The 138,891-nt window shown below is 54.6% G+C and overlaps 5 protein-coding genes across 13 annotated transcripts in view; 1 reads left to right on the forward strand and 4 right to left on the reverse strand.

The window, feature by feature from the left end:
- Positions 1-930, reverse strand: part of PANK4 (pantothenate kinase 4 (inactive)) — a 15,674-nt gene extending 14,744 nt beyond the window's left edge. The window contains exon 1 of one of the 2 annotated variants that reach the window (XM_006044647.4): positions 785-930. In XM_006044647.4, the coding sequence (XP_006044709.1) occupies positions 785-908 (124 nt within the window). In that variant the 5' untranslated portion in view covers positions 909-930. Of the gene's footprint in view, positions 279-784 lie in introns of those variants that run through there. The other variant, XM_006044648.4, reaches the window with a different exon arrangement.
- Positions 931-3,340: 2,410 nt separating this feature from the next.
- HES5 (hes family bHLH transcription factor 5) lies at positions 3,341-4,548 on the reverse strand. Its single transcript, XM_006044643.4, has 3 exons — positions 4,292-4,548; positions 4,035-4,200; positions 3,341-3,812 (listed from the first exon to the last, which is right to left on the reverse strand). Exons 1-3 carry the CDS (start codon positions 4,529-4,531, stop codon positions 3,535-3,537), a joined length of 684 nt encoding a protein of 227 aa, XP_006044705.2. The 5' UTR covers positions 4,532-4,548; the 3' UTR covers positions 3,341-3,534.
- Positions 4,549-25,904: 21,356 nt separating this feature from the next.
- On the forward strand, positions 25,905-29,046 carry PRXL2B (peroxiredoxin like 2B). 3 transcript variants are annotated; one of them, XM_025285783.2, is made up of 7 exons: positions 25,905-26,080; positions 26,313-26,484; positions 27,172-27,223; positions 27,779-27,842; positions 27,923-27,998; positions 28,292-28,410; positions 28,903-29,046. In XM_025285783.2, the coding sequence occupies exons 1-7, from the start codon at positions 26,018-26,020 to the stop codon at positions 28,927-28,929; spliced, it is 573 nt and encodes a 190-aa protein (XP_025141568.1). In that variant the 5' UTR covers positions 25,905-26,017; the 3' UTR covers positions 28,930-29,046. The 3 variants fall into 3 exon arrangements, with proteins under 3 accessions (XP_025141568.1, XP_025141567.1, XP_025141566.1); XM_025285782.2 differs by having other exon boundaries at positions 25,906-26,080; positions 26,307-26,484; XM_025285781.2 differs by having other exon boundaries at positions 25,912-26,080; positions 26,280-26,484.
- An 814-nt stretch (positions 29,047-29,860) lies between these two features.
- MMEL1 (membrane metalloendopeptidase like 1) lies at positions 29,861-67,161 on the reverse strand. Of its 6 annotated transcripts, none has more exons than XM_025285780.3 (24): positions 67,034-67,161; positions 64,984-65,146; positions 49,318-49,395; positions 48,551-48,610; positions 47,138-47,299; positions 46,885-46,965; positions 44,973-45,068; positions 44,498-44,616; positions 43,951-44,016; positions 42,503-42,637; positions 42,337-42,426; positions 36,628-36,764; positions 36,145-36,238; positions 34,741-34,869; positions 34,255-34,353; positions 33,735-33,818; positions 33,215-33,318; positions 32,875-32,933; positions 32,544-32,663; positions 31,950-32,083; positions 31,786-31,851; positions 31,107-31,202; positions 30,554-30,661; positions 29,861-30,481 (listed from the first exon to the last, which is right to left on the reverse strand). In XM_025285780.3, exons 1-23 carry the CDS (start codon positions 67,064-67,066, stop codon positions 30,578-30,580), a joined length of 2,289 nt encoding a protein of 762 aa, XP_025141565.1. In that variant the 5' UTR covers positions 67,067-67,161; the 3' UTR covers positions 29,861-30,481; positions 30,554-30,577. The 6 variants fall into 6 exon arrangements, 4 of the variants coding, with proteins under 4 accessions (XP_025141565.1, XP_044798820.1, XP_025141562.1 ...); XM_025285777.3 differs by having other exon boundaries at positions 29,864-30,481; positions 30,554-30,630; positions 42,533-42,637; XM_006044642.4 differs by having other exon boundaries at positions 29,865-30,481; positions 30,554-30,630.
- A 689-nt stretch (positions 67,162-67,850) lies between these two features.
- Positions 67,851-96,081, reverse strand: TTC34 (tetratricopeptide repeat domain 34). The gene is made up of 8 exons (XM_006044641.4): positions 95,013-96,081; positions 86,630-87,464; positions 85,042-85,267; positions 83,726-83,930; positions 82,891-83,057; positions 77,817-78,087; positions 76,810-77,024; positions 67,851-73,938 (listed from the first exon to the last, which is right to left on the reverse strand). The coding sequence occupies exons 1-8, from the start codon at positions 95,791-95,793 to the stop codon at positions 73,411-73,413; spliced, it is 3,228 nt and encodes a 1,075-aa protein (XP_006044703.4). The 5' UTR covers positions 95,794-96,081; the 3' UTR covers positions 67,851-73,410.
- Positions 96,082-138,891: the final 42,810 nt, after the last annotated feature.

Here is a 138,891-nt window from a genome sequence, read left to right on the forward strand (position 1 = left end):
GAGCTCCCGCTCACAGAGCTGCCCATGCCCGCCCTCTGCCAGGCTCCGCCAGGCTTCGCGCTTTGAAGGTTGGGACTCAAGGCGCTCCCCACTTCCCTGGATGCCCCCGACCCAAGCCCCTTATTCCAGGGACTCCCAAAGACGGGGGGCGGGGCGGCCCAACCCCTCCGGGGAGAATCGGTCAGTCCCAGCGTTTACTGAGCGGCCATGCCTGGCCAGGCGCGTGGGGGTCCCGGGCGCTCAGGCTGAAGCCCGGACTGGCCACTGACCAGCCGGGTCTCCGCACCTCAAAGACCACATCTGAGAAATCGGTCGCCGGCAGGCGTCAGCGCGTCGGGGAGAGAAGAGGGCCCCGTGGGGGGCGGGTCCTCAAAACCCTGGCCCCAGATACTGGGTCCCCGATCTCCCGCCAGCGGGGAGACGCCCCGCGCGGCGGCCGAACCCCACCTCACCCCCGCTCCGAGGCGGAGTGCCAGGGCGGCCATCCAGCTGCTTCTCCCGCAGGACTGCGAGCCCCGGCATGCCCTGCTCCGGCCACGCGGCGCCTGCTGGGAGCTGCAGTCCGGTCGCCGCGGCAAGGGCGAGCGCGCCGGCAGCCCACAGACTACAAGGACCGACAGGCTGTACGCGCCGGCCGTCGCAGACCACAAGGCCCTACAGGCCGTGCGGCACCAGCGGCCCGCGCCCCGCCCTTCGTCCTTGCCGCCACCCCGGCCCTCCGGCCCTGCCGCCCGCGCTCACGCCTGCCCACGCCGCCCTGCTCCCTGTGCCAGCCCGCGGCGACCTATGTCTATGGCGAAGCGCTTGGCGTTCTCTAGGTTGCGGAAGATCTCGTCGGGGGGCAGCGTGATGCTCTTGTCCAGGCTGTCCCCGCTGCTCCCGCTGCCGCTCGCTCCACACTCCGCCATTTTGAAAGTGCCCGGCCAGCCTCATCAGCCATGGAGATATATGCGCATATATTTGACTGCCAAACGCCTCCCGCGCATAGATTATGCTAATGAGCGTCCGCGCCGGCCCCGCCCCTCCCGCCGCCGCCGCCGCCGCCGCCGCGGTGAAGACTGGAGGGAGGACGCAGGCCGGCGGGCGCGGGTCTTAAGAGCGAAGACAGCGAGGCAACTGAACGCAAAACCTCTGGGCTGTCGTCGTCTCTGTTCTTTCACTGAGCTAGCCGGCTGCTGACCTCGTGTGATATGAGCTAGTGCAAAGAGGGCACCTGGAACGTGCAGACCACCAGAGAGACCAACTCCTGCACGCAAAGGCGCTTGTGACCCCACCAGACTGGTTCCCTAGGAGCACAGGCCCGTCGCTGCCAAAAATCCCATGCAAACGGGGAGAGTTGGGTACCTTGCTCTCTAGGAGCCCCTCCCCCACCCCACCGGGGTGGGAGATACTCTTGCAGCTGGGCAAGTGTGTTTTGATGGCGAGATCCTCAGAGTGCAGGGGAAAGCATCTTCCTCGTGAAATGATGGAGTCTGTGGGAGTTTGCAGGGAACAAGCTGAGAAAGCTCCCAGATGGTGTTGGGGACAGACTTCAGGGCCCATCTCTGGAAACCCTGGAAGGCTTGGAGACTCTTAAGGGACGTGTACCCCGTAAAGGCAGTGGGAGCTTTGTGAAAGAGCCCAGTGTTGGAAGCAGACAGTGTGCCAGGTACCTTTGGCACCTGCCTCCTAGGTGCCAAACTCCTGGGCCAGTTACTTTGGGTTTTGACCTCAGCCTCTGTCTGAGCATACCACAGGCTGCCTGGCAAGGCCCATTGGAACACAGACCTGTGAGCAGCACAGGCTCAGAGCTCCAGGGTGATTCAGGCAGGGCTTCAGGAGAGGGAGGCAGCCTGGCAGGCTGGCCTGGCCACCAGGCTGGCCTGGAAGCACACCCACAGGGATGGTTCAACCACGTGTCTGGCACACAAAGAATAAACTTGTGGGTGTGGGAGGGGCTGCTCCCAGGGCTCAGCAGGGACCCGAGGGCAGAGCAGCACTGTGCTCCTCTGGAAGGGGTGCTGTGGACCTCCCCTCCAGAGTGGACAGAAAGGGTTGGAAGGCCGGGCCAAGAGAGGTGCTGAGGAGGAAGGAGGACCGGCCGGCCTGGGTGCTTCTGGGTCTCTGCAGACTCAACCAACACCCTGTGCCTGCCTAAAAATAGACAGCTGCCCTTTCTGAGGCGAGGGCTGGCCCTCCTGTTGCCAGCACTGCCTGTCTCAGCCCTGTTGAGTGGTCAACCTGCAGGGAGGCAGGCCAGCCACCTCTGGGCTGGCCAGGAAGGTGCCCCAGGGGCTGGTCCAGGGACACAGGGGCTCCAGATGTGCGGGGAGGACCGTGGAGGGGAATGTCTTTCATGTTTGGCACAACTAAACCCCTTTGACTGCAGCGAGAGTGCTTCAGGCTATGGGGTCCCTCTTAGCCTCCACTCGCACCCCCACCTGCAGGGAGCTAGTGAGAGGTCTAAGGCAGGAACCCAGGCGCCCCCCCACGCCCCCTTACCGCACAAGGGGACCCAAGGTGTTCAGAGACCTTCTTCCCTCCAGCCTGCCTCTCCCTTGCTTCCCTGCCTCTCAGTCACTTCCGGCCCCACCTCCTTGTCCCCTCACTCCTCATTCCCAGCTTCTCTTCCCTCCCCGCAGGTCAACCCTGCTTCCTAGCACCCCTGCTTCTCCTCTGCTTCCCCTCCTCCCTCCTTCCTCAGCCGGAGCCCAGCCCTTCTTTGGGTGTCCAGGGGGTCATTAGCAAGGACAGCGCCCACCTGTGGCTGCATATATCACAATAGTGCCTACTCCTCTTCATCCCTGCCAACCCGCCTGCCTGGTGGCCGCCAAGGACATGTGTGAGGCACAGAGACAGATCGCGAGAGGGCTGAACAGTCAGATTTTATTATCAGTCTCCAGAACAGTCCTGTGGTTCCCACATGACCAAGAGTTCAAATTCTGAGTACAAAGTTGTGCCCACGTGCACCCACCCACACAGAAATCCTTTAAGGATCATGGCGGAGACCCCCACCCGCCCCACGCAGCCCACTGTGAGCCCCGACCAGACAACCAAGCAGATGTAGGGCCTTTTGGCCTGGCTCTGCCTAGCCCCACGCCCATCCTGGCTGACGCTCTCCTTCCTATGAGGATACACCTTGAGTTCCGCCTTCACAAAAGGCAAATGCGGCCGGCAGCACCGGATCTGAGAAAGCCCTCTACGCACAGCTCGGGGCGCCTGCTGGCCGAGCCCCGCCATCTACAAATATCATAGAACCCCTGCAGTGGGGACTTCCCAGAAGTCACTTGCTGAAATGCAAACATAGAGCAACCCCATAGGGTCAGACATTTGGCAGAAGACGGGCCCGATTGTCCTAAATGACAAGGACTCTGCACGCATTCTCTGAGAATGACTATCCTGCTGGCCGGCCAGCCTGGAGAGAGAGAGCCTTCCGGAGAAGGGGTGCATCCAAGCCTGAGGCTGTACAGCCGATGGGAAGGCTCTTCCCCTGCCAGAGGAACACCCCGGCCCTCTTGTCCTCGGGGCTGGGCGGCCACCTGCGGGTCTCGCTGGTCACCAAGGCCGCCAGAGGCCACAGGCGGGTTGCCGCGCAGCGGCGGCAGTGGCGGCCTTGGCCGGGGCAGGCGCAGGCGCCGGGCTGGGCGCCTTGGGCTCCTTGGAGGGCGCAGCGGTTGCGGCCGGGGGTCGCTGGAAATGGTACAGCAGCTTCATCTGCGTGTCGCTGGCCGCGTGCAGCGTCAGGAACTGCACGGCCTCCTGCAGGCACCACGAGTAGCCTTCGCTGTAGTCCTGGTGCAAGCTCTTGGGGCCGGCGGCGGCGGCGGCGAAGGCTGCGGGGAGCGGGGACCGCGGTGAGTGGGGGCCGGGGCCCGGGGACAGCGGTGAGCAGGGACCGCGGTGAGCCGGGGCGCGGGGAGCGGGGAGCGGGCAACGGGGCCCGGGGCGCAGGGAGGCGGGCAGCGGTGAGCGGGGCGCCGGTGAACAGGGTCAGGGAGCGCGGGGCGGCGGTGAGCCGTTCGCGCGGCCCGACTCCTGGACGCAGGGCGGCTCACCTTTGCTGTGTTTCAGGTAACTGACGGCCATCTCCAGGATGTCGGCCTTCTCCAGCTTGGAGTTGGGCTGGTGGCGCGCGAACTCCTGCTCCAGCAGCAGCTTCAACTGCTCGATGCTGCTGTTGATGCGGTCGCGGCGCATCTTCTCCACCACCGGTTTCCGCAGCTGCAGGCGGGAGGAGGGGGCGTCAGCCGGGCTCGGGCCACGCCAGCGCAGGGGCCGCGGGGACCGCGCGCCAGACCGGCCGCGCACTTACTCGGTTTTTCTCTTTGGGGCTGAGCAGCTCCACGGCCACGGTGCTGGGAGCCATGCCTGGCGCGGGGAGAGGCGAGGTGGCAAGGCGGCAGGGAGCGGAGCTGGCGCGTCCCGGGCTGGCGCGGATCCCGGCCCCTATATAGGCGCGGGCGGCGGGCTGGCGCCTGGGGCCCGGGTGCCGCGGCCGTTCCCACACTCCGCGGCCAATGACGGCGCGGGCCGCACAAAGGCGCCGGCCCATTAGCGCACGCTAAATTGCCTGTGAATTGGCGCGGGCACAATGGGCGCTCCCCGAGGAGCAGGTGGGCCGCGCGGCACAATGTCCGGGCTGTGGGAACGCGCTCGCCCTCATTAGCATCCCGGGGCCTGATGCTGGGAGCCCCGCGCCTCAATATGCTGCCTTTTCCCAGGCCGCAGGGACGAGGGCGGGGGGCAGGAAGGAGCGGCGCCCTCCCCGCCCCTCGCCTCCCCAGCCCCCCTCTCTCCCTACAGCCCCCTCCCCAGCGACTCCGCGCTGCTGGCTTGCAGAGGACAGGAGCGCAGATACGGAGAGAGCTCTAGAATGTACAAGTGCGGCAGCTTCCAGAGGGCTGGACACACAAGCAGGGACCTGCTGCCCTCAGGGGAGGGGGAACGGAGGAAGCAGATACAGCCACCTCCCTCTGCTCAAGTGGAAGAGGGGCTCTCAGCATCAGACCTACTGGCGGATGTGGCAAGTCCCCAGGCTGTCACCTGGGACATGTGACTTAAGAGCTGGAAAATGGGCTGCTGCGCCTCCTAGGCTGGGCTTTGGGTAGCTTCAGGGAGCCAGAGTCCCTGAGATGCCTTCCAGGAGCTTCTGCGCCCCCTCCTCTGGGGAGCTAAGGCTTATCAGGCTGTAGCATCTGGGGTGCTCTGAACCAACAGGTGGCCAGCATGGCCCCACCCCACCCCCATCTGGCTGGCCGTCACAGTGGCTCCAGGCATGCTCCTTACAGGTGTGTGGTCACTGCTCCCGTGGGACAGGGGGGAAAGCCTCAGCCACATGCTGTCCTATTTCAGCCCTGGGGGCACCTATAAGGTCTGCTGTCCTTAAGCACTTTTTGCCAGTGGTGGGGAAGGGGTGCCAGGAGGCAGACATGAGGCCCCTGCCTGGAGCGCACACGAATGCTGTACCAGCTCAGACCCACTAGCGGAACCGCTGATCCTGGTCCCTGGTCAGCCCAGCTGAGGGCCAGTGACAACTTGGGGGCCAGCCCCACCCTGGGTCCCTAGGGGAGTGGCTGCTTGGAGCACCCCTCCACCCAGAATAGTCACTGTCCTCTGATTCTCTGCAGCCAGGAATCCCGTTCTGTAGGGACTGAGCGAGGGGGTGGGGCTGGGCCTGCCTTCTAGGGGCAGGGCAGGATCCAAGAAGGTCTGAGGGGGAGCAGGGCTTCAGTCCTGGGAGCCAGCAGTTGGCATCAGGGCGCATTAGCTGGAGTTCAAATCCAGGAGCACAGTTCCCTGGACAGCAGCCACCTCTGAGTGCGGCTGGGAATCGCAGGGCCCTAACAAAGGTCTTGGCAGGGACTCGCAGCTTTGAGTGGCCTGCTTGGTGGACCTGCTCAAGAAGTCCATAGCACAGGAAGCCTTTGGTGACCCAGAGAGGGGCCTGTCCAGGAAGCAGGAAGATGGTCAGCCTTGTCTTGTAAGCCCAAGACAGCCCTGAGAGCCCCTGGTCACCCCTGGGATGGATTAGGTGAGGGGCTCTGGGGGTGGAAATGTCAGATGACTTTAGATCGAGATAGAAGGCAGCCCACCTTCACCCTTTGGCACTTGCTTCTCCCCTGAAGCACCTCTCCTGAAGGGGACACAGGCCCAGGTTGGCTGTGGGACGCAGGTGACCCTGAGGTTCCTGCCTTGGGCCTGGGCTCCTCTTTGAGCAGGGGAACCCTTGCCACAGATATCTGGCCATATCTGGTTGATGCCAAAGGGCAGAGAGTACCTGGGCAAAATGAGGGTGGGTGTGCAGAGGACACGGGCTCTGTACTTTGCTCCACAGTCCATCTGGTAGCTCCCACAGGCTACAAGGGGGACCTGGTGACGCTCAGCCAAAGTAGAGCTTGTGCTGGGTGGCTGGCCTGCTTATGGACTCCCTGGGGGCCAGGCTGTGGGTGGAGGGCAGAGTGGCTGAGTCTCCTGTGTCCCCATTCCCACACCCTGCCAGCCCAGCACCCGGTGCCAAAGAGGAGCTTGGCCAGGAAAAGGGAACGCAGGAGTAAGGGGTGGGCCGTGGCTGCAGCCCCCACCTGAGCCCACATATGCCTGACTGTCCGGCTGCTGGCAGTGGCGCCCCAGAGTCCTGCCCAGAACTGAGAGCAGCACCCAAGCTGGGACCCGTCCCCTGCCCCCTGGCTTCGGAGGGGCAGTTGTCTGGGGGCGTGTGCCCTGCCCTGGCTGCCTCCCCTGAGCCAGCTTTTGGCCCAGAGGAGACACGTGCCAGCAGAAGTGGTCCGGCCCCCACCACCCCAACTGTATGCCCACCTGCAGTGGGCCGGGGTGGAGGTGAGGGTGGCGGGTGGTCTGTGAGGGAGATGCCTCCTCCCTCCCTCCACCCCCTCCCCCTGACAGGAGCAGCTTTGATCCAATTTTGAGTTGTGGGAAATATGAAATGAATGGTGTTAAATCTCAGCCCGGCCGGATGAAAGGCTCGCTGGCTCCCTCCCCGCGTGTGGGCCAGATGGCAGCGCAGCCTCCGAGGCACACGCCTGGCCTTTGTGGACCGCTTAACACTGTGAATGGGGCCAAAGTGTGGGAAAGTCGCTGGGCTCCCGGCTCACACGTCCGAGGTGAGTGGCCCAGCAGCCTGGGGGGGCTGCTGAGGAGGGAGGGTTTGGGGGCAGGGGGAGAACCCAGGGCTGCTCCTGGCTGGCAGACTTAGCGCAGAGGCAGCCCAGGGTGTGGAGGGGGGTCAGATCCTTCGCCTCGGCAGCCCCCAGCAGCTGGGGAGAAGAGAGGGGAGCTTGTCTTGCCGCCATCCTGGAGAGCTCACTAAGTCTGGGGTGGGGTGTCTGGGAACAACCACTGAGGCACCTTGCTGTGGATATGGGGGCTCAGGCCAAACACACTAGCTGGGTGTGATTATGTTAGAATTTGGTAATCTAGGACCACAACCCATTTCTAAGTAACCCACACCCCAAGTCCACCCCTCCCAGGCTGACTGCAAAGCCAAGAGCACCATGGTAGGGGGGGTGTGTGCTCCAGGGGCATCTGCTCCCCGTGTCCAGGGAGGTCTTCTTGTTGGGAGGGCAAATCGTGCAAGCGGTGTGGAAAACAGTGTGGCTGTTCCTCCAAAGTTTAACAGAATCATCACGTGACCCCGCAATTCCACTCGTGCTCTGTACCCAAAATAATAGAAAGCAGGGTCTCAAGGAAGCCCTTTGAAACGTGTTCACAGCAGTATGTTCACAGTTGCCAAGAGGCAGAAACAACCTGTGTCCATCAGTGGATGAACGGATAAGCAAAATGTGGTTCATCTATATGACAGAATATGGTCCAGCCTGAAACAGGGAGGAGGTCCTGACACTTGTTCCAACGTGGATGGACCTTAGGACATGAAGCTGAGTGAAATAAACCAGACACAGGAGGACCTGTTCCACGTCTCTGAGGTCTCTGGAGGAGTCAAAGACACAGAGGCCCAAAGCAGGAGCGTGGGGGTCGGGGGAGGGGGAAGGTGTGGGGAGTGAGTGAGTGATGAGGATGGAGCTTTGATCTGGGAAGGTGAGACCATTCTGGAGACATAAACAACGTGAATGTGCTCAACGCCACTGAGCTGTGCACTTGAAAATCGTTGAGATGGTACTCTAGTGTTACGTGTGTTTCACCACAGTTTAAAAACATATATAAACAAGGAGGACTGCTTGAAGAAGAGCCACACATTCACTCCCGCCCAGCCTTGTATTTGGCCCCAGGCGACTCTGCCCCGGACCTCCCAGTGCCCTGCAGGCAGGACTGGTCTGGAGGGGACACTGCCATACCCACTGGCCTCTGCCCAGCTCCAGACTGCCCTTCCACCCTGCCTGGGGCCAGATTCCCTAACAGGTTGTGCCGTCCACAGGGCTGTATGAAGCCCCAGTGTCTCAGGTACAGGAGGGTTTCCTCCTTGGCATGTGGGGCGTGGGCAGGCTGGGGCAGGTAAGGGGCAAGGCTGGCCTTCTGGGAAAGCAGGGGTTCCACCATCCATAATGGTGCCCCCACATCCAGGGCCACCACAAGGACCCCAGGCTGTGCACAGGGCAGAGATGGGTGCCCCCGGGGTTGTTCTGTGCCATGGCCCTCGCCCTGGGCTCATCCAAACGCAGCAAGTGCTGTGCCCCCTCCTACTGCCTAGTGGCTTCCAGCGAGTGCCCGGCCAGCCCTCCATCACCACCTGGACCACCTGCTGTGACCCCTGAGAGAGCACCCAGGAGAGCAGGGAGGCACCCGGCTCATCTCCCCAGGTGTGAAGGGACAAGGCTGCCACTCAGAGTCACCCCCAGCCAGGCAGGCCCCTGGGGGCCCTGGATGGCCAGGGTCTACAGGCTGCTGAGTCTGTCTAGGGTTGGGGAGGGCATTGGGGTCTCTCTGTGGGGATCCAAGCAGTGCTTGATGGGGATAACAATTTCAGTTTTTCAGCATCTACTAAGCACCACACAAGGACTTCCCAGGGCTTCTTAGGACTGCCCAGGGAGGGGACTGTCCCTTCCCTGTTTGACAGGTAGCAACCAGGGGGTCATAGAGGTTAAATCTTGCCCATGGTCCCATGAACTCAGATACAGCTGACATGATGGTGACGGTGGTGAGTCCACGTTTTTGAGCATTTATTACTAGGTACGAGGCGGAGAGAGCCCATAGGCACATCGAGAGGTTGCTGAGGCCACACGGAGGGTGAGGGTGGGAGCTGGGACTTGGACCTGCGGAGATGGGGTTGGGGAGGGGAAGGAGTGCAGAGTCAGGGCTGGGGGCCTGGGGCGCAGACGTGAGTGGAGCCTGCTGTGGAGATGGGACTGAGGAGAGGCAACATACTTCCCCCTCCCTTACCCCCGGGTGTGTGCGAAGGGGCACATTGATCGCTCCCTGGATCCCCTGGCTGGAGCCACGCTCCAGATGGCGGGTGGCCAGGACTCTGGACAAAGGGCGGCCGCAGCTCCCAGGCAGGCTGTGAGGCACGCGGGCTGCCTTTGTGGCTTGAAGGCGGAGGGTCGGGAGTGTGGGAACCTCTGGCTGCGTGGCCGCACGGCAGTGGAGGCGCTCTGGGGGAGGAGTGCTCTGGGGCGCGGGAGCACTCGGCCCTCCACTGTCTGCTGTCCTCCACTCTAGCTCCCCGCACCCCCAGAACCAGACCAGAGAACTGGATGTAAGAGGGGGCTCCTCTCCCCTCTGCTCACTGTGGATGCTTTCCTCTCCTTCCCTGGGAGGAGACACCTGGATGATGCACCTGGCCTGAGAGGGGACTGAGGCCTGGCCCCTGTCCTGGGGCTGGAGCGGGGCTAAAATTGGGGCTGGGAGACCTTACACGTAGGAGGTCACTTTGAGGGAGTAGTTAGCCTACCATGGAGTTACAGGGAAGAAAGAATGTCTACCTGACATTAGCAGAGAGGTGGGGGGAAGCTTCTCAAATGCTGACAGTTTGGGGCCAGAAACTTAGTTTTTCTTCTGTCTGCTTTTTTCAGATTTTCTGGAAGGAGCATCAGCTGCTTGTATAATTTCTAAATGGGCACATTTAGGCTCACTCACGGAAAAGGCAATGGCACCCCACTCCACTCCAGTACTCTTGCCTGGAAAATCCCATGGACGGAGGAGCCTGGTAGGCTGCAGTCCATGGGGTCGCACAGAGTCGGACACGACTGAGCGACTTCACTTTCACTTTTCACTTTCATGCTTTGGAGAAGGAAATGGCAACCCACTCCAGTGTTCTTGCCTGGAGAATCCCAGGTATGGCGGAGCCTGGTGGGCTGTCGTCTCTGGGGTCGCACAGAGTCGGACACGACTGAAGCGACTTAGCAGCAGCAGCAGCAGGCTCACTCATGGCCCCAGGGAGCATGGGGAGTCTTGGGGAAAGCTTGAGACACTGACATTTTTCAGAAGAGCCCTGGATTTAGAGGGCTGAAGAGAAAGGTGGGGATACCAAGGGAGGGCTTTCTGGAGGAGGTGGTGCCCAAGGAGGTCCTTGAAGGGAGACTAGCTGTGTGCCTGGTAAGGAATTCTGAGCTCTATCTAGGTAAAGAGATTGGGGGGATACGGACTTGGGGGTGAGCAAGGCAGGGATGGGAAGTCTCCAGGTCCGGCTGGAGGAGGCTTTCCCATGTGTGTGCCATGCATGTGTGCCCTGGCATGTACACCATGGATTGCACCCATGCCTGGGCTCTGGAGGTAAAGGGCCTGGCACTGCCCCCAGCCCCTCAGCTCGGCTCGCTTCCCTTGGTAGGTCAGCGTGTGTACACACCTCAGGCGTCCTCTCCTCCCTCTTGCGGCCTGGCATTAGGGGCCCCAACTGGAGGAGGACCCGAGTTGGGCTGGATACTACTCTGGGCGCCCCCTCCTGAAGCAGGTGAACTCGGGGCCCTGGGTGGGTGTGGGAAGACCCTGTCTCTTAGCAGCCCCCATCCTCACTGTCTGGGGGTCAGTGCCCTCCCCAGGGCGGCACCACAGCTCAGCCAGGCCCCCGGCAACATTTAGAGGCAGGAAAGATTATCCCCATCTCACAGGGGAAACTGAGGAGTTGAGAGTGCCATGGTCCACCACCACCCTACCTGGGGCTGGGCTGTGGTGCCGGGCCACATGGCGGGTCAGTCAGCCCCCCGAGCCCAGAAGGGGCTGAGGGTTCAGGGTGTCTGGGGAGGGGCCTCTCCCCAAGCACGACACTCAGAGCTCAGGATCAGCGCTCCTGAGTTATGTTGGACCCGGGAGGTGGACCGGAAGTCCGGGGATGGTGGGTGAGGGGATGCTTTCAAACAGCAGGAAACCCGAGGCCTGGGGTGGAGGGGGCGCACAGATGCCTCCTCCTGTCCCTCAGCCTGCAGCCCCCATAATAGAGGCCAGGTTGCAGAAAGGGGGTCCCCAGCCCTCTCCCCAGGGCAGTTGGGGTTCCACAGACAGCTTCTTGGCCAATTCTGGGTGCTGCTGGGTGGGGATTCCAGGGGTTACCCTCTTCTGCTCCAGGACAGAAAGCAGGCTGTAGGGGGTGATTCGGGAAGCGGGGTGGTCTGCCATACTCTCTCCACAGCTCCTCCTCCAGTCAACCTGGAGGCTGGGCCACTCCAGCTCACAGGGCACTAAAGTAAAGCCGGCATTTCCTGAGCGCCCACCGCACGCCGAGCCAGAGGAGAGGCTTGGTATCTGACTCTGGGATCCAAGGATGATTATTATCATGTCCATTGCACAGATGAGGAAACTGAGGCTTCGAAAGAGGAGGGGCCTGGCCGAAAACCGCAGATCGAGCCAGACAGCCGGGGCCCTGCAGCTCCTCCTGCCCGCAGGTCAGAGGAGGTGGCAGCTCCAGGGGCTGAAGCAGGGGCTGGCGGCTTTGTCTTCTGCACTCCTCTCTACCCAACCTTCGCTCCCGCTAGTTTTGTTCCTGTGCCCTAAGGCTGCAGAGCCCCTCCCCAAGCCTGCTTCTGGGGGTCAGGCTCTCAGCCAGTGCCTTGCAGCTTCTGCCCAGGCTCAACGTTCTCCAGGCTGGGTGCCCAGAGACCCACTGAAACCCCCATCCAAAGTGGGGTGGTTTCCAGGGGCACTGCTAGGGGCACAGACAATGCCCTTCTCGGCCCTCACCCCAGGTGCTGGGTGGGACCAAGCTGCCCATCCTGTGGTGGGGCAACTCTGCAGCCAGCTCCCAGTTTCTGGGGTCTGTACTGCCCCTGCCTGTGTAGACACAGACCCCCCCACCCACCCACCCAGAAGATGGTCTCCTTCCCTTTGGCATTTCAGTAGTACACTGGGGGGAGCTGGTTTTGGGGGAGGAGGGACTGGGCGGGATGGGCACAGGGTGTGTTCAGGCCGAGGCTGGGCTCTGCTCTTGCCTTCTGTGCCTTGATTTACCTGTGTAGGATGGGCTTTCTCTGCCAAGACCACCTGAGGCAGGGGACTGGCTCCAGGTTGCTGGAGCTAACTGAGGGTGGCCAAAGGAGCTGGGCCAGGTCATAAATCTGATAACTGGATCATATTCTGGGATCCCGGAGCTTGGGCCCTCCCCAGAAGTTGCCCTTGGATGGCTACCTGGCCTCCCCCACCCCTTACCCCTTTCTCTCATCTCATCAAGGTTATGCTCTATCCCGGGGTTGAAGCAAGGTGTCCATAGATCTGAGGGACCCCTGCATTCCATGAGGGGGTGAGGGGTCAGCCAGGGGCTGTAGACTTGGGGACCCCCCCTCGGATTTTGCGGACCAAACAGGCCCCAGGTTCCCAAAAGAGCTGCGCTGCAGACTTGACAGACAGGAGCACAGACCCCGGACTCCATCAGCCCCTACTTCCTGGGCTTCAGTTTTCCAGGTGTAAGGTGGTGGTGGTGGCGGGGAGGGCGGGGGGCACAGGGGGGTGGCCACAGGGACGCGCGGAGGTGGGCGGTGGGAAAGCGCGGGAGCCCCGCGTCTCACGGCGCCTTGGGATTAGGATCAGCGCGGGCCCACGTGGCCGCGCCCCGCCCCCGCCCTGCGAGGCCAGGGCAGGGCCAGGTCGCTGTCCCCAGCTGGTTAAAAACCCCGCGGTGTCAGAGAGCAGCTCGTTCCCAACCTCTGAAAGGCAGACAAGCCCTTTATTGCTCTATTATAACGCGGAGCCAGATGGTCTTTTGGGAGTTGCCCCCCCTCGCCCCCCGCGGCCGCCCTCATTCATTCAGGGGCAGACCCCGGCGCTAATGCCGCCGGGAGGCTGGGGGCGGGGGAGCAGGCACGCTTCCGCCGCCGCCGCGCAGTGTGGGAACCGCCAGGCAGTGCGGACCCACAGCCCGCCCGCGGGGAGGGGCACGGATGGGCACGCACGGAGCTCCCGCGGGGCTGCCCGCGCCCGTGGAGAGTTCGCGGGCCGGGCGGGGCGGGAGGACTCCTGGCGGCCCTCACCGGGTAGCCTGAACCCTACCGTGCCTCGGTCTCCTCATCTGTAAAGCAGGGAGGATGCCTGCGCCCACCTACTAGGTTTTGGAGTGCTGGGTAGGGGCGGGCCGCGGCCCTCCGCCATTTTCATGCCTTCCGGGAAGAGCGCTGTTACATGTTTAAATCCTTGAAAAAAACATCCAAAGAAGAAAAATATTTTGAGACACGTAAAATGAGATGGAATTCAAATTTCAGGATCCAGAAATAAAATATTACTGGACCACAGCCAGACGATCCCTCTGCTATTAATATGAGGAGTGCTGTTCTGGATGGAGGCAGACCCGAGTGGGTGAACCACAGGCCCCTAAACCCTGACATGTTTACTGTAGGGCAGGTTCGCTCACCTGCAGTCAGGAACGGCACCCACCACACCATCGGTGTGTTAACTGCTATCCTTACCACCCCCCCCACCCCCAGCTCAGGGATAGGTCTTGCCCCCCGCCTCATCCCTTTTGCTTCTGGGGCTGGTGTGGGAGCCCCACTCAGAGGGGACACCTTGCTGAGGTGAAGGTTTTCATGGCCACTCTGCGTGCCAGGTTCCTCAGTCCATGGGATTCTCCAGGCAAGAATACTAGAGTGGGTTGCCATGCACTCCTCCAGGGGATCTTCCTGATTCAGGGATCACCCCAGGGATCGAATTCCAGTCTCTGCACTCGAATTAAGTCTTCTGCACTGGCAGGCAGATTCTTTACCACTAGTGCCACCTGGGAAGCCCTCATGCCCATTGTACAGGTAAGCACACTGAGGCCCAGTTTGTGGCTGAGACCAGACTGGATCCTGGGTTAGGGCAGATGGGGCAGCATAAAGCACCATGGTGGTCACGCAGCTCCTAGACCCCACCTGCATGTCTTCCACTGCCCGGGGAGGATCTTCCCCTTCACACCCGTTGGGAGGGGGTCCATGCCCCAGCACAGGGGCTGTTGTGCACCACAGAGAGGATCCGTTTTGTGCTAAAAGCACCCAGCTCTGCCCACCCCACCCCCCCTTCCCGGGCTAAGGTTAATTCTCACATGGCTGCTCCATGGGCTCATTGGGGGCCCTAGGCTGGCTTGTCCAACCCCTTCCTCCACCAGCAGTCCAGCTCTGGGCCTCGGTGTCCCCACTGATGGTTGGATTGGTCTTGCTGATATGTAAGGCGCTCCCCTGCCTTGTGCTTAGGTCACTGGGGGCTTGAGGGATGGGAAATACAGGGGGCAACAGCTCAGAGGAAGGGGGCTTTAGGCAGGCCCACTGGGGCCTGCCTGCTGTTGGATCAATTATGGGGGGATGCCAAGGAGACCTGCAGTTCTGGGGCACTGAGTTTGGAAATCTTTTCTCTTTGCCTCACTCAGCTGACCCATCCCCATTCCCTTATCCTGTGATGGCTGAAAGGAGAAAAGAATCCAGCTCTGCAGGTATGGTCCCAGCCAGGACCCTCTGCTCCCAGGTATTATGGGGATCACAGATGTGAGGCTCCACATCCTTCTTGGTCATTCCTCCCTGATCCCTGGACCCTCAGTTCCTTCCCAACCCACCCCCCCGCCCCCCAACAAGATCCCTGCCCTGATGCCAAACTACTACATCAGCATTCCCTGTGGGTACCTGCTGGCTCCCACCTCCTGCAGACTCCACGTTATAACTGGCACTCAGAGCCCAATGCCAGGGGCTCCAGGCTTCCAGCCCATTTACGGGACCCCTCAGTGAGGCTCAGCAGTGGCCCGGGGCACACCTGGTGCTCCCTGAGCCACTGGGCTGGGGAGTCTCCTTGGACCCACTTAGTGGGGCAAGGGACATGATGCTTGGTTCACAGGTGAAGGCAAGTATGGCCAAACCAGTCTTGGGCTCCTGGCCAGCCAAAAGCTTAGGGGAGGGGGCAAGATCAAGCCTGCCCACCCCCAGCTACTTAAAGTGGTGGTTAAATGCCAGGCAGAGTGCCCAGAGCCTGGCCATGGGGTCTCCACTAAGGTAGAGGTGAGGGCTCCCTTCTCTGGTTTACCCAGGTCTGGTAGTGACCCCATCTTCGGTGTCCCACCTCTAACCTCTGGGACTCAAGACGGCTCCTGGGCTCAACCACAGGTGTCCAGCAGGCGACCCCCTGGGTTCACGCAGTAGCTCTGGGCCCCATGGGGCAGCTGCCACCTACCCTGGAGCTCCTCGGTTTTCCTGCGTGTGGAACAAGACAGGGGAACCCCAGTGGTCTTGCTGGCCCTGTGGACCCCCTTCATCGGATGCTACTTGAGAAAGCTGGGGGGCCTGTGGACAGGGAACCTGTGCTGCCCAAGGCTGATGCCGGCTCTTGGCTCTGGGGCTTTTTCTGAGCAGCCACCCCGCAGCCCTGCCCACCCCCAGTCCGCGTGAATTTGGGCGGGAGGCCCACTCCGGGTGGCTTCCCACACCCCGCCCCCTGCTGGGGACATTCATCCGGCACAAAAGGCGCGTGCCCGGCGACAAACTCATTCACACGGGCCTCCGGGCTTTGTGTGCGGGGCTGCGGACCCAGAGGCCATCTGGGGAGCAGTCGTCCCAGCAGGGCGGGGCCCTGGGCTGCCTTTGAAGGTTGAGGAAGCAGCAGTGGCTGGAAGGCCACACATCTGGCCTGGCATCACCTTCCTGTCCCACAGCCCCCAGGGTGTCCCATGCACACCCCAGCCTGGCACTGCTAGGATGACGAGGGGGTAAGGGGGACGCCTGCCTCTCCTTCCCAGCCCTTAGGATTGCTACCCCTTGGATGCACACATCAGAGAGCCTCTGGGGGCAGCATGGCCTCAGGACAGGGCTGTGGGCTCAGGACTGAAACCCAGGCACTGCGACTACTACTACCACTTAGTAGTAGACCTCAGTTTCTTCATCTGTAAAATGGGGCTAACAACAGTCCACCGCAGGACCATGCTGAGGACGAAGGGAGGGGATAAAGGCAGAGAATTCAGGTGGCCATGCAGGCGCTGCTGGTACTAATGCTTTTGTTTCCACCCACCCCACTTGGTTCCATTTCTTGGGTTGGTGATCCCTGCCCACATCTGGGCCGCGTGAAAGCCACCTGATGGAACAGGAAAAGGCTGGGTGCAGGGCCAAGGAGCACCCAGGATGATGTGACCTCAGCAGTGGCGGGGCTGGTCTGTCCTCTGTCCAGTAGAGCACAGGTGGGCCTGCCTTTCTCTCAGGATTCCAAGCAATTCCAGGGAGAAGCCGCATGTCCTGCTTGGTCTGCATGCCGTAGGTGCTAAGTAAGTGTGCCCCACTCTCCTCATTCAGGCCCCCTGACCTCCACCCTGGGCCTGCCCTGAGTCAGCCCAGGGTGGGCACAGCCCCAAGCATACCCTTCTGCTGACCAGCCCCTGAAGGGCCAGGGACCTGGACAATCCAAGGGGAGAGCCCTGAGGGGCAGGGTGGGGGGGCTCCCTGAAAACCCCACCTCATGTGGCAAGCAGTTCTGAACCTGGCAGCTGGACGGCTGGGGACAGGGAGCAGGGCATCAGGGTTTCCCCCACTCAGGGATCCTTCCTGTCCAAGGGGCTGTGGGGCCAGGGCTTGGCGGACAGGACCTCTGTGGAGGTGCCCTGCCCCCACCCCCGCCGGGAGGGATGTCCTTGAGAGGGTGTCCTGCAGGCCCCGAGATAATCCCTGCCTTTGAGAGGCTGTGAGAGGCTGGCCGCGGACTTTCCCACAGCCCCACATAAAGGCCGGCCGCCAGCTGCTCTCCCACAAAAGGCTCCCAGCCTTTCAGGGCCCGGCGGGTGGGGTGAGCAGAGGCGCAGTGCAGCCTACCTGGCCACCCCCAGGCAGAGCTTGCAACCATGGGGGCGGTGCCTGCCCACTGACCACCGGGGGCTGGGAGGTCCCTGTGGCTGGGCACTTGGGAGAGCCCTATGGGGCCACCCAGGCCAGCCACCTGCCCCCCCCCCCCCACCTGCTGGAAGCTGGCGTGGTTCTTGGGCCTGTCACTCATCCTTGGCCTGCTCCCTTAGACCGGCACACTCCTGCTGCTGTGCCTGCCTCGCCACCAGCCTGCCCTCTCCCACTCCCCCACTGGCCTCAGATCACCATCACCCGCTGGCACGCTGCCTTGCTGCTCTCACCTCCTTTTTTCTTAGACATCCTCACCTGCCCCAACCCCATTCTGCTACACCATGCAGGTGACAAGAGGGAGAAATGGCGAAGGCAGAAGGCTGGGCGCAGCCTCCCTCTTGACCTCAGCGTCCTCATCTGAGACGTAGGACAGCACTGCCACTTCCCTGGGCTGGTGTCAGAGCCCCCTAAATTCAGATGTTTCAAAATACCAAGTCCTGGAGGAAGCAGGGGGTGGGGTAAGGGAGGAGGGGAGGCAGGGTGCCTGGCCTCAGGAGTTAACTGCCCAGTGCACATCAGACAAGGGCCAGCCTGGGGAGGCCAGTGGAGCTTCCCAGAGGAGGTGGCAGGTGGAGGCTGGCTTCTCAAAAGCAGGGGGGAGTGTGGGAACTCTCGGGGGCAGAGGCAATGGCCTCTCAGTGCAGCCCAGCTGGTAGGACCCTTTTCTGATTCAGGCTGTGTCTCCATGGGGCTCCACATTCTGGGCACCCCGCACCAATTGTCGCCCAGTGAGGATGGCCTTCTTCAGAAGGTCCCCTGTCTGGGAGAGCTCCTGGTCAGGTGTGAGCCACTGGAGAGGTTCATAGGAGGTACCAAATGTGTCACCGGTAGACAGCGACCAGAACGTGGCCAGTGGGGACGCCTGTCCTCAGTGTCCGGGAAGGAACTGAATCCGTATGCCAAGACCCCAGGGAGGGACACTTTCTCTGGTCCTGAGTCCTGCAAGGCTGCTGGCTGCTGGGGGCCGGGCCATGGGGCTTTGAGGACTGGTATCAGGAGCAGAGATAGTCAGCTTGCGCCCACGTGTCCCGGAGCGTCCCGCCCACACCCCCACCTGCTGGGGGCGGAGGCACTGCCTTATACCAGTCAGCGGCCTCTGGCGTCCAAGCTTCATCCAGCTCCGGCCTCCGATTGGCTGCTGAGCGAGCGTGGGGAGGTGGGGAAGCGTGCCTGCCCTTGGGCCTCCTACCCTAGTCCCAACCCAGTCCCATAAAAGCACCGCCACTACTGCCTTCCTGCCGCCCTCCTGCACCAGGCGCCCCAGCCCTTGGCGTGACCCCGTGAGTACCCCAGACTGAACCCTGATCCGGGTCTGGTGAGACTGCAGCGCAGGGTGTCAGCGGGGGTCCCTGCAGGGTCCAGCGTACACCTCGCTACCGCTCTGCTCTCCCTCCTGTTCGAGCAGTTTGCGCGGCGCTAGGTCAAGTCGGAGCCGGGGAAGGGACGTGCTGGAGATGGGGGTGGTACCATCCCTGGTGCGCTTTGCGTCCGTCCTGAAGAGGGTCGCGGAGGGGTGTCACCCAAACCCGGAGGTCGGGCCCCAGACAGCCCTCGCTGCACGCCTCCCCCTCCCCCCCACACCCCCGCGCAGTCCCCAGCTGGGCTCACTCTCCCTGACATTGTTCAGACTGCGGATGGATCCAGGGAAAGCGTGACCTGCGGCCTCCCAGAAGCCTTCCGGACTTCTCCCTGCACCAAGTGAGGATGGAGACCTAGGTGGAGCTGAAGAGCGCCTTGCGGAAGAACCCCCGCCCCCACCGCCAGAGCCGCACGCGAAGGCATTCCCCTCCCACTAGGTTCCTCTCCCACTAGGGTCCCAGGTCGGGGCTTAGCCGTGATGGCCAGCTGCAGTGCTCCTGCCGAAGAAGGCAATGTGGTTCCCCTCCTTTTCCAGCCAAGGCTGAGCAGCCCGGCCTTCCACTGTCCGCTGTGGGCTGTGCCCAGGCCTTCACCTTGAAGAGGAGTCCTGGGGACAAGGGTTTTGTATATTACAAAGGCGGTAAATGATCAAGTTTGTCCATGGCAGGGAGTGGGGTGGGGCCGGGTCAGGTGTGCCTGGTCATCCCAGCCGGGCCCTGCAGCTCCACCTCTCCTTCTTTCAGGCTGGGAGAGGACTAGATGCTTTATGTTAGGGTGGGAGTGAGGTGGTGGCGTGCTGTGCCCTTGAAGGGCGTGCCCATCTGCTGGACATCAGTGGGCTAAGGGGCACATGCCATCCCCGTGGGATACAGGGGTATGCATTGCAGAGGTGCAGGATTCATACCATGTGTGTCTCAGAACTGGACCACGTGGTGCTTGAATAAAGCTCCTGGTCTGCAGACTCCACCTGGGTCTCTGCCCCACCCTCAAGTGGACCACCACCCCTGAGATTTGGGGTCCCTGCCCAAGGCATGGGGAGGGGTCTGGGCCTCCAGGGGTGGGGCATTGTGCCAGGGTGTCCTGGGCTGGATCCCTGCCCTGCTGACCTCTTCCCTGGAACCGTGGTCATTGCCCAGTCTACTCCCTCAGCCTCTAAGGACAAAGAAAACCCTCTGTCTTCTGGGGCCACCCTGAGCCAGGCCTCCTAGGGGGAGCCTCCTGTCTCTGGGAGCTCCCTATGGTGCCCACGATGTGGGTTCTGAGCCAGAGCGACATTGTCCCCAGTTCACGGCAGAGCGTTCCTAGTGTGACCCTGCTGACCCAGGGACCCTGCAAAGGACACACCAGGAATTGGGTGGGGGTGGGCTGGTGCCTCTCAGCAGTGGAGGCTGGCCCTAACCTCCCTCGTTCCCTTTCCGCCCCTGTGGTAGCTGCCCAACATTACTGAGCAGAGCAAGGACTGAGGCTCCCCCAGGTACCTCTTCGTGGACCCCTCAATCTGCCCCCATCTGTTCCCCATGATTAGAGCCCCCTCCTCCCTTGGCAGCAAGGCTGAGAAGTCAGGAGTCCTGGGCCCAGCCCGTGTCCCACACTGAACCGGTATGGGAGGGGACGCGGGGTCACAATCTTAAAGGGAGTGTGGCCCCAGGCTCCTTCCCCTGGCCCGCTCCTCCCCTGCTCCCTGACTAAAGCCCATCCAGGGCACAGATCTGGGGTTTGCTGCCCCCTGGTGTCTCCTGGCCTGGTCCTGCCGCCTGGAAGGGCTGGGCTCCCAGAAGGTAAGGGGCTCTGAGTTCCCTTGCTTCTCAGCAGAGGTGGAGGTGGAGGGTCCCTGGGCCCAAGCCTGCCCCAGGCCCGGTGTGGACAGACAGCCAGGGGCTGCCCCCGCCTGGGTGGGGCTTCAGTCAAGCTCTGGAAAAGGGGTGGGCTATGCAGAGAGCAAGCAGAAGTCAGAGAAGGTGGTCAGCGGGCAGAGGTGGTGACCACAGCAGCAGGCAGCAGCCTTGTGGATGGCACCGCTGCCTCTGTGCCTGGAGTGGCTCCAGATGATGGGGTTGTGAGCCATCTCCCAATGAAAGTTTCCACCTCTGAGCCCCCTGCTCCACGCTCAGGGCTCCAGTTACTCCCCCTACCAGCAGGTCACTCCTCTAGGGGAGGGGGCAGCCACCAATGGGCCATCCCTCTGCCCCATTCCCCAGCATCTAGTGGGTGTTTAATAAATGTGGGTTACACAGAGCTTGGCTTCCTGGAGGCCTGAGGAGCCTGGACTCAGGGTAAGGCCCGCTGGCTCAGAGCCCTCCAGTTTCCCTATCAGAGGCGGGCAGAGACTCTCAACTGTGCAGCGGGTGACTGCCTGGTCCCTGGGCCCTGGAGGGCCCCCCTCCCCACCAGCCTATCTGGGAACCTTGGTCCAGGGGCGGGGCTGGGGCCATGGACACGGTCCTCTGCTTCTGGGTCAATTGGGCAGTTGGTTAGTGTAGCTGGCTGGAGAATCCAGGGAGCCAATCTGTCACGTGTCAGATATCTCAGCAGCAGAACGTGGGGGATAGGTTGACCACGTCCATGTCACAGGTGGTGGAGACTCAGGGCTGCCTCACAAGTGCTGCTCAAAAGGGCAAGAACCCATGAGTTGGGGGTAGGGAGCCTCTCACCAGGCTGTGGCCAGACAACATTCCCCTCATGTCCCAGGTTTTCTTTGTGAAATGAAGCCCGTGACCACATTGAAACAAAGGAGACAGGCTGGGGTGAGCATCTTTTTAATGTCCTGATAACAGTTTGGGGGAAGGACATGATCATGGTTCACATTTAAAAAGGAAACCATAGCTCCTGAAGGTGGACAACACCAGCTCCCAGGCCCCGGGGCCCCACCCTCCAGCATCACCTCCTGGAGGCAGTGGTTCCTTTTTCTGTCCAAGGAAGGAAGCTGGAGCAACACCCCAGGGTGGCACCTCAAAGATGCAGGGTCTACAGCCCAGGAGCCTGGCCAACTGGCCAACTCTTCCTGCACGTAGCGTGCAGACCTTTAGTTCACATGCTTCCTTTTTATTTATATTCTTTTAGTTGAACGTTTTGTTTGGAGATAATTCACAGGGAATTGTGTGAAACAACACGAAGGAGCTCATGCACCCTTCACCATCAGTAACACCTCACAAAATGTTAGTGCAGGGGGACTTCCCTGGCCGGCCAGTGGTTAAGAATCCATGCTTTCATTGCAGGGGTGAGGGGGCGTGGGTTTGACCCCTGGTCTTGCATGCTGCATGGCACGGTCGGGGATGGGGGGACCAACTATAGTACAGGGATCAGATTGGGGGTGCTGATTGGGTCCAGATACAGAATATTCCAAAACCGCGAGGATCACTCTTGCTTTCTTTGCAAACAAAACGTTATTGAATCATTAATTTCAGATTGTGATAAAACATACATACATACTTTAAGTTACCACCTTAGCCATTTCTAAGTGTGTAATTCTGCGACCTTAAGGATATAAATATTGTTGTGCAGCCATCAGCACTGTCTCCAGAACTTTCTCATCATCTCCATAGAAACTCTGTCCCCATTGAGCACTCACTCCCCTTCCCCCTCTTCACCTGCTGTCTCTGTGGACTTGGCTGCTCTAGACGCTCACGTGACTGGAGTCATTCGGTGCTGGTCACGACGTCAGCTTGTCACATAGCATCATGTCCTCAAGGTTCATCCACACTGTGGCGAGTGCCAGAGCTCTATCCCTTCTTCTGGATGAATAACCCTCCCTTGTATGGGGGTGCCATTCCTCCGTGGCTGGATTCCTGGGTGTCTTCCACCTTTTGGTGACAAAGGTGACTAGCTCTGCTGTGCCACGTGAGTGTATGGAGTGCTGGAAATGGGCCCTGGGGGCAGGACTAGACCTGATTCATTTCTGAATCCCACAGTCCAGCGCGGAGGAGTGAGGGCCCGTTGTGGAGGGTGGGGGGTGGGGGGTGCAGCAGGCAAGGAATACTTGAAAAGGCTTCCTTCTGGGGACAGTATGGGGCTCCCAGGGGTGTCCTGGTCACGTGGCCTTGACCAGCAGTGAATGTTAATCCATGTCCTCATCAGCCTTTTTCTCGTAAAAGTGAAACATGCAGTTCCCAAAACTCACAGCCTGCAGAAGAGGATAGAGGAGAAAGTGGAGGTTGTCTGTGGCAGCCCTTCCCCCTCCCCCATACTCCCATCCCTCCATCCCCCATCCCCAGATCCAGAAGCTTTATCAGGCAAAGGGGCCCATGGTGGGTGCCTTCCCTGAAAAACGGTGTCCCCACCCGGGGGATTTGATGAGGAGTTTACAGCAATGGTTCAGGGGTGGGATTGCTAAGGATCAGGGTGTGGGCAGGGCCTGCACTCCTTTAATCTGGCCTCAGTTGCTCTCCTCCATTGTCCCCTTCCTTCCCTGATTAGCAACTGTCTGAATCTGCTCTTTGGAACTCAGGGAAGGTCATAGAGGCTGGAGTCTATTCCTTACAAACAAGAAATGGTGCACACAGAAAGGCTTTTGTGCCTGGGAGCCCCAGAGGCTCTGATAGGTTTCACTGTCAGGGACAGGGTAAGTCGATGATGGAGCATCTCAGTACATCCCGCTGAGCAGGTGGAGCGAGGCTGGAGCTGAGGCTGAGGCAGGAAGGAGCAGCAGTCACTGCATCAGCAGGGTCACTTCTGTGGCCTGACTGCGATTGTGTTCCGTCTTCGGTCAGACCTGGTTGACGTGTCTTTGCGGGCACTGGCTGTGCTGTTGTTCTGTTCATTGGGAGAGCAACGAGGTGGGCAAGCAGCTATCCTCGGCCTCACTGTTACCCATTGGGTTTGTTCTGAGTCTCTGCTCAGTGCCAGGTGCTGGGGACACAGACAGCACTGAACGAGGGAGAAAGCTCGTGGCCCTCGGGAATTGCATTCTGCTCCGTGTCTGTTTGCCCTGAGTCCCATCTACTCTGGATTCATGTGTTGAAGTGCTTACTCCCAGCGTGGCTGTGTCTGGAGACAGGCTCTCAGGAGGTGGGTAGAAGGGAGGGGCGCTGGTCCCAGGGGACTGGTGTCCTCCTAAGAAGAGAGACATGGGGGATGTGGGTGAGGATGTGGCAAGAAGACAGCCATCTGCGAGCCAAGGAGGGAGGCCTCAGGCTGACCCTGGACACCTTGATCTCAGACCTCCAGCTTCCAGACCTGTGAGAAATGATTTTTTCTTGTTTAAACCCTCCAGACTCAGGTACGTTGCCATGGCAGCCCTCACTATTAGTCCCGCCCACCTTCCAGGCAGGCCCCAGCCCCATCCAAGCATCCCTGATCTCTGTTACTTGTGGTGATGTCTGCCTGCTCCCAGATTTCACATCAGTTCAGTCATGCAGCCTGGCTCTTCACTCAGCATAGTGACTGCAGGGTTCCTCTGATGCTGTGTGCACTAAGATTCATTATCTTATTGCTGAGTAGGGTCCCATTGTACGAATATGCCACGCTTTGTGTCTACTCATCCATCTGGGTGGTTTCTGGCTCTTGGTGATTACTGGGAAAGCTGCTCTGAACTTCTGTAAACAAGTTCTGATGTGGACGTGTGTGCGGGCTATGTCGCTTCAGTTGTGTCTGACTCTGCCACCCTATGGACTGTATGTTGCCCTCCAGCCTCCTCCGTCCTTGGGAACCTCCAGGCAAGAATACTGAAGTGGGTTGTCATGCCCTCCTCCAGGGGATCTTCCCGACCCAGGGATCAAACAAGCGTCTCAGGTCTCCTGCATCGGCCGACGGGTTCTTTACCACTAGGACCACCTGGGAAGCCCTCTGGTGTGGACATGTCTTCTCATTTCTCTTCCTTATTTACCCAGGAGGGGAATTGCCCGGTCCTGTGTTAGGTGTGTATAAGTTCGTAACAACTTGCCAATCTGTGGCCCAAAGTGGCTGTTCCATGTTCCATTCATCCCTGGGAGTGTTGAGATTCCCAATGGCTCTGTGTGCTCCTCAGCATTTGGTCAGACATTAATCTTGGCTGTTCCGTTGGTTTCAGTTTGGGTTTCCCTGTTGACTCATGATGTTGCACCGCTTTGCTGGTGCTCTCTATGCATCTTCTCGGGTTTGAAGGATTTGTTCAAATCTCTGCAAATTGGATTGTCTTACTGTAACAGTTCCCTGGTGGCTCAGATGGTAAAGAATCCGACTACAATTCGGGAGACCTGGGTTTGATCTCTGGGTTGGGAAGATCCCCTGGAGGAGGGCATGACAACCCACTCCAGTATTCTTACCTGTTAGTCTCTGCATGGCCTTTCCTTCCTGCCTTCAATACCCAGGAAATGAAATCCTTCTCTTTTTGACATAGTAACTCAATTTTGGGGCCTGGACTTCCAGCCACCCCAGCACCCTCATCCTTCCAGGCCCAGCGGCAGGCTGGAGGCAGCAGCAGCCATCTTGGGCCTTCGTGTTCCCCCTATTGGGGGCCCTGTGGAATACAGTGAGGTAGCAAGAGGGGGTGCCCCTCTTCCCAAACCCCAGGTAGGCTGCTGGCTGTGGCTTCCTTTTCCAGCCGTCTGGGGCCTGGAGCGGCCAGAAACCGCAGACTCTCCGCGGGGGTCAGGGGACACCCAGGTGAGACTCCGCTGTCCGGCTTGCCTTGGCTCCGCCTCTCAGCCTCCGTGCTAAGGACCCTCGCTGCTAAAAGTGAGCCGTACTGGAAGGCGTCGCAAGGCTGTCGCGAGGAATGAGAAATTCACAAGGCACCTAGCAAACTGCTGTTGTTTCTTTCAGGTCTATTTTACCCAAAGTTTGGGGGTTAAAGCAGATGTTTAGCTGGCATGATAATGGACGGTACTTTATGATGAAAGCCAACACGGACGTGTAACTCAGAAAACGCTGCACTGTCATGGACTTTCAAGATACGTTTTATCTTGGTCTTTTTAGACCACGGAAAAGCTAGGCCCTCGGGCTACCCTCGGGCTCCTCCACCAGATGGGACCCCACCGGAATCCCAGGACCCTGGCCGCTCCGCCCCTTATCTTCCCGCACACCAGGATCGAGCCCGCTGCTCTGGGCAGGTCGCAGCACTCTACTCCGGCGGGTCGCGTGCCTGCGGCCCGGTTGCCAAGCTCCGCCCGCTACCAGTAGCATCTTTGGCTGGCGGGCTCACGCATGTACAAAATCTAAACACTAACAAGTACTAAGCAGGCCCGACCCTGCTTAGCATCCGAGATCAGAAGACATCGGGCGCGTTCAGGATGGTATGGCGGTAGACACAAAATACAGGGGCTATTTTGCATACGAACCGCTGCAATGGGCGGGGCCAGGGCGGAGCGGGGTTGTAGGGGGGGCGTGCCCAGGGCTGAGCGGGGCCAGCGCACGCCCATAGTGGGGCGGGGCGACGTCTGGGGCGTGCCCGCGGTGGAGGCGAGTAGTGCGCTGGGCTGTAGGCGGAGACGGCTGGTGGGGATCCGGGCTCGCGGCTGAGATCTGGGGCGGCCGGCGCCATGAGCACCGTGGACCTTGCCCGCGTTGGCGCGTGTGTCCTGAAGCATGCGGTCACCGGGGAGGTGAGGCCGGGCGGGCTCAGGGCGGTGGGTGCGCCCCGGCACCTGGCAGCGGCATCCGAGTCCAGCGTCTGGGCGGGGGGCCGTGGGGGTGGGGAGCTAGGCGCCCTGGCTGGACGTGAGCGGCCCTGGCGCAGGGCTCGGGGTGTGGACGTGCTCGCAGGCCGTGGTCTGGGGGCGCTCCTTACCCGCCTACACGCAGGCCGTAGAGCTGCGGAACCTGTGGCAGGAGCAGGCGTGCGTGGTGGCCGGTTTGCGGCGTTTCGGCTGCATGGTGTGTCGCTGGATCGCCCGGGACCTCAGCAACCTCAAGGGGCTCCTGGATCAGCACGGCGTGCGCCTGGTGGGCGTGGGGCCAGAGGCCCTGGGCCTGCAGGAGTTCCTGGATGGTGGCTACTTCGCGGGAGGTGCCTGCGCTCCCCACCCTCCTCCCCCAGCACCGGCCCCTCAACTGCCCAACCGCCATGAGACCCCTCTCCTCCTCAGACTCAGGGCATTCGCCTGCCTCCTCTTGGTCCAGCCCTGACCCTTCTCTGCTGGAGCGGCTTTGACATGCTCCTGTATCCTCTCCCCTGCCCTCCTCTCGTACTTCCTACCTTCCCCTGCCCCCTCCAGCTGTGGCCCCTACCTGCCTGTCCAGCCATGATGTTCCTCCCACTGTGGAGGGCTCAGTGGTGACTCTAGCCTGGAATCAAGACCAAAAGTCTTTACTGTGTCCTCTGCCAGCCTCCCACCTCCCCAGGAGCCTGATCCTGAACTTTCTCGGAAGTTTCCCCACAAGCCCAATAGTAGTGGCTGGGCCTAGAGCCCAGATTGCACGGGCTCCCACCCCACCCCTCTGGCCCACCTCTCTTTCCAACCTGTGATGTGCCCTCACAGAGTCCTGCTCCTCCCTTTTCCCCCGCTCTGGGCCTCTGCCCTTCCTCTTAACAGTGGGGACACAGCCCTGTTCTGCCTCTCCTGATCATGGGTGTCTGAGCTGGGCTCCAAGGGTGAACAGAGGGCCGGATGCAGGAGAGTGAGCCCCCTGGGCGGGGGCTTGTGGGGGAGGGAAGACAGTCCAGGGGCACACAACTGTGGTCTCTGCTTTCCAGAGCTCTACCTGGACGAGAGCAAGCAGTTTTACAAGGAGCTGGGCTTCAAGCGGTGAGCTGAGAGCTCCGGGCTTCACTGCTCCCCTCTTCTTCTGCCTGCCACCCTCTCCTTGGCCAAGCAGACTCTGGGGGCATCCACTGCTCCAGTCAGCCCTACCAGTCTCTCTTGGGTGCCTGTGTTTGTTATGGGCTATAGGTTAGGCTTCTCACCCAGGACTTCTCCCTAGCTGGCTGCAGCGGGGGCCTGGGCTTAGGGCACCAGTCAGGGGCCCCTCAACCACCTTGGGTGCCTTGCTACAGGCTGGCTGCCTTGTCTGATTGGCGGTGCCAGCTGAGCCAGATCCCCAGACTCACCCCGTCCCCACTCCCCATACCCTCTGTGGGGCCCCAGGCCTGCCAGCCCGTGGCTCTGGCAGCTGCTGCTCCTGGGGCTGGGCCAGTTGCTGGCCTGGCTGCCCCATGTCCCCTGAGCCCCTGGAGAGTTGGGGTGGGGCTTGCTTGTGGGAACTGGTGGGTGTGTCTTGTGGAGTCAGGGTCGGGGGCAGGCTCTGGGGCCCAGTCTTTGGTGCAGAGTCAGAGCCTGCATGAGCCAGCTGTGTCTTGGCAGGTACAACAGCTTGAGCATCCTGCCGGCTGCCCTGGGGAAGCCTGTTCGTGAAGTGGCTGCCAAGGTTTGTGAGGGCCAGGGTTGTATGGGGCTGGGGTGCAGGGCTTCTGTCTAGGGCTTACCTGGGCTGCTCCCCTCCTCCAGGCCAAGGCTGTCGGCATCCAGGGGAATTTGTCCGGGGATCTGCTGCAGAGCGGAGGGCTGCTGGTGGTTGCCAAAGGTGGGCTAGGGCACGGGCATCAGGGGTTAATGTGTGGTCACGGGGTGGGGATTGCAGGGCCACATGCTTAGGTGGGAAGGTCTTGCTGAACTTGACTCTGCCCTGACCCTTCCTCTCTCCCTCCCTCTGGCTTGTTAATCACAGTTTCCCTCTTTGCAGTGTGGCCCAGCTCTCGGTGTCCTCTTAGCTGTACAGGGTGTGGCCAGAGCAGCTGATGCATCTCCATAACCAGGTGGGGTGGTGGCTGCATAGGGGCACCCTGACCATTCCACCCCCACCTCCACCTGCTGCAGGTGGTGATAAAGTGCTGCTGCACTTTGTCCAGAAGTCCCCGGGTGACTATGCCCCACTGGAGAGCATCCTGCAGGCCTTGGGCATCTCTGCAGAGGTTGGCCCCAGTGAGCCGCCCCAGGTGAGCCCAGGCCTGGGGTGGGCACTGCACTTAGAATGCCTCCCCCGCAAACTCCCCAGGGTTGTGCGCTTGATGTGGCCAGACTTTGAGCTGGACCTGGATGGCTTTAGGTGATTCTGTGTCTACGGCAGCCCCAGGATGTCACTGTTGCCTGCCCCACTTTGTGGTGATGGGCCAGGGGCAGGGTGACTGTACGGGCAGGCACAGCAGGGCCTCTCTGGAGGACAGGGGGTCACTCAGCGGCTGCAGAGAAGAGGAGTGGCCTGTCCTCTCAGCCTACGAGGGCTGGGGTTGTCCCATGTGACTGTAGCCCATATTAGCATGGTTCGGGTGGCCGACCTTCTGTGCCCCACGTGGAGGGGACTGTCCAACATGCTTCTCCTACTTGGGCCTTAGACACCCCTGGAGGGTCTATGGCCCTGGAGGGTGGGATGAGCGGCTCTTGGCCCCAGGGGCATGGCTGGCCTGATGGGGCTCCTGCTGCCTCCACAGTGCGATGAAGAGGCATGCTCGAGGTGAAGGTCCCAGGAGGTGTCGCCTGCCCCAGGCACACTGGGAGCTGGATGTGAGCAGACTCCAGAATCTCTGGACGCCCTGGTCTGTGAGCAGCAACGAGCATTAAATTGTGGTCTCTGGGCAGCGTTTCTTCATTGCCTCCGAATCTTGTGCTCAGCAGCCGGGGCCTTGATCACTGATGGTTTCATCCGGGCGGGCGGGTGGTTGTGCGTCCCGAGGCTTCACTTTCCCCGCTAGGAGAGTCACTTTCCCTGGTGGGTTGGTGGTGGTGGACATGCCCCTGGCAGTTTCTCTGGAGACCCTGGGCCTTTGGTGCCTGCAGGTCAGGGGTCTGCAAACAGGCCCAGGGTGTGGGAGACGAGGGTGGGGTGGGCTCCATCTGATAGGAAACACCCCAGGTGGGAGCCCAACCTGGAAGGCTCGGGGTCAGAGTTCATGTCTGGTGGGAGCTAGTTGGGTTCTAGGGAGCTCTGCTGGACAGCCGAGGCCTTGTAGGGAAGCCCTCCTGGGGGAGGGGCTTGCCTAGACAAGGTCTAGCTCCCTGAGGCTCCATCACATGGGGGTGACCAGCCTCAAAGTTGACAGGTACAGAGCGGAACTCCTGTCCTGCCCGCCTTCAGGGCCTCTCATCTGAGTCCAGATGAGTTTCTCAGCAGCCCCGCCGTGTCCCCTGGTCTGGGTCTGAACAACCACAGGGGCCTTCTAGCTGTTCTCCCTGTCACCCAACCCCCTCACTCAGCCTCTGTGTGGTCATTTAAAACTCAGGACACGTGACAAGCTTTAACCCCTCACCAGCTTCCAGTTACACAAAACCCCACATCCAGATAGTGGGGTGCAACTTGCATCCCCTCTGCCCATCCCCCACCTTAGTTCCTCCCTGAGTCAGGAGCCCCCCCCCACCTTGTTTGAACCATCTGCATGGGTGGGCATTTGGGGGCATCGTGGTCACTGCTGTGCATCCAGCACAAGGACCCTGGGGTCTGTCAGGAGCGCCCTGCCATGTCCCACTTGGCCTCCAGCTCTCAGTGGCAGGTGCAGCGGGAGAGGGGGCACTTTCTCGGGTACTGTCACCCAGACCGCTCGCCCTGGGCCCTGCTACACAGACAAGGCAGCAGCTTCTTTAAAGCGTTTACTTAGCTAAAGTCTGAAGCTCGTGGACATCTGAGGAGGACACGCTTTGAAGAGCGGGCAGAAGACGGATAACCGCGTCTACAGGGCTGCGGTGGGCGGCGTAGACCCTCGCGGGCGGGCGCAGAGGCGGCGCCCGGCAGGGCGGCGCTCACCTCCGGTTGTCTGAAGCGCCAGCTGCGGTCTAGGCCCGGTGCGGAGGCCTGGTGCGGCGCGGGTGGGTCGGCTGCTGGCTGTGGGGTCCCCGCCGGCAGCACTGTCTCCGCGCGGATGGGACGCCTCGGGGCGGCGGGTGGGCGTGGGCCGCGCAGCGCGGCTCGGCCTTGGCTACCAGACGCGGCATCGCACCTTTGGGTGCATGGGGGAGCCATTCGTGCAGTGGAACGCGTCTGCGAAGGCGCCCAGGTTCTGCAGCGAGCCCAGCACCCTGCGGGTGGACGGAGGGGCCTGAGACAGCGCCGGCCTGGGTGTGGGGCACGGGGACGCCAGGGTCACTTGCCTGTACTTCAGGGGACTGTGGACGTCAGTCTTGATGGACTGGATGGCGAACTCTGGCCGGTAGGATCCGCACCACACCTGTGGGCGCATGAGGGGCGTGGCTGCGGAACTGGGGAAGGGGCGGGGGTGGGATGCAGGGGTAAGGAGGACCAGAGGGAATGCCCCCCCCCACCCCCGCCATGTCCCAACAAGGGCCCGGGGAGGTGGGGCTCCCCTAGGGCTGTGGCAGTGCTGGAGTGTGGTCTCCTTCCTCTAGGCACAGAGGAGTTACGCCAGGACCCCCTACTCCTTGGGTGGGGAGAGAGAAGGCAGCCGGTTGCCCCTTCCCTCAACAGCTACATCTGAATCTTCCCCAGCTCCAGCTCCCCTGACATCCTTTCCCTCCAGGAAGCCCTCTTGGCCCATTAGTTCCGGTTCTGCCCAGCTTGCCAGCCCACAGTGTCCCTGGAGGCACCCTGTAGTGAGGGCTCACCAAGGATAGGAAGTGGGAGCCAGTTCCCAGTGGTGGGTGTGGGGGCAAGTGGGGAGGGTGTGGGTGGGGAACTGACTCCCACCTGTGCATAGTTGATGAAGAACAGTTGCTGGTAGGTCAGTTCCAGGCCTGGCAGCTGCTGGTCCTTGCCACCTTCTGCCACCCACTTCAGGTAAGCCTGCAGGCACCAAACGGGTGCTGGGCCAGGGCCTGCCCTCCCGGGGGCAGCACCAGCCTGGTCAGGACTCCTGCTCCTTGGCTTGGGGCAGGATGGAGGTCTGGCTCTCAGGCCTCCCCTTGTGGGGGTCCTGCCTCTGCAGCGTGGAGCTTCTGAGCACCCCAGGGACCATCTGAGCACAGAGCCTGGCTGGGCTCTGTGGGGGCTCACTGCCCAGGCAACCTGCCCCACAAATGAGCTCCTGACACCCAGTGCCCAAGGCTGTCAGTGCAGGGGTGTCACTGAGGCTGGAAGCTGTGCAGTGACTGTCACTGTCTTATTTGGCAATGGACAGTGGTCTCCCCAGAGTGCAGAGGCCTCAGCTAAGAGTGGAGTGAAGTGAGGGCCAAGTGGTTATGGTACTTGCCCACCTGTGGCCAGCAGGCTCCCCCAGGGCTCTGCTGCCTCCCCGTCAGATGAAGAAGGGCCCCAGGATACACCTGGGCTTGGGCAGGGGACAGTCCCTGCCACACTGAGGGGCCTGTACCTGCCTGGGCCTGACCACTCCCTTCCACTTCCTCCGGGGGGCCCTACTTGGACCCACCTTGTATGCCTGCCGCACCCCTCCATTGTCGGCAATGTTTTCCCCGAGTGTGCTGAAGCCATTCACCTACAGGCAGGAGACAGGATAGGGCGGAGCACCTGGGCTGCCCTCCTCCGCCCTCCCCCAGGCCAGGGCTGTGGCATGGTCCAGGTGTGGCCGCTCACGTTCTGGTCATCAGCCAGGTCCCAGGAATAGTTGCCATACTGGTAGACCATGCACTCTGACTGCTCCCTGAAGTGCTGGGCAGAGAAGTTGCTCCACCAGTCCAGCATGTTCCCGTTCTTGTCGAAGTTCCGGCCTGAACGGGGAGGTTAGGGGAGGGGTAGGCTACCCATGATCCCCAGCCTGCCCAGCGCCAGCCTCACCCCCACGCCCTCCTGAAATCCCCAAGTCTGGAGCCACATGAGCAGAGAATGGGCCCCAGGTGGGGGCTGCTCAGGCCCTGGGGGACAGAAGGCTTCTGTGGCGTCCATGCCACCCCCAAGGTCAGGGCCTGGGGTCTCTCTCAGGAGACTAGTGACTAGTGACCCTTGCTATGATGTCCAAACTTTCCAAACCCCAGGGAGGGAATGCATGCACTCTGGGGGTCCGGGGCTGCCCTCAGAAGGTCTGGGTGGGCCAGCCCTAGGGGAAGGCCAGCCTCCCTGGGTAGCAGCTTGAGGCCCCTGGAAGCAGGTTGTGGGGGGTCCCCCAGGCAGTGGTGGGAGGAGTGAGTGTGTGACTGGAGGTGCGGCTCGGCGCCCCGGGCAGCCCCCCACCATTGTCGTCAAAGCCGTGGGTGATCTCGTGCCCGATGACCATCCCGATGCCCCCGAAGTTCAAGGCTTGAGGCTGCTCCTTGCTGAAAAAAGGGGGCTGCAGGATCCCAGCGGGGAACACTGTGGGGGGTGGGGGGTGGGGGAGATAGAGTAAGCTTTAGGTGAGCACACCTGTGTGCTGGGCTCTGGGCGGGCACATAGAGGGGTCCTGCCATTTAACTCCATGGCTGGGGAGGTAGAGGTTATGACCCCCTCATTTTACAGAGGAGAAAACCAAGGCTCAGAAGGCGGGAGGGCAGGACTAGAGGAGCAGGGTGGAGAGGGAACGTACCAATCTGGTTTCGGTTTGGAGAGTAGAAGGCATTCACCACGGCAGCCCCGATGATCCAGCTGTGGAAGACAGGTGCATCGTTCAGAGCCCAGTTCTGGGCCTTAACTCCAGGCCCCTCTACTTGGCTGACCAAAGCCCACTCTGACGTATGCACAGTGGTCACGTCACGGGTCCAGCACTGCCAATGGCCAGGGCTGGGTCTGGGCCAGTCTGAACACCTGGTTTCTTCCTGGAGCCCCACAAACAGAGGGCAGGCACAAGGGGCTCGGAGTCAGACCACTGCCCTCCCCAGCTGGCCTGGCATCTGGCCCATCCCCCACCACACACCATCCCCACTCACAGGTTCTGGTCCACCTTCTCCCTAAGCTTCTTGAGGCTCCGCTGGGCGCCAGCCTTCAGATTCTGCAGTCCGTTCTCAAAGTACAGGTGCTCTGAGAAGTTCAGCTATAGGAGAGAGGTGATCATTTCTGGACATGTGTGCGGGGTCCTTGAGAGGCTGGCGGGGAAGGGAGGTCAAGGACGGCTGCAGACTGGCCTCAGGACTCGCCAGGCAGTCCTGCCCGTGGCTCACAGGCTCTGAGTGCAGGTGGACTAAGGGCCAACCTTGGCTCTCTGTGTGTTTACTGGGCAAGATCCGAGACCCTCCTGGCCTCAGTTTCCTCACTGGTAACGGAAGGTGATGCTGGAGCCCTGGCACATGGCCAGATGACTAAGTTAGGAGGGGTCCACCCCTGGTAGTTGAGGAACGAAGGTCCCCTGGGCTGGTTCAGGGGCAGGTTGGGCTGGGGCGAGGGGACAGGTGGGGCTCTCAAGGGCCCCTGGACTAGGGGTGGACTGGGGGGCCCCACTGGAACACGCACGTTGGAATACTCCTCATCCAGATGTTTGTTCCCCTCCTCCAGGATGTAGTCAGGGTACCCAATCTGCTCCCGGATGTTCATGGCCTGGGGAGGAGAGGGGGCCAATCCATGCCCACCCTGCCATGGGCATCCTGGTTCTGTCCCTACCATTTGGGTTAGGGACTAAGGGACTTGGCTTTCCTTGCAGGCTGGGGGGAGGCTAATGGGGACAGAACGTTGAAAGGGCTTGACTGGAGACCGACCTTCACCACTGACCTTCATCCAGCTGCCAGCCAGGGTCTGGGGTGGGGATAGGGCCGAGTTGCCACGCTGCCCTCTGTCACACGGGCCCACAGGGACCCCTGCTCCTTGCAGCTGTGGCCGTCCCACTCCCCCCTTGCTGGGGGTGCCTCATCTCTGTCCAAAGCCCCTTCCTGAGCGAGCCCCACCCCCTGCTCATTGCCCTCTCTCTGAAGTGGGTGTGGTAATGGTCACTCCATGGCCCTCACACTGGGGCCGCCCTCCCTGGCCTCCTTCCCACCTTCTCCTGGGCCTTCTTCTTGGATGACTCATCCATCCAGCTCAGCTCATCCAGAGTGTCCACGAACACTGCCCGCACCTTGTCAATGAGCTCTTTGACCTGCAGGAGTGCATGGCCCTGGTGTCTAGGGGGCCCAGCACTGGGTCTCTGCAGGGGGCTGGTACCTCTGAATGTGGAGGGGATTTGGGGTGGGATCCAACCCCCTGGGCGCTTTGTCCAGGGTGGACCTTCCAACCTCCTGGGCAGGGGCTTGCCGGGCCCTGGACTCATGCCTTGTACAACTTCTCCCCCCTCCCAGGCAGGCCAGCAGGGGTCCTATGGGGGGCACAACTTCCCCGAATCCCCATGTGTGACAGGGCACTGGGGCAAACACGTGCTCCCCAGTATGCACAGGCGCTGCTGGACAAGCAGGACCCCCTGACCAGGGGCCAGGAGGTCCCTGCAGGGAGGCTGCACTGGGCCCAGGGCAGGTCGTGGAGCACCCACCACGTCCTTGCTGTCACCAGAGAAGGCCTCCTTGACATAGAGCGAGCCCACGGCGCTCTCCATGTTGCTGTTGACATAGCTGACGCACTCCCGCCAGCGAACCTCCTCCACCGTCGTGCCATAGAGTGCCTGGCATGGTTCATGTCGTCATCACGTTTACCAAAACCTACTTCTCTGGCCTCGGCCCCAGGGTGCCCAGGGACCAGTGGGGTACATGGGGGAACTCAGACACTCCCTTTGAACCCTGACCCCCAGGGGTGGGAAGACAGTGTGTGGTTTGGAGGGTGGGGCTCCCGGCACAGGCTGGCCCATGGAGGCCAGGGGCCCTCCTTGTCCCCTGTCCCTGGCCTGATTATTTGCTCTCCAGGAGTCCAGCCCCACCCAAAGCACAGGGTGGCATTGACCTTGGAGGCCTTGTCTAGCTCAACCGTGAGCTGCCAGCTGCCTGGGGCTCCGTTTTCCCATCTCCATAGTGACGATGAGAATGCCTGTGGTCCTTGGGGACACGGCACAGCCCACCAAGCTCCTCTGTCCATGGGATTCTCTTGGCAAGAATACTGGAGTGGGTTGCCATTTCCTTCTCCAGAGGAATCTTCCTGACCCAGGGACTCAACCTGGGTATCCCACATTGTGGGCAAATTCTTTACCGTCTAAGCCACCAGGGAACTGCCTGACTATACTTTTCCAATCTCCAAAGTGGCGGTGAGAATGTTTGCTGTCTTTGGGGACACAGAGCACAAGATGGAAACGTTTCCCCCATCAGATTTCCGGCCCCGAGTTCCGGCCAGCCTGGAGCTCTGGCCCCGCATCTGGCCCCACAGTTCAGGGTTGTGGGGTCTCTTGACCCCAAAGCACTCTGACTCAGCCTCTCTCCACTGAGCTTCAGGCTCCACTCTCTTCCCCAGCTTGGCTGCTAGTGTCTCCAGCTTGACTGCCCCAACCTGGCTACCACTCTTAACACCCCCGGGGCTCTCAGTGCCTGTGGAACCTGAGAGCTGCTCTGGCCCACAATTGCCGGTCCCCCACCTCATCTCCCTGCTTCCCCCATGTGACCCTGGGATTGCTGCCCCAAGACCTCTGCACTGGCTGTTTCTGCTCCTGGGGAATCTGGCTGCAGTCTTTTCATGCCTGGGTCATCTTGCCTGAAGGTCTCTACTGTCTAAAGGAGAGGCCCTCCCTGCCCTCATCCCCTCCCTTTGCATCTTACTGGCTGGTTTTAAAGGGCAGATCAAGGTTTGTTCAGCTGGCCCAAGAGGACCAGTGTCTCATTAGCCTCAATCATGGCTCTGACCCCAGGGTGGACTTTGGTGCTTGGCCCATGGCACGTGGTCAGTGTCATAAAGGGACAAGTGGCAGGCCAGGTTTGGCATATGGGGAGAGCCACAGAGGTGGGGTGTCACTCACCTTGCGGTAGCTTGCACGCGCTTCCTTAAACCGCTGGCTCAGGCTGCTGATGCGGTCCAGCACCAGGCGCCAAATCAGGTAGTTCTGCATGGTCCTAGGATAGGAGGCACAGGGAAGTGGATGGAACAGGTGGGTGGTGCTTGCCCAGGGAGAGGATGAGGTTTCCGGCCCTTGGACAGCAGGCTCCACACCAAGCAGGGAGTTCAGGGTCGTGGAGGAAACATCCAAGATGACCCCCATTTTCTATTTCTTCTTTTGTCTTTGCTAAGTGCGCTTTGCTAAGTGCCTGCCCCTGGATGCCTCAAGGAGGGGTTTGCATCTCTAATATAAAGTTCCACTGGCCACGAACATTTACCCCCATCATGTCCCTCATGCCTCAGAGTGATGCTTTATTGGGTCCTTTCCTGAGAGGAGGAGCTGTTAGGGAGGAGGAGAGAGTGGGGGAAAGATGCCGAGGCCTCTTGGGGCCTTCCTTGGCCCTACCTGGGTGAGTAGACATCGATGATGCCTTCAAGATTCTGGAGGTAGGGGATGCCATAGACCACCACTTCTTCATTAGGCAGCAGATCAATTTTGACAGAGGATAGCACGGATTGTATGAAGAGAGTCCAGTTAAATCCCTGGGGACAGAGGGATGGGGAGAAAGAAGGAGAGGTGGAAAGGTAGACACAGTTCTTAGGCATGCAAGAAACCCACCCCTACCAGAGAGTATTCTGGTGGAGAAGGTAGGTTTCCTGGTGGCTCAGATGGTAAAGAATCTGCCTGCAATGAGGGAGACCTGGGTTTGATCCCTGAGTCAAGAAGATTCCCTGAAGAAGGGAATGGCAATCCACTCCAGTATTCTTGCCTGGAGAATTCCATGGACAGAGGAGCTACAGTCTTTGGGGTTGCAAAGAGTCAGACACGACTGGCTAACATGTTCACTTTTTCAGGGAGAAGGTGCAGGTAATCAGAATCAGAAAAAGGTGGATGACATTATTGCAAGCCTAAAAATGGTGAGAAGAGGTTATGCCATATATTTGAAAACTCAAGTACAATGGAAGAATTCCTGGAAAAGCGCACTTAGCAAAGACAAAAGAAGAAATAGAAAAAAAGTTTTATGTGTAATAATCTGGATGTGTGCATGGCTCAGTTGTGCCCGACTCTTAGGAGCCCATGGACTATAGCCTGCCAGGCTCCTCTGTCGATGAAATTTTCCAGGCAAGAATACTGGAGTGGGTTGCCATTTCCTATTCCAGGGGATATTCCCAACCCAGGGATTGAACCCATGTCTCTGGCATCTCCTACATTGGCAGATGGATTCTTTACCATTGAGCCACCTGGGAAGCCCAAAGACATACAAAGGTAGTAAACTGGATATTTAATTAAAATATTTTCACATAGAATTTTCCAGACTTATCTGGCTTTTCCTGTGGATACTGACATTTAAGGAAGACATATTGTCAATGTTACTCAAACTTTTCAGAGAAGGGAGAAAGAAAAAACCTGTTTCAACTTGATTTATGAGATGAAGAATAATCTTAATATCAAATAAGGATATTATAAGAAAAGAAAACAATAGGCTAAGGACCTGCCAGGCAGTCCAGTGGTTGAAACTTTGCCTTCGGAAGCAGGGGGTGTGGATTCAAACCCTGGTTGGGGAGCTAAGAACCCACATGCTTCCCAGCCAAGGAACCAAAGCATATAACAGAAGCAATATTGTAGCATGTTCAATAAAGACTTTTAAAAATGGTTTACATCAAAACATCAAAAAAAAAAAAACTTAAAAATGCAATTAGAATTCATCCATACCGATATAAAATGATAATGCAACACAGCCAAATTAGATTTACTCCAGGAATACAAGTGTGGTGTAACATTTGAAAATCAAATTAGTGTTATTCTATATGATAACTGAATACAGAAGAAAGATCACATGGTAATTTCAGTAGAGGCAGAAAAGTTGTTTAAAAATGGACTGTCTATTCATGATAAAGACTTTGAGCAAATTAGGAATAGGAGATAAGTTCCATAATCTAATGAAATGATCTATACAACAGGCTAAAGAATGCTGAGTACCAAAGAATTAATTCTTTTGAACCATGGTGTTGGAGAAGACTCTTGAGAGTCCCTTGGACTGCAAGGAGCTCAAAGCAGTCAATGCTTTGATGCTGAAACTGAAGCTCCAATACTTTGGCCATCTAATGCAAAGAACTAACTCATTAGAAAAGACCCTGATCCTGGGAAAGGTTAAAGGCAGGAGAAGAAGGGGACGACAGATGATGAGATGGTTGGATGGCATCACTGACTCAATGGACATGAGTTTGAGCAAGCTCCGGAAGACGGCGAAGGACAGGAAGTCTGGCATGCTACAGTCCATGGTGTTGCAAAGAGTTGGACATGACTGAGTGACTGAACAACAAATACAACAGGAACAGTGACAACAAATAAAACCCCACTCTACAGCAAACAAAATTAAGTGAAAGCTTGCAAAACGTTGCAAGCTTTCCTTCTGAGATCAGGAAGGAAACAAGGTATCTACTGTCATGATTTTAGCATTATGCTAGGAGTCGTAGCCAGTTCAATAAGATAAGAAAAAAAATAAAATCAGTAAGGATTGAAAAGGAAAAAACACATTTTTCATAAAGGATATGATTCTGTGTATATAAAATATGAAAGGATAAACTATTGGAACTACTACATGCTTTGAGTAAAATTGCTATATACTAAGTATTTTTATTAATATATACCAGGAACATGCAAGACATATTACAGAATTATACCATTGGCAATGATATTTAGAAAACCTAGGAATAAATCTATTGAAAGATATGTAAGGCCTTGACATAGAAAACTATAAAACTTACTGAAACAAGAGAAAACATAATATATAGAAGTAAATGTATATGGAAGGTTCATGGATCAGAAGATTGAACTTTGTAAAGATGTTGATCTTCCTCCAAATTGACACTTAGATTTGAAGCAATCCCTATCAAAATCTTAGCAACTTTGTGTGTGTGTGTGTGTGTGTGTGTGTGTGTGTCTAATTGGCTAGTTGACTCCGAATCTTGTAAGATATGTAAAAGTTCAAGAATAATCAATTTGATCTTGAAGAACAGAGTTGGTAGACATCAGAACTTATCATGAAGCTGTAGCAACAAAGGCAGTGGGTGCTGTGAATAAACAGAGACCAGTGGAACCGAAGGCAGTTCAGAGATAACACACGCAGGTGCGAACACACAGACACAGACACGCACGCAGAGGCACACAAAGACACTCAGGCTTTAACAAGGGCGGCACACAGCGCAGGGGCTGATGAGGGGGGTCTTTTCAGTAAATGGTGCTAGATCATCCGGATGGCCACAGGGAGGAAATGCAACAATTCCTTCTCACTCTACATAAAAATCAGGACTTCCTTGGTGGTGCAGTGGATAAGAATCCTGCCAGTGCAGGGGACATGGGTTCGATCCCTGGTCTGGGGAGATGTCACACACTGTGGAGCAACTAAGCCCATGCACCGCAACTGCTAAACTCATGTGCTGCACCTACTGAAGCCGGCGAGCCTAGAGCCTGGGCTTCGCAGCAAGGAAGCCACTGCAGCGAGAAGCCCGAGCACTGCAGTGAAGAGCAGCCCCCACTCCCTGCAACTGGAGAAAGCCTGCTCGAAGCAGCAAAGGCCCAGGATAACCAAAGAGAAATAAATAAGTAAAATCACCTCAAGGTAGACTTTGACCTAGATGACCTGGATAGGCAAAGATTTCTTAAGCAGAATGCAAAGAACGCTAGACAGAGAGACAGTATCCATCCAACTTTGATAAATTGATAAACTGGACTGTTTTAAACCTCCTTAATAAAAAAGAACCAGTATAAGAGTGACATATCAGGCTGCCTGTTGGAGAGGACATTCAATACACAGAAACTGACCCGGAGATCACATCCAGTGTCTATAAAGAACTAAAAACCGGCAAGAAGAAGGCAGAGGTGGGAAGAGACTTGAACAGACACTTAGGAAAAGAGGGTCATCGCTGGCCAGACGGTGTGGAGTAGTTCAGGGAACATCAAATCCAACTCAGACAGAATTCCACAGCACATCCCTGGACGGGCTAAGACGGAAGGAATGCACACACCCAAGCACCAGAGGGAGCGTTTCACTCCTGTTGGGGAGTGTAAATGGGTATGATGGCTTTGGAATGACCTGTGTCCTACAACCCGGCCACTGCACCCCTGGGTGGTTGCCTGACAGAGATGCTTGCGTGTGTGTGCTAAAGGACGTGCAAGAGAATGAGTGCAGCAACATCGCTCAGAAAAGTCCAGAACTGGAACTGACCCAGAGGTGCAGCAAGAGTAGAAAAGATGCACAAACTGTTGTGTGTTCTCAGGGTTGATCGTACAGCAATCAGGATGAGTGGGAGGTCGCTGCTGCCCCGGTGAGGTGAGATGTTGGCTCGCCCAGGGAATGTGGAACAAGGCAGCCGGTGCAAGTGTGTGGTGGGAGGAGGGCGGTGCTGCTTCAGGGGAAGAGCAGGATGGGGGCTGTGTGGATGTGCTCACACGTGGCAGTTCTAAACTTTATAAACCCATTATCATCCAGACATTCTGAGCTCTGTGTTCCTGGACATGCCCCCTGCTCTTCTGCGGCCATCTCCTGGGTAACTTCTGGCCATCTTGAGTTCTGTTCCTCTCACTTCCCCTGTTGAGTGCATTTGTAAGTCTGCCCCATCTCCCTCCCAAATTAACCCACAAGCCAGGTCTCTTGGCACTTCCGCTGCCTCTGGTCCCAGTTGTGCGTGAGCCTCCTGACCTCCTCTTCTCTGTGAGCCAAGTCCTGTCCCATCACAGCCAAAGCCTTCAGAATGGCCCCAGAGGCCTGACACGGTCCACCCTTCCCCCTTGGCCTCCACTTGCCCCCAGACATCCCGCAGCCCTGGCCTCAGGACCTCAGCACACACTGTACCTCTGTCCCCACCTTGCTGGCCCTCTGACATACTCTGCAGGCCACCTCTCTTTTTCCTGACCTGAGCTCCAGGCAGGGGCTGCCTTCTTCGTTCATGGATGGAGCTAGTGCCAGAGCAGGGCTGGCCCTGAAAGTGCCCGCTGGGGAGTGGTTTGTGGGTGAGGGGTGTCACAGCGGGCCATGGCTGAGTGCCGGGAAGGAAGAGTAGGATTGGGCGCCATGGGGCCTTCCAGAGCACCAGGTTCAGAGCCCTGGGTGGGGCCTCTCCTGAGTCCTGTCTTGTTCCCCAAGTCCTCCTCTCTTGGTCCCTGAGTCTCCGCATGTTCTGTGGCTCCAGACACTCAGGTTTTCTGGTCAGAGGAAGGAGCTTTCTGCCTCTGCCTTCCTCCTGTTGACTTGGTTCTGTCCCCGGCTGCATGCACCCTCCTCCCTCTGACTTGGGCCTCAGTTGCCACCTTTAGTTGGCAATGGCTAGAACGGCCTTCCTGTCCCTCCTCCCTGCTGAGGGAGGCCCCTCTGACTGCTCAGGGTGGCCAGAGCAGGCTGTGGGTGAGTTGCGGGTGGGGAAGGGCCCAAAGCTGATCTTCTCTCTTCCTAGGCTGGGCTGCCTCTCCCCAGCCCCTGGCGCTGAGCATGAAGCTTGGCCAGTGGGGAGGGTAGGATTGGAGGGTCTGGCCACAGTGGGGGTCCTGAGCTGGGCCTGGGGACAGAAAGCCCCAGGTGGGGGTCTGCCCAACTCAGCCAGGTGAGTCTACAACCCCTACCAGGCTGTTTGCTGCTCAGAAAACTGGGGACGTTGCAGCAGCCACCTCATGGGAGGGTAGCCCCACCATCCGCAGACAGCCAGCTGATGTCTGTTGTTCCTCTGTGAAGGTGTCCCTGTTGAGTGACCGGTCCCACGGCCCCTCTCGGGGGTGGGGGTGTATCTAGGGGTCCCATGGCCCCTCTTGGGGGGTGTCTTGAGGTTTAGACTGTCCTGGTGTGAAAGTATCCGTGTTGGGTGTATCTAGGGGTCCCACGGCCCCTCTCGAGGGGGTGTATGGCCCTTCCTGGAGGGCGTATGTGGGGGGGTCCCATCCCATGGCCCCTCTCAGGGGGGTGTATGGCCCTTCTTGGGGGTTGTATGTGGGGGGTCCCTCAGCCCCTCTCTGGGGGTGTATGGCCCTTCTTGGGGGGCGTATGTGGGGGGGTCCCTCGGCCCCTCTCGGCAGGTGTATCGAGGCTAAGAGGAGAGGCAGGTGGGCGGGGGCGGGGCTCACCTTCAGACCGAAGCTGTTCTGGAGCTGCTCCAGGTCCATCCTGTGGTACAGGGCAGTGACGTCGTGGCGCTCCTCCTGGGGGACCGTGGCCTGCGGCAGGGCGGGCGGTCACGGGGGCCGGCGTGGCACCCCCTCCCCACACCGCCCACCTGGGGCGCGGCCTCACGTTGGCCAGCTGCGTCTCCAGCTCCAGCACCTGGGCCATGTCTTCCTGAACCAGGCCGCTGTTCTCGGGGAGGTTCAAGTCCGCCCGCAGCATCATGGCCACCGACACCATGAACTGCAGGTAGGCTTCCCGTACCTGGGCCAAAGGATGCAGGACAAAGTCTGGTGGCCTCGGCCGCCATGGCCCCCACGGTGCTCTCTGTGGGGGTGTGGTGGGCATATGACAGAGAGCAGCCCTCAGGTGCTCACCCAGACAGGCGTTCCAGACGGCTTGTGCCTCCCAGAACAGGGCCCTCAGCGCTGGGGCTCACGCTCCCCACCAAGCCTGGGTGGGTGGCTGCGAGCTCTGTGTGGATGGTGCCTGTGTGACCTGCACCAGGCACTCAGGGCTGGGCTTCCCACTCCATCCCTCCTGTGTGTGACCAGGGCCTGAGACCTAATCCAGAGGACCGCACAACCATGTGTGAAGTGTGGGGCACACAGTAGGTGCTGGAAAAGGCCCAGGGCTCAGGGGGGCTGCCCCACCAGGCTGGCCTCATCTGGGCACTGGGAATCAGTCCTGAGGACGTGTGCCCATCTTGGACCCACCTTCTTTGTGGCCCATCATTTGTGGGCAGGAACCACAGAGGCCTCCTCCTCCCAGTTGCTTGGTGTCAGGCTGGGCTAGTGCCCAGAGGCTAGTGGTGGTGGGCTCTGCTCCCTGGCTGCCAGGTGTGAGCCCATCCACATGCTCCAGCCCCTGCTGCTCTGAGCTGGGATCCTTGGTCTGATCTCCCACTCCATGGCCCCTCCATAGGTCCTGCTTTTGGTCACCCTTGTCCTTTCTCTTGGCTGGTCCCATCCTTCACAGCCTAGCTCACAGCCTGCCTCTTGCAGGAGGTCCACCATATTGCTTCCAGGTCATGGATCATGTCACCTCCTGCCTTCCCAGCCCACTCCCAGTCTTTCCTCTCCAACTTCCCCCTCTTCCCCTCACTGGCCCTGTCCTCGCCACTATTTGGTTCCCCATTTCTCTCCTTCTGCATGCACAAGCAGGACAGCTCAGGGAGCAGACTTAGGGCCTAGTTGGTGGCTGTATTCAGATCTCTATAGGCCCTGAGCTGGCCACATGGACTCTAGTTCTGCCCTGGCAAGGGGGCGGGCAGGGTGTGCCCCTAGGGGCTGCAGGGCTGAGCTGATTGCCAAACCTGGCTCCAGGGGTCCAGGGGCACCCCTGCAACAGTGACAAAGGCAGGGGTCCACGTCTGCATGTCCAGCCCTCAGCACTGGGATTGAGCAATGCAGGTGCCCACAAAGGCTAGCTGTGGGACAAGGGTGGGGCACACACACAGGGAGCTGGGCCTCAGGGGGCCCTCAAGTGACATGCAGGGGGCACCCGGAGCAGAGCGGGCAGGCAGGAAAGTGCCCGGGGTACGGGGCTGATCCAGCATCAGGCAGTCCCTGACTCACCTTCTGGTTGTTGCCTTCCTTGAAGTAGTACTCTCGGGATGGCATGCCCAGGGTGGGTTGGTCTATCTGCAGACAGAGCGTGGGAACCTGGGCACGGAGCTAGGTCCCCAGCTTCGCCCCTCCCCCAGACTGTGCCTGGCAGGAACCTGAGCTCCATATGGAGTGCATGCAGGCACCAGCCCCAACTCCTGCCCTGGGCTGGACTCTGGGTGGGCTGAGGGGAGGCCCACCTGCAGGGCCTTGGGCACCCTCTCCCACCCCCCAAAGTGAGGGCACATTCCACACGGGTCCTCTGTGGCCTTCTAGCTGTGGCCAGTGGTAGCTCTCTGAGGTCAGACTTTCTGAGCTGGTGCCAAAGGCCTGGACAGAGTGTCCCGAAGACCAGCTCAGCACATGGGCTTACTCCTGGTCAGGACCTGGGTCCCAGAAACCCAGATGGTTGGCACCGGTCCCCTGTACTGCAGGTGTGGATGAGAGCAGGGCCCTGGAGCACACCAGGCCCACCCGGCCCTGTGGAGCCCCGCCTCCCCAGCCCCCTGGCTCGTACGTAGATGATGTGCCGGCTGGAGTTCTGGTCGTCGTTCCAGATGAAGAGGTCGATGAGCACCCGCCGGTTGAACTGTGCGTTCATCACGGCCAGCTGCTGTTCCAGCTCCCACTGAGGGCCTGAGGGTCAGCGCCTCATGCTGGAGACCCACCGGCCTTGGGGTCTAGCCCAGCCCCTTGTCTGATGGGGAATCCCAGAACTTGGGGGTGTAGGAGACCCTGGCTTGTGGCAGCAAGCACACCAGTGGGCCTTGGAGTGGGGCTTGGGGTCGCCCTTCCCCACATTGTCCACAGGGAACAACAGTGTGGGAAGCAGAGTCTGCCCTGAGAGCTGGAGCCCTGGGTCTCTCCTTAGGGCTCTGGAAGGGATGCCGCTGTGTAGAGCTGGAAGGGACTGGTCACCCAGAGCCCACTAGCAGCTGCTGCACACTCCCCAGCTCGGGCCTAGAAGCCCAGGGCCACCTGCCCTGCCTTACCTACGCTCTTGTTCCACTTGTCCATGGCCACTGGCCAGCCTCCCACCACCTCCAGGATATTCAGCAGGGGCTGTGAGTCTCGCTTCTCTATCTCACCTGAAAGGGGAGGGAGTGGTCACTCACCTGATGCCCGAGGGGTGTGTGTATGTGTGTGACACGTGCTGCACACCCAGGTATGCTGACACCCAGCACTATGTCTGACCCTCCCTACACAGACACTGCAGAGTGCGACATGTGCAGGCCCTGGAAAGAGCAGAGACGGGACACAGGTGGGGAGGGGCCCAGGGTTGATAAAAGCCCAGGTGCCGCCAGGACGAGGGTATTGGGGGCTGTGACCTGGAGCAGGCGGGACTCAAGAGGCCCAGGCAGCACTCTGGGCAGGGGTGGGGGACCAACTCGATGGTGGGGAAGTCCTCGAGCCCTCCAGTCCCAGCATCGGGTGGCTGAACTGCTGACAGGGCTTGACACACAGCCTCCCAGTGGGGTGGTTCAAGAAGCTTGGGAGAGCCTGGGTCAAGAATCAGTGTGGGTGGGAATAGAGAGGCCTGTTGAGTAGGCAGAGGCTCCGGGTGGGGAGGGACTGGCCAGCCACTTGATCTGGATGGGCTTGAGAGCAGGCAGGTGGGGGAGTGGTCCAGGGGGAGGGGGGCCAGGACCTGGGGGAGTGAGAAGTATGGTATCCCACGTGGCTGGTGAGGGCACTCTGGGCTTGCTTTCTTGGGTCCCAAGCTGAGAGCAGGTTCAAAACTGAGGGAGTCCTGGCAGTCTCGGGTCAGTTGTGACAAGAGGCACTGGCTTCCTGGGCTGGTTCCCATAGGTGATGGACTGGCCACCAGGCTGCAGGCCGTGGGTCACACCTGTGCTTTTATACTCAGTCTGGCATTGTCCTTTTGAAGATTTGGTCTCTCAGGTCAGAAACTCTATACATGTGGGAACCGAGGACACTGCCTTCACCTGGCAGGTGCCGGCCAGACCAGATCAGGTGACCTCTTGTTTCCATGGGAGGAGGGACTGCACCAGTCAGAGATTGCACAGAGGCACCCAGATGATGCTGGGGTCCCCACAAGTCCAGCTCTCAGGTACACCAGGAGCAAGCCCCTCCTTCCAGAGACCCTGGGGAAACAGCCAGCTTTGAGTCCTGGCACCGAGGAACCATCCCCAGATCAGCCAAAAGAATGGGCTAGGCTTGAAAGCTCCATGGCAGAGGGCAAAGGGAAGATGGCCGGAGGGACCCAAGTGTGTGAATCCTCTTAATAGGGACCAGAGCCCCAAGAAATCCCCCAACACGCCCCCAACATACACACAGGCATACACATATTCACACAAATCACACAGACACACAGACACATATACATATACATACACACACACACAAAGACACATACACATATACACACAGGCATACAAAGACATGCACACAAACATGTATGCCTATACACACAAAGACATACACATGGCATATGTATATAGACACACGCACATATACACAGACACACACAAAAACTTAATACACATATCCACATACATATGTATACACACATACACACAAATGCATAAATACAGACATACATACACCAATACACATTCAAACATATACACATACATTCCTACACACGCATATATACAGAATCACACACACAATAGACATACATTCACATCTATGCACACACATGCATCCCTCACTATCTCCCTCCAGCCTGAACATGTGTCGTCCACAAGGGTCAGGGGGTGAGCTGGTTCTGGGTAGCTGGCAGTCAGCCCATGCTCGCAGGAAGCCTGGACCCTATGGTCAGGCGGCGGGGCACACAGTCCCCCCAGGTGAGTTTGGAGTGGTGCCCTGTCCCTTGCTCTGCCAAGGGCTGTGGGGGTCCTAGAACAGGGTCCTGGCTGGGCAGCCCCATTGGCCACTCACTTTCGTTCATGCAGGAGCGGTAGAGCACCTTGGCCTTTTGCACGGCCGGCCGGTCTTTGGTGGTGGAGTTCTCCAGCACCGCTGCGGGCAGAGAAGCCGAACAGAGGCCTCAGGTGACTGCTGGTGGGGGGAAGGGTCAAAGTCCCAGCCCAGGGTGAGGCTTCATCCCAAGAGACTGCCTCTCCCCAGCCCACTGGGTGAGGAGGGCTCTGCTGGCCGTCTCCCCGTTCCCCGTGGTGGAGGCTGTGCTCACCTTTGAGGATGATCTCCAGCTCATCCCGGAGGATGTCGAAGACGCTGTAGCGCGAGTTGGTCTCAGGGATCACGTGGCGCCGCAGCCACCCCCCGCATGCGTACTGGTAGAAGTCGTTACACGGCTCCATGGACGGGTCCATGTTCTGGAGGATCCTGGCAGCTGTTCGTCCCCAGGGGTTGCAGAGGGAGACCCGGTGTGGACAGCCCGATGGGCAGTTAGATATTCAGTCACAGCCAAGGGCCCTCAGGAGCGTTAGTCACCCTGGGACCTCAGGGCGGTTGTAAGCAGGGGCTCCAGCTCTAGTGTGTTAGTTGCTCGGTCGTGTCTGACTCTTTGTGATTCCATGGACTGTAGCCCCAGGCTCCTCTTTCCATGGGATTCTCCAGACAAGAACACTGGAGTGGGTTGCCATTTCCTTCTCCAGGGGATCTTCCCAACCCAGGAATTGAACCCAGGTCTCCCGCACTGCAGGCGGATTCTTTACTGTCTGAGCCACCAGGGAAGCCCCCAGCTCTAGGGACTCCAGTTATCAGCCACACAACCTTGGACCCCTGTGACTGCTCTGATCCTCCCCTTCCACATCTGCAAATCTGCGATGCTGGGGGTCTGAGCCCACCTGGCTTGCAGCAAGTGCTCGACGCTGGCCCTGCCCCAGAGCCCTGTAACGGGTCACTGTGTCTGTGGGGGATGGTGGCTGTCATCTACCACGGGGCTTCATTTCCTGCTGGAGGGCTGTCTTTGCCCCCAGAACCCCAAGTGGCAGGGACAGTGGTGGGATGATTTCAGCTGGGCTGGCCAGGCTGGAACCCCATCCAGGACCCTCCCTCACCTTCTGCTTTATGTGGCCGGGACCTCGCAGGAGACAGCACTACAGGGGTCTCTCCACAGCCTCAATGTGGGCCGAAGAATTACATTGCTGAGTTTTTACACTAGTGTTTCTTTGTACCATTTTCACTGTGTTTTATTTGCACATAGCTGCACATGGCACCCAATTTTAAGATGAATTCCTGGGAGAAAACTCGAGAGTGTGTGTTTGTGTGATCTTCTTTCTGCAAATGCGAAAAAGAGCTTGTGGGGTCCTTGTGCTAGCTTTGCTGTGGTCACAAGGGCCTCAGCAGGCAGGGAGCGGCTTCCTGGGCGGCACAGGGGATGAGACACCTGCAGAGGAGTCCCTGCCTGTGTTCACAGCCGGGTCTGCGCACCAGCGCTGTGTGTGTGTGTGTGTGTGTGTGTATGTATATGTGTATATATGGGTGTATGTGTATATGTGTAGGTATGTGCATATGTGTATATGTGTGTGTGTATGTGTATATATGTGTGTGTGGCTCCTCCTGGCCTTGGGCAGTGCCTACACCACCATCACTGCCACCCCCCTACCTGGGGCAACGCTCGGCAGGGAGGCGGGCTTACCTGCCATCACGCAGCCAGGGGTGGTGCAGGTCTTGACATTGTCCTTGGAGGGTTTGATCTCTGCAGGTAAGGAGCGATGAGTGTAAGTGCAGGACAAGGATGGTCAGGTGCCAGTAGGCCAGACAGGGGTGGGTGGGGCACCCGTGGGGTGGGGATGGCTGAAGTGGGCAGGGTCAAGCTTCAAAGTCATCCCGCCCCCATGTGGCCCAGACTGGGCCCTGAGGGCATCCTCCCTGGGTTGCCCAGGCCTGGGCCTTAAGTGAGGGTAAGCTCACTCTGGCTTGACCCCTGTAGTGACCCTGGAGCCCCTTTACATCCTCTGAGCCCCCTCTGAAGGCTGAAGCCAGCCGTGGTGCCCTCCACCCTGTGGGCCCAGCGATCTCTCACCCATGAGCTGTCACCTCCTCCAGGCAGTCTGTTTGTGCTGCCCTGTTGCTGTGCGCCCCTACTCTCTTCCCATTCTCAACCCCCGCCATCTGGCCATGTCTGTGGAGCAGCTCCCAGTAGGGCTGCAGTGTGACTCTTGCTGGTCCCCAGGCTTGGGGAAACATCCTGCATCTAGCAGGTGCTCACGACTGCATCCCTACCACTGCCTCCCCCCACCTCCCGGACACTGTGTCCTGGGCAGGACCACCCTCCTGCTGCACACTCCAGCTTGCAGTGGAACCCGGCCTGGCTATAGGCTCCACGGCCCTTGCTGGTGGCCTGGCCCATGGGGGTGCTGATTCCTAGCCCCCTCCCCATGTTGAGAGGGGAGGCAGGGCTACCTCGGGGTGCTCGTTTTACAGTGTTCTTCTCTTCCTTGGAGAAGCAAAGCCGGCTAGAAAAGAGTGGCAGCCGCTTCCCTGGGGAGAAACACAGCACTCAGCTCTGGGGTGGTAGGGCCTGTCTGGGACAGCACAGGCACTCTCCTGCGGCAATGGGGGCAGGGGGCGAAATCGTGCATGAGGTGGTGGCCTCTGCCCCCTCTAATGGGGGCAGGTCACCAGTCAACCAAGACAGGGGCCCCAGCAGAACTCAAATCTGAGTGGAGAGGGCGGGGCTCCCCTGGCTTGCCTGTCTCTCTCCGGGCCCGCCTGCCTGGCCCCCCTCCTGCTGCCGGGCCCATAGGGGTCCTGAGGCAGGACCTCCTCCCCCAGTGAAGTGCCTTCTGACATCCTCCTTGACTGGGGGATCATGGGCCTCACCCAGGTCAGGGTAGGCAGCTTCTGGGGTCTGCTAAGGCAGGGACAATGCACTCCTTTAGGGTGAAAGGATGTCCTCTGGGGGTGGGGGTAACCTCCTGACCCATTCTCCATGCCCTCAGCTCCAGCCCCGCCACTTTTTCTGGCAGCTGAGAGTGCAAAGCTGCCCTCCATCATTTGTCTACTGCGTGGGAGGGGCCACTGCTTGGTCAGCATCGGCCTGAAGGGGTTGTGAGAAGGATGGGCCAGTGGCAGGAGGGGGTTGATCAGGTCCAGGGAGAGTGCCCACCAGCCCTGGCCACCTTCCCCACCAGGGAGACACATAGAGGGCCTTGTCCAGGTCAAGGCTGTGAGCACTACAACTGTGGGGGGTGCAGGAGGCCCTGGACATGCTGGTGTCCCCTGGGGGCTGTGATTTGGGATAGGGGTGTTGAGAGGAGTTTCCCTGCCATCTGTTTCTTCGTCCATGAGTCCAACTTGTGTTAATATTATCAACCAGCCCTGGTGCTGGACCCTGGAGAATCAGATCTAAGGCCCACACAGGCCCTGCCCTTAGGGGCCCCCAGTTCAGTGGAAACAGGAGAAAAGTGATACGTAGATTGAGGCAAACTGTAAAAGCAAATCTGAGCTTTGGAGATGAGGAGGACGGTCGCACAGATCAGAAACACAAACACAGTGCTGAGTGATTGCCACATCTGTCTGCCCCATGGGCATGTGCCAGTTACAAAAACCCACAGGGCTTCCAGACAATGGCCATGCCTTTGTGGAAGAGTGGACTAGCTATCTGAGCTCTGGCCAAAGAGACAGTGGTGAGTTGGGGGTGGCAGGGAGGACAGGGAGGAAGAGGCCTTTGCTTCTGATTAGGGCGCGGATTGTGGCTCCCACCTGAATAAGGACAGCAAGCTGGAGAAGCAACATGAGAATTTTAGAAAACAGCAGAGAGCTGAAGACAAAGAAACCCAAAAGAATTCCACAAAGAGCCAAGCCCTCCCAGGACCAGAGGGACCTGTGGCTGTTTCACCTGTGCCTGGGGCAGGAGGAGGGTCAGGGGGAGGGGCAGGAGGAGGAGCATGCCTCCTACAGAGTGGAAGGATTTGTAACAAGCCCTTTGCACCTGCTGGGTAAAGAATCTGTCTGCAAAGCAGGAAACACAAGAGATGCAGTTTTGATCTCTGGGTCAGGAAGATCTCCTGGAGAAGGAAATGGCAACCCACTCCAGTATTTTTGCCTGAAAAATCTCAAGGACAGAGGAGCCTGGCGGGCTACAGTCCATGGGGTCCCAGAGAGTTGGACACGACTGAGTGGCTAAGCATGCACGCCTGTATTGCACCTGCCCTTGGGCTGGTGGGAGGGATACTGGGTTCCAAGGAGCCCCCGTCATGCAAGACTCTGTTTCTTTCTCTGGGGCCTCCCCTGATGCACTGCAGTGATGCAGATGAAGGCAGGGCCAGGGCAGTAAAGCTGGGAGAAATCCTCCTCCATAAGGAAGCAGGCAAATGTGACCCATAACCAAGAAAATAAACAAAAGCCCAAAGTGGATTTGTTGGTGAACAGATATCAGTTATATGACAGATAAAAGTTATTTAACTTATTTAGCTTCTATGCAGAGTATATCATGCAAAATGCCAGGCTGGATGAATCACAAGCTGGAATAAAGACTGCTGGGAGAAATATCAACAATCTCAGATATGCAGATGATATCACTCTAATGGCAGAAAGTGAAGAGGAACTAAAGAGCCTCTTGATGAGGGTGAAAGAGGAGAGTGAAAAGCTGGCTTAAAACTCAACATTCAAAAAACAAAGATCATGGCATCCAGTCCCATCACTAGATGGTAAATAGATGGGGAAAAATTGGAAACAGTGACAGATTTTATTTTCTTGGGTTCCAAAATCACTGCAGATGGTGACTGCAGCCATGAAATTATAAGATGCTTGCTCCTTGGAAGAAAAGCTATGACAAACCTAGACAGTGTATTAAAAAGCAGAGACATTTTTTGCTGACAAAGGTTCATATAATCAAATCTATGGTTTTTCCAGTAGTCATGCATGGATGTGAGAGTTAGACTATAAAGAAAGCTGAGCACTGAAGAATTGATGCTTTTGAACTGTAGTGTTGGAGAAGACTCTTGGGAGTCCCTTGGACTGCAAGGAGATCAAACCAGTCAATCCTGAAGGAACTCCAACCTGAATATTCATTGGAAGGACTGATGCTGAAGCTGAAGCTCCAATTCTTTGGCCACCTGATGGGAAGAGCCGACTCACTGGAAAAGACCCTGCATTCTATACACTCTCTGGTATAAAGATCAATGCAACAAAATAGAGGATCCAGAAATGAACCCACACAAATATAGTCAACTGACATTTGACAGAGGCACAAAGGCAATTCAATGGAGAAAGTATAGCCATTCAATAAATGTTTCAAAATGAACAACTGGACATTCAAATACAAAAACAAACCAAAAAATTAGAGACAAGCCTTATGCCTTACACAAAAATTAACTCAAAATGAACCACAGAGATAAATATAATATACATAGTTATAACATTTCTTGAAGTAGACAGGAGAAAATCTACATGACCTTGGTTTGGTGATGACCTTTAAAATAGGACACAAACAGCATGATCCAGGAAAGAAAATACTTGACAAATGAGACTTAAAGAATTAAACTGAGACTTGAGAATTAAAGTGAAAAACTTCTGCTCTGTGAAAGTCTTGCTAAGAATGAAAATATGAGCTACAAACTGAGAGAAAATATTTGCAAACATGTATCTGATGAAACACTGGTATCCAAAAGTTACAAAGAATGCTTAAAACTCAAAAGTAAGAGAACATAAAAGATATGAAGACACCTAACCAAAGAAAATATACAGTTGAAAAGTAAACATATGGAAAGATGCTTAACATCATTTTCCATTAGGGAATGTACATTAAAACAACAGTGAGGTAGCATAACAGACAAAATTTGAATGGACAAAATAAGCAACTGATGATATCAACTGCTAGTGAGGCTAGAGAGCACTGGGAACTCCCACTCATTGCTGGTGGGGATGAAAAATGCTACAGTTTGAGCTGTTGTCTTACAAGACAGTTTGCCAGTTTCTTACAAAACCACAGTCTTAAAACATGACCAGCAACTCCACTCCTAGGTGGCCACACAACTGACTTCAAAACTTATGTCTATGCAAAAACCTAAATGTGAATATCTACAGCAGCTTTATCTATAACTTCAAAAAAACTAGAAGCAACCCTGATGTCCTTCAATAGGATAATGAATAAACTGCATTACATTTATTGAATGGAATTATCATTCAGCAATAAAAAGGAAAAAGCTATCAAGTCACAAAAAGATGTGAATGAATCTTAAGTTGTATGTTGCTAAGTGAAAGAAGCCAGATTGAAAAAGCTACATACATTGGTTCCAATTATATGATATTCCAGGAATACAAAGCTATAGCGAAAGTAAACAATGATTGCCAGGGATTTGGTGGAAGGTATGAAGTAGAGGTGGTGCTGGTGGATGCAGGAGAGGTGAAGCACAGGGAAATTTAGGGCAGTGAAACTATTCTTTGTAATACTGTAATTGTGGATATGACATATTAAACACTTGCAAAAACCCACAGAACTTTATATCAGAGAGCGTAAACACTGATGTATATAAATTTTAAAAAGACCATTTAGAAGGTCAAGAGACCCCAGGATGAAGTGCAGCATGAGAATTTAAGTATATCACAGTGCATACAGTAACCTCACTGAAAGCAGTGGGGGCACAACATGCTGAGCTCACTCACCTTGGAAATGAGTAGATTCCACCAGACTGAAGGCAAAAGAGCTGTGTGTAGCACTGTGCTCTAGTTGATAAAGTTCTCCCCCATGGGAATACACGTTAACAATTCTGAAACCATGATATGAGTATGTTGGAATTGAATAAGTAGGCAAGTAAATAACAGAAGGCCATGTGCATCAATGCTGCAAGAGGAGTTACAGATAAACAAGGAGAGGGGGCAGAATGATCCATGTGGTCATGGATTAGAGGTGGGTCATCAAAATAAATTCATGTTTAGCTTACATACCACAGACAGATACATATACAAATGTTTATAGATAAAATGAAAGACATTAGCCTACAGATCCCCAAACTGCAATATATCTCAAGTAGGACAAATACAAAGACACTGCATGTAGCAGCATTAAAATCAAACTACTAAGAACTACAGACAGAGAGAGACATTTGTAAAAGCAGCCAGAGGAGAAAAAGACTTCAATTCATGCGAGCTACAGAAAGAGGGGGGCTTCCCTGGTGGCTCAGTGGTAAAGACTCTGCCTGCCAATGCAGGAGATGTGGGTTCAATCCCTGGGTAGGGTAGATTCCTGGGAGAAGGAAATGGCAAGCTGATCCAGTATTCTTGTCTGGGAAATCCCATGAACAGAAGAGCTTCGTGGGCTACAGTCCATAGGGTCGCAAAGAGTTGGACACAACTTAGCAACTAAATGACAGCAACAGTAAGATTAATGGTTGGCTTCTCATCACAAGTAATGTTGGTCAGGAGATGATGGAATGAAGCCCTGAATGGATGTATGAAGAAAACACACTATCAACTTAGAATTCTATATTCAGCAAAAATTTGGTTAACAAGTGAAAATGAAATGAAGATATCTCAGGTAAAAATCGAGAGAATTTGTCTCCATCACAGATGCACTCACTACAACAAACATTGGGTTGGCCAAAAAGTTCATTTGGGCATTCTGTAGCATCTCACAACTGAACTTTTTGGCCTACCCAATACTAAAGAAAGGATTCCCACAGGAAGAACAGGTAAGCAGTGGAAGCACAGGTTTGTGGGAAGGAATGACCATGACCAGAAAGGAAAGCAGAGAGTAAATGGGGTGAATGAAGCATCATGGGGACCCAAACAGTGCATCTGTCTGACCTGCGGCCTGTCTAGTCAGGCAAAACCAGAACCTATGACAGCACTGTGGAGGTAAGTTCACTTCGTCTCCATGCTGTGTCCCCCTCTCATTTCCCCCACTGCACTCCCAGCACAGGCTGCTGTAACTTTCTGAGTGGGGAACACTCCTCGGGTAAGTTCATCTGATGCTGCAGCTCAGGAGTTGCTCGAGGATGCAGTGGGATATTGACAAGCGTTTTTGAAATGGAATAAGGCGAGACCACTGTGTTTGTGCACATCACCTTTAACTTACACCACCTCATGTGTGTCACCGCCTCCGCTTTCCTGATGAGAAAACCAGCCAGCATGCGGAGTCATGCACCTATGGCCAGTCACTAGTGAGTAGGCAAGTTTGGCCTTCCAGACTCCATATTCTCACTCAAAATGTGTTCTTCTGATCAAGAGAAAAAGCAAATTAGCAAGGGTTTGACACAAAGGCTGAAGAGGAATGAAGTCTTCCTCTAAATATAAAACAGGATCAATGGACACAAGCAAACAGACCCTCAAAAGGGATATTTCCCCATTGATTCCAGAAAGAAGTAGCCTTCCTTATACCAAATTGACATGTGTCCATTCTTTGTTCTTTTTTATATATGCTTGAATAATTCTTTTCATACAGACCCTCTACATTAAAAAATAACTAACTTTTCCTTTGAATGATTGGTTCTCCTAAAGGTTGGCCTTGATGTGAATAATTTGTTACCTCTTTCTGTCTCTCTGCTCTGCCTGTTTCTGTCTCTATATCTAACAAAAGAGGGTAAAGAAGAACTTTATTGGGTGGAAAACAACTGTCCTCCCTGGAGAATGTATAATCCCAGGCTGATTGTCATGCAGGTATGGAGCATGAGTCTACAGGATCCTGTGGTCAAGGAAACCTCAAGCTGAGAAATTAATTTTAGGCTGGTAGTGTCTCCAGGTGCCTGATGGAGATAAACACACATATTCTCTGGAGGAAAACTTAGCTCAAGTAACAAAGGATTCTCATAGACAAAGCCAGTTTGAACATGCACTTAGGTTTATGAAAAGATCAGCTTCCATGAGTGAGAAACAGCTAAAGGCACGACTAGAACCCCAAGGATTCATATTTTGGGATTATCTGATCAGAACGTGTGGAGGCTGGCATCACGGGCCCCAGACCTTGACATCTCTCTGCCGCTATGCCTTAGTAGTTGGTACTCCCGAGGAGGCAGGAAGTATGTCCTCCCTCTCTTCAGTGCGGGTTGGCCCCTGTAGCTTTGCTAATGATGTGTTCCTGCTGTGAGGCTAGGCCCTGAGTGTGCTCCTACTTGTCTCCACACATTTCTACATGGAGAAGGATGTGCTTGCTTGTCCTCATAGGAGGATGAAGTTCATTGTACAGACCTGCCCCAGCTGAGCCTGACCCACATTAGGTGAGCTGCCCCCAGCCCACTGATGAATGCGTGTCGTGATAAATAATTGTTGTTTTAAGCCCCTGTGTATAGGGGCAATTTGTCAGGCAGCAGTAGCTAGCTGATGTAGAAATAACTCAAGTATGTTTGAAATATTTTTTTAAAAAAGAAAAACATCAATTTGGAAAAGAATCACTTGGAAATTATAGAAATAAAAAATGTAATTGTTGAAATTAAATTTTAAAAAATCCAAAATGGATGGGTCAAGTGGAAGATACAACCAAACTGAAGACAGATTTAGTGAATTTGAATGTAGTTCTAAAGAATTTACCCACAATGTGGAGCAAAATCAAAGAGATGGAAATTTTTCCCTAAAAGATATATGGAAGGTAGAGTGAGAAAAATTGAGTGCATACATAATCAGAATTTAAGAAGGGGAGAAAAAGATTATGCGGGAGCATGTGTGTGCGCTTGTGCCAAGTCGTTTCAGTCACGTCTGACTCTGTAACCCCATGGACTGTGGCCCACCAGGCTCCTCTGTCCATGGAATTCTCCAGGCAAGAATACTGGAGTGGGTTGCCATGGCCCTCTCCAGGGGATCCTCCGGACTCGGGGATCGAACACACGTCTCTATGTCTCTTGCATTGGCAGGTGAGTTGTTTACCTCTAGTGCCACCTGGGAAGCCACAATATGAAAAAGATAGTAGCGACAAGTTTCCAAAATTAATAAATGTTATTAATGTTCAGATTCAAGAATCACAACAGACCCCAAACAGAATAAATAAAGAGAGTCCCATAATTTAGGCGCCTCATGGTAAAAATGCAGGATACCAAGGAGAAAACAGTTCAGTGGGGAAAAGGTTCATCCGACAAGAAGGACAGCTCATAACAGCAGCAGTGGAAGTCAGAGACAGTGAGGTCAAATATTCAGGATGCTGAGTCTATAACTAAGTCCAGATGTTTTAACCAGTTAAACTATTACTGAAGGATGAGTACCAAATAAAGTCATATTCAAATAAACAAAACTAAGGTTTGCTATTGAAAAGAGTATTTCAAAGCTGTGCTTCCCAAACCTGCTTGATCACAGCAAAGGCCTAACATGCTGGTTATATATAGTACAGTTTCAGAGGTCTTACCTTAGAAGATTTCTTGGTTTTGCCCAGATGGAGGCCTGTAATGGACTAAATGCTTGTCTCCCCCTCCCCACTCCCTATTAATGAATTGAAGCCTTAACCCCCAATGTGACTGCATTTGGTGATGGCAGTCAGGAGGTGATGAAGGTTAAATGAGGCCATATGGTGGGGTCCTGATCCAGCAGGGCCAGTGTGTTATAAGAAGAGGAAGACACCCCAGAACTGACCCTCTCTGCCACATGAGGGCATAGTGAGAAGGTGTCTATCCACAAGCCAAGAAGAGTCCTCACCAGGAGCTGAATTGGCCTGTACCCCAACCTTGGACTCTTAGACTCCAGAACTTGGGGAAATAGATTTCTGTTGTTGAAGTCACCCCAACTATGGTATTTTGTTATGGTGGCCCAAGCAGTAACAGTTAGGACCAGACATGGAACAACTGAGTGGTTCAAAATTGAGAAAAGAGTATGACAAGGCAGTATATTGCCACCCTACTTATTTATCTTCAATGCACAGTACATCATACAAAATGCAGGGCTGGATGAATCACAAGCTGGAATCAAGATTGCTGGGAGAAATATCAACAACCTTACATATGCAGATGATACCACCCTAATGGTAGAACATTAAGAAGAACTAAAGAGCCTCTTGATGAAGGGGAAAGAGGAAGTGAAAAAGCCGACTTAAAACTCAGCATTAAAAAAACTAAGATCATGGCAACCCATCCCATTACTTCATGGCAAATAGAAGGGGAAAAGTGGAAACAGTGGTAGATTTTATTTTCTTGGGCTCCAAAATCACTGTGGACAATGACTATAGCCATGAAATTAAAAGATGCTTGCTCCTTAGAAGGAAAGCTATAAGAAAACTAGACAGTGTATTTAAAACAGACATTATTTGGCCAACAAAGTCTATCTAGTCAAAGCTATGGTTTTTCCAGTAGTCATGTATGGACATGAGAGTTGGACCATAAAGAAGGCTGAGTGTCAAAGAATTGATGCTTTTGAATTATGGTGTTGGAGAAGACTCTCGAGAGTCTGTTGGACTGCAAGGAGATAAAACCAGTCAATCTTAAAGGAAATCAGTCCCGAATATTCATTGGAAGGACTGATGCTGAAGCTAAAGCTCTAATACTCTGGCCACCTGATGTGAAGAGCCCACTCATTGGGAAAAAAAACCCTGATGCTGGGAAAGAGTGAAGGCAAGAGGAAACAGGGATGACGAGAAGGCAAGAGGAAACAGGGATGACGAGAAGGCAAGAGGACAAGATGGTTGGATGGCATCACCGACTCAATGGACATGGGTTTGAGCAAGCTCCGGAAGATGGTGAAGGACAGGGAAGCCTGGCGTGCTGCAGCCCATGGGGTCACAAAGAGTTGGACACAACTTAGTGACTGAACAACAACAAGCAGATTGAGATGGTGCCAGAGGTTCCTGGGCAGACAACTGCCCCGGGTTCCTCTGATTATCAAGCAAGTTCAGCAAATGCCATCCTAATCAGCGCTTCCCAAATTTAAGTACAGAGGATCCCCTGGGGATTAGGTGCAGGTCCTCATTGAGCAGGCCTAGGGTGGGCCCTGAGTTTCTGAATTTCTAACAACCCCCCAGGTGACCCACACTGTCTGTAGGCACACTGTGAACAGGAGACTCCAAAAGCATGTACTTCAGAAAGAAGGAAAACTACTTCATAAGGGCTGCCGGAGAAGTAGGAAGAGCAATGAGCAAAGAAACTGGTAAGGACATGGAAAATCTAAATTAAATAGACGGTATTAGAGAATGTTGCCTGTGTGCAGTAAATAAAAAATGAGGTGGAAACCAAGGACGTATCCACAACAATATGTGATCAGGGTGGAGGACAAGAAGAGTAAATGCTTGTGTTGTTTGGGAGAAACATGAAAATATTGACTAACTGAGTAAGTCAAATATGCACATAAGATTTAAGGTATATTAGTTTAGCTTTCTGCTTATGACATCAAATGCCACAATAGAACATCATTCCCTTTTTAACAACAGGAAAAATCCAGATAGTCTACAGAAATCAGTACTTTTCTGGAGACCTTCTAGGACCTGAGGTCAGAAGGGGACCCAGAAAACAGAGTGACAAGCCCCACCCAGCAGAGATGGGAGTTATTGCTTTGACAGACCCCAGGAGGAGTAAGAGACGGTCACCATACAAGTGACAAAGTAAGAAGAAATCAGCTAACGTTTTAATGAATTCTTATTTTTAAAGGTCTGAAATGTTCTTTTTAAAACTATTTATTTTTGGCTATGCTGGGTCTTTGTTGCTGCGCATGGGCTTTCTCTAGTTGTGGTAAGTGGGAGCTACTCTTGGTTGAGGTGCACAAGCTTCTCACTGCAGTGCTTCTCTTGTTGCAGAGCACTGGCTCTAGGCTTCAGTAGCTGTGCACGTGGGCTCGGTAGTTGCGTTTCCCAGGCTCTAGAGCACAGGCTCAATGGTTGTGGCACACGAGCTTAGTTGCTCTGTGGCATGCGGGATCTTCCTGGATCAGGGATTGAACCCGTATCTCCTGCATTGGCAGGTGGATTCTTTACCACTGATCCACCATGGAAGCCCCTTAATGAATTCTTGAAGGCCAAGTGTGAGTTAGCCAGTGTGGAACAGCTGGAGCTTCAACACACGGGGATTTTGCACTTATTCACCAGCTATTTCCATGGATCCTTACCAGGTGTTGATGAGAAAGATTGGGGCCGTTCTCAGAAGGCCAGAGGGAGTCCCACTCAGTGGCACAGGCATGCAGGAGATTATCTGCTTCTGCTGCGGGGCCTGCACTTGGTGTCTCATGCTTGCCTGCACTCTCCTCTTGTGGGAAGCAAGAACTTTATACCACTGCGGGGAAGGGCAGTACACCTTTTCACCCCCAGGGACCAGGTGAAAATCTACTGGTCTGGAGGAGAGCCTGATGTAAAAATCCTCTGCTCATGGAAGAGGCAAAGGAGAGCCCTGTGGGCCCAGGATCTTAGCTGAGGTCTGCTGCTACTAGGTACGGGGGAGGGGACTCAGGGATACGGCAAAGTTTGATGGACGTGGGGATCAGGGCAGGGATGCGGTGGTGGCTCCGCTCCAAGACTGAGCCTGGGCCGGGACCCCAGAGCCCCCCCACCCCCTGCCAGCGTAAGCCAAGCACTAAAGAGCAAGGGCAACCTCCCAGCTGTGCAGGGACAGAGGCATGGAGAGAACCCCTCTGTGTCACACACACTGGGGACTGCTGATTGCTGAGGCTGGAGCAGGAGCGAAGTGGACCCAGAGGTTCCTTCTCTGAGCACAGGTAATCATCACTCACAGCTGGAGAAAGGTGAAGTCTGCAGGGCACCGAGGGTGACAGGGTGAAAACAAAACCCCAAGTCAGCTGACTCCTGACTGGATGGGTTCAACCACTCACACTAAGGCTGGCAGAACAGGTGTGCTTACTGCTGGGTGCAAGTACTGTTTACTCCAGTCTCTGCTCTTTCTTTAGATGTGCAGCGCTCAGTAAAAATGTGTGACACACAGAGACACACACATACACACAGGAGGAAAAAGCAATCCACTGCCATGAGATAAATTAATCAATAAAACTAAACTCAGAGATAGCTCAGATACTGGCATCATCAGAAAAAGACTTCAGGATAATTATGATTAATATGTTAAAGGATCTAATGGAATAGGTGGATAATATGCATGAACAGATAAGAAATTTCAGCAAAGAGATGGAAGCTATAAGAAAGTGGAAAATGGGAAACATCAGAAATGAAAAGCATGTTATTAGAGATGAACTTAGAATTTCTTTAACTGGCTGACCAGTCCAGATACAGCTGAGGAAAGAGCCAGTGAACCTGGAGATTAATTAGGGTCAAACTCTTCAAACTGTATCACAGAGAGTAAAAGAATGAACGAAATCTGAACTGGGCATCCAAATACTGTGGGATAATATCACACCATCCTACAGACATTTATGCAGAGTCTGAGGAGGGTGGAAGAAGCAAGAGAAAAATAAGAGTCCTTAAACAAGATTGCTATTAATAAGAAAACCAAAAATAACAAGGAAAGGAAATATAATCCAGCTAGTCTTCATAGCTCAGCTATGAAAAATCCTCCCTCAGTAGAACTATTGTAGTGATGAATATGGATTTATCAAAGGCAATGAGGTAGCTATACTGGGAGCATAGAAGCCTGGGTGGCTTAAGGAGCCAAATCTGCCTCCTATTTGGGATGTCAATAATAATACTGATAGAGGATCAATGACAAATCTAACATTCTATTATAATCTGATCATAATAAAATCTGATCATAATATCATGATAGAAGTTTTTCTAAGTGTTTTTGATGTGTTTGAACCCTCAAGTAAGCCTCTAACTATGTTATGTTCCATTTTACAGATAAGGAAACTGAAGCACAAAGCTGTGATGAAAACTCTCCAAGGTCACCCTCCAAGGTCACGTAGCTGGGATCTGGGGAGGCTGGCAAGCCCACCAGCCTGTCAGCCTTTGGAGCCTGGGTATTAACCACAGCCTTATAGGGCCCCCCTGTGATCTAGCAATGACAGTAAAGAGAGAAGAGTCAGAGATGAAGTTTAGACATTCCAGTACAGGGGTTGGCAGTATTTTTCTGTAAAAGGCCAGATAAATATTTTAGCCTTTGTGAGTCACATACAGACTCTGTCTCACCTACCTAATTTAGCTCTTGTAGCATGAAAACATCCACAGGCACTATCCAAGTGAATGGACACAGCTGTGTTCCAATAAAACCTTATTTAGGAAAACAAGCAATGGGCCAGAGGTATCCAAGCTCTGCACTACCCAGTGAATATGACAGCTTCTGAGGAGCATAATTCCAGGATGGGCAGGAGTATAGGCCTGGGACTGTATTTGCTACTGTATATTTTATTTTAAAAAGTTGCTTTTATGAAAAAGGCTTATCTATAACTTTTGAAAAACATATTAAAATGAAAAAATCTGAGATAACCTTTAAAAGGATTAGAAATATAAAACTTTCAAGCTAGTTGAGGTAAAACGGAGTGAAAAATAATAGCCCAATCCAAAACAAGGTGAGAAAAAAGAAAAAAGGCATCGAAGCACAAAAGAACACAACAGAAAAAAGCATACATTTTTGTGTGAATAGACAGAGACAAAATCCTCCAGGTAGAAGATAGAGACCAAAATCCACCTATACACGGTTCCAAAAGACACACATGTAAAGCTAAAGAGACAAAGTTTCAAAGAAAAAGAATGGAGGAAATAGAGAGCAAATGCTAACTCAGATCAGATGAGACAGAATTGAAGACAAAACACATTAAGGCAAAAGGCACATTAAGACATAAAGGGGCCCTACACCGTTATACAGCCTTCGCTTGCGGCTCAGCTGGTAAAGAATCTGCTTGTAATGTGGGAGACCTGGGTTCGATCCCTGGGTTAGGAAGATCTCCTGGAGAAGGAAAAGGCTTCCCACTCCAGTATTCTGGCCTAGAGAATTCCATGGGCTGTATAGTCCATGGGGTGGCAAAGAGTCTGACACGACTGAGTGACTTTCACTTTCACACCATTACACTGAGTGAAGATACACTGAATCTAAATTCGCATCCATATAATAATGTAGCTTTTTTTTTTTTTTTGGCCATGCCCTTGGTACTGAAAACATGGAGTCCTAACCACAGGACTGTCAGGAAATTTCCTTAATGTAGCCTGCCAATGCAGGAGACTGAAGAGACTTGCGTTCAATTCCTGGGTTGGGAAGATCCCCTGAAAAAGGGAATGGCAATCCACTCTGGTGTTCTTGCCTGGAGAATCCCAGGGACAGAGGAGCCTGGTGGGCTAAAGTCCATGGGGTTGCACAGAGTTGGACACGGCTGAAGTGACATAGCACACAGCACAGAGGGTCTTAAAACAGGCAATCTAATACTTGACATAACTACAAGGAAAATTGAAGGTTCTCTAGGGCTAAGTTTTAGTACACATATTTTTCAATAATTAAAAGATCAAGAAAATGGAAAGAAACAAATATATAGATTTGATTGACCTAATAGATGTACTAAGCCTCCTCTGTGTCTCCACTTTCACCTAATGGTGATTGGGTGTATTCCACATGCACACGTGGATTATTTATAAAACTGACCTTGTATTGGCCCTAAAGCAAGTCTCAGCAAATACAAATGAATCAGTATTACAGAAACCATGGCTTCTGATGACAATTCAATTAAGTTAGATACCAATTACAAAAGGCAACTAAGAAAAAAATCTCCACGCATCTAGAAATTTAAAAGGGAGATTTCTAAGTAATCCATGAATCAATAAAAAAAAAAACAATCAGTGGATGAGAAAGTACTTAAGAATAAGCAATAACATAGCATATAAACCCTTCCACAGGCTCTATCAGGACCTGAGGCAGAGACTGGCTATGGGTCATTTGTGGGGGTAGGGGAGGACACAGGAGCCCTGGCAGAGACCCCACTTGTATTTAGGGAACCAGGAGGAGAAGGGAAGGCCATTGCAGTCAGGGTGGGCTCACACTTCTTAGTACTGCCTAGATGAGGACTGGGGTGGCGTGCGGGGTCAGCCCAGTCCCCAGGAAGCCCCTCAGCTGGGTTTCTGCAGCCTAGTAGCTGTGAACAGGCTCCCTGGGGTCTCTCTGAGAGCTCTGTGATTCAGTGCCCATCTACCCTGACAGAAGACCCAGGGTGGCCAGAGACTGAAGCAGCTGGCAGGGTCCAGCCGGGCACCTGGTCAGGCAGGAGCAGCCCTGGGGGGAGGGGGAATGCCCATTACATCTGGGGGTGGCTCCCACTTCTGTTTCAGAGAAACAGTGCTGCCCAGCAATGTCTGGATGGTCCCATAGCAGTACAGGTGGCTCCCGTCAGTGAAGGAACATTCTAGTACAAAGACTGCCTCTGCCCTATTGTTGAGGGTGCTGGGGTTGGGGTGGAGATGGTGTCTTTTCCTGCAGATCCTCCTGAGTTCTGAGCCCACTGCCCACCCACCCGCCTGCAGAAGGAACCTAGAGCACCTCCCAGCTGGTGTCCGCCCATTGCACATGCCCCTTGGGGCAGCAGCGCGCTCCAGTGAGGACAGTTCACACCCCAGGGCTTGGCCTGGGCTACCTGGTGCCCAGGTGCAGACACGTGAGCGCCTCCTCTTGTTTCCCGTACCTTGTGACCCCAGGAAGGGACAGTTTGGGCTCTGTGAGTGGGGGTGTTCCAGCAGGGCACTCTTGCTCCTCCACCTCCCTAGGGCCCCAGCCTGCTCCCCACCACCCCACCAAGGTTTGAAAAGCAGAGCCTGAGATGCCATGAGGCCGGGGAACCAGGGCCGTCAGGGGCCGGGGAGGAGGATCCCAGCGAGGTCCCTGCGGGGGGCAGCCAGGGAGGCGGCAGGTGAGCGCGGCGGCCGGAGGATGCTGCGCGGCGAGTCCCAGTGCTGGAGCGCGGGCTCCTGCTGCTGGGCCGGCCGGGAACTGCAGCGCTCTGTGCGGCAGCCGAGGGGAGGGGGCGCGCAGATGGGGCTGGGGACAGGGTCTACAGCTTCTCGGGAGTCCGGCAGAGGCCCACCGAGTCAGAACCAGCCTGGTGCCAGCCCGCGCCTGGGCAGAGCCTTCCAGAAAGGTCCCCGGTCCCCACAGGTCAGTGCCCCTCATCTCCAGGCTATAGCACAGCCGGGCCGCCCCCGGTGCCCCGCGCAGACCCCGCCTGCCCTGCTCGCCAGGCGGCTCCTCCGAGTGGGCGGGCGCGCAGACCTTCCGGAGGTCGGGTGCGGACGAGCGCGGTGACAGGGTGCCGGTGGCCCGTCCGGGGGAAGGGGGCGCCCCCACTCACCTCTGCTGTCGGCGTAGAGGAGGCCCAGGGTGACCAGGGCGCCGGTCACCATGAGCAGCAGGAGCAGCAGCCCCGCCTCCAGGAAGCCTCGGTGCTTCTGCCCCGAGCGGCCGGCGATCTCCACCATCCCCAGTGGGCTCTCGGGCTTGCCCATCGCAAGTCTCTAGACGGGGAAAGCGCACAGCGGAGGAGCCCCAAGGCCAAGGCAGGGGCGGCGTCCACCCGGGGTGGGGCGTCAGGGCAGCGGGGGCTGGGTGTGGCGCTAGGGAGGCCCTGCCCGAGGCTGGAGGGTGCTCGGCCCTTTTCTCCATCCCAGGTCCTGCGCCTGAGGGCTCTCCTCCCTCTCCCAAGGAGTCTGAGTGCCGGACCCCGGGGGTGGGGCAGGCCCGGCCCTGGCCCGTTGGCAGTCCCTTTTTGAGGCTGGCCTCTCTACGTCTGCTTTCAGGCAGAGATTGGTCTGGGGTCGCTCAGCTCACAGCTTGGGGTGGGCATACAGGACCCAGGAGACCCAGCTCCCAAGTTGTCGAGGGGCTTCTGCAGCGGATCCTGCCTGGGGCTCTTGTCCCGATTTGGGGGGATGTCCTGGAGCTGTGGGCCCCCTGCATCAGGGACACCCTCTGGGAGGTGGCTTGGGCCACTGGGCTCCCTGCTCACTGTTCCTGCCTGGAGCCCAAAGGGTCTAGGGGGAGGTGAGAGTGACTGTGGTGACCAGGCAAGCCAAGACAGGACACGGCAGGGCAGCTTCAGCAGTTGTCCCCCCACCCTGTCACTACAGAGGGGACGCCTTCTCCAGCCGGCCAGGTGGTGACAGCCAGGCTCCGAGCAGCATGGAGGACACCCGGGGCTGCAGCTGTGGGCACGAGAGGGTGCACTGCCCGGGTCAGTGAGGACAGTTCACAGAGGGCTGCATGAGTCCCCTGTGCACCTGAGTGTGCGTGTGGATGCACACGTGTGTGTGTGTGAGTGCATGGGATGAGCGTGTGAACATGCTCCTGGGTGTATGTGTGTGTGTGCTCATGTGCACGCCTCTGCTGCTGGCATTCAGGGCCCTGACCAAGAAAGGTGCCTGGGTCCCCGGGGAGAGTGGGCTGCCCTCCCATCTTCAGTCCTCACATGAGCTTACATTCCTGATGTTGAGACTGGGGCCCAGTCTACACCAGCACAGAGGACAGATGCAGTCCTGCCTACTGGCAGGTAAGCATGGCCCGAGGCTGCCCATGACTGGGTTAGCTGTTCTCAATGCCAACACGTGTCCAGACTCACTGGGGGGTGAGGGGTGGGGGGTGGGTCACTCAGCCCTCTGACATCATTGCCACACAACCCAACCAGGGAGGAGCGGCCAGGCCTCCATCACTTCTCTCTGCTCCCCTCTCCTTCTGGAAGTTCCTGCTTGAGGTCCCCTTAGCCAGGCCTCCCCCGGTCTGGCCCACCCCCAGACCTGAACTGCTTCACCACCTCACCTGTGGTTCGGCATCTACAGTCCTTATTTCTATTCCCATTGCCCACCTCCCCATTGGGGGTGTCAGTGTGGGGGTCACAGGGCTCCTTCTACCTGGTCCTCAGGACCTAGGTGGGTGCCCATGACCCTGGAGGCATCCTCTGACTTGAATGAATGAACGAAAGGATGAGTCAGGCTGACTGATCTGAGCCCAACTTAGCACCTGTGGCCCTGGTTTCACCAGTGTCTTCTTTCTCTGATCAGATCTAATGAGTCTACTCATCACTCAGTCCACTTCACTGTGTCCTGCTGACTCCAGGGGACTCCGCATAACAATGGTAGGCATACAGTAAAAACTCTCCCTGAGGACTGAGGACAAAGCCAGGTACTGACAGGGGGAGAAGCTGGGGACCCCACCTCCCTGGAGACACAGTCATGGCATCTTCAGGCCTCTGTGGCCAGCTGGGAAGACAGGGGTCCTTACAGGAGTTGGGGGGGCTGTGTTGGGCTGCTTGTCTGGGGCCTGGCAACGGGTTGGTGCTTGGAGGGTGTTCTCCTGGCTGCGCTGCCCAGGAAAGCTGGCCTGGCAGGCAGGCCCCTGGCTCGGCTCACCTTTGGGTCACTCAGAGCGGCCACCACAGACATGTCTCAGAAGGCTGAGTCAGGAGGGCTCCCAGGGGTGGGAGACAGTGGCTCCAGGAGGGGCCAGGAGAGGCTGGTGCAGCTTCCGGTCTCCTTTGTGATGCGAGCAGGGGTTCTCTGGAGGCGGACCCCTCCTGCTCACAGTAGGCAAGTTCCATCTGGGTTTGGTGTGGGGGAGGGGCCAAGAGCTGCTCTGGGGGCTCTAGGCTTCCTGCTGAGCGAGCGAAATCCCTGGAGGCTGAGGGTCCCGCCTCCTGCCTTTCATCCATCCTTGCTGTCCCCTGGGTTCAAAGGGGCCACAAGGCTCCTGGGAAGGAAGGCCAGGCCCTTCTCCTTACCCTGCTCACCTTGGCGGAGAGGTTGGAACCAAGAACCACCCTGGTCACGGGGTTCCTTTCTCTTTTGTCTCCAGGGAGGGTCCAGTGAGGGTGCTGGGTTCTGGGGGCCTTGCCGGGCTGTGAGGGGAGCAGGCATCCCTGCTCATCATGATGGGGTGGGAGTGGGGCTGCCAGGGAGGGTCCCCACTCAGAGACACTGACCCCCAGAAGGCAGGTGGCCCTGACTGGGGGAACAGGAGAGGGCCTCTGGGGTTGGCAGGGGCACCCCAGGGCCTCAGTGTTAGTTAGGCACCCCTGGCCCATGATGGAGCCAGAGGTGGGGGCTCTGGGTAAAGGAGGCCCCAGTCAGAACCCAGATGTCCCTTCTCCAGGGCTGACTTGGTCACCAGCATGGTTCTGCTTCCATTTCAGAATCTCACAGATGGAAGGATCCCCTTGGGCTCCTGGGACTCTATAAGCATCCAAGGCTGGGGCCAGGCCACAGAGCCAGGGATCTGGGGTAAACAACTGCTCACTCCATCCCCTCACCAGAAGATCCACCCTGGGTCCTGTTGCAATGTTCCAGTCCACGTTCCGGTGGTCTCTTAGGTTGGCCCCTGTGCTGGGGGAAGGGCCATGCTTCAGGGGCTCAGATTCCAGAAACCAGTCCTAGCCCCCAGGCAGAGCTTGCCTCAGCCCCCTGGTTGTCCTGGCAGACCCCCAAACAAAGGCCCAGGGACCCAGCCTGAGCAAGGAGCTACCCAGACTGCTGGTCTGAATGCGGACAAGGCCAAGGTCAGGAGACTGAGAAACTGGAACTGCCCCTCCCGGGAGCCAGGGCTGGGTCAGGGTCCAGTCTGCCAGCTACAAATTCCTTCCCAGAGTGTGCTGGCTCTGGGGACCCAGGCTCTGTGCTGTCCAGCCAGAGGTTCCCTCTCCCCGACCCAAGGCCACCCGGATGCAGGGACTGTCTGGTCTCTGAGCTCAGCTGCACTTTCCCACTCACGCTGCCCCGTTCAGACTCCTCCTTGTCTGTAGCTCTATCAATGAAAAAAACTGCATGAGCAAGGGGCCTGGGGCCTGGCCTTGCCTCCTGGTGGGCACTACACTGAGGCCAGCAGGTTCTGGGGGAACCCAGCATAGTGGTACTGGGTGCCCTCCAAGAGGATCTGGAAAAAGGGGGGCCCACAGGCCAAGGACCTACAGACCCCCAGCCAAATCCCTGGATGGGCCGTGACCTAGCTGCCTTGAACATAACCCCCTCAAGGTGGATTTTAGTCCTTTCTCCTAGATGAGCTCAAGGGCCAGTGCAGGCTCCCTGTCCACCCCTCCTCATCTCTTGGGCAATAGATGTGGGAGGTGGAGGTCTGAGCCCAACCTCAGCTCTGGGGTCCAAGGAGCCAGCACCCTCATGAGGGCAGGGAGTGGGGCGCCCCTCCTCTCCTCAGTCCTGGGACCAGGGCAGGTCTACAGGGAGTAGCCTCTGGCCCTGGGGCTGCCCTCAGACCCTGCAGACACCTGCCCTTTACTGCTGGGTCCAGTCCTTCCCTGCCCCATGCCCTTGGGCCAGGCGGTCTGGGGCAGATCCTATCCTCTGTCCGAAGCCCAGCATCCCCCAGCAGGCATGTCTCTGGGCCTCAGCCTGGGGGGAAACAGACCTTCCCTGTGTCTGCCCACCCATGCTCCAGGCAGGCGGGAGATGCCCCGCTTGGAGAAGACAGGCTGGCTGGAAGAGGTTAAGTATTTCGAGGCAGTTGGAGAGCTGAGCTGAGAGCTGGGTCTCTGGGAGAGCCCTGCACACTGTCCTGCTCACTGCCTCCTGGAGTCAAGAGGCAGGCATCCTAGACAGGAGGAGGGGGCGGGGTGGTCTGACTCTGCCCCAGGTCTCCCATCACCAAGCCCCGCCCCCGGCCCCAACAACTGGAACATCAGACCCCTCCTCTATATGATTTGTCTTGGAGTCAGACAAGAGGACAGATGTGTGGTGCCTGGCACAGCTGTGTGGTTGGCAAACACCTGGCAGGGGTGGGGGTGAGGGGCAGGTGCAGAGGAGCTGAAGGGTGCAGTGGTGGCTGACAGCCCATGCGGAGGGGCCAGTCATCTGTCTTGGAACTCAGGCTGCTACTTTTGTGATCCCTAGTTATTTTACTCCCTTATCTCTGATGCTAGGAGACTGAAGGCTAAAGGAGAAAGGGGCGGCAGAGGATGAGATGGTTAGATAGCATTACTGACTCAATGGACATGAGTTTGAGCAAACTCTGGGAATAGTGGAGGACAGGGAAGCCTGGTGTGCCGGACACAAGTTAGTGAACAAATTAACATTTAAGAGCCTTATAACTACTGTTCTTTAAATTCTTGCTATTTAAATCACTCGTGTGGTTTCTGTCTCCTAAATGGACCCTATGACACATGAATTGGCCACTAGGAATGGCCCCAGGAGGCACCCCCAAACATGGAGTTTGGGAACCAGCCTGCTTGTATCCTTGGGCCTGACCGTGGGACTGAGTGCCTGGGAGACGTGACTCGTGGCAGCGGCTTTAGGAGTGACCGAGCTACCACCGTGCTCGGCTGTGAAGTGATAGCTGAATCTGGGCCCAGGGAGCGAGGGCTGCGTGCTGCTATGGATGAGTGGCCCCAAGGCCCCTGGTGTCCTGCGCACTCACATGGAGACGACAGGAGCTCAGGTCTGGGCTCAGCTCCACCACAGCCCTGAGAGGCCCTTCTGTCTCACAAGTGCGGGGCTGATAAGGCTGAAAGACAGACACAACATCTGCTCCTGTGAGTAGTACAGTCAGTGCTGGGACTTTCACAGCCTCCCCAAGCTTCTTAGGAGAAAGTTCAAGCACTGACTGGGAAGGATTGGGACCCTGAAACCAGGAATGGGATGTCTGGTTGGCCTCAGATGGGGCTGAGAACCTCGAACACCTGGGGCCTCTGAGCCCCTCCCATGTCCAAGGAGACAAGCCCCTTTCACTATAAACCCTGCGAGAACCTCCTGTGGACCAGATACGTAGAAAGAGGCTGCTCATTCTACTCGATGTCCATAGTTAGCCCCCAGACCCACAAGTAGGATCCAATCTCTGCATGCTCAGGGTAGGGGCGAGTACAGGGTCCAACCCAGAATAAAACAACTTACAGTAATAGATCCAAACAATTTCAAGACATAATTAATTGACACCAAGAATCCTGGGGATTATGTGGGGACGGGTCAGGGGTGTCACACCATAGTGGAGGGATCACAGCACTGAGCTGGGCTGGCACCATTCACATAGGTGCACCAGCCAGAGAGTCTAAATTTGTGTGTTGGCTATGGGCTCCCCTGGGGTTCAGCGGTGAAGAATGCGCCTGCCAAAGCAGGAGATGCAAGAGGCATGGGTTGGATCCCTGGGTTGGGATGACTGCCTGGAGGAGGAAATGGCAATAATTCCAGTATTCTTGCCTGGGACACCATGGGACAGAGGAGTTGGAGAGCCCTGCACACTGTCCTGCTCACTGGTGGGCCAATGAAGCTGAGAAGCCAGAACCTCTCCTGTGTAACGTAGAGGAAGGAACCCAAGGGCGCAGGGAGGTGACACGTTGGAGAGGACTTATCATTCATGACCCATGCCTCTGATACAGCCTCCGGTAGGGTCACAGAACTTACTTTAAGTATTTCTGTGGTTAACTATACAAACACATTTCCTGATTTTGAAAAACCCTTGCATTCCCATGTATGTTGCTGTCAAACATTTTGTTGAATTCAGGTTTGTTGGTGCTTCATTTAGTGTTTCTGAACTGATAATTTGTAAATGAAATGGGTTTGTGGCTTTCATTTGGTTGAGATTATGCTTTCTAAAAAAAAAAAAACTTGGAAGGGAACTATATTTGGTATTTTGTAATAAAAAACTATAATGGAAAAGGATAGAAAAAAAGAATATACATACATCTATACGTGTAGTGGAATCTCTTTGCTGAGCCCCAGAAACTAACACAGTATTGTAAGTCAACTATCCTTCAACAGAAAAAAAGAACTTGGAAGCTTTTCTTCTTTTCCTTGGCTGCGAAGGAGTTTAAAGCAATTACGAGCTGACTGTTCTTTAAAGGCTGGCAGATCTCCCCGACACCATCTGGAACTGGAGCTGTTTTGGGGGAAGCTCCCTAACCACCTTCTCTTTCCCTCCGTGATAATTGTCCTGTGCAATTGTTACATCTACTCTGGAGTCAGTTCAGTTAAATAATATTTTCCTGGGAACCAACACATTTTATCCAGGTCTTCAAATTTATTTGCACAGAGGTGAGAAAAGTGATGTCTTATGATTCTTTAAATTTCCTGTGTGTTGTTTTTACTTCTAAAAATTTTGTGGCTTTGTTCCTTTCCTGTCTTTCCAGATTAAGTCAGCTACTGGTTCATCTGTTTGATTTTCAAAGAACTGTATTTTGGATTTTTGAGTTATTTCCCTTTTGTATTCCGAATTCATTAACTTGTTTCCTGTTATTCATCCCTGCCTGTTCATTTCCTCCATTTCACTGTCCTTTTTAAACTTCTCAAGTTTAGGATGCACTTCATTTTGATTGGCTAGTGATGCACTCAGAACGTGAACTTTCCTCTGGGCACTGCAATCCATAGGGGCTCCCCTGGACTGTTTTTTTTTTTTTTTTTAACTATTTTTCCAATATTCTCCAATTCCAGTTTTGATTTCTTTTTGGATCCAAGAGGTGTTTCACCTGCAGGGAATTTTAAAACATCAATTTACATCTTTATTGTCTTGAGAATAGGTAATGCTCTCTGTACCACATCATAAACGTTTCTTGGTAACCTCAGATTTTGAGAAAATAAGGTACAGCCTGTGTTCTAGGGGGACAATCTGATTTACACTGAAACTACCTGATTATTCTGCCATGATGGAGGCCATCCAGGGCCTGTGAGTTCTTGTCCACTTGGGCGCCGTGGCAGGAGGCTGGGATATGGCCTCACGTGGACCTGCAGATGTGGTAACGACCCCCAGCCCATGTGGAAGTGGATGGGGAGGACTTGGGGTGGGGGTCTCTGCCAGCTCAGCAGTGAGGAGCTGGGGGCGGGAGACTGGTTGGGGGCTCTTCCAAGACCATCAGCTCCTGGGAAGCTGTGGTGAGTCAGGCATCTGCAAGCTCACTGTGATGAGCTCTGGCCTTGAGTGGACAGATGAGGGCAGGACATCCTGGGGGGAGGAGAGCAAATGCACCCTCTGTCCCTTGCTTTACTCGATGGCCTGTCCAGCAGTTATGTTCATTAACGGGAGAGAAAAACTGCACAACTCGCCCCTGGCTTCTTTGAAACCTACAGCAATGGGACCAGGGCTGGACTTCTCCACATCCTCCAGGAGAAGTTTTCCAAGCCAACTGTGGTGGGAGTGGGTAAGTTTAATCATGTAAGAAGCACCTTTACATCCGACAGGAGATCGGATGCCAAGTAGACGCCTGGCTGCTCTGCTCATTGGAGGCCCCTTGGGGCAGGTGTCTCTGCTTGGCAGGGAAGGGAGGCCATATCATCCTCCCAAGGTGCTGGCTTCCCTGGAGAACAACCTTGATGAAAGCATAGGTTTTGGGCCCAGTTTGAGAGTTTTTTGCCCTTGAGGGGCTCCAGGCCCTGCAGGACGCCTGGCCAGAGGTCAGGCCAGAGTCAAGGGCTGCTCCACATCTGGAGAAGGGTTTCCTGGGCTGGCACCATCTCCCCAGGGCTATGAGGGGCCAGGCTGAACCCCACTCAACCTGCAGGCCCCAAGCCAGGGATAAGGAACAGCACTTCTCTCTGAGGCCCAAGAGGGCCAAGAGGGCCCCAGTTTTGAGGACCAGGTCGCTGTTCAGGGAAGAGGCTCTGAGCTTCCTAGGGTGGTTGCTCCAGGCAGGTGGGGAGCTCTCTCCTCTGCTTCCCAAGGCTGGCCATCTGCCAACCCACCCAGGACTAGGAAGAGGGAGAGGGTGGGGGAGCACCTCCTCAAGCAACCTCCCCAGGGGCTGGTCGAAGAATGACGATGACAGGGTGTCCTCACAGCTGGGCCTGGGGAGTGCTGGTCAGTGGAGCCGGCAGCCAGAGGACGCCTCCCTCCGGATTCTTGCCTTCAGCCTCTTCAGGCCACTGTGCTCTGGGTCCAACAGGAGGCCGGCCTCTGCCACCGTCCAGGCCTCGCTGTAGCGTTGCTCAACCAGGCAACACCGTGCCTGGCACAAGAGTATGTGGGTGGCTAGAGCCCGGCCTGGCCGCTCCCACAGGCTGCTCTGGGCCTGGGTGGGTGCCAGATGGAGGGCCTGGGAGAAGGCCCCCGCAGCCCCAGCCTCATCCCCCAGACCCAGCAGCAGGCGGCCCCGGGAGCAAAAGTCCTCCACCTGTGTCTGGAGGTCGCTGTCCCTTGAGCCCTCTCGGAGCACGTGGTCTAGGTCCCCAAGTGCTCGGCTAAACTCCCGCAGCTTGGCCAGGCAAGTGGCCCGACGGCGCAGGTGACAGGTGCTGCTGCCGCCCGCCAGGACGGCCAGCGAGCAGTAGCCCAGCGCCTGGCGGGGCTGTCCCAAGTTCAGGAGAGTGTTAGCTTCCTGGACTGCGACCTGCACAGAGGGGATGGAGGGAGGGAGGTCAGGCCATTGCCTCCGAGCCCTGCACAGCCAGCTGCTGCTCGCTCCCCCGTGCAGATGCTGTCTGCTTCTTCTGAGGGGTAGTGTATGAAGGCACAGGGCAGTGACCACCCCCTTGCAATCCCTTCACCCTGCTTGGGTGTCCTCCTGCTTCTCACAGCCCTACTGTCCCACCTGCGGTCCCAGCTCCTCTTACCTGGGTGACCTCCTCTCTTCCCTCTGCTCCTCCCCCTCTGACGGGGCCTCGGCCAGCCTCCCCCCTCCCCACATGGCTGCCCAGCCCCAGGACAGCAGCGAATGCCCTTCTGCCCAGCCTGTTCCAGGAGCCCCCTCCTGGACCCCAGATCAGAAAGGCAGGGTCTGCTCTGTGCTAGCGCTATTCTCACTTCACTAACCAACTAGCCGCTCCCTCAGGCCCAGTGGAGCCAGAGTCAAGGCTAGGGAGACACTCTCCAGGCGCCCCCGGTGTGTCCAGAAAGGCTGTGGTGGACTCACCCTCTACTCCATGGATGCAGCAGGGCAGTGCCAGAGGCCAGAGGGTGCTGTCCATCCTAGCACTCTTTCCCTGGGGACTGCTGGACTGAGGCCCTGGCGGCCCCCCGTCTGGGTGGAGCAGCTCCAAGGGCCAATGCCACCCCTCTGCCCCCCAGGCTCACTTTCTTTTTCTGAGTGTGGCGGAAGCCCATTCTTCAAACCTGCCAAAATGCCTTACCTCCCCTCGCCAACTGCCCTGGATAAATCCGCTTGCCTCCCTTGGCTCCTCCTGCTCTCAAGAACCCACAGTGGCTCCCCAAGGCCTGATGGGGAACAAACCAGACGCTGCCTCTCCCGCTGTCCCTCCCTCTCCCATGCAGTCAGGTGATACCAACGCCCCCGGCCCCCGCCTGTCCCCAGGAAAGCACAGTGCACCCAGCAGGTGAGCGCGTGGTCTTGTCTTCCCAGCCGTGCCACAGAGGATCGGCGACTCTATCTCGGTGCAGCGCCCTCTCTACGGGGGAGGTCAAGAGCATCAGCAAGAGAGTCAAAGCCTCGCGCGGCCCAGGGCAAGTATTCCACCTCTTTTTGCTTCACCTACGGGTTCTGCGAAATAGGGGTGGAAACTGACAAGGCACCACAAGCCGCGCAGGCGTAGTACCGCCGGAAGCGGGGCGCCACTACTTCCGTCTCACTTCCTGGTTGGCCCGCGTTGCCCAGCAACGGTCCAGCGTCTCACGAATTCTCGCTGCAGCGAAACCCGTCTCCAGGCGGCCAGGCCCAGCGCTCATCTCCTGGCCCAGCCCTTCTAAGAACTCAAAGACACACCTTTGCCCAGCCTTGTCTTGTGAACTCCGAGACCTCAACCTAGCTCCCTTCTCCTAGCTCACAGCCCTCCTCCCCTTCCTCTGGGATCTGAGACTCTAGCCCAGGACCCCTCTCTGAGATCTCTGGGCTTCTCAGCCGCCCCTCTGGTTCTCGGTCCCGGTAACATGCTCCTTGGTCGGCTCAGGGCTTCCTTGATATGTTCTTTGACTTCCCTTGTAGCTCAACTAGTAAAGAATCTGCCTGCAATGCGAGAGACCTGTGTTCAATCCCTGGGTTGGGAAGATCCTCTGGAGAAGGGAAAGGCTACCCACTCTAGTATTCTGGCCTGGAGAATTCAGTCCATGGGGTCGCAAAGAGCACAAAGACACGACTGAGCGACTTTCACTATCAGTTTTGGCCTGCTCAGCCCTACAAGGGCCGCCCCCCTACAATGCCCATGGCTCCCTTAGCTCTTTCTGTCCCTAATGCCCATCCAGCCAACTTCCATACTGACCCCTCGTTGAAACCCCTAGTGTGGTTCTGTTTTCCTGATGGACCTGGAGTGACAGAGCCTGTGGAAGCATAAAGAGGTGAAATTCTTGCCCCAGGTCGTGCAGGGGTTCTTGACTGGCCTGCTGATGCTCTTGGCTTCTACCACCTACTGGTCCCTTCACTGCCCACTCCGTCCCCTGCTCCCTCAAAAAAAAAAAAAAAAAAAAGGTTAAATTCAGCCACTGCAGGGAAATCCATTCTGCTGTCTGCATTCCCCCGGTCCGCCTCCTGTACCTGCCTGGCTGCTTCTGCCTCCAGCAGGTGAAGGGAGGGGCCCTTCCCTCTGTCCCCACCCTGAGCCTCTCCTCAAGCCCCTTCCCCTGCACTCCACACCAGCTGCATTTTGATCACCTGTTTCTTGAGCACTCCCAATTCTTTCCTGCCTCCAGTCTTTTGCCTTGGCCTCTGTATTGCCATGGCAATCTCACCTCCAGAGCTGCCTCGCAACCTCACTGTCCTGTCTCATGGTCTTCCTGCACTTTCACCCTCTGAGGTGAACCCTCCCCCACGGTGGTACCCCCCCTGAGATGCGAGGGCCATGGTGCTGGCAGTGGCTCCACGCAGGGCCTGATGGAATGTGCTCTTACCTTCTCGTCAAATGAGCAGCTGAGGGAAAAATCCCCTACCCAGACAGCCTCAGCCCAGCATCCCTTCAGGGTCCCTTTCAGTTCACTAAGGGTTCACCTGCTTGCTCTCTGGACGGATGTCCCTCACCTGGCCTGACTAGGGGGTTGGGGTGGGGTTCCAATGAGGGCCAAGTGTTCCTGCCGGGCTCAATCTGGCTCTGAGGATGCCGTCCCCTCCCTCTTCTCAACCCCGAGTCAACTTATATGTTTTACACAAAAAAGACACCCTGAGGGTGTCAGGGCTTGAGCTGGCCAGACCGAGGTGCCTTCTCCTGATCAGGTACAGGGGGCTTGCAGCGCTGCGCAGGGCCCTGGACCTGGGGATCTCACACCTCAGGTGCTGGAGAAGCGCTGGGCTGGGGACTCCAAGGGGTGCTGTGCCCACCTGGGTGAGGCTCTGCCGCTCCGAAGCCTCCAGGAGACACAGCAGGAAGCCGAGGTCCTGGGCATCCATCTCTGCAAGGCACTGCAGGTCCTGTGCAGCGGCCACCACATCCCCCTTCTTGAGCCGGAGCAGCCCACGTCGGGCGCGGGCTGCCTCTGATGGAGGGGTGGGGTGCAGGACTTTTTGCAGATGGGCACCGGCCTCCTCAAAGCTGCCTGTCAGGGATTGGGGAAGGACAATCACGGTGGGGCTGGGGCGGTGGTGGGGGGCGGGGGGACACAAGGAAGCTCACTACAGCATTTCTTGTTCAGCGCTGGCTCTGGGAGTGGCTGGTTAATGGAAGGCCTTAGTCCCAGAAGGAAGGAGCAGGGAACAGAGGGGCAAAGTGACACCTTTCACCTGATAACCGAGCCCCCCATCAAGGGGGTGTCATTAAACTCTATGACCCCCAGGTGGAGCAGTAGGACTTGGAGTTCCCTCACCATGGTCACTGCAAGGACCTGCTTTCTCTCCTGAGTAGGGCTGCATGGGATCAGAGCAGCCTCTGGGGTCCCCAAAGGCCTTGGTGGGGGTACCTCACAGGCTTGGAAGTGATGATGACATGCCCGGGAAATGCAGGTTGCAGAGAGAGCTCCCTGTTCAATTTAGCGCTGAAATATTCTCAGGATTTTGCAATAAAGACCGATGTTTTGGTACATGTGGGCCTAAGACAGTCTCGCCCAGAACAGGGCAGTCTGTAAACATCTGAATAAATGCATGAGTTAAAGAGGAGGCCTAAGCATCTGAGCCTTTCACAAAACCCCACATCATGGCTTCATCTCATCTCCCGATGGACAAAGCTGCACAGGGGACCCACATGGGAACAGGTCACAAGTTCTGGGACTCAGGGTGGGAGGTACCTTAGATGCCACTGAGTCCAGGGTCTCTTTCTCCCATTTTACAGGAAAGAGTCCAGGATGGGAGGAGTAGGGACGATGCTCACGTCTTGTGTCTGGACAGACACATACCCACCGCAGCGAGCGCATCTGCCAGGAGCATGTGCCAGAGGGGCTGCCTGGCATCAATTTCAATCAGTGCCTTCCCCGCAGCCAGGAGGTTCTGGGCGTCCTTGTCACCGAGGCGGGCCCCTGTGTCTGGCAGCTGACTCAGGAGGGCCCGGCAGCGGGAGGAGAGGCTCTGGGTGATGAGGGCCTGGGCCTCCGGCTTCAGAGAGCGAATTTCGGGAACTGCAGTTCTCGGGCTGAGCCTCAGAGCAGAGAGGATGTCGTCCACAGCCTCCTGCAACGGGAGGAGGGCAGGGTGGGTGGCAGAAGTCATCCCATATTTGCTGTGTTCCTCTCAGCGCCCTAGTGTTGGGGACACCAGAACGGGCAGATGGCCTGGTCCCTGCCCTTTCACCATGGGGTGAGGGTCAGTCAACAGGAGGGCCTATAGGGTGAGCTGTCAAGGCAGCGTGTGGCGAAGTTACAGCAATGGTATCAGAGTTCTGGACAGGGGTAATGGTCTGGAGCCCCAGAAGGGCCATGCTGATCAAGCCCCACTATGGCACAAGTGGGGCTTGGGCTGGCAGGCAGAAGGGCCAGAGGCCAGGGGCTGAGTCTGTAGCTCGGAGGTGAGGAGGGGAAGAGGAGTCTGGAGGTCCTGATGGTGCTGTGGAAGCACATGAGGACCGGGGAGGCTGGGCCCTTTAGGAGAGCCTTGACCCTGGTGAGTCATTTGCATCTGACCTCTGACTTGGCCAAGAGTCCGGAGCCATGAAACCACCCTCTGGTCCATCCTCCTGTTGGTTTTCTACTTGTCCTTTTCTTTGTACTTTGATGTCTTTCCCGCTCCTTTTCTACCTTCTTTTAGGTTAACTGAAAAGGTTTATTATTTTATTTTAGTTCCTCCTTTAACCACTTCACTCTGCCTCTTTTTGGGAATTCCCTGACTGCCCTGTGGTTAGGACTCTACATTTCCCCACTCTGTTCTTCAGACTCCCGGGGGCACAGGTTTGATCTCTGGTCAAGGAACTATGATCCTGCAGGCTGCGCTGTGGCCAAAACAAAAACACAACACAACAAGAAACTCTGCCTCTCTTTAACACTCTCTAGCTGTTGTCCTGTAGGTTACAAAGTCGTTTGCTCAGTTGCTCAGTCATGTCCTATTCTTTTGACCCTATGGACTGTGTCGCCAGCCAGGCTGCTCTGTCCATGGGGTTTTTCAGGCAAGAATACTGGAGTGGCCTGCCATTTCTTCCTCCAGGGCATCTTCTCGACCCAGGGATTGAACCTGCGTTTCCTGTGTTTCCTGCATTGGCCACTGAGCCACCTGGGAAGTCCATAGGTACAAAATGTGTCTCTAGAAATGGCATCGCATTGTCTTCTGGCTTCCACTGTTTCTATGAGAAGTCATTCATCGCTCACACTGCTCTTCTGTTGCTCAGTTGTCTCCGACTCTGCAACCCCACCGACTGCAGCACGCCAGGCTTCCCTGTCCTTCACTATCTCCCGGAGTTTGCTCAAAGTCATGTCCATTGAGTTGGACCGTTACTGTTGTTCTACTATATGTAATATTTCTTTTTCTCTCTGGCTGCCTTGAGTATGTTCTGTTTATCTTTTGTTTTCAGAAATGTGATCAAGGGATGCCCAAGTGTGGTTCTGCTTTGTATTTATCATCTTGAGATTTTTTGAGCTTCTTGTAAAATTTTTGGGCATTATTTCTTCAAATACTTTTACAACAACATATACATGTATTAATATAAATACATGCACATATATTTGTCCCATTGTTTCTCCTCTGGGACAATAGTTATACATATGTTGGACTGCTTGGTATCATCCCAGAGGTCACTGAAGCTCCCTTCATTAAGAAGAGAATAGTTTTCTCCACTCTGTTCTTCAGACTGGATACTTTCTACTGGTCCATCCTTAATTTTACTAACCTTTTCTTTGGCAGTTTCCAACCAGCTGTTAAGCCCATCTGGTAAATTATAGATACACCTTTCAGCTCCAGAATTTCCACTTGATTCTTCTCTATAATTTCTGTTTCTCTGCTATAATTTTTCAACTGTTCACTCATTATGAAAAATTTTCCTTGACATTCTTCACATGTTTATAATCCCTGTTTTAACACCCTTATCTATTAATTTCAGGAGAAGGCAATGGCAACCCACTCCAGTACTCTTGCCTGGAAAATCCCATGGATGGAGGAGCCTGGTAGGCTGCAGTCCATGGGGTCGCTAAGAGTCGGACACAACTGAGTGACTTCACTTTCACTTTTCACTTTCATGCATTGGAGAAGGAAATGGCAACCCACTCCAGTGTTCATGCCTGGAGAATCGCAGCGACGGGGAGCCTGGTGGGCTGCCGCCTATGGGGTCACGCAGAGTTGGACACGACTGAAGCGACTTAGCAGCAGCAGCAGCTATTAATTTCAACATTTGCACCATCTCAAGTTCTGTTTCTATTGAGTACTTAGTTTTCCGATTATTGGTCACATTTCCTGGTTCTCTGTGTGTTCAGCAGTTTTTTGATTTTGGGCTGGAAGTTGTGGATAGTACATGGTAGAGTCTGGACTATGTCACCGTCTCATAAAGGAGGTTGTGTTTTATTCTGGTGGCTCATTTTTGTTCTGTTAGATTTGGTTTTGTTCCTTGTGAGGGCAGATTCATTTCAGTTTTGAACTTAGTCCTAAAATATGACCTTGACTTGGCCTCCCTCGTGGCTCAGTGGTAAAAAAAAATCTGCCTGTCAAGCAGGAGACGTTGATTCGATCCCTGGGTGGGAAGGTACCGTGAAGAAGGAAATGGCAACCCACTCCAGTATTCTCACCTGGGAAATCCCATGGACAGAGGAGGCTGGTGGGCCACAGTTCATTGGGTTACAAGAGTCGGACATGACTGAAGTGACTAAAAACATGACCTTTACTTAGGACATGGTCTCAGCTGAGTGCCTAAGGTATTCACAAAAGTCTCTGCTCTGGTGGGGTCAGGATTCCAACATCTCCTGCCACCTGTGAGCTCTGTGGGGCCCCTACATGTGCAGATCAGCTCAGACAAGAACCCACCTGGAATCCCATGAAGACTTCTCCCCTCTGCATAGCCCCAGTTTCTCCATTGCCCTTAGTTGGAAATTTCAGCTACTGCACCAGCCAGGAATCCCAGGCTCTGCCTCCTCAGCTCAGCAAGCCGACTGCCCCACCTCCTGGTGAGTAACAGGAAAGGCTCCCCAGGCAGAAAGTCAGGTTATGGTGGGGCTCCCATGGGGCTCCCCTTTTGTGGTTTCCCTTCTCTCAGGGATGGCAGGTCTTCACTGTCTGTTGTCCAGGGCCTGAAGACAGCTGTCATGTATTTTATGTAGGTATTTTTTTTTAGAAGCCCAGTATCTATTACCTCTTCTAGCCACACACTTTTAAAGTCCAGGAACGGGGTTCTCCTGGAGCAAGTGTGTGTGGGACAACGTCTTAGAGAGACAGAGTGCTTAGATGGCTGGATGAAAGTACGGTCCTCTCTAATCCTCCCTAGACCATGACCTGGATCCTACCTGACCCTGGTGCTGGCCAGTGGTAAACCTATTGGCTGGTTACCTTTGCAAGGAAAAAGTCCAATTCTGTGCTGGCTCATGGGAATTCCAGCTACCACCCATGGAGCCCTCACTGAGGACCAGGCACCAGGCTGAATGGGGCTTCCCAGGGGGCGCAGTTGTAAGGAATCTACCTGCCAATGCAGGAGAGGCAAGAGATGTGGATTTGACCCCTGGGTCGGCAAGGTCCCCTGGAGTAGGATATGGCAACCCACTCCAGTATTCTTGCTAGGAAAATTCCATGAACAGAGGAATCTGGCAGACTACAGTCCATACGGTCTCAAAGAGTCGGACATGGCTGAGCACACTCGCTCGCACCAGGCTGAGTATCTGACAGCCTTGAATAAGCACTTCCACCTCAAGGCTGAGGATCTGATGACCTTGAACAAGCACTCCCCGCCCCCATTTTACTGATGTTGAAACAAAGCTCAGAGATGTTTCAGGATTTGGTCAGAAAGTTAGAGGTGGGGGAGAAGGGTTCTGGATTCTGGACCCTCGCAGGCTGACTCAGAGCTTTTCTCTTAGTGAAAGGCTGGAGGGCTTGTGGGTACTTGGGCTCATCCCATCTCCAGGAGGAGGAAGTTCGGGGGGAGGGGACAAAGTGGGGGTAGCCTCTGCTTAGAGATGTTTCTGAGGCACCTCTCAGAGGAGCTGCTGGCATGCCGAGAGCACCCAGGGGCGTGGTTCCAGGGGTCTGCCTCCTGGCTGAATCCCGTCTCTGAGAACACAGGTGCTTTCCCAGCACAAGAAGGGCCCTGCAGAGGGCTGGGTTCCCAGCCACATGTGCGTGCCCAGGCTGGAACAGACACCAGGTGCCAGTGGCCTTGGGGGAAACGCAATACCCTGGCAGGCAGAAGCACCATCTGCAGATGCTCTCATTCCAGTGGTATCTTGGATGGATCACTTTTCCTTGTCTTCCGGGACTCCAGTCCTTAAGGAATTCAGAAACCTGGCCGGCTGGTTACCTCTGGGCTGTATTTTGACCCAGCGAAGCATCAGAGCAGACAGTTGGTTTCAGTTTCTCACCTATGACATCACTCTTGGCTGCAAAGTGCCCTTGTCCAGGGCTGTTTGGCTGTGGCTGCCTCTGAACACAGCTTCTCTGTGGAAAGTACCTGCCCTGGGCCTGGCAATGGACTACCTCTCACCCCTGCCCCTGCATGCCAACCACTCGAAACCACAGGTCCTGTATAAACAGCTGAGGGTGGCACCCAAGAGGCAGCCAAGGTGTCTTTACTCTAAGGTGGGGTCCCCCAGTAAGTCCGAGGCTTTGCGTATCTATCCACACTGATGGATGCTGGGAGCACAGGGACTCTTCAGATGAGAGCAACAGGCCACCTGAAACCAGGGATGTGATGGTGAGGCTCCGTGAGCCCCAGAGTGGGCGGGGCTTTGACGCACATGTCACACTCGATGCCTGGCCCTGCGTCCTCTCTCCTGGGGGGCTGAGAAGGAGGGCAGCACCTCTCCTGAGCACCACCAACTGCCCTGTCCCAAGTGGGGAGCGTGGGGCCGGTACCTTCTGCTCATCCAAGGCCAGGTGCAGGAGTGCCCGGCCGCACAGCGCCTGTGCGTTCCCCGGCTCAGTCCTCAGCACCGAGGTGAAGTCGAACATGGCCGTCTTCTTCTGGCCCAGGAAGCCATAACAGCGGGCTCGGGCAAGCAGGGACTCAGTGGCCTGATTTCCTGAAGGAAGGGGGCATGGCGTCAGGATGTGACCTCTGCCGGGCACTGCCAGGTTCAGCGTGTCTGGCCTCACCCAGCAGTTTCTGCACCCACCCTGGTGCCCAAAGGGTTGGGGGAAGGGGTGCACCAGCTCTGGGGTCACCTGGGGAGCTCACAGACTGCTGTGCACCAAGACACTCTGGGGAGCAGTCTGGATTGGCCTGGGGGCCCTGGCTGTGGAACACAGCCTGGCTCTGGGAGCCCAACCCAGATAGGTGGTGTCTGGGAGAGTTGGTGGATAGTCAGAGGAGGCTTCCTAGAAGAAGGGGCACTGCAGCTGCATCTGAGGTGAGATGAGGGGAGGTACAAGGCGGGGAAGGATCCGAGCAGCTGGTCATGGAATGGCTGCAGGAGTGAAAGTGCCAGCCTGGTCCCCCTACCCTCAGGGCCTGGATGTGTGGTATGGAGCCCAGGATACAGGGGAGGGTCCCAGCTCAGGCCCCAGCTGGCTGGGCCTTCTCCTAGGCCTTAGCATGAAGGTGACCAGGAGTCATGAAACACCTGTGAACCAAGCATGTGCTCAGACCGCTGGTGCCTGACAACACCCCTTCTCCACATGGCACAGGCTCCCCTTAGCCCCAGGTACCTGGCAGGATGGGGGTGGGAGGAGGGGGCTGGGAGGCTCTTACCTGAGGCAAAGATGGCCAGAGAGAGGTAGGCGATGGCCTCCCTGGTGTGGGCCCCGCCCTCGGCCCCTCCCGGTCGTGCCCGCAGGATGGCCAGGGCCCTCGCGTGGCAGTGGCCCCAGAGCAGCTGCCGGTCCTCGTGACAGAAAACGGCCAGGGTGGACTGGAGGCAGGCCGTGTCCCCGGACTGGACCACCTTCTTCACCAGCTGCAAGGGAAAGGGTGTCACCATTGGGTCCTGTCTGAGGCCCGCCCAGACAGCTACACCCCTATCCTCCGCGTAGGGGAGTGGCTCAGGGAGGTGGCTTGCAGGGGCGTGGCAGGCAAAGGTGTGGCTCATGGGGGCGTGGCTCTCGGGGGAGGGACTTCGGGCTGGGCGGGTGGTGGTGGTGGTGGTGGTCTTAGCCTCTTTGAGCCGCGCCTCCTCCTCCATTACCGGCAGGCAGAGCTCTGGCCTTACGGACCTGCGCACGGCAGGCCTGAGAAGTTCAGGGAAAGCGGGCTTTCAAACTAATAAAGTGACAGAGGCCCGGGGAGTCCTTCAGAAGGCACCAGGAGGGACCCTGGGACCTGTCCCTGCTCTGGGCTGAGTGAGTAGGGAGGGGGCGGGACGTAACTTCACAGAGACTCACCCGATGCTGCCCCTGCCCGCTGCACATGTGTGGACGTCGGTCCCAGAGCAGGACAGGCAGGACCAGAGCATCCTTCCCTCCCACCCTTATGACCCAACTCAGGGCGACCAGAGCCCAAAACAGGCCAGAGCAGAAGAAGGAGGCTGACAGGTTCCACAGCACTGCCCCAAAGTCTGACATCTCTTCCCTGGGAACATGATCTTCTGCCCTCACAGGACCTGAGGGAGGCGAAGTCACACCGCTCCTGGGAGCAGAGTGGTCTTTGAGGGAGGAGAGCAGGGCTGGAGAGTCTGGGGGCTCCTGCACCCTGGGACAGGGTACCAGCAAGCCTAGTTTACTTGGGAGATTTGGGACTAAGCTCCGCTGACACTCAGCTCATGGCTTTTTCTTCATAACAACAAAAGCAAATACAGAGTGCTACTGCATGATGGAGGTCGGCTGGGTCCTGGGGTACCTGCTGCAGCTAATTCTCATGAGAACCTGAAAGGCCAGGGTACAGTTGAGGAGACTGAGGGTCAGAGAGGTGAGGACCTGCTGGAGGTGGCAGAACTGGGGCTGAGACAAGTTGGGGCTGGGACAAGTCTGGGTGCAGGGTGTTGAACGAGGGGCCAGTGGGGGCCTGGTGCCCTCCACAGCACTGTGCCCTGTGTCAAGCTGCCCTGCTGTGGCCTGCTGGGGCCCTCTCACCTGGTTGGCATCGTAGGAGAATCCCCTCCGGAGCTGCAGCAGGGCCAGCCGCGCCAACACAGGGGCCGCCTGAGGCCTCCGGGAGAGGGCCGCCAGCAGGGCCTTGTGGGCGTCGTCCAGGCGGCCCAGGCGATACAAGGCGTCAGCTGCCAGGAGGCGTGAAGACTCATCCTCCGTGTCCAGTTCCATCAGGAGCGTGGCCAGCTGGTGCACGCCGTGGGCATCCCTGTGGAGAGAGCAGCTGGGGGAGAGCTGACCCTTCCCTAAACCCCTTCCATCTGCCCAGGAGGTGGGCTGCAGGCAAATCCTACTTCCTGCACCTTGTCCAGGCAGCTCCCTTCCTGCTGCATCTCAGAGACCAGGTTTCTGCTGGAGGGTGCCTGCTCACTGGCCGCAGAGCCCGGAGCTGCCCTTTCTGACCCTCTCCCGGCCTATGGGGCAGGCATTGCACAGATGAGGAAGTGAGGCTGTATGCTGACCCCCAGCCCACTCTGCCCTAGTTTTCTTTTCTGCAAAAAAGGTAACAGTGTTGGCCTTGCAGGGCTCAGGTGTGTGGTCTGCAGAGCTAGATAACGCACAGGTGGCACTTGGAATGACCCCGGGGCCCTCTTGGGAATGAGCTTGAGCTCCTACTGGGACACAGCTGGAGCCTGGAATTGAGGGTTCCCAAGAGAACAGATATAAAGGGCCCCAAATCTCCTACAAGAAAATTCCTCTGCACCAGCAAATCAGAGTGATGCAAATGAAGGAAATGGGGCTGAGGAAGCCAGTGTGTGTGTGTGTGTGTGTGTGGTGTAGGGATGAGGATGCTGACATCAAACACACCAGGGGCCCCCCAGCTCAGTGTTGTTAGTTTTGCTAAAACACCTTCTCACCACCTCCCAGCAACCAGAGAAATGCCAATCAAAACATCTGCAGGTTTACCTACTGGGCTGCTGAAAAAATTTGCAGAAGGAGCATCAGGGCTGGAGCGTGTGGCCTGATTGGCAGGTGGACAGCTCCAAGGTCAAGGGCCTCATAGGGAGCTGCGCCCTCTGACCCCAGAGCTCAGCTTCTGTTGAATCTTTAGGGCAGACTAGTCCAAGACTGGATGTTACCTGGGTAGCATTATAACTAAGAGCAGAGGAGCTGGGAATACCCGAAGCCCTGATGGGATGTTCACAGGATGAGCTACCAGGCTGTCTGAGAAAGGTAAGTAACAGCAGAAGAAATGTTCATGATCCAGTGAGTAAAAACGTGGGTTATATTTGCATATTGAGCACAAATTCAGTTTTGTGAACTCTATTTTATATGGACAAAGAGAAACAAGGGAATGCAAACAGTGGGATGCTGGGTAAGTTCTGTTTTTTTCATTTCCATTTTTGAGTTTCTGATTTTCTAAGTGCATAATGTATCTGCCCTTTGGGACCAAGGATCCCAGATCTGGGCCCCAGGACTAAACCCCCGACCAGTGCCTTAGGGAAATCACCCAGCAACTCCCTGCCTCGGTTTGCTCATCTATAAATTAGTACTGCACACACCCCGACTACCTTGGAGCAGACCAGAATGAAGCAGCAGCCCCAGGTGGGTGTGCGGGGCTAGTGTTTACCCTTCCTGCACAGCGGGGCTGTCTGTCTCCGCGGCCTTAGTCCGGCGGCCCCGCCAGCTCTTGGGTCGTGGCTCTGGCCTCCCCTGCAGCATCTTGCGGCCCTCCTCGCGCAGCACGGTCAGCAGCAGCCCCCGTTGGTTCCAGGGCACGTAGGTCTTGGTGACGAGCAGAGTTTCCTCGGGGCCTAGGCGGCAGGCGGTAACATAGTCCAGTGCACCCAGGAAGGCGCTGCCCGCCAGCACTCGCAGCAGCCCGCGGCCGCACAGGGCACGCACGCAGCCGCTCAGGTGCGGCGGTCCTAGCTCCACCACCGCCTGGAAGTCCTCCTGGGCGCTCCCTGAATCGCCAGAGTGTAGCGCGCAGAAGCCGCGCAGCGCCATCAGGGGCGCGCGGTCCCCGGCACGGTCCCCGGTGCACGAGGGCCGCAGCAAGCGCTCGCACAGCGCGCGGGCGCCCGCCGCGTCCCCTGCCAGCAGCAGGCACTCGGCCAGTCGGGCGCCCAGTGCCGGGCGCGCCCCGGGCGGGGCGACTCGACACAGGACCCGGAGCGCGCGGGTCACCGGAACCAGCAGCTCACGGCCAGAGTCCTCGCGGAGCTCGGGGCGACTCCGCACGGTCTCCTGGAAGTGGGAGAAGCCCAGGTCCGCAGCCTCCTGCACTTGGGCGTGCAAGCGCTCCCGGTCCCCGGCGGAGAGCACGGCCTCGAACTGCCTCCGAGCCCCCGAGGGGCTCTCGCGGAAGGCCCGGTGCAGGTCCTGAAGCAGGTCTTGGGCCCCGCTGTCTAGGAAAAAGGTCGCTGCAGCGCGGGTGACCAACAGGGTGGCCAGACGCTCACCTGGGGAGAGAACAGAGGCGTTGGTCTGTCTGTTGGGCCATGTCCTCCAGGGGAGCCACCTGTAGACTCCAACCCTCCAGTGGAGGACCCTCTGAACCATCTCATGCCAAGCCCCTGGAGTCTCTCAGTGGCCAAGGACACGGCATGAAGAGGATGAGGGCTGTCAGGAGGCTGGGAGCCCCTCCGACAGTTCCTGGCCTCTAGAACACAGGCTCAGTAGTTGTGGCACATGGGCTTAGTTGCTCTGAAGCATGTGGGATCTTCCCGGATCAGGGATTGAACCTGTGTCTCCTGCATTGGCAGGTGGGTTCTTTGCCACTGAGCCACCAGGGAACCCCGGAGTCAATTTCTGTTGACTTCTTTATCTCCTGACTCTGGCTCACCTTTTACTTTTGTTTCTTTGCATGTTTAGTAATTTAAAAAATTGTATACTAGACATCTGGTTGATTTTTTGTAGAGACTCTGGGTTCAGTTATGTTTCTTTGAAGAGAATTGAATTTTGTTTTAGCAGGCAATGAGTGTTCATTGGAAGGACTGATGTTGAAGCTGAAACTCCAATACTTTGGGTACCTGATGTGAAGAGCTGACTCATTTGAAAAAACCCTGATGCTGGGAAAGATTGAAGGCAGGAGGAGAAGGGGATGACAGAGGATGAGACAGTTGGATGGCATCACCATCTCAATGGAAGATGAGTTTGAGTAGACTCCGGGAGTTGGTGATGGACAGGGAGGCCTGGCGTGCTGTGGTCCACGGAGTTTCAAAGAGTCGGACATGACTGAGTGACTGAACTGAACTGAAACTGGCTAGGATCAAACTCCAAATACTGTCTTCTCAAGTGGGCAGCAGCTGAAAATCCCATTTAGTTCTTGCAGCTTCCAGCTGTTACTTTTTCAGGCCACCCAGTCTCTCCTGTGTGTGCAGGTCAGTGGACAGCCAAGCATTTAAGTGGGTTTAATATACAGGTTTAATCTCCTTTCAAGAAGACCAAACCAGTCATTCTTAAAGGAAATCAACCCTAAATATTCATTGGAAGGACTGATGCTGAAGCTGAAACTCCAATACTTTGGTCACCTGATGCGAAGAGCTGACTCACTGGAAAAGACCCTGATGCTGGGAAAGATTGAAGGCAAGAGGAGAAGGGGACGACAGAGGATGAGGTGGTTGGATGGCATCACTGACTGGGTGGACATGAGTTTGAGCAAGTTCTTGGAGTTGGTGATGGACAGGGAAGCCTGGTGTGCTGTAGTCCATGGGGTCATGACTTAGTGACTGAACAATGAAGGACAGCAATACATGGATTTGGGGTCTTATCTCTTTTCCTCCCTGAATGTGGCTCTCTCCTTTTTAGGATTTCCCCTCTAACTTTGCAACTACTTTTTTCATCCCTAGTTTCTGTCATATGACATCTCAAATGAGTAAAATGGCAACTTTCTGTCCTACGTGGATTGAGGAGTCAAAAAGCTGCAAAACTACAAATCTCACCTTCTGTAGTCTTCATCTTTTAGGGTCAGTCTCTGGTTTCTGCCTGCATTTGGTCACTGTTCAACTGCCAAATATTTTCACTTTATATTTTGCCCCAATTTTATAGTTATCTGTGGGACACAGTTTAGTCCAGCTGCTGCTGCCGCTGCTAAGTCACTTCAGTTGTGTCCGACTCTGTAAGACCCCATAGACGGCAGCCCACAAGGCTTCCCTGTCCCTGGGATTCTCCAGGCAAGAACACTGGAGTGGGTTGCCATTTCCTTCTCCAATGCATGAAAGTGAAAAGTGAAGTCCAGCCAGTTCAACATTATTGAAATCCAGAATCTTTTATTGTTAGATTAAAAAATTTTGACAATCTGGTGGTGAGGGGATATAACATGCTATAATGTTACCACTGTTGTTTTAATTTTCATTTTCCTGATTGCTGGTGAGACTCATTTATTTAAAAATACTTTCCTGCCAATCTGGTGGGTAGAGAAAGTGGTATCTCATTGTTTTAATTTGCATTTGTATCATTACTATGATGTTGAATATTTTCCACATGTTTATTAGCCATCTGTGTTTTCTCTTTTGGGAAATGCATTTGCCAGTTCTTATACTGATTTTTTCTCCCTTATGGATATGTAGGAATTCTTCAAATACTCTGGGTACTCATCTTTTATCCCTGAATATTTTGCAAATATTTTCTCTCTGTTGTGGATTGTCCTCTCATTTTCTACAATTATGGGCAAAATAGAAGTTTAAAAATTTCAATTCAATCAAATGTATCAAATTTTTCTTTATTGTTTCCATTACTTTTGCATCTTAAGAAGCCTAGCTATACACAGAACCTTAAGATAGTCTCTCATATTTTCTTTTAGAAAATGTAAAGCTCAGCTGTTAACATAATTCACCTGGAATTTACTTTTTTTGGCATGGTTTGAGGTAGAGAATCAGTACTATGCATTAAATCATGGTCCTCTTTTTTTTCCCCTGTAGCTTTGCAATGCTCACTCTCATATATTAAGTTCCAGATAATTATAGGTCTGTTTCTGGCCTCTCTAATTTGTTTTATTAGTTCATCTATTTCTTAAGTCAATATCTTTCTGTATTAATTAGTATGCTGCTGCTAAGTCACTTCAGTCGTGTCTGACTCTGTGCGACCCCATAGATGGCAGCCCACCAGGCTCCCCATCCCTGGGATTCTCCAAGCAAGAACACTGGAGTGGGTTGCCATTTCCTTCTCCAACGCATAAAAGTGAAAAGCGAAAGTGAAGTTGCTCAGTCGTGTCCGACTCTTCGCAACCCCATGGACTGCAGCCATATAGCTTTGTATTAACTGGTAGAGAAAATCCTATACCACTGTCTTCTTCTCCATCTTCTCCTCTCCCCACTCCCCTTCTCTTTCTGTTCTTACTCCTTCTTCTTTGTCTTGTCTATTATTGGCCCTTTGCTCTTCTATCATATCAAATATTTCTATCAGTAGACATTGGCTACCTCTCTGCTTACAGAGGCATTATTTATTCTCTTTTAATAAATTTTTACAGTGTTCTCCATAAAGTCCTATGACTCATTGAAATAAATTATTTTCTTTTGCTACAGTAAAAGGTGTACTTTAAAACCATTAAGCTCCTATTCATTGTTGGTGTCTGTAAACATAAATACTTTTTGTATCTCCTGTTAAATTCTGTTGCTGCTGCTGCTAAGTCACTTCAGTCATGTCTGACTCTGTGTGACCCCATAGACGGGGCAGCCCACCAGGCTGCCCTGTCCCTGGGATTCTCCAGGCAAGAACACTGGAGTGGGTTGCCATTTCTTTCTCCAATGCAGGAAAGTGAAAAGTAAAAGTGAAGTCGCTCAGTCGTGTCCGACTCTTAGCGACCCCATAGACTCCCATGAACTGCAGCCTACCAGGTTCCTCTGTCCATGGGATTTTCCAGGCAAGAGTACTGGAGTGGGGTGCCATTGCCTTCTCCCCTGTTAAATTCTACTCCTATATCAAATACATTTTTGTTGTTTCTGTTGGGGTTTCTACATAGCTAATCATATTGTCTGAAATAATGGTTGCTTTATCTCTTTCTTTCCAGGCTTATTATTTCCCCTTATTGCATTGGCTAGCATCTCTAGTGCAGTGAGGTATAAATGGGGGAGTGGGCAGCCACCACATTCTTGGTTCTAAAATATCACCATTAAGTGTGATATTTTGGTAGGTTTTGATAGATTTTATCTTTTCCAATTAAGTAAGTTTTCTCCTATTCCTGGTTGTTTAAATTTTGGAGATGTTAAATATTATACAATACTTTCCCCTAATTTATTCCCTAATTTCTTTTTTCTTCCATTAATGAATGTTGTAAATTATATTATTATGGAAACATAACCCTATAAGTCCTGTATTATTTAAGTCAGTTTTGGTTAAAGGATGCGTCAAAAACCAATGCTAAGACCCAGTATGCAGTTGTATCAGCCACTGTTGCTGTGTAACAAATTGCCACAAAACCTAGTGACTTAAAGCAACAACTATTTTCTATTTGCCATGATTCTCTTCAATTTGGGCTGAACTGGCAGTTCTGTTGGTCTTGTCGGGGATCACTTCGGTGGCTGAAGCCATCTGGTGGCTTGACTGGGCAGGCAGGTGTAAGGCGGCTTCACTCACATGTCTGGGGTTTTGGTGTTGGCCATGGGCTGAGCCTCCCTTCTGGTGTGTGCCCTCGTGATTCACTAGTTATCTTCCGTGCATGGCACTGGGGAGGTTCCAGGAGGATGGAGATGGAGCCTGGCTTCCAGAACCACACAGCATCACTTCCACTGTTTTCTGCTGGTCCCAGCTAATCTCAAGGCCAAGCCAGCTCTGTTTCCATGCTGGGTGAACCATGGCTATGTCTCTCACCTACCGCAGGAGTTCTTAATGAGGAATCTTGAACAAACAGGAGACGGCCGCCGGGGACTTTTCAAAGATAAGCAGTCAGGGAACTTCGACCCCTGGGAGACGTGACTCTTGTTCTGTGTCTTGTCCTCATGCATCGAGTGTCTCTGTATTGTTTTCGCTGTTCAGTGGCTAAGCCATGTCCAACTCTTTGTGACCCCATGGACTGTAGCACGCCAGGCTCTCCTGTCTTTCACTCTCTCCCAGAGTTTGCTCAGATTCATGTCCATTGAATTGGTGATGCCATCCAACCATCTCATCCTCTGTTGCCCCTGTCTCTTCCTGCCCTTAATCTTTCCCAGCATCAGGGTCTTTTCCAATGAGTCAGCTCTTCATATCAGGTGGCCGTAGTATTGGAGCTTCCGCTTCAGTATCAGTCCTTCTGACGAATATTCAGGATTGATTTTCTTTAGGATTGACTGGTTTGATCTCCTTGCTGTCCAAGGGACTCTCAAGAGTCTTCTCCAGCACTACTCTTCCCTGTATCTCCATCTACTAAGAAGGACTGAGGATATTCCCAAATATGGAAGACTTTGTTCAATGTTTCCAGTGACTTTGGATAAGTAGCCTTGAGAATAGAATACATTTGTTATAGGAATTTACATTTGTAAAAAGTCTGTTATAGCAAAATGCATTCATTCACATAGTAAGCCATGCTTGTGCAGGTGTGATAAGGTGGCTCCCAGTGATGGAAGTGATTTTAGCCTAATTAAGGTGGTGATTTGTAGGGAAGGTTCTCCTGTTCATGTCAGAGCGCAGGCAGGACAGACAGCTTCCTGCTGTCTCTAGGGGGTGGGGAGCAGTTTTTCCAGAACATGGTCTTCGAGGCTGCAGCCCATTGGAGGCTGTGGATTTCTGTAGGGGCTCTGTTTTTTTTTGTGTTCAGTTGCTTCAGTCGTGTCCAAATGTTTGCAACCCAGTAGACTGTAGCCTGCCAGGCTCCTCTGTCCATTGGATTTTCCAGGCAAGAATACTGGAGTGGGTTGCCATTTCCTTCTTCAGGGGGTCTTCCCAAGTCAGGGATTGAATCCAGATCTCTGCATTGCAGGCGGATTCTTTACTGATTGAGCCACCAGGGAACCCCAATACATCCAGGTTGTCACTGGTTCTTCTGACCAACTGGCTATAAATCAGAGGTTCCTCTGAACCCCTCTTTGTTTAGTCGCTCACTCCTGTCCCACTCTTTGTGACTCCATGGACTATAGCCTGCCAGGCTCCTCTGTCCATGGAATTCTCCAGCCAAGAATACTGAGTGGGTTGCCATGCGCTCCTCCAGGGGATCTTTCTGACCCAGGGATCGAACGTGAATCTTCTGCATTGCAGAAGAGGCAATGCCTCAGGTGCCCACTGAGGCACCTGCAGGGGCTCTACTGGCCATTAAAGTGACAGACCTGCCCCTCACCCGGGAGCTGCTGAACGACCCCAGCTCACAGGCCTCTGTGTGTCTGTGCTTTGGGCACCAAGGGCCTCCTACTCAGGATTCTGTTGTGACTCTGTTGAGCATTTTTAGGTCATTGATAGTAGGAGGACTGCAGGGTGTCTGCTCTGGCATATTCCTAGAAAGAAATCTGCTCACTTTTCAGTTCTGTCTGGTTCCCGCTCACTTTGGCATCACCAGGAGCCTTGCAGGCACACTGGACAGACATGCCCCGCCCTCTCTGCATGGATTTGGCAGAGGCAGATCTTTATCTCATAAACGCAGGTGTCATTACCCTGTCGGCTCCCGAGTTCCCTCCTTCTTCTTGTCCTCCTGTCTCCTTTGCTGGGTCCTCTTTTGTGGGGAGCAGTGTGGTGGATAGTTAGGAGCACATGAGGGCCAAATTCCAGCCTCTGTGAACACTCCGTGTGCCCCTGGTGGCCCCATCGGTGGAGTGGATATCCTGCACCCAGCTTCCAGCGGTGCTGTGCAGTGCCGTGGGCACATGCTTCTCATACCTGAGCAATGGGTCCGCTCACTGAGTGGCAGCTCCTGGCCCCTGCCTCTAGGTGTCCAGCTGCCCCACTCCGTCCTGGGGGCTCTCCCGATCTGGACCATGGCCATCAATCTCTTCCTTGTGTGGATGATCCCCAAACACTTTGAGACCATGACCCCGGGATCTCAAGGCTCATGTGTCCAGCTGCCTAACTACACATCCAATTGATGGACTCTAGGAACATTTTGGAAGAACTTAGTGGGTGATTGGAGAGCACTTAGTGGTGACACCATTTTCAGGGTTTGATACACAATTTCACTGAATCTGCCCAGTAACCTTCAGAAATGGGTGCGACCACCACCCCCACATGTGCACAGGGAGGCCAGCGGGTGGCAGGGAGTTGGGAGTGGGGTGGCAGGCTGGTGTGTGGCTCCTGGGTGCTCCCAACCACGGCCCCACTACTTCCGGGCAGGAGCAACATCTCAAACTGGGGATGTCTCCATCCCCTGAGGCCCCCTTTCCTGTCCTCTCTTCTCTGTCCTCTGCCATCCAGCTGCTGAAGGTGAACTCTTAGAGATCCTTCCCTGTTGCGCACCGCCCCCCACCTCCTGGCCCCTGCCGTCACTACATCCGGCCAGTCTTATCTTTTCTGTCTCAGTGATAACTCAGACCTGGACCGCATCCAGCCTCTGGCAGTTTCTCTTCTCAGTCTGGCCCCTAGGACATGTTCTGTGCATAGCAGACAGACTTGAAAAATGCAACTCAGAGTACCTCACTCCAGTTTAAAACCTCCATGACTTCTTGCTGCTCTGAGGAGAAAATCCAAAGTCCTCAGCCAGAGGGCTTAGCCACGGCTACTGCCTTTAGAGCCTTCTGTTGCCCTCTGTCCCCACCCACTACCCCCTACCAGCCATGCTGGATCCATTCAGTGGCATGGACACCCCAAGTTCTTTCTCACAGCCTGTTTCTGCTGCCAATCCTTCAGTCTCAGCTCAAATGATGCCTCCTCCAAGAAGCCTTCCCTGACCAGCAGGCTAGAACAGCACCTTGCATAGTTGCACAGTGCTTTCTCAAAGCATAAATTTTCTTTTCTTGGTGCTCTGTAAGGTCAGGGGCCTGTTTTGTCACTGTGGTGTCCCCAATGCCAGCACAACCCCCTCCCCCACCATAAGCAGGACTTAACCATGCAGTGAAGTGACAGCAGGAGCAACTTTTGACCTAGTCCTTGGCGGGTGTGGAGGGCATGCCTACCTTGGGGTCTGCAACCCGTTGGGGTGGCCTCCAGGGCCCGGCTGCAGGCTGCCCGGCAGTCCTCATACCTGCCATGCTGGAGCAGGGCTTCAGGTGACAGGGTGATGCTCCAGATGCCCTCAGGGTCCAGGGCTGCAAGGAGTCCCTGGCAGTTGTTCACCTGTTGGCTGGCACTGTCCCCAGCCTCCTGATGGTCTGAGATGTAGTCCTGGAGGGCTCTGACCAGAGCAGGGAGGTAGGGCTGCTGATGCGTGTGAACGAAGGCCACGGTCCGGTCGGCGCTCTCCATGAAGGCCTGGAGGTAGTCGGCCACCCCGGTGTGCACCTGTGTTCTGGACAGGACCCAGGCCAGGGCACGGGTCAGCCACAACTCCAGGCTCTGCTGGGAGTGGGCGTCCAGCAGGACCCCACAGCGCCGCACCACTTCCCCATGGTGCCCGTGTGCTAGCAGGCCAGCCAGGGAGTGCAGGGCCGCAAGAGGGTGGTCGGGGCAGAGGGTGGCCAGGAAGGCGCAGGCCAGGGTCCCTGTCAGGGAGACCACCGCCATGCCGTCCCAGTGGATGGCTGGGATCTGGCTGTCACCTCGGCACCAGGCCTCTAGGGTGGCCACCACAGATGACCCTCGGGTCTCGGGCAGGGCGGCTCGGACGCTCCGCAGGGCCGAGGGAGCGTGGCAGCTGAAGGCAGCCAGATAGAAGGCGGTGGCCAGCGGGGTCTCCCCCAGGGCCAAGTGCTGGTCACCCTCTCGACAGAGGCAGGCCACGAGCTCCTGGGCCGACATCACGCCTGCACCTCCGATGAGCCCATGTCCATCCTCACAGCACCTGGAAGGGGAGTATGGTTAGCGCATAGGTAGCCCACCTGGCCTATGGGCCCCCCCATCCTGCTTCAGGGCTGCCCCCTGCCCCTTCCCACTGAGACCTCAGGGTCAGGGTGGAGCCCCCAAATGAAGACAGGGTAAATTCAGCCACCAACGGGTGTCTGGGGTGCCTGCCCCGCAGGCATCTCCACTGGGCTGGGGCACATCTCCCAGGTCAGGCCCCCAGTTGCTGTTTGCCTCCAGGCCTCAGTTTCCTCCTCTGCAGAAGGGGCCATGACCCTGCTCAGTGATCAACACTCAATGGACATCTGACTTCTGAGTATCCACATGGGGAGGAATCGGGCAACCTGAGGGGTCAGGGACCTCTGGCCCTCACTCCAACTGTTGCCCCTCTTAGCACAGAGCCGCTCAGGAAGGTGGGCCCTCCCACCGCCAATCTGGGTCACACAGGCATCCCCTACGCCTTCTCAGGGCTCTGAGTTTCCACTGACCTCCAGCCTCAGGACCACAGCCCTGCCCACCTCCCACACTTGGGCAAGGTTGGGGGAGGGGGTGGTGCAGGTAGGGCTAGGGTGGTGAGGGGCACATGACCAACTCTTGGGTGGGGTGGGGAGCCATGCTGGTGAGGGGGGCAGTTCTTGAGGTCAGTTCCAGGACCAATCCTGCAGAAGGCCTCTCTCTGCGACCAAACCGTCCCACCTGAAGAATGGCTCAGTGGCTGGGGATTTCTCTCCTGGTTCCCAAGTGCCTGCAAACAAGCCCCCCCACCTAATGTTTGCTCTCTGACACACACCCAGACACAGACACACACCCGTGTGCACACACGCACGCACTCACATGCATATGCACACACACGGCACACACTCAGGTGGCTCCCAACGTGCACACGCGCTCACACTCGCCTGTGCTCCGAGGCTGTGTGGGGTGCGCGGGGAAGGAAAAGGCTCGCCACCCAGACTTGGTGGGCGGACAGGAGCAAGGGCGGTGGACTCGGCCCCGGCGGAGGGTCCGCCGATCTGGGCTCTCAGAAGCGCCGGGGTCGAGAGGGCGCGTCCGTTTCCCTGGAGACTGTCAACAGCCCGGCGGGCTGGCGGCTCAGCCGCGCCCCCAGCGGTCCGGCGCGCCCCCGCCCCGGACCCCGCCCTCTGTGGCCCCTAGCCGCCGCCCAGACCAGGCTGGGCTAGGGCAGGGGGCGTCTGGACGCTGGGGAGGAGCTGCCCGCAGTCTAGGACGCACCTCCAGACCCATTCCCTCACAGGTGGGGAAGGAGCTCCGCGGAGGTGGGTGGGCCTGGGGGCCCCCGCCACCCCCAGAACTCTGCCTTGCTGCTTCAGTGCCCCTTTCTATCGTCCACGCCCCTCCTGCAGGGTGCTTCTAGGAAAGCGGCCCCCAGGTCACCTGTTCACCTGGGCTCCTGTGGGTCTCCCTCCCTATCGTCTACTCTCTGCTGAGCAAACAGACCAGACCCCCGCCCCCATCACACCCCTCCCGGCACAGGGCCTGTCCCCTCCTTGAGATGAGGCCTAGAAGGTGGCCCTAAGGGGCTGTGACATGCCCTGCTGGCCCAGGATCACTTGGACTGTGGTGGAGGAAGGCCGGTAGCATCAGCTGATATTTTAGGAGTTGACCCCCTCCCAGTAGGGAGGGGGATGGGTGGGAGGAGGCAGCAGAGGTGGGCAGGGCAGAGCTGGACTGAGGCTGTTGCCCTGGGGTCTGAGATGCTGAACCCTGCCCTGGTGGGGCCCCTGGGGAGGTGGATAAGCTGCACCTCGGTGGAGGGGTGGTCCTGTTTAGGGTGAGGGCCCCTCCTAACTCAACATGCCAAGGTTCCCAGATGCCAGGCTCATCCCTGTCCTTGTGGGGCTCAGGGGACCAGATGGAGTGACCGCTTGGGCACTGGGTGCTGTGGGGCAGGGATGTCCTCCCCAGGGTCCTGGTCCCTGGGGAGTGGCCCCCCTCTCCCGCCCCAGCCCGATAGGGGGCTCCCGGGGAAGAGGCAGAGTCTGGGCTCTAGGTCTGCAAGGGTCAGGCAGCTGTGGTCAGCATGGCCTGGCCCCCCCTGTCTGGCTCCTGGCCTGCTCTTCAGCTCCTTGATATTCACAAAGGCATGGCACCCAAATGAGCGAGTGGGGACCCAGCGGTGACAGCTTATGGAGAGATTTCCTGTGACTTTGATTACTTTCATTTTATTACCCTAATTAGGCGAGCCAGTAATGGAGCGGGGCTGTCGCAGGGCTGTGGGTAGGGCCTGGGGCATGGAGGCGCAGTGCTGCCTGACATCCCCCATCACATTAGCCCGAAGGGTCCCCCGAGCCTCTGCCCTGGCGCACGGTGCCCGCAGGCCCTAGGGCGCTGGCCAGATGAGCCCAGTGATCTCAGTGGGCCGGAAGCTGTGATGGTGGTCCCCACCTGGGAGCAGTGCATCTGGATACAGGTAACCTCAGGGCACCTTTGGGATGCAGAACCAGGAGCAGTTATCCTGTATGCAGAAATGTGTTGCTTTAGGTGCCAGTGTGACCACTGAATTCAAAAGGAAGGCGTTTCTTGTCTGCATCAGCGGGTTCTCACTGTTTCTGACTGGCGTCCAATTGGAGGTGATTCTGGGCACTTGTCCTTCGCACCACTGTGGCCCTCAAAACCCTGACAGGCCAGGCCACATCTTTGTGGGGAGTGTGCGACTCTTCTGCAGGCTTAGGGGGTGCGTGGGGTGTCATTGTGATGGAAGTGCTGAGGCTCCAACTGAACACTCTTGGGCAGATGCCCCGCAGAGCCAGGAACGGAGCAGGTGTCAACCCTGGGCCCGCAACTTCCAGCATCATCACTGCCCACCACAGGACGCGGGCTCTGTCCACCAGCTGCCCCAGGGGACGTGGTCAGACCTGGGCGGGTTTAGGGGTGCTGCCCAGTTCTCTACAGAGCTCCCTACGCTCCCCAAGATGGCCATGAGACAGCTGCCCCGAGGGACACGGGCGACGCCGTCTCGGTCCCAGTGTGCATGTGGTTGCTTTCCTGGGTACATCCTAGTCATACCACTGACTGGGTGGTCAGTGGTGGTCAGACGGTGGTCAGACAGTGTGAGCAGGGGCACGGCAGAGAAGTTGGAAATAGAAGGAATTGGTGAAAGTGGTTGAGTGGTGATGGCTTTGCAACTGACCTTGTATTTGTGTGACTTTTACCTCGTGTGAGGTGGGGTGTGATGAGTGCTCTGGGCTCTTTTAGTAGGAAGACGTAGAGCAGTGGAGTTGCTTGCCTGGGGAGCAGCTCCCTGGGCCCAACCAGAGCTCAATCTGAATTTTCAGCAGCGCCTCCCCCGGGGTTCCTCTAAGAGGAACTGGGCGGGGAGGGGGGGCGGTGGGCATTGGTTTACCCATCAGCTCCACTGAAGCAGGTGCTGGTCCATTCCCTGCCTGTACACCTGCCTCTCCAAGGTCAGGCCTGATCCCAGCGCTGGGCCCAGAAATCACGAGGCGGTGCTGGGTATGTCCTGTTCCTACTGTGGCCCTGCCTGTAGACCCCGCTGTGACCCCTGGAGGACAGCGGGTTGGAGGCCGCTCCTCCTCTGCCATCAGGGAGACTGGGCCTCCACGCCTGGGCCTCCTGAAGCCTGTGGGCTGCCTCCACCACTGGGCCTCCAAGCGGGGGCCTTGACACAACCCGGGAGGCAAGCTGGTTTTGTGCTCCCCTGGCCATTAGGGAGAAAGGGCCAGGCATCCCCCACCTGTCTCCCTGGGAGCAACCCTGGGGACCTCTAACCTACTGACTCCCTCACACCTGCCCCTTCCTCCCCAGGCACCAGCTGGGAAGGCAGGCTCCTGGGGGCTCTGCCAACCTCAGTTAGAAAGTACAGCTCTTAGCAACAGCCTGTGACTACTCCCAACACCCCCAAAAGTGACTGTGGGTTCTTGGGGTGACTGCCTCTCTCCCTAGGAGCAGATCTAGTCATCTCTCTGGGCTCAGTGGTCCCCAGCATCCTGGACTCTCCAGGGTGGTCTCCCAGGGTGTGTAAGCCACCCAAAGCCCCCTAGCTGCCAAGGTTCAGGGCACCGTCACCCCTCTTTATAGCCCCTCCGTCAGCCCCGAGAGGCTTACCTGTGGAGTAGCGGCCAAGTACATAAGTGCACTGGTGGAGAACATGGTGGGGAACACCAGCAGGATCCCGGGGACCAGGGTAAGTGAGAGTCTGGTTGTCACCAGATGAAATTTCAGCTTCTCATCCCTGCTACCCGTGGGCAGGAACTGTAGGCAGAGCACGCCTCTGGAGTCTTGAGCCCAGAGCCTGGGGAAGGGGGAGACCCACCGGCCTGGACCCCTCCCTCAACTGGCCTCATCCTGAGCTTCCCAAAGGCCCAGCAGCCCTCAGACTGGCACAGGGGACACACCTGTCATGTGCATCATTCTTCATCAATAATGCAGTGGGGGAGGCGCATCCCCTTATCCACTGCCCACCTGTCTCTTAATCTCAATTACAGTGGCTGCAACTTGCCAAGGCCACCTCTGCCTTCCGGGCACTAGAGTGGGTGAAGCTTGTGTTTAGGAAGGAGCAGGTGTGTGATGTCGAGGTCCTAGGCTTTTGGGGATGGGGCCCCTTTTTTATCAGGGAGACTTCTGGGGCTCCCCTAAACCCACACCTCCTGCCTGTGGGACCTGCCCTGCCCAGTACCCTTGTAATTCAGCCAAGACATACTGGTCCCCTTGTTGTGCCTGCCCGCCCTCCCCCCACCTCCCCGTACCCCTCTCCCTCTCCACAAGTCTGTTCCTGCCCCAGGGCCTTTGCACTCCCCTCACTTCCTTCTCTGACTCACTTCATCTGAAGTGACTCCCTGTTCCCCTCTGTTCCCTTGCCTGCTTCACTGCCCAGCACTGTCCACTTATCTGTGATTGGATTTTGTTGTTGGAATGTTGGCTCCAGGAGGGCAGGGTTGCCACAGCCCAGCAGGTACCTACCGGACAGGTGGGAGGGCAGGAAGGAAGGAAGGAGCAAGGCCAGGCCCGGCTCCCAGAGAGGCAGCTGGCCTGGTGTCACAGAGCTCCCCAAATTCGGCAACCTTAACCAGACACCAGCTGCTGTGGCTGCGAGAGCAGATTCTGAGGAACCAGCTCCTGAAAAGCAAGAAGTTTGGGAAGTTCACTCTTCTCCAAAGCCACCCAACTTTATCCTTTGCCTTTTACCTTCGTCCAAAGCTTTTAGCCATCAGGGAATGGGGGAGATTGATGGGCCGAGTCTGTTGGCTGGTTTGTGCACAGAGCCTGTATTGGTTTCAACTAACCAAGTTTATCAACCAGGCACGGAATCATTAATCACACAGAAAAATAACACAGTGAAATGACTTTTCAAAATGTCGTTGGTATAATTATCAGCTTGCCCATTACACTAAATGCTGCCATTTATATCTGCGATGCTTAAGTATGCAAACAGTAATTAACGTGGTAATGAACTAGGGGCCCCAGAGCCTCCCCTCCCCGAGCTAATTTGCATGTTAATTATTATTAGCGACCAGGGAAACAAGTTATAAACAGCCTAATTAGCAGCCGGATCATTTTTACAAGAAATTGCCGTGCACTTTGACATGCGAGTGAGCGTTAGATTAATGGAGTCGGGCTGAGCTGCCCTCCTGGGGGAGGGGGTGCCCTCTTGGAGTCAGCACCACGGTATCACGTTGGATGCATTGCAACTCATTGGAGGCGGGTGCCCAGAGTCTCCGGCTGGCCGCGGGCCCTGTCCAGGGCACGGCCCCCTCCTTCTTGGTTGTGGTCTCAGGACGGACAGGAAGAGCCAGGGATCCTGCGGGGTCAGGTGTGACCAGGGTGGGGGTCACCATTAGAGAAAATATCCCACTGACAAACAGTAAGGAAGCCTTCATTCTGGGCTGCTGCAGCCGGGGAGAGGAGTCAGGCTCCTGTCACAGGACGAGGGGGTTACAACCCAGGAGCAGGACTAGGGTGTGAGTGGATGGAAATTAGAAGGGCAGCCGTCAAGGGGAAGGGGCTCTTGCTAAAGGCGGACCAGGGTGATCAGGATAGGGGGAGGGGATTGATTGGGTAGGGATGGTGATCTGCTCCAGAGACTAGGGGCGGGGGTTCTCCCCTAACTGACTCAGCAGCTTTCCTGCTTCCCCTGGGTGTGGCAGCCTGAAGGCAGGGCCCAAGAACGAGGCCGAGTGGAGGATGGGGCTCCAGGAGGCTGCCTGTCTGGGATCTGGTCAAGAGGAGAGTCCACGTTCTCCAGGTTTGCACTGGCTCCTGTGGGCACCTGCAGCTCCTTGGCCAGCACCAGGTCCGGTTGTGGGTCCCGCTCTGCTCTGTTCTGCTCTGCTTCTGGTGCCTTATACCCCCTCTCCCACAGAACAGCCCTGTGAGCAGGTAGCTGTGGTGTCCGGAGAGCCCTGGGTCACTTCTCTGACGGTGCCACTCTCCAAGGGGGGTTCCTGCCTCAGGACCTTTGCACCTGCCTCTCTTGTCTCCCAAAGTCCCCACCCTCCAGATGCTGGTTTGGCTTGCTTGTGCTATTCTGTTAGGAATTTGTTAAGATTCTCATCTTCAGAGAGACTGCCCACTGCCCCATCCAGAACCCAGCCAGTCATGCATCGCACTGTCTATCTCACTAGCTGAAAGGTCAGCTCACCAGGTCAGGGAGGTTCCCCTGGACCCCTGTCTTCCTAGCCCCTGGTACAGCCTGGCACGTGGCAGGACTCAGGGAATTCTGGGGAGCTGGGGTCAAAAATGACTGAATGTTAGTCCTGAGCAGGTATGGCCTCCTTAGTAAGGAGTTTATGCTTCACGGGTCAAGTCTCCACCCAACAAATTGACTCTGCCATTGGGGCACAGAGGTGGCCACAGACAGTCAACACTTGGTGGACGGGCTGTGCTGATAAAACTGGACACTGACACCAAATCTCATTATTTCCCTGAGTCACAAATTATTACTTATTTTAAAAAATATTTTCCAACCATTAAAAAGTGTGTAAACCATCGTTAGTTCAAAAGACCAGAGAGTAGGTGAGATTTGGGCATTCTTCCATGTTTTCCTTTCCACGTGGACTTTAAAATCGGATTGGTTCTGGGATTTCCCTTGTGGTCCAGTGGTCCAGGGCAGGGGGTGCAGGTTTGATTCCTGGTCAGGGAGATAAGGTCCCACGTGCCTTGCAGCCAAAAAATCAAAGCAAAGAACAGGAGCAATATTTAACAAATTCAGTAAGGACTTTAAAAATGGTCCACATTAAAAAAATCTTTAGATTGGTTCCAGTAAAACCTTGCATGGCATTTTAGGGGGATTGAGATTTTTTTTGTATTGGAGTAGAGCTTTCACTTTTCACCTTCATGCATTGGAGAAGGACATGGCAACCCACTCCACTGTTCTTGCCTGGAGAATCCCAGGGACAGGGGAGCCTGGTGGGCTGCCGTCTATGGGGTCACACAGAGTCGGACACGACTGAAGTGACTTAGCAGCAGCAGCAGAAGAGCTGATTTACAATGCTGTGTTAGTTTCAGGTATACAGCAAAGTGATTCAGTTATACACATATATGTATCTGTTCTTTTCTGGATTCTTTTCCATTGTAGGTTATCACAAGATATTAAATATAGTTCCCTGTGCTATACAGTGCTATACAGTGAGTGAAAGTTGCTCAGTTGTGTCCGGTTCTTTGCGACCCCATCGACTATACAGTCCAAGGAATTCTCCAGGCTAGAATACTGGAGTGGGTAGCCTTTCCTTTCCCCAGGGGATATTCCCAACCCAGGGATTGAACCCAGGTCTCCTGCATTGCAGGTGGATTCTTTACCAGGTGAGTTAGGGGATTTTTATTAATTGTATTGATTAGTTTGGAAGCCTGGCCAATTTCATCTAGATCTTGCATGCTTCTGAATCACCCGCAGCTACTTAATCTTTTCCTGTTGCTATTTTACAGATGTTCTCTTCCACTGTAGCTTCAGGTGGTTGTTTGCCTGTAAGAGAACCACGAGTTTCTTTGTGTTAATTCTGACTCTGGTCACATGGCTGATGTTTCCTGTTGGCTTAGAACCACCTACCACTGATTCAGAGGATTTTCCCCATGCCAGATTGCGACTCTGGAAGTGACTGGCTTTCCTTCCTCTTCTTCTTGTTTAGTTGCTGAGTCGTGTTCTATACTTTGCGACACCATAGACTGTAGCTCTCCGGTCGCCTCTGTCTATGGAGATTCTCCAGGCAAGAATACTGGAGTGGGTTGCCATGCCCTTCTACAAGGGATCTTCTTGACCCAGGGACTGAACCCACGTCTCCTGTATTGGCCGGCGAATTCTTTACTGCCAAGCCACATAACGCCTCCTGCCTGGGCATCACCTGAGCACTGTCCGGGGCTGACTGTCGGTGATGCAGCTTTCCTGTGTGGTCCTGTCAGCGATGACCCTGTTGGGGGGTCACTGTGGCCCCAGCCTCTGGGTTCTGCACCTGCTGCTTCAGATGCTCCCATGATCTGTGCAGACCCTCTGGCCACACCTGCTCTTTTCCCACCCACAGAGGTGTGGGCTCTGACCCCTCCTGGCACTGGAGGGCCTCCTGCAGAATGGTGCCCAGAGTCTGTGGAAATGGACACTCCCAGGGTCGGGGGAACTGAGATGGCCATCTCACCAACTCAATGGACATGAGTTTGAGCAAGCTCCAGGAGATGGTGAAGGACAGGGAAGCCTGGCCTGCTGCAGTCCATGGGGTCTCATGCGTGAGGTACGTGGGGGCCTGGCCTGGTGACCGCCCACCCCACTGCCCTCACCACTGCTCCCAGGTGAGGTAACAGCTGCAAAGCTTCACTATTAGGCTGCTTTTTCTCTGGGGCCCAGACCAAGGTGGTCCTGGACTGCAGACCCTCAGGAAGGGTGTTAGAACTGACCCTTTATTGGTCTGGGGCTCACTGGGGAATGGGGCGGTGATACCACCAGACTGAAGCCCCTTCCTGTGGCTAAGGCTCTCACCTGGGGTCCAGGTGCAGTGGAAGGTAAGATGCTGGGCATGCAGTAACCGTGACCATGACCTGAGCGAGTATAACAGTGTCGGTGAGGGATGTGGCTGATGGCCTTCCTGTCCTGTGCTGAAAGCCTCAGGGAGAGAAGACAGTGGGCTCGGGGGGCTGATGGACGGCAGGGCTGTGGGAGGGGAGGGACGCCATCTTGCCTGGTCCCCTGGAAGCTGTGGGCAGACTCCGCTGAAAGCAGCCTAATGATGGGCAGCAGGGCTGCAGTGGTGGCTGGGTGCTTGGCCTCCGAGGGTTTCCTTTGACAGGGAAGGTCCTGATAGCAGAGGAACAGATAGGTCCAGATAGCCCAGAGAACTGGGCTGGGGAAGTGCTGTGGGTGTGCTGAAGGCTCTTGATCTGAGGGCCCCTGGTCCTCCTGGCAGCAGAAGCAGGCCCCCACTCTGCAGAGGAGCACAGGCCCCTCCTCTGCCACCGGAGATCTCAGGAGATCTCAGCTGAGGCCGTGCCTGTTGGACACCCCTCTCTCCTGGGGCTCCTCCCTATTGTCTGGGGTGGGCTCAGCACTGCCCCAGAGGGATGTGGAAGGAATTGCAGGGCTGGCCAATGTACAGGATGGTGGACCATGTGGGTGTGGACCCTGCAAGTGCTGGGCTGGGCATGTGGATGGAGTTGGCTGCCCCTGTGGGTGTTCTGCAGCTTCAGAGTCCATGCTGTCAGCAGCTGTTGGGCGTTTCCTTGGAGCGTGTGAGGTGAAGATGCTGGTACTTACTCGTGTGGTCCTGACGGGGAGGCTCTGGGCAGCAGGGATGTTAGGACACCCTCCAGGAAGTGCTGTTCTCTACAGCAACCAGGACAAAGGGGTGGGTGGGGAGAACGAGAGAGTCGTTAAGGAGAACTGTTCACTGAGTGTAATGGTGGAGTCACGTCCTCCCCAAAAATGTGCTGGAATCATACTCACCTTCCCCCCAACCTCAGCATGTGACTGTATTTGTAGATAAGATCTTGTTGGAAGTAACTGAGTGAAAAGGAGGTTGTTAGGGTGGGCCCCAGTCCCATAGCACTGTCCTTGTAAAAAGGGGTAAATTTGGACCTAGACACACACAGGGGGGATCACGTGAACAAGGAGGAGAGGAATCAGGGTGAGGCATCTACAAGCCACAGAACCGAACGCCGAGGGTTGCCAGAGCCTTGGAAGCTGGGGAGAGGCTCGGATAAGATTCTTCCTCACAGCCTCCAAGGGGAGCCAGCCGTGCAAACACCTGGGTCTTGCTCAGACTCCCAGGCTCTAGACTGTGAGAAAGTCAAGTCCCGTTTAAGCCACCAGCGAACAGACATGCTGAAGCTTTGAATAGGGATGGGGGCCAGGGTTGACAAGAAGCTTCTTCCCTCAGGGAACCAGTGATGGGGGAGGCTCCGGACCATCCCTGTAGGTGCAGCTGGGGCTCTACTGCCGTCCTAGCTCTGGGCATCAATGCTGGTGGAAACTCCAGAGCTGGGAAGCAGGGCCACATTGGCTCCCAGAATGAGAAGCTTCAGCTCCCTTCCTGGTGCCCTGTGGGCTCCCCCAGCCTCACCAAAGCGGGGCTGGTCCTCTGGAGAGGGGACCCCTGGCACCACTCCTAGTATATATAAGGCACTCAGCTGTTGGTGGGGTGGAGTGCGGGGACACGTTGCCCCCAGCACTTGGGGCCCCCATTTGCTGCCCCTGATCAGCCTGTTGGTCTGCAGGGTGTCAAGGGGCCCCGCTCTCCAGGCAGGGAACCAGTACAGAGGGCGCCTTGGCCACCATAGAGGTGGCCTTCCCTGAGGTCTTGCAGATGTGATCTGTTGTTGTTCAGTTGTGTCTGACTCTTTGGGACCCCATGGACTGCAGCAGGCCAGCCTTCTCTGTCCTTCACTATATTCTGGAGCTTGCTCAAACTCATGTCCGTTGAGTTGGTGATGCCATCCAACCATCTCATCCTCTGCCAGCCCCTTCTCCTCCTGACCTCAATCTTTCCCAGCATCAAGGTCTTTTCCAGTGAGTAAGTTCTTCTTATCAGGTGGCCAAAGGATTGGAGCTTCAGCTTCAGCATCAGTCCTTCCAATGAATATTCAGGACTGATTTCCTTTAGGATTGACTGGTTTGATCTCCTTGCAATCCAAGGGAATCTCAAGAGTCTTCCACATCACAGCTTAAAAGCATGAATTTTTCAGCACTCAGCCTTTTTTATTGTCCAACTCTCATATCTGTGCATGACTACTGGAAAAACCATAGCTTTGACTAGATGGACCTGGGAAGACAATAAAAACAAGAGGGTCTCTGGGGGGCGGGGGGTGGAAGCAGGAGCTTGGAAAGTGGGGATCAGTCTTGGCAGCTGCACTGGGTCAGGTTTGCTGGTCACTGATTTCTGCTTTTTGACTATGCCAAAGCCTTTGACTGTGTGGATCACAACAAACTGTGACAAATTCTTCAAGAGATGGGAATACCAGACCACCTGACCTGCCTCTTGAGAAACCTATATACAGGTCAGGAAGCAACAGTTAGAACTGAACATGGAACAACAGACTGGTTCCAAATAGGAAAAGGAGTACATCAAGGCTGTATACTGTCACCCTTCTTATTTAACTTATATGCAGAGTGCATCATGATAAATGCTAGGCTGGAAGAAGCACAAGCTGGAATCAAAATTGCCAGGAGAAATATCAATAACCTCAGATATGCAGATGACACCACCCTTATGGCAGAAAGTGAAGAAGAACTAAAGAGCCTCTTGATGAAAGTGAAAGAGGAGAGCGAAAAAGTTGGCTTAAAGCTCAACATTCAGAAAACGAAGATCATGGCATCCGGTCCCATCACTTCATGGGAAATAGATGGGGAAACAGTGGAAACAGTGTCAGACTTTATTTTTCTGGGCTCCAAAATCACTACAGATGGTGACTGCAGCCATGAAATTAAATGATGCTTACTCCTTGGAAGGAAAGTTATGACCAACCTAGATAGCACATTGAAAAGCAGAGAAAAGCAAAGCATACTTTGCCAACAAAGGTCCGTCTAGTCAAGGCTATGGTTTTTCCAGTGGTCATGTATGGATGTGAGAGTTGGACTGTGAAGAAAGCTGAGCGCCGAAGAATTGATGCTTTTGAACTGTGGTGTTGGAGAAGACTCTTGAGAGTCCCTTGGACTGTAAGGAGATCCAACCAGTCCATCTTAAAGGACATCAGTCCTAGGTGTTCATTGGAAGGACTGATGCTGAAGCTGAAACTCCAGTACTTTGGCCACCTCATGAGAAAAGTTGACTCATTGGAAAAGACCTTGATGCTGGGAGGGATTGGGGGCAGGAAGAGAAGGGGACGACAGAGGATGAGATGGCTGGATGTCATCACCGACTCGATGGACATGAGTTTGGGTAAACTCCGGGAGTTGGTGATAGACAGGGAGGCCTGGCGTGCTGCGATTCATGAGGTTGCAAAGAGTTGGACACGACTGAGTGACTGAACTGAACTGATCTGTTTAATGGGAGATCTTCAGGCCAGGGGACCCCTGGTCCAGACACAGTCCCTCCATGAGGTCCTGGATTTGAAGCAGGAGGCCAGGATTGAAGGGACCTTGTGGGGCATTTGCAGGCATCAGGAAAGCAGATGTTTGTGGCCAGGTGTTGGGATAGGCGGTGGTCTTTCCCCACTACTGCTTGCTCCCTCCCACCACACCTGCTTCCCAGTGAGGGAGTGGCTTTCTTCCCCAGAGACATCACGCGTGGCCACATGACAAGCTTTGGAGAATGGGATGCGAGTGCACATGCCTTGTGGCTCCATCAGGAGGAGCTGAAACAGGATGTGCTTTGCCCCTCATCCTGAGAGAGTTAATTCTTAGGTAGGTTGATAAGGAGTCAGGGGTCCTCAAGGAGGAGAAAGGGACAAACCTTTTTTTCTACATTCTTTGTCTTAGTCACATAAGAACATTTTTTTTTTCTTAAGCTCTGAGTTGTTATGGCAACAATCTATTTCTTCTAAGGCTAACTTCCTTTGAGCCCAGAGCTAACCAATTGCAGGACAAAGCAGTGCATCTTGCTCAAGGGTATGTTTTTCCTTAAGCTCTGTACTAATGATTATGTAACAACAATGTATCTTGCTTGAGGACCTGTTTCTCCTTCCTAAGAATCTTCTGACTAATCCTGTTATCTTAAAATGTATGTTGGGGGAATGGGTCTGGTAAGACCTTTCTATTGTTAGTAACCAATTGAAAAAGTATATAAGCCCTTGATAAGACTGGCGAGGGGGGCACTCTCTGCCCCCTTCTGGTGTCTATGTCAGAAATCTTCTCTGTCCTTTTCCACTTTAATAAAACTTTTGCAACATGAAGCTCTGAGTGACTGAAGCAGAGTCTTTGGTCCTGAAGTGAAATTTTCTCCTTCTGAGATCACGAATCCAACACCATTCACCCATACGCCTTCAATCCCTTTCCCCTTCTGTCAGCTTCCTGCAAAAACATGGTCACAAACATGGTGGCATGATTCAGCTGGGTTAAGTGCTAAGTCACTTCAGTCGTGTCTGACTCTTTACGAACCCATGGACTATAGCCTGCCAGGTTCTGGTGTCCATGGGATTCTCCAGAAAAGAATACGGGGGTGAGTTGCCATGCCCTCCTTTAGGGGTTCTTCTTGACCCAGGGATCGAACGCTTGTCTTTTATTGCATTGGCAGGCACATAACCCAACTCAGTGGTAAAGAATCCACCTGCCAATGCAGGAGATGCGGGTTGGATCCCTGGGCAGGGAAGATCCCCTGGAGAAGGAAATGGCAACCCAGTCTAGTATTCTTGCCTGGAGAGTCCCATGGACAGATGAACCTAGCAGGCTACAGACTGTGGGACTGCAAAGAGTCGGACATGACTTAGTGACTGTGCTAAGATGTTTCAGTAGTGTCCGACTCTTTCTGAACTCTTGGACAGTAGCCCTCCAGGCTCCTCTGTCCATGGATTCTCTAGGCAAGAATACTGGAGTGGGTTGCCATTTCCTCCTCCAGGGAAACAACAATGGCCCAATCAAAATTTCTTCCTTATAGTTCTGGAGGTCAGATGTCCCAAATGGGCCAAAATCAAGGTGTGGGCAGGGCAGCTCCTCCTGGAATCTCCAAGCAGCATCTGTTTCTTGCCTCTTCCAGCTTCTAGAGGCACCCACATCCCTCAACTTGTAGCCCCTCCTCTATCCTCACCATCAGCAGCCCAGCGTCTTCTCCCTGGACGCTGCTCCACTCTCATTTGTTCTCTTTGACTCAGACCCTCCTGGTCCCTGGAGACCCTCATGATGACCCTGGACTCACTTGTATAATCCAGGATAACCTGTATCCTATTGGCAAAGTTCCTGTAAGGTCACTCTACATGGATTCCAGGCATCAAGAGGCGGGTGTGTTTGGGAGGTCATTATCCCGCACACCGAACTGCACACAGATCATCATCGCCTGGATGGAGGCTGCACCTCAGCCTGGGATCTGGAAAGAGAAGGTCAGGTTGAGCGGAGTTGAGCCCAGCTCAGTCTTCCCCAGGGAAGTCTGGTGAGCTGCAGTCCATGGGGTCACAAAGAGTGGGACACGACTTAGGGACTGAGCAACAATAACAACGGTCTTCTCCAGATGTGTCCTCTTCACCATGGTTTCTGCTAAGAGCACCTCCATCCCACCACTGGTCTTTACAGACAGTGCCCTGTTCCCTGACCTGGTCTCTGTCCCCAGGCTGGGTCTTCATCTGAAATCTTTTGCTTTTATCTGAGAGGAGGTGCATCTTTGACCCTAGAATTTCTGGATGCCCCTTTCCCCCTCCCGTGAACAGACCTTGCAGTACTTCTGATCAGATGTCGCTGGTGAAGGACAACTCAATGCCAAAGATCCACCTCTGAGCCTCTTCCCCAGGGCCACATGCATGCTGGGTGCAGACCTATCCTCCCGGTTGTCTCTGGCATATGTTTTAGACATTGTTTGTCTATGCTGTGGCATGGTCATAGCTCTGGAAGCCTCCTACAAGTTTTCCCTCTGCCAAAGCCAATGTTGAGATGCTGACATGGTCATCATTCAGGTACCACTTTCTGCATCTGTCAGCTCAGGCTGCAGCACAGACACTCCCAGCATCTCAGACGCTCACAACAGCTGCTTATTTCTTGGTCGCCTTCTGTGGGGACCGCAGGCTGACTCCTCTTGTGCTCCACCTCCTGCAGTGAAGCACCCAAGTCAGGAGGATGGACAAGCTCTGCCCATGGGCGGCTTGGGAAAGGAGGGGGAACAGATAATTGTGAACAAACAATCAGTCATCAACAGGGGTTACATGAAAACAATGTAACGTGGTGAATACAGGCTTAAATACAATTAGACGTGCTTTCTCGCTGCAAGAATTCTCAGAACATTTAATAGGCCAACTGTTTGGTATGTTCCCAAAGGGCACTCTGGAACAAAGCCTCTTACAAGTACCTTTAATCAGAACCATCCCCCTGACCTACAGGACTTACTGACACGCTGCCAAGCCCACCTGGGAGATGCTGCAAAGGGTGAATTTGGAACTGACTTGAGGCACAGAAGAATTGCCGCTTTTGAACTGTGGTGCTAGAGAAGACTCTTGAGAGTCCCTTGGACTGCAAGGAGGTCAAATCAGTCAATCCTAAAGGATATCGACTCTGAATATTCATTGGAAGGACTGATGCTGAGGCTGAAGCTCCAATACTTGAGGAGAAGCGCCAACTCGTGGGAAAAGACCCTGATGCTGGGAAAGACTGAAGGCCAAAGAAAAAGGGGGTGGCAGAGGATGAGATGGTTGGATGGCATCACTGACTCAACGGACATGAGTTTGAGCAAACTCCGGGAGATGGTGTAAGACAGAGAAGTCTGGTGTGCTACAGTCCATGGGGTCACAAAGACTCAAACACAGCTTAGAGACCGAGCAGTAGGCACCTTGGGATATTGTGGGTTTGGTTCCAGATGGCGATAGAGCAACTATTGCAATAAAGCAAGTCATACGAAGTTTTTGGTTTCCTAGTATGTATAAAATTTATGTTTATATCACACTGTCACCCACTAAATGAGCAATAGCATTATGTCTAAAAAAACAACATACGTACCTTAACCAAAAAATATTTTATTGCTGAAAAATACTAAATGATTGCCATAGTAGCATCAAAGATCACACAACAAATATAATAATAATGAAAAAGTTTGAAGTGTTTCAGGAATTCCCAAAATGTGACTCAGAGACTCCAAGTGAGCAAACGCTGTTGGAAAAAGGGTGTTGATAGACTTGCTTGACACAGGGAAGCCACCAACCTTCAGTTTGTATAAAAACCCACCGTGCCTGCGAAGCTTAGTGCAGCCAGGAGCGCCTGTGCCCAGTGATGGCATGATTATACGGAGACGTTGGGTGTAGCTGTGTCAGCAGGGTCTGAAGCCAAGGGAGGTGGCAGAATCCAGAACGGTTTTATTTCCTGTGGGAGCTGGGGTCCTGCCCCCTGGGGCAAGGGCTGGGCGAGAGGCTGTGACACGGCTGAAGGGCATGACAATGGCATCCGGGGTCTGTGAGGGAGGACGTGACAGTGTCCAGGATCCATTGCTCCAGCTCAGAAGATGCTTCTGTGTCCCCAGAGGGGCAGCGAAGGTGCACTGGTCGTTCTGGCTTCAGGAACAGCCCAGCCCAGCATCTCAGTGGCTCACAACAGCTGTTTCTTTCTCGGCTGTATCACGAGAGGGCTTGGTTGACCCCAGCGCTGCTGGACTCTGCTGGTCTTGACCTACTGGATTCCAGGAGCACAGTCAGTCCTGGGCTGAGCAGGAGTGGCCGGCTTCCCCAAGGGTGCTGAGTGATGACTGGATTTAAACCCGTGGGCCTGGTCTGTGATTCCAACCCTTTTTAGGACTGGAGCCTGCCATGGGGCGTCTATAAAAAGCTCAGACACTCGGATCATGAGAAAGGTCACTTGGGAGTGGGCAAGTCGTGGTTCCCTGGTGAGTAACCATCCCTGATCCCTTGGAGAGCAGGAATCCAGCAAGGAGACGACAGTACAGAGAAAGTACCCACAGTAGTTTATTGTTAAATTTAGAAATAATCACTTTTTGGTGTATTAAATACTTGCAATATTTAGGAGAATCTGGGATATTCAATTACCCAACAGACTAGCCTTGTGCTTCTACATTAAAGTTATAAATAATTGATTCAGGTTTGTAATTTTAAGTTGAGTGACATAGGGCAACTTCACTAAGCATGAACAGTATTTTAATTTGAAGATTTTTCTATATTTATCAGTTTAATTTATTGGGATTATATGGGTTCAGTTCAGTTCAGTTCAGTCACTCAGTTGTGTCCGACTCTTCGTGACCCCATGGTCTGCAGCACGCCAGGCTTCCCTGTCCATCACCAACTCCTGGAGCTTACTCAAACTCATGTCCATCGAGTCAGTGATGCCGTTCAACCATCTCATCCTCTGTTGTCCCCTTCTCTTTCTGCCTTCAGTCTTTCCCAGCATCAGAGTCTTTTCCAATGAGTCACTTCTTCCCATCAGGTGGCCAAAGTATTGGAGTTTCAGCTTCAGCATCAGTCCTTCCAATGAATATTCAGGACAGATTTCCTTTAGGATTGACTGGTTGGATCTCCTTGCAGTCCAAGGGACACTCAAGAGTCTTCTCCAACACCACAGGTCAAAAGCATCAATTCTTCGGAGCTCAGCTTTCTTTTGGAGAAGGAAATGGCAACCCACTCCAGTGTTCTTGCCTGGAGAATCCCATGGACGGAGAAGCCTGGTAGGCTGCAGTCCATGGGGTCGCACAGAGTCGGACACGACTGAAGCGACTTGGCGGCAGCAGCAGCTTTCTTTATAGTCCAATTCTCACATCCATACATGACTACTGGAAAAACCATAGCTCTGACTAGACAGACCTTTGTTAGCAAAGTATGTCTCCGCTTTTTAATATGCTGTCTACGTTGGTCATAGCTTTTATTCCAAGGAGCAAGTGTCTTTTAATTTCATGGCTGCAGTCATGATTTGCAGTGATTTTGGAACCCAAGAAAATAAGGTCTGTCACTGTTTCCATTGTTTCTCCATCTATTTCCCATTAAGTAATGGGACCAGATGCCATGAACTTAGTTTTCTGAATGTTGAGTTTTAAGCTGACATTTTCCACTCCTCTTTCACTTTCATCAGGGTTTTTCTTCTTTGCTTTCTGCCATAAGGGTGGTGTCACCTGCATATCTGAGGTTATTGATATTTCTCCCAGCAATCTTGATTCCGGCTTGCGCTTCATCCAGCCCTGCGTTTCGGATGATGCACTCTGCATATGAGTTAAATAAGCAGGGTGACAATATACAGCCTTCGTGTACTCCTTTCCCAATTTGGAACCAGTCTGTTTTTCCATGTCCAGTTCTAACTGTTTCTTCTTGACCTGCATACAGATTCCTCAGGAGGCAGGTCAGGTGGTCTGGTATTCCCATCTCTTGAAGAATTTGTCACAGTTTGTTGTGATCCACACAGTCAAGGGTTTTGGTATAGTCAATAAAACATAAGTAGATGTTTTTCTGGAATTCTCTTGCTTTTTTGGTAATCCAATGGATGTTGGCAATTTGATATCTGGTTTCTCTTCCTTTTCTAAATCCAACTTGAACTTATATGGGTTATTTAACAAATAATTGGAGGAGGTTTGTTTCATCTTAATGTGGAAGTATTTCAAGAGGAAATGCAATTTACTCCCTTCAGTGTTGTTCAGTCACTAAGTTGTGTCTGACTCTTTGCACCACCATGGACTGCAGCATGCCAGGCTTCCCTATTCATCACTATTTCCCGGAGTTTGCTCAAACTCATGTCCATCAAGTCAGTGATGCCATCCAACCATCTCATTCTCTGTTGCCCTTTCTCCTCCTGCCCTCAGTCTTTCCCAGGATCAGGGTCTTTTCCAATGAGTCAGCTCTTTGCATCAAGTGGCCAAAGTATTGAAGCTTCAGCTTCAGCATCAGTCCTTCTAATGAATATTTAGGCTTGATTTCCTTTAGTATTTATGGTTTGATCTCCTGGCTGAGTACTCCCTTATCAATGTTTAAAATGTTTACAGAAATTTAATAACTATCCCTTCTTTAAAAATTATGGTAGTGGGGCTCTTCCCTGATGGTCAAATGGTTAAGAATCCACTGCCAATACACAGGACATGGGTCTGATTCCTGATCCGGGAAGATCTCACAGCCTCGGGGCAACTTACCCATGCACCACAACTAGCAAAGTCTGTGTGGCCAGAGCCTGTGCTCTAGAACCAAAGAAGCCAACACAATGAGAAGCCTGAGCACCATGATGAAGAGCAGCCCTGCTTGCCGCAACAACTGAGAGCCCGCACGCAGCATTTAAGACCCAATGTGACTAAAAATGATAAATAAATCTTAAAAAATTATGGTTGCAATTTTAAAGTAAGGTACAGAATAGTAAGGTTTCTCTGTGTTACTCAGATCTTAAGAAACAGCTGGATTTTAACTTTCTAAGTATGAGACCTCTTGGCTGGATGGCTGTGGCGTGGAGTGGAGGTGGGTGGGGATTAAAACAAATTATCTGATAAAAAAAGTTAATGTCATGTAAGAACAGCTGGACAAAAGCTATTTCTGTGTCTCAATACTTGAGAAAATGATGAGGAGGCTCCTATTTCTCCAAATATCTGTCTCTGACCCTTCTTCAAGGGAACCCATCTGTTATCAGTTAGCTGCAGCTGCATAACAAACCACCCCAATACTCAGGGCTTAAAACAGTAAGTGCTGGCTATCGTTCATGTCTCTTTGGTCTGCAGTGGGTCAGGTAAGGACCCTGCAGGCTGGGCTGGCTCCCTTCACCCCATGCTCAGGTGTTGACTGGCTATAAACTGGACACCTCAGCCTCCTCCACAGGCCAGTCTGAGCTATTTTTGGAGCAGAAGTAGGATGAGGAGAGAGGCAGAGAGAAAGAGCAGTTTTCCCAGGCTGCTTTGGACCAGCGTACTGCTGCATCGCTCAGCCTGGATCCAAAGGGTGGAGGCGGAACTCCGCCCTTGTGAGATGCTTGCAACACAGGCTTGCTAACGAGGTGTTGGGGGCAGAGGAAAAGGCCAAGTTCTGTGGACTCTGAGACACTCTCTGTTTTTTTTTTTTAAATTATTTTATTTTAAATTAGAGGATAATTACAATATTGTGATGTTTTCTGCCATACACCAACATGAATCAGTCACAGGTATACATCGTTCTCCCACCTCCTAAACTGCCCTCCCATCTCATCCTCATCCCACCCCTCTAGGTCAGCACAGAGCACCAGCTTTGAGTTCCCTGCATCATACGGCACTTTCTGTTCTTAAGGGACTGCTCTTGGTGTGCTGGCAACAAGCCATCATGGTCATTTAGAGTTTTCTGTTTGTTCCCTGGGTCTTGTGTGTTCTGCATGGAGATCCTCACGAGACTATAAACTTATTGATCCCTCTGCCACCCAGTACAAACTTCACCTTGCTGGGGCTGGGGCTGGAATTCCTCCTGTACATGCTTTCCACGGCCATTTGGTTGTGGACTGTAGCTCTCATGGGCAGTCCATCTAAACTTCTGAGAAGCTCTGTGCAGATTTCATAAACCCAGCATTTGAATCATTGACTCAGATCTCATGATGTGAAAGGTGAGGTGTGGAATTTTCAGAAAGACTGAAATCATGGCAGTATACCAGCATATCTTCTAGCGTCTTGGGTCTTAAAGGTAGCATGGTATAACAGCCAAGATACAGGGTCCTGGAGAGCAGGGGCGCTTTGCCTGGGCCGAGCCTGCGGCTGCTGCTCCCCTGAGAAACCCCATCAGTGCCTTTCCACGTCCCCAGGGATGAGGCCCAGCCTCCGCTCTAAGTCCACAGGCTCTCGGCTGCTGCGGCAGCCCTGACCGTGACTCCATAACCCTGCGGTGCCCCAGAGTGCTGTTTGTCCTCAAACAAAACCCTCTCTTCGGCTTGTCTGGGCAGGTGGGGGTGAATCACCCATCTCTTCTGGGGGTCCCCACCCTGCAGTGTTGCAGAAGCCTCCAGGCCTTTCCTAACTCAGAGCTGGGGTTGCACGTGCTGCCCTCTGTTCTGACAGGCCCTTGGGAGCTGACTGGAGGCCTTGCTGCTGTGAGCGGGGTCCTCAAGACCCCCTTAATGGGCACTGCAGAGACCCAGCACCCCCTCCCTACACTTCCTCTGCCCTTCTTCCTCCTCACCTGGATGCCCTGAGCTTCTCAGAGCACCGGCAACGCAGACTCTGCGTACGTGTGTGTGTACATGTGTGTGAATCAGCATATGTGTGTCTGCAGGTGAGTATGTGGGACTGTATTTGTGTATGTGTGCATAGGCTGTGCATGTGAGTATGTGCAAGTGTGTAGGTGTGAATGTGTGCTGCATTCAGTACACCTGTGTATATATACTCATGTGGGCACATGCGCACACATGTAGAGGTGTGCATTTGGGTTTGGGCCTAGATATGTGTGTGTGCACACAGGTGAATGTATCCATGTGTGTGTGAATGTGTGCGTGCTGTGTGTGAGTACGTGTGTTCCCAAGTGTGTGCCCATCGTACCTGTGAGAGTGCACACGTGTGTGTGCAGACAGACACCTCAGGCTGAGTAAGAGCTTACACCTACGCTTGTAGCCATGACCTTGAACTCACAAGAGCCGAGAGGCTCACGGAAATCTCCGTGTGGAGGGTTTTTTGGGGGTGAAAGTGGGGTGTCTGTCCCGGTCCTCACCCGTGTGCACAGGCAAGGCTGGAGCGCTAGGACAGGGTCTGGGGCCTGGGGACCAGGGGGCCCGGCTGGAGGTGGGTCCTGGGAACAAGGGGCTGTGGGTCTGGGGGTTGGGGGACAAGGGGTTATGGTGGAGGTCAGAAGGCTGGGAGGCTGGGGGCCAGGGTGTCAGCAGGCCTGCGGGTGTGGTGACCTCACACCCCCAGGGACCTGGGCCTTGGGAGGGTGGGGTGGGGTCAGCCTCGGAGGTGCAGCCTGGCTGGAGCCGCGGCCGTGTTCTGCTGCAGCCCTGCCAGCAGCGAGGGTGCAGCAGACAGAAATGGCCCAGCTTTTCCCGTCAGGACAGATAAACAGTAGGCCTGCTGTTTATTTTTGCCGAGACCACCGGCTCCTCTCTCCAGAGTTGAGGGAGTCACCCAGGACGTGATGAAAGAAGCTCTTCATCTGCCTGGGACAGCGGGTCCTGTTGGCTGCCCGCTGGACCTATGTCTGGGGGATGGTGGTGTCCGGGGTACGTGGTGGGGATTTGGGACCTGAAACCTCTGAGCCCGGCTCAGTATTGGCTCCAGGCCGGGGCACCAGGGAAAGGGTTCTGGGCCTCCGGGTGCCTCTGGCGGTGCGGCCGGTGCTGGACACTGGCTGGTGGGGTCAGGGCTGTGAACGTAGAGCCCACATCGGTGAGGGCTTGGGGAGGCACGTGGAATGGGGGTGGACTGAGCTGTTGCGGGGCTGGAGAGGGGGTTCTGGGGGAGGTCCAGCAAAAGGCAGAAAGGAGGCTGCGGGGCGACCCATGGGCCTGCAGCCGGTGCCTCTCCCTTGCCTGTCCTGCCCCACCTGGGCTTCTGGCCCTGCCCACAGCTGCTGGGGATGGCATCTCAGGGGTGGGAGGGTGGCGTCTGGGGCCACCCGCTGGGATCCACCCCAGCCCCTGCTCCCTGTCCCCACTCCCCTCCTTCTCAAGGGCCCCAGACCAGCACCTCCAACCATGACGTGGCAGAAAGAGTTACTGATCTGGCTGGCAAGTGACTGGGGGCCTCACGCCTGTGTCTCCACCTGGGTAGTGGGTGGAGGACGATTGACGACCCAGATGCCTGTGAGGTTCTCCCACCCTGTTGGGGGGGCGAGTGGCAGTGCCTTCTGGAAAGAGGGCCCCCGCCCGCCAAGCAAGCCTCGTCTCGGATCGCTGTGTGTCCCCCGTAGGCGGTTTCCTTACCAGGACAACAGTCTAACGACGCCCCTCTAGGCTGTGGGGGTGGGGGTCAGGGAGAACACAACTCCTCCCTGGGACAGCTCAGTGCTGCCCTGCTTGTGGTGAGCACTTGGAAGATGCTGGCTCTGCCTACTGTGGTCAGCGCTGAGCCTAAACGGGCTGCATCAGCAGCTTTGGTCAACCTAAGGGGTCAGCCTTCTGAGCCCCTTGGTACAAGGCCTGACTTCGTCTAAGCGGCGGGCTGATTCCCTCGCATGGTCATTGCACATAGGCACCAGCAGAGGGCGCCCGCGCTCCACACACAACTTGGCCCTCCCAGCGGAGGCCGCGTGGGGTGTGCGGGAGGCTGGGTGGGGAGCCCGCCTTGGATATGGACACGCAAAGGTGCAGGGACTAGGAGCTTGGGGCCTTGGGCCTGGTCTCCGAGATGTCACCATGACTGGGGTGGGAGGGGCAGGGGTGAGGGGCTGCTGGCCCATGCCCTCCCGGCTGGCCTGCCTTTCGAGCATCCACGCTTGGCCCTGCGGAGCTAATTCTGGTGGACAGTGCACAGAGAGGCGTCTGGGCCACCGCATGCTGCTCCACAGTGCGGGCAGGGAGACTGAGGCAGTCGGGCCAGGGGCTTGCTCAGGGACACACAGCCTGCAGCTCTTATGGGGTCTCAGACTGAAAACCGAGTTGGCAGCCCCTTCCAGGTTCTAACCATGGGGGTGTTCCAGGGATGGGAGAGGGGTTCTGACCTTTAACATCCACAGAGATGGCTTTTCTGCTCCACCTTGTTTTGATCTCAGAGTCTCAGTTCCATGAGAACCAGAGTTGGTCCAACCTACCTGGGGTGTGGTGGAGTGGGGCTCACTCACTGTGGCCTGCTCCACCTGATCTGAGAGCAGCCACCCTTCCTGGCTGAGACTGGGTGGACAGAGGCCTAGAGGTGCCCTTCAGACTGGGGGGAGGGCACCCAGCCTGTCTGCTGTGAGGCTGGTACCATTAGCACAGAAGAGGCCAGGTGACCAGCGGGCTCTGAGACCTGGGTGACACAGGCATGGGACCTGCCTCCAGCCGAGGGCAGCAACAGCCTCCACCGAAGTAAGCCGAGATGGGAGCAACTTGTCCTTCAAAGTTGGCTGGGACGCCCTGGAATGAGCAGAAATGAGTATCCCTCCCCGGTCCAGAGCTGATGGGGTGGGGCTGGAACTTTTGGAAATCATCACAGAAAAACATTTGGACCCAGAGACCCCACTACTCCGAATGCATGCAAAGGTAGTAACGTGGTGGGGGGGTGTGTGTGTGTGGTCACTGAGAACCCGGATGTCCCTTGAAGTGTTAATTTGTGAGACCCCTCAAAACGGTCAACACTGAAGGAATGGCTAAAGAATCGCTACATAATCATAACATGAAATTCTTTTTAAAACGCAGAGATATCACTTTGCTGACAAAGGTCCATATAGTCAAAGCTGTGGTTTTTCCAGCAGTCATGTACGGATGTGAGAGTTGGACCATAAAGAAGGCTAAGTGCCGAATAATTGATGCTTGTGAATTGTGTTGGAGAAGACTCTTGAGAGTCCCTTGGACTGCAAGGAGATCAAACCAGTCAATCTTAAAGGAAATCAGTCCTGAATATTCATTGGAATGACATGCTGAAGTTGAAGCTCCAATACTTTGACCACCTGATGGGAAGAGCTGATTCATTGGAGAAGACCCTGATGCTAAGAAAGATTGAAGGCAAAAGGAGAAGCCGGCAGCAGAGGATGAGATGGTTAGATACAATTACTGACTCAATAGACATGAATTTGAACAAACTCCAGGAGACAGTGAAAGACAGAGGAACCTGGTGTGCTTCAGTCCATGGGGTTGCAAAGAGTCGGAAACAACTTAGTGATTGAACAACAACAACAAAATGAGTCATATTGAGAGGGGAAAAAAAAATCAGGATGTGTGTATTACTTGCCTGTAACTGCTGTAACAAATTACCATGAACCCAGTGTTTTAAAACAGCACATGCTTATTATCTTAGAATATCCGTGGTCAGATCCTATAGTTGTGGATGAACTTGGGCCCCTCCTGGGACTCCAGGGAGATGTCTGCTTCCCCACATGTCCAGCTTCTAGAGGCACCTGCACTCCTTGGCTTGTGGCCCCATCCTGCACCTTGAAAGCCAGAAGCTCAGCATCTCCCAGTCTCTGTTTCCACCCTCACCCCTCCCTTTCAACTCTCATCCTCCTGCCTCCCTCTCATAAGGACCCCAGTGACCACATTCAGTTCAGTTCAGTCACTCAGTCATGTCTGATTCTTTGTGACCCCATGGACTGCAGCACGCCAGGCTTCCCTGTCCATCACCGACTCCCGGAGCTTACTCAAACTCATTTCCATTGAGTCAGTGATGCCATTCAACCAACTCATCCTCTGTCGTCCCCTTCTCCTCCTGCCTTCAATCTTTCCTAGCATCAGGGTCTTTTCCATTGAGTCACTTCTTCCCATCAGGTGGCCAAAGTATTGGAGTTTCAGCTTCAGCATCAGTCCTTCCAATGAATATTCAGGACTGATTTCCCTTAGGATGAACTGGCTTGATCTCCTTGCAGTCCAAGGGACTCTCAAGAGTCTTCTCCAACACCACAGTTCAAAAGCATGAATTATTCTCTGCTCAGCTTTCTTTATGGTTCAATTCTCACATCCATACATGACTACTGAAAAACCATAGCTTTGACTAGATGGACTTTTGTTGGCAAAGTAATGTCTCTGCTTTTTAATATGCTGTCTAGGTTTGTCATAGCTTTTATTCCAAGGAGCAAGTGTCTTTTAATTTCATGGCTACAGTCACCAACTGCAGTTGATTTTGGAGCTCAAGAAAATGCTCTCACCCTCCTGCATTCCCCTCTGACTCTCACCCTCACCCCCTCCGATTCTCACCCTCCTGCCCCTCTCTCATGAGGACCCCAGTGACCACATTCGACCCATCTAATTAATCCAGAATGACCTCCCCCCCCACCCCCATTTCAAGGTCCTTAACTTCATCTCATCTGTCAAATCCTGTCGCCAGGGTTGATTTTACATGCCTGGCTGGGCCATGGGGTGCCCAGACATTGGGTCAAACGTGAATCTGGGGTGTCTGTGAGTGTGTGTCTGGGTGAGATTAGTATTTCAGGCGGCAGATGGGGTGCAGCAGGCTGCCCTCCATAACGTGGGTGGCCTCAGTCAGTCAGCTGAGCCCTGGAGAGAACCGAAGGCTGACCCTCCCCCGGGGGGAGGGAGCTCCTGTTCCTGACGACCTTTGACCGGAGACTGCATTAGCCCATTGCTCTTCTGGGTCTCCAGCTTGCTGACCTCGGGATTTTCGTCATCATCAAGTGGGCAAATTCCTTGTAATAAACTCTTTCCATGTGTACGTCCTTTTGGCCCAGTTTTTCTAGAAAACCCTGACGTACACCAGGTGAGCTGACGCAGCAGGTTCTGAGGACGTGCATGTCTTTGGGGGCTGTTGTTGAGCTGACCGCACAGGACGCCATCATCATGACTGTGTCAGAAAATGCTGGAACTGGGCTCATCTCTGGGTGCCGGGGCTGCGCCTGATGGTCCCCCTTCTTTCAATGTTCTGGGGTGTTTGGTCCTTCTGTTCTAATTGTTGTTCAGTCGCTCAGTCGGGTCTGACTCTGCGACCCCATGGACTGCAGCGCTGAAGGCTTCCCTGTCCTTCGCCATCTCCAGGAGTTTGCTCAAACTCATGTCCGTTAAGTCAGTGTTGCCATCCAACCATAGCGTCCTCTGTTGCCCCCTTCTCTTGCCATCCTCAGTCTTTCCCAGCTTTAGACTCTTTTCCAATCAGTCGGCTCTTCACATCAGGTGAACACAGTATAAAGTACTGTCCTAATGGGAAGACTAAATGCAGGTGGGGCATCCTGACCAGATCAGATCAGATCAGATCAGTTGCTCAGTCATGTCCAACTCTTTGCGACCCCATGAATCGCAGCACGCCAGGCCTCCCTGTCCATCACCAACTCCCGGAGTTCACTCAGACTCACGTCCATTGAGTCAGTGATGCCATCCAGCCATCTCATCCTCTGTCGTCCCCTTCTCCTCCTGCCCCCAATCCCTCCCAGCATCAGAGTCTTTTCCAATGAGTCAACTCTTCGCATGAGGAGGCCAAAGCACTGGAGTTTCAGCTTTAGCATCATTGCTTCAAAAGAAATCCCAGGGCTGATCTCCTTCAGAATGGACTGGTTGGATCTCCTTGCAGTCCAAGGGACTCTCAAGAGTCTTCTCCAACACCACAGTTCAAAAGCATCAATTCTGCGGTGCTCAGCCTTCTTCACAGTCCAACTCTCACATCCATACATGACCACAGGAAAAATCATAGCCTTGACTAGACGAACCTTTGTTGGCAAAGTGATGTTTCTGCTTTTGAATATGCTATCTAGGTTGGTCATAACTTTCCTTCCAAGGAGTAAGCGTCTTTTAATTTCATGGCTGCAGTCACCATCTGTAGTGATTTTGGAGCCCAGAAAAATAAAGTCTGACACTGTTTCCACTGTTTCCCCATCTATTTCCCATGAAGTGATGGGACCGGATGCCAGATCTTCGTTTTCTGAATGTTGAGCTTTAAGCCAACTTTTTCACTCTCTACTTTCACTTTCATCAAGAGGCTTTTGAGTTCCTCTTCACTTTCTGCCATAAGGGTGGTGTCATCTGCATATCTGAGGTTATTGATATTTCTCCCGGCAATCTTGATTACAGTTTGTGTTTCTTCCAGCCCAGCGTTTCTCATGATGTACTCTGCATATAAGTTAAATAAACAGGGTGACAATATACAGCCTTGACGAACTCCTTTTCCTATTTGGAACCAGTCTGTTGTTCCATGTCCAGTTCTAACTGGGGGATGCAAATACTGGGACCCAGTGGGTGGGATAGCCTTGTGTGTAGCGCTGCCCCCAGGAGCACCTGCCTCCCCTGAGCCCCGGCTGAGCCTCCCCCAGGTCTCGAGTCAGGACCTCTGGAGTCACTGTGGTTCATTCTGCCTACAAAGTGTCCCCGTGGGCCCAGGGAACAGGAGACCCATGTGGATGCTCTGAGGGATGGGAGAGGAAGCTTGGACCTGCTTCCTGGGGTGAGGGTATCCCACTGCATCTGAGCCCTGGGCCAGGAGCCCAGGAGTGTGTGTGGTGGGGCTTCCCCTGGGGAAGGGGACATCTCTGGTCCACAGGGTGGCTCCAGCTGTGGGGGACATGTGTGCGGTCACCTGCCGTCTCTGGGGCCCGGTGCTGCTGTAACAAACACCAAGGACCTGGCGGGACCTGTGTCCTGGAGTCTGGACGGCGGAGGTCGGTGTCTCAGGGCTGGTTTCTTCCTTAGTCTCACAGCCTGTCACTGGAACATCTTCTTCAGGGTCACCTGCTACCAGGCAGAGGCTCGGCGGGCAGAGAAGGGCACTTACCAAGGGGGCGTCAAGTGAAAGCACTTTTGGGGCCAGGACGATTCCGTTCACCTTCGAGTGTTGTTCAGGTTCTCTGAGCATCCCCTCCTCTGGGGCCAGCTTTTCCTCTGAAAGTCCCCTTCCTGTGGCCTTGGGTGGAGAGGTTCTCTGACCGGTGACTCCACAGGCTGCATCTGTGGGGAGCAAGGCGGGCAGGCTTGCTGCACTGGGCTGAGCATGTGCCTGTGTGTCCGGGAAATGCACGAAGTGCTGACTCCATGGAGCAGAGTAGAAAGTCAGCCGGATGCTTCTTCCAAGCCCTTCAGGTGGTGAGTAGTACATCAGGGTGTCACAAGGAGGGGGCAGTTTAGTAGACTCTTTGCAGCCCTGTGGACTGCAGCACGCCAGGCCTCCTTGTCCATCACCAACTCCCAGAGCTCACTCAAACTCACGTCCATTCAGTCAGTGATGCCATCCAACCAACTCATCCTGTCGTCCCCTTCTCCTCCTGCCCTCAATCTTTCCCAGCATCAGGATCTTTTCCAATGAGTCACTTCTTCCCATCAGGTGGCCAAAGTGTTGGAGTTTCAACTTCAGAATCAGTCCTTCCAATGAATATTCAGGATGGATTTCCTTTAGGATTGACTAGTTTGATCTCCTTGCAGCCCAAGGGACTCTCAAGACTCTTCTCCAACACCACAGTTCAAAAGCATCAATTCTTCGGCGCTCAGCTTTCTTTATGGCCCAACTCTCACATCCGTACTTGATTAGGAAAAGCCATAGCTTTGACTAGATAGACCTTTGTCAGCAAAGTAATGTCTCTGCTTTTTAATACGCTGTCCAGTTTTGCCACAGCTTTCCTTCCAAGGAGCAAGCGTCTTTTAATTTCGTGGCTGCAGTCACCATCTGCAGTGATTTTGGAGCCCAAGAAAATGAAGTTTCTCACTGTTTCCATTGTTTCCCCATCTATTTGCCATGAAGTGATGGGACTGGATGCCATGATCTTAGTTTTCTGAATGCTGAGTTTTAAGCCAGCTTTTTCACTCTCCTCTTTCACTTTCATCAAGAGGCTCTTTAGTTCTTCTTCACTTTCTGCCATAAGGGTGGGGAAATTAGTAGGAAAAGTAGGAGGGGGACACAGCCCACATAACTGGGGTGCACAGGGATCACAAGGTCTCAGGGGGCAAGGGGGTGCTGGCTTCCAGCCGCAGGTGGGTGGCCTGTTCTCTCTCCTGGGTGTACCCCTCCCTGTCCTCACCTATGGGGAGCCCTGCTCCCTGAGCCAAAGCTGCTGCCTCACGCCCGCTAACGAGCCTGGATTTCAGAGTGTGTCCCTGCCTCCCCAAACCCTGTCCTACTGGGATTAATGAAGGTTTTGAGGAAAGGTTCTTTGAGCCCCAGTTTCCCAGGCTGTCTACACTGCCTGGGGTCCATCACATGGTCGGCTGAGGTTTAGGCGGTGTAGACTGGGCTTGTGGATGTCCCTCTCTCGGGTCAGCTGGGGAGCCCTTGATCTCATCCTTGAGGAGCTGCTGGGGTACCTGGGGTTGAGGATGCATGTCTGAGGTGAGGGCGAGGTGGTGAAGGCCTGATGGGCCAGGCCCCAGCTGGGCAGAGGGTGGTCTGAGCTTTGGGGTGGTGGAGGTGGGGTCCCCAGCTGGAGCCCCACTAAGGTGAGTACACTGTCTCCAAGAAAGTTTGTCTGCTGGTGACCCTCACCCTGTCTCTGGGGCCACACGTGGCATGTGTGGGATCTGGACTGGGGACTCTCCCTCCCCTCTCTGCCCTGGGAGTCTCAGCTACACACCTGACCTCTGCTGGGAGTGGCCGGCGCACTTCCACCTTGGGGAGGCCAGACCCCTGACTGTGCTGTGTGTACAGGCTGGACAGGAGGAGCCAGGTCCCAGGCCTCCAGATGAGTCAGGGGGCTGTGGGCCAACCTCAGGGTCCCCAAGAAGGACACACTGCTTTCCCACCTCTTATTCCCTCTGGGAGCACCCACGTTCACTCTGGTTGGGCAGGATGAGGCACAAAGGATGCTCTTGGGATGGTCACCACGTCTCCAGGTGGATGAAGGGGCATTGAGGCTTGCTGGCTCTGGAGGAAAGGGTGTGAGTGCAGAGGGGAGAAGGGGCAAGGGAGGGGAGGAGGGAAAGGAGGAAGGAGGGGGAGGAGGAAGGAAGGGGAGAGAAGGAGAGGGGAGGGGAAGGGGAGGAAGAGAGTGGGGAAGGAAAGAGGGGAGGAGTTTGTAGGTCTGAGGGTCCCTCAACCTCGCTGCTCCCCTCATCTGTTGCTCAGCAGCACGTGTTGAGCCTCCCACGAGGTGGACACTAGATTGGAAGTCCTTGCTCCTTGCTCACCACGTTTGCCCAGCTGTCCCTGGCCTGCAGGAAAGGCTATCCCTACTCTGTCCTCCTTTCTCTGGAACCTCTGAAGGATCCCTGGGACATTTTGCCTTGGTGTCTGGGAGAAGGGGCGCAGGTGGCCCACAGTGCTAGGACGGTGGCTGTGGGGACCCTGTAAGGGACATGCTTGCAGGGCAGGGAGGACTCTGAGGCCCTGGGTGGGGGGGAGGGTCACTTGAGGTCACCCAGTGGGACCATCGGGGCCTGAGCCTGGATCCCGCTTCTCCCCTCTCATAGGAGGGGACTGAGCACTTCTGTGCTGTTCTTGGGTCTCTCTCTCACCACCCAGGCCCACTCAGGTCCCCGGGGAGCAACGGAAGCTCCTGGGTGGGGGGTCCCTGGGTGGGGGTCTGGGGTCCATGGATGGGGGTCTGGGCGGGGTCCCCTCCAGGACTGGCACCATCACAGGGGCTCCTTTAACTAGCTGCACGTGTGCGCCCGGCTGGCTTCCTGCGTATTATGTCCGCGCCCAGAGCATGGATACTTTCTGGCGACGAAGAACTTGGCCCTTTTCCCCATGTGCCTGCCATGGGGGTCCCCACCCGGCAGCGAGCGTCTTGGCATCTGAGTTTGCCAAATGCAGCTGGGGAAGAGCAGGGGGTGGCCCTTGGGCTGGGTGTACCCAGATTTGGGTGCACCCAGATTTGGGTGCAAATGCCCTGGTGGGGACAGTGGTGTGGACGGAGAGGTGGCTGGTGGAGGGGCCATTAACTACCAGGTAACAGATTTGATTAATTTTGTGCCTGGAGGGTTTTTTTTTTTTTCTCTTTTCCCAAAGAATCAGAGAAAACAAAATATTTTTCTAATTAAATAAATCTACGGTGCACGCTAATGGAGGCCGTCTGTGGGTTTGTGACAGGGCGGGGGAGACGTGGAATAATGATTTTATTTTTTCATTAAATAGAATTATAGGCAGTTACTCAAAGCAACGCTGAGCCTAATTGAAAGAAACCCATTTCTTCTTAATTTACTTTCACGGTTTTGGATGATAAAAGAGTGTGTTCGTTGGAAAATTAAATAAAAAACACACCACGAGGAAAGGGGTCTGTTTAGGTGCATTATTAGGTCCTCCCAGCTTTGCGTAACCGTCAGCAGGCCCAGGTGAGAGGCAGGGGTACTCAGGCTGTGGGGTTCTGCCCGAGGGTCTTGGGGTTGGAGGAGGCTTGATGGCATCGAGACCCCAAGACCATCAGGCTCTGTGGGGTCCCAGCTCCCCTCCCTGGGAGCCTGGCATACTCTGTCCCGCAAAGCACAGACTGTCCGCTGTCTGTCCCAGGTGGCCCCTCCCTTCTGACTTCCCTGGGGTCTGGACCGGGATCCCTCCCAGACCTACTCTGCCCATCAGAACCCTCGAGAAGTGGACTGGCCTGGAAGCATGCGGCCACTCATTGGTCTTGCTCTGGGTATGGGCACACCTTCGTTAGCATCATCTCTGCCCTATCTCTTTGAAGGCCTCCCACCTCCAGGGTCTGTGCTGACCAGGTGCCTTGACCATCTCCTCAGTCACTCATCAATGTTCCACTTCCTCCAGGAAGCACCCTCTGACCAGCCCCTCCCTACGGCTCATCCTGCTGTGCCCACCTCTGGGTGCACCCCACCGCCATCCCTGCCACGGGCATCGAAAGAGGATGCAGTAAGCTCCTAATGTGTGCAGAGGAGTCCTTCCGGGTCTGGGGTGGGGGTTGCTGCATAGCCTGCCTCGGTGGCCGAGGGCACCCAGTTCAGGGCTTCTGAGCTTCCTGGGTTGCAAGGAGCACCCTGTGTCCACACTGTCCATGGGGCGGCCATGACTCTGAAGAGCAGATGAGCATTTGCGATGCAGTGGGCATGACTCTGGAGCTAGATTTTAAATTGTATTCATTTTAGTTAGCTCAGATTGAAATCGCGTGGTGGCTGTTGGCTACCATATCACGCAGTAGTCCTCCTGCGTTAGATACAATCTTCTGACACGTGGTGGCGGTCCCCGGTCTCTGTGACACACACCACCCCCCTTCCATGCTCAGTTTTGGGGGCATTTCCTGAGTGAGAGGTATATGCAGTCAGACAAGCATGAGGATATTTATTTTTAATTGAATTGTATTTTTGAAAACATAATGCAAAGTTCAGAATATACAACACTCTCCAGTGAGAAGCAAGGTCCCCCGCCCCCCACCCCGCCTGTCTGCTTCTCTCTTAATCCCTCAGGTCACAAGCACCGGTGCAGTGCTATGGAGGGCCAGCACTTCCCAGATCCCCACTGCTGAGTGGCCAGAGACATCACAATTAAAACTGACGGCGAGGGCCTCTCCTAGGTCAGGGTCTAGTAGGGCTCGTCTCCTTTGAAATCAGGGCTGCTCCTGGATGCCATGGACAGATGGATGGGGCCACTGCCCAAGGGCCTCGTTGGGGTTTCTCTGGGCATTTCTGTTTGTGAGCCCCTGTTCTGTTTGGGCTCTGAGCTGCCGGACATAGCGTCCCTGGCCAGGGCTGACCTGAGGTCAAGGGCCTGAGGGAGGGAGGAGCTGCTGCCGCAGGCCCTGGGCACCTGCCTCCCACTCCCTCCCACCCCCTCGGCCCTGAGCTACCCCCGCCCCATCCTGCTCCCCTCTGCCCTTGAAGCCGGGTCCTAGGGCTGGGAGCAGGCCTGGCCCCCTGCAGGAGGGCCTGTCCGTGCTGCTGCGGCCACCCGGTCACCTCTAGGGGAGGTCACCCCCTGGGGCCAGTTGGCTGGGAGGCTCTGTTTCCACTCATGGCTTCTGCTACTTTTTACACTAACTGCTTCTCAGGCCGGACCCAGTGGCCATGGATAATGGCTCCCGTCTGTCTGCGAGCTTCCAGGCTGCTTCCCCTGCAGCCCCTCCCTCTCTAGCCTGCACCCACCGGACGCCCGGAGCCCCTTAACCACACTGCTTCTGTCCCCTGGAGGCAGCTGGGGAAGGCAGCACGGGGTCCTCAGAGCAGCCACTTGCTCTCATGGGACCCAGGCTGGGCCTGCCTGAGTCAGGGGCCCCCCTGAGTTCTCCCCAAGCCCCTGGCAGGAGGCAGACCCTGCACAGAAGCTCCTTATGCAGGGCTTCCGTGGCCACCCCAGGCATTGTTAGGCATCTGCTGTGTCCAGCTCTGTGCTGGACCCCAAGGCCGGGGGGTGGCTGCGTGAGCATGGCCAGGAGCTGAGCAGCTGAGTCTGGGTTCTCACTTCCTTTCCAAGGGGACCATGGAGGGTCTCCAGGCCGCCCCACCCTCGGTTCTGTTTCCCACAAGAAATTCTGACAAATGGCCAGGTTTCTCCTTACACACCCGCTGTGATCACGTCCTGACTCAGGGCCCAGTGGGTGGAAGGGTTCTGGCTCCATCCCAGCTCAGCAGAGAGGCACGTGGGGATTGATTAGTGATGCCTGCCATGGGCATGGGCTGGAGAGGGAACCCCAGGAGAGCCCCAGGAATCTCTCCCGGCTCTTGGCCTTCACTGCCTTTGAGCTGCTGACCCTGGATGCTGCTAGGATGCCCGCTCTGCGGCAGGGTCACCAGGGCCTTTCATCACAGCAGCATCTTCCCCAAAGTGCTCATTGATTTCACTGACTCCGCAACACGTATCTTTGGGCACCTTGTGAAGAATGAAGCTGTGTGTGTTGGGGTGTTGTCGGAGGGGAGGGCAGGGAGGCAAGAGAGTGATGTCAGGTTTGCTGGTTGGCTAGCAAGTGGGAGAGGTTCCTCTACCTGAGCTGAAGTGTGAGCTTCAGCCTAGCCTTGAAGCCATACTTGGGGGCTCTGAACCCCATGTCCTCTGCCCAGAGGTGCTAGGGAGGTGAGGGCCATGATGGCCAGTGCCCTCCCCTTTCTGGAGCCCTCTGCCAAAAGCCCCAGAACCCACCCTGTCTTGCTGGACCCAGGCTTTTGGGGCTGGGACGTGGGCCTCTTGCCACCATAGCCTTAATGGGGGTGAGGAGGGCCGAGGGGCCCAGACAGCAAACCAGGGACTCCTTGCTCCTCATGGGCTCCCCTCAGGATGAGCGGGGAGGAAGGCTTTAGGGGCCTTGGTGCCCCAGTCTCATCAGCACATCCTCCTTGTGGCCTTAGAGCCCTGGGGTGAGGCTGACCCTGCAGGAGCACAGTGAGGGGGCTCATGGGGCCTTGCGGGGGCGTGACGGATGGGGTGGCTATCCTGCTGGGCCGTGATGAACATCCCTCTCTGTCGCAGGCTCACTTTGGACTCTAATATTCCTCGAAGGTGAAGGCCCATTTTTCCCCTGTAATCACAGCATTAAACTTTAATGTCCAGTATTAATAAAACATACTCTCCCTAATAGAGTCAGCGGGTGTGACGATGGTCCCTGGGTGACCATCTCTAACGCTCTCCTGGTGGCCGGGGGCTGGAGGGCAGCACTGGGGGACAGCCTGACCGCCTCCCCCCCACACCCCCGCTGCACCAGGTCTCCTGGACAAGCATGGGGTCGGGGGCAGGGTTCTCTGAGTGGTTGGGTAGGGGGCTGTGGCCTCCTGGGGTCACTGGTGGGTCTGTGTGCAGCTGGTAAGAGCATTCTCACCGTTTGGGGTAAGCATGCTCACCATTTTGTTTCTCTATGTCGGACTTCGTTTTGTGTATTTCATGTTATTTTTAAGATGTCATCACGTATCACACGCACCCTTTCAGAGCACACAGTTGGATTCACCTCCTGCTGATGGGTATTTATGGCCCCCAAATCCACCCCGTGGGCACGTGCAGAACTGTGAAAATTTTGAGTCACAGGTCACGTGTCCCTGGCTGAGCTTCAGCTCTCACTGGACAAGGGTCCTTCCCGTGGGTTGATTATCTGGTGCTGTTCTCCACCTTTCTGTGCTTCCCTTTGGTGATTTTGCTGTTTAAGGGCTTCCCAGGTGGTGCAGTGGTAAGGAATTTGCCTGCCAGTGCAGGAGATGCAAGAGATATGGATTTAATCCCTGGGCAGGAATGATCCCCTGGAGGAGGAAATGGTAACCCACTCCAGTATTCTTGCCTGGAGAATCCCATGGACAGAGGAACCTGGTGGACTACAGTCCACGGGGTTGCAAAGAGTTGGACACGACTAAGCACGAATGCATGCTGTTTCAGGTGGCCCCTCCTGGTGCTGGGGCGCTGTGCGGCCTGTGTGGGGCCTCGTGCGGGCTGACTGTGCACACACACGAGAGGGACACTGATCTAGCTGTGATCCGTGTGCCAGCCGGGCAGTGACAGCACCCAGTACCCGGGGGGTAACCCTATAACCATCTTCGATGGGCAGTCCAGTCCCTCCTAGAGACCTGGGCCTGAGTGAATGGGGATTCAGGCCTCTCCTCCACCTCCTGTGCAGCCAGGGGGGGTCAGCGCCCTCACTCAGCCTGTCCTGGCCAGAGGGCGCGAGGAGGGAGGCAGGACGCTGGAGTTTGCAGGCTGACAGTGAGCTGAGGGGTTGAGTATCGCTGCCCTCATCGCCCCCAGGCCGTGAGGCTTAAGGTGTTTATGGAGGCAGAGGCCGCCAGGAAGCAGGGGACAAAGAGGCTTTGGCAGGAGTAGTGGCCAAAGGACAGGAAACCCTCTTGGAAAATCTGGTCGTGGCTCTCGGTTCCCTGGAGGAAGGGCAGCGGGGAGCAGAATGGGGGCTTTATGTGCGCGGCCCCCTCCGGGAGCCGCGCCCTGGCAGCATGTGGCTCCCCGCCTGCATTCCGCCACCTGGAGCCTTCCAGAAGCTCGGCCTCCTGGCTGGAGCCGGGCTGTGTGGTTGGGGCATGAGACCCTGGGGACACCAGAGGCTCCAATTCCAAGACTGTGGATTTGGAGACTGGGTTTCAAGGCTGTGCCCTGGGGCCACTAAGGGGCTGGTGGGTGGGGAAGGGCGGGGGATGGGGCTGGAGTTGGGCTGTGGTGGGGCTGGTGGGCCAGGGGGGTCCAGGACCTAAGGGGCCATTTGGAATTAAGCCAAAGCTCCAAGGACCTGTGAGGTCATGCAGAAAAATCAAAGTTAAGGGGATCTCACTGAGCACGGCGTTGGCCCCCAGTCCCTTAAATCTCACCATAGGATGTGAAACATCAAGTGGGTGGTCATTTTGGACTATTTTCAAACCAGAGTGGCCCCACACCTGGCTGGGCTGCCCCTCCCAGCCCAGGCCCCCAGTACTGCCACCCTGGGCCCCGAATGTCAAAACCACAGTCCTGGAAAACCTGTTCTCGCCCCTCTGCCGCATCCCCAGCCCCCCTCCCCCGAGCACCGCCGGCCTGTTCCCTTCTCTCTTGGCCTCGGACCCGGGTTCCTGCAGGACGCTCCTTGGGCCACGGGTGGTCCCCAGCCACCTCCAGGGGTCTTCAGGCTGCATGGTAGTTTCAGATGAAAAAGTGAAGAAGCTGAAAGGTTCCCATACATTCACTAATGTGAAGTTTAAGATTAATTATGATTTCTGCAGAAATCCCATTATGCAAATCATAATCATTTTCTTCTGAAGGCTGCACGACGGCGCAGGGCCACAGTGTCCCCAGATGTGTCTCCCTCCCCCCAAGGCATTATCTGTTATGGAACTTTGTCAGCTATGACCGGGAGCCCTTGAAGCTTTGGCCTCTTTTTTCAAAAAGCTCAGGGACTTCCGGGCAAATACAATTGTGTGTCTATTTTTTTTTTTTTTTTTTTCTTTTCTCAGAACAACTGCAAAATGCTTTTCAGGTTTAAGTGGAAGAATTGAGCTGCCAAAGGCTGAGAAGAGATGAAAATGCCACTGAAAACTGCACAGAAGAAGCATGCTGACCCATTGTAGAGAAGGTCTTAGGCGGAACCACAAAGCTGGCATAAGCTCTGGCCCTGCTGCCTCCCAGGCACACAGCGGGTCGTGCTCGGGGGTCTTCGAGGCTGCTGTGGGGCAGGGGACAGCTGGTGCATGGCCCAGGTGACTGGGAGTGCTTCTAATCCTTTGGTTTGGTGTCCCTGGGAGATCCTCAGGGCAGGAGGGACACGTCACCTCACCATCACTATTTGTGAATGCTGCTGGGGGGCCCGCCAGAGTCGTGTGCCCCATACAGAGGCAATGGCCATGGTGATTTCAGCGCAGAGGACAGAGCTGGCGACCATCCCCTTCTGGTCATACTGCAGAGCTGAAGTCATGTCCAAAAGGGCTGAACGCAGTCCCTGTGGTCACGAGTGGTGACCTCTTCTACATGCTGCTCAGAGACCAGGGAACGTGGGCCCCAGCTCCTCGACTCAGGCCAGTGCCATGCTGCTCCGTGAAGTGACTCCATCACGCTGATGAATCTGAATCCCATGATCGTTGCGTGTGCATGGGGAATACACAGAGAACCTTGCTGGCCTCACTGTTGTACCTTCCTTCCCAAGACAACTTCTGCCGTGACCTCCCAAAGCACACACTGGTTTTGCCTCCTTCTGAACTTTACGTACGTGGTACTTTACGTACGTGAACTTTACGTACTTTACACTCATGGTCTCTCTCGTGTCCAGTTTCTTCCTTTTGACATTAATGCATGCATGTGGGGCTGGTAATTGCTGCCTTTCTCTCATCGTAGAGTTGCCATGGTCTCTGTCCTGCTTCTGCCAGTGGACACTTGGATCGTGCCTACCTTGGGCTACTGCTGGTTGTGTGGCTTTGAACACTGTGTATGTGTCGGTTGGTGGACATGTCCATGGAGCACCCCCAGGAGTAAAATAGCTGAATCACAGTGTACATGTAGGTTCAGCTTCAGTAAATACTGTGTCTCAGTTTTCCAAGGTTGAACCGATTTCCAGGGGCCCCACGGCCTCAGCAACACTGGTGTCTCCAGTCTTGAATTTTAGCCATTCTGGTAGGCATGTAGGGGTGTCCCATGGTGCTTTTAACTTGAATTTCCCTGATAAGTAATGATATTTCAGGGTGTTTTTTTTTTCTTTTCGATGGCTTCTAGGATAAATTTTGTGAAATGCCTATTCAAATCTTTTATCTGTTTTTTGATTATTGGATGTCTTTTTTTTTTTTTTCTTATTGATTTGCAGAAGGTCAGTATTTGCTCTGGATGTGAGTTCTGGATATATGCTTAGTCTGTGGTTTGCTTTCTTACTTTCCTGACTTATGGTCTGTGTTTACGTGTTCTCTGAGAGAACTCTTTGCCTACCCCAAAGCCATGTGAATTTTCTCCCAAGCTGTCTTCTGGGAATTTGTTGTTTAATCTTTCATACGCAGAATTCACATTGTCCCATGGACCGGTATATGAGAGTGGTGTGAGGTAGGGATCCAGACTCATTTTCTTTGTATTTTGCTGCCCAGGAGACTCAGCCCTTTTGAAAAGCTATCCTCCCCCATCTACAGGGCAGTGTCAGTTTCATCCTACGCCAGGTGACCAGGTCTGTATCCTGAGCTTATGTGTTCATCTGTGTACCAACAACACAATTCCTTAGTTGTTGTAGCATCACGATAAATGTTGACATTGGGTACTGCAGTCCTCTGCATTGTTCTTCTGTAAGATCTTCTTGCTATTCCTGATGCTTTTCATTTCCATATACACTTTAAAACTGGCTTGTCAACTTTCACCAATAATGACTTGTTGGAATTTCAAAATTAATATTGAATTCATGAGTTAATTTGGAGATAACTGACATCTTTACAGTATTGTATCTTGACACAAAACCTAAACCCTACATTTATTTAGGTTCACCTTTATCTTTTAAGAAATTTTTTCATCTAGTTTTACTGAGATATAACTGACATAGAGGAAAACAATAGAATGGGAAAGACTAGAGATCTTTTCAAGAAAATTAGAGATATCAAGGGAACATTTCATGCAAAGATGGGCACAATAAAGGACAAAAATGGTATGGACCTAACAGAACCACAAGATATTAAGAAGAGGTGGCAACAATACACAGAAGAACTATACAAAGAAGATCTTCATGACCCAGATAACCATGATGGTGTGATCACTCACCTAGAGCCAGACATCCTGGAATGCAAAGTCAAGTGGGCCTTAGGAAGCATCATTACTACAAACAAAGCTAGTGGAGGTAATGGAATTCCAGTTGAGCTATTTCAAATCCTAAATGATGCTGTTAAAGTGCTGCACTCAATATACCAGCAAATTTGGAAAGCTCAGCAGTGGCCACAGGACTGGAAAAAGTCAGTTTTCATTCCAATCCCAAAGAAAGGCAATGCCAAAGAATGCTCAAACTATGGCACAATTGCAGTCATCTCACACGCTAGCAAAGTAATGCTCAAAATTCTCCAAGCCAGGCTTCAACAGTATGTGAACCGTGAATTTCCAGATGTTCAAGCTGGATTTAGAAAAGGCAGAGGAACCAGATATCAAATTGCCAACATCTGTTGAATCATTGAAAAAGCAAAAGAGTTCCAGAAAAACATCTACTTCTGCTTTATTGACTATGCCAAAGCCTTTGACTGTGTGGATCACAAGAAACTGTGGAAAATTCTTCAAGAGATGGGAATATCATACTACCTTACTTGCCTCCTGAGAAATCTGTATGCAGGTCAGGAAGCAACAGTTAGAACTGGACATAGAACAGATGACTGGTTCCAAATTGGGAAAGGAGTATGTCAAGGCTGTATGTTGTCACCCTGCTTATTTAACTTATATGCAGAGTACATCATATGAAATGTTGGGCTGGATGAATCACAAGCTGGAATCAAGAGTGCTGGGAGAAATATCAATAACCTCAGATACACAGATGACATCATCCTTATGGCAGAAAGCGAAGAAGAACTAAAGAGCCTTTTGATGAAAGTGAAAGAGGAGAGGGAAAAAACTGGCTTAAAGCTTAACATTCAGAAAACTAAGATCATGGCATCCAGTCCCATCACTTCATGGCAAATAGATGGGGAAACAATGGAAACAGTGAGAAACTTCATTTTCTTGGGTTCCAAAATCATGTGGATGGTGACTGCAGCCATGAAATTAAAAGACGCTTGCTCCTTGGAAGAAAACCTATGACAAACCTAGACAGCATATTAGAAAGCAGAGACATTACTTTGCCAACAAAGGTCCATTTAGTCAAAGCTATGGTTTTTCCAGTAGTCGTGTATGGATGTGAGAGTTGGACTATTAAGAAAGCTGTGTGCTGAAGAATTGATGCTTTTGAACTGTGGTGTTGGAGAAGACTCTTGAGAGTCGCTTGGACTTCAAGGAGATCAAATCAGTCTATCCTAAAGGAAATCAGTCCTGAATATTCATTGGAAGGACTGATGCTGAAGCAGAAACTCCAATATTTTGGCCACCTGATGGGAAGAAGTGACTCATTGGAAAAGACCCTGATGCTGGGAAAGATTGAAGGCCAGAGGAGAAGGGGACAACAGAAGATGAGATGGTTGGATGGGATCACTGACTGGATGGACATGAGTTTAAGCAAGCTCTGGGAGCTGGTGATGGACAGGGAAGCCTGGCATGCTACAGTCCATGGGGTTGTGAAGAATCAGACATGACTGGCGACTGGATTAACTAAACTGACACACAGCACTGTATAAATTTAAGATGTACAGCATGATGATGATATAATTTATAGACATCATGAAGTGATAATCACAATTAGTGAATACTCATCATCTCATATAGATAGAAAATTAAAGAAACAGAAAAAATATTTACTCTCAACAACTTTCATAAATATATATAGCAGCATTAATATCATGTTATAGAGTACATGTTTAGTACTTATCATTGTATTTATCTAATAAATAAGATATATTTGTGCCTTTCATCCAATTCCTCCTCTCTCCACCACAAATATGATCTCTTTTATGAGTTTGTTTGTTTTCAAAATATAATTGACTTACAACTCTAAGTTAGTTCCTATTATACAACTTAGTATTCAATATTTCTATACTCAATATTTCTATATTTCAAAATGGTCATAGATATGTCTAGTTATGATCTGTGACCATATAAAGATATTACATAGTTAATTGGCTATATTCCTCATACTTAACACTTCATACCTGAGATTCATTTATTTTGTAACTGAAAGTTTGTAAATTTCAGTCTCTCTCACCTATTTCTCTCCTCTCCCTATACCACCCCATCTGCCAACCACCTGTTAGTTTTCTATGAGTGTATTTCTCTTTAGTTATGCTTGTTCATTTTTGTTTTTAGATTCCACATATAAGTGAAATCATACACTATTTGTCCTTCTTCATCTGACTTATTTCACTTATTTCACTTATCGTAATACCCTCTAGGTCCATCTATGTTCTCCCAAATTATTTCATTTTTTTAATGACTTAGTAATGGTCCATTGTATATATACCACATCTGCTTTATCTGTTCCTCTGTTGATGGACACCTAGGTTGATTCCATATCTTAGCTCTTGTATATAGTGCTGCTATAAACACCGGGGTGCATGTATCTTTTCTATTTAGTGTTTTTGTTTTTTTCAGACAAATACCCAGGAATGGAATTGCTGGATCATATTGTAGTTCTACATGATTGAATGGCATCATTGACTCAATGGACATGAGTTTGAGCAAACTCCAGGAGATAGGGAAGGACAGGGAAGCCTGGTATGCTGCATCCATGGGATCAGAAAGAGTAGGACATGACTGGGCAACTGAACAGCAATGGCAGTTCTATTTTTAATTTATTGAGGAATCTCCATACTGTTTTCCACAGCGGCTGCACCAATTTACATTTCTACCAATAGAGCAGGAGGCTTCCCTTTTCTCCACATTCATCATTGCCTTTTTAAAGCAATGTTTTGTAGTTTTCTGTGAGATGTGTTGCACAGGTAAGATAAGTACTTGACTTTTGGGTGTTTTAGTTTCCAATTGTTTATTGTTCCTATAAGTCCTGGCCTGTACATGGGAACCCCCACCCTGCCCACTCCCTAACTATCATATGTTCCCAGCCCAGTCTTCTTTTCAAGCTCTTTCATGCCATTTTCAGACCAGCCTGGGATCCAACCCTGCACTCCTCAGAAAGCCTCATTAATATGAGTAATAAACCTTCTCATATTAAAACTTAGTATTGAGGTCTTTCTTTGTAGCTCAGTCAGTAAAGAATCTGACTGCAATGCAGAAGACCCAAGTTCAATTCCTGGGTTGGGAAGATCTCCTGGAGAAGGAAATGGCAACCCAGTCTGATATTCTTGCCTGGAGAATCCCATGAACAGAAGAGCCTGGCAGGCTACAGTCCATGAGGGTCACAAAAGTTTAGTATTAAAGAAGCTTAAAGCTCAATATTAAAAAAAAATAAGATCATGGCATATGGTCCTATCACTTCATGGCAAATAGATGGGGATAAAGGGGAAACAGTGATAGATTTTCTCTTCCTGGGCTCTAAAATCACTGCAGATGGTGGCCGCAGCCATGAAATTAGAAGACACTTGCTTCTTGGAAGGAAAGCTACGACAAACCGAATGAAAAGTGAAAGTGAAATTCGCTCAGTCGTGTCCAACTCCTTGCGATCCCATGGACTATAGAG

The sequence above is a fragment of the Bubalus bubalis genome, chromosome 5 (genome assembly GCF_019923935.1).
Source record: "Bubalus bubalis isolate 160015118507 breed Murrah chromosome 5, NDDB_SH_1, whole genome shotgun sequence".
Classification (NCBI taxonomy): domain Eukaryota; kingdom Metazoa; phylum Chordata; class Mammalia; order Artiodactyla; family Bovidae; genus Bubalus; species Bubalus bubalis.

Bases quoted from the DNA above. Each gene is read 5' to 3' on its own strand.
- HES5 (XM_006044643.4), bottom strand. From the start codon at position 4,531: ATGGGCCGGCGCCTTTGTGCGGCCCGCGCCGTCATTGGCCGCGGAGTG. The intron at 4,201-4,291 runs GTAAGTGCGCGG...TCCCGCCTGCAG, and splicing joins GCCCCAAAGAGAAAAACCGA to CTGCGGAAACCGGTGGTGGA. The intron at 3,813-4,034 runs GTGAGCCGCCCT...CGCTCCCCGCAG, and splicing joins TTACCTGAAACACAGCAAAG to CCTTCGCCGCCGCCGCCGCC.
- PRXL2B (XM_025285781.2), top strand. From the start codon at position 26,018: ATGAGCACCGTGGACCTTGCCCGCGTTGGCGCGTGTGTCCTGAAGCAT. The intron at 27,843-27,922 runs GTTTGTGAGGGC...CCCCTCCTCCAG, and splicing joins TTCGTGAAGTGGCTGCCAAG to GCCAAGGCTGTCGGCATCCA. The intron at 27,999-28,291 runs GTGGGCTAGGGC...CACCTGCTGCAG, and splicing joins GCTGCTGGTGGTTGCCAAAG to GTGGTGATAAAGTGCTGCTG.
- MMEL1 (XM_006044642.4), bottom strand. From the start codon at position 67,066: ATGTCTGTGGTGGCCGCTCTGAGTGACCCAAAG. The intron at 32,084-32,543 runs GTGGGGGGCTGC...CTCCCCGTTCAG, and splicing joins CCACGGCTTTGACGACAATG to GCCGGAACTTCGACAAGAAC. The intron at 31,203-31,785 runs GTGGGTCCAAGT...TGGTGCCTGCAG, and splicing joins GGGTGCGGCAGGCATACAAG to GCTTACCTGAAGTGGGTGGC.
- TTC34 (XM_006044641.4), bottom strand. From the start codon at position 95,793: ATGTCGGCCCAGGAGCTCGTGGCCTGCCTCTGTCGAGAGGGTGACCAG. The intron at 85,268-86,629 runs GTAAACACTAGC...CTCTCTCCACAG, and splicing joins AGCCCCGCTGTGCAGGAAGG to GGATGCCCACGGCGTGCACC. The intron at 73,939-76,809 runs GTGGGCACAGCA...CCCTCTGTGCAG, and splicing joins AGCGGCAGAGCCTCACCCAG to GTCGCAGTCCAGGAAGCTAA.